Source organism: Patagioenas fasciata, chromosome 9 (assembly GCF_037038585.1).
Source record: "Patagioenas fasciata isolate bPatFas1 chromosome 9, bPatFas1.hap1, whole genome shotgun sequence".
In the NCBI taxonomy this organism is placed as follows: Eukaryota; Metazoa; Chordata; class Aves; order Columbiformes; family Columbidae; genus Patagioenas; species Patagioenas fasciata.
Genome location: NC_092528.1, coordinates 23,644,238 through 23,785,100, shown reverse-complemented (window position 1 = coordinate 23,785,100; position 140,863 = coordinate 23,644,238). Strand labels below are relative to the sequence as shown.

Here is a 140,863-nt window from a genome sequence, read left to right as displayed (position 1 = left end):
GGAGGTGGAAAAACATTACTGTGTATACTCAAAAAAAAAAAAAAAAAGGAAAGAAAAGAAAAGAAAGAGAGAAAGAGCAAGTGAGCACATTTTTGAATAGGCCAGGTCTAGTTCTTGGCAGGATGACTCAGGCTTAGCTGGCAGACTATGGGAATAGGAGTGTGAGAAAGTCAGTCAAGCGGAGGGAAGGAAAAAAAAAAGGGGGGGAAAAAAAAGATAGTTTCAAGTCCCCAGGCAAAATACTTTATTTTTTCAAACTAACCCCACAACTGTCCAAACCAGCTGGCGGTGGCAGCAGCCCGGCGGGGCCACGGCCGAGCGACCGCCACCTCCCTCCGGTTCCACACCCGCCCCCGGCACCACCGGATCTGCGGTCGCACCGTCACCGCAGCGCCGGGCGGCCTCACCCACACCGCCCCCGCAGCCGTGCCCCGGCCGCCGCGCTCCGCCGAGGCTGCCCGGCCCCGGGGACACGGGGTGGGCAGGGGCCGCCGCCGGGGGAGCGGGGCCGCCCCGCACACGGGCGCTGGGCTCCGGCCACCACAGCTGGGCCCAGGCCGCCGCGGCCCCCCACAGCGCAGCCCGCCCCGGGGCCGGCAGCCGGCAGCCCCCGCGGGGAGCGGGCCGGGTCCCGCCTGCCACGGGCGCCAATTAACCCGGTAATTAGCGCGGCGCTCCCCGAGGGCCCCCCCACCCAGGTCCTCCCCGCCCCCGCCGCGGGCGGCGCCCAAGGGGTTAACCGCGACCGCCCGCCCGCCCGCCCCGCGCCATTGGCCGGCGGCCGCCGCGCGGCGCCCAGCCAATGGGCGGGCGCCGTCCACGAGCGGGGCCGCGTGCGGGCGGCGCCCATTGGCTGGGCGCGAGTGTGGGAACGGCGGCGGGGGACGTTTCACACGAGCCGCGCGCGTGCGGCGCGCGCTATAAGTAGGGGCGGCCAAGGGCGCGCGGCACCCGCGCCCTGCCGGCCCCGCCGCCGCCGCGCGCCGCCCGCCCCGCCGCCCCCGGGCCCCCCCGCCCGCCGCTGCCCCGGCGCCTCCTCCGCGGCGGCGGGCGCTGCCGGCGCGGGCGCAGGATGCCGGCCGACCTGATGGAGAAGAGCAGCGCCTCGCCGGTGGCCGCCACCCCCGCCAGCGTCAACGCGACACCCGACAAGCCCAAGACGGCGGCGGAGCACCGGAAGGTAAGGGCGGCCGGGACGGGTGGCGCCGGGACGGGCAGTGCGGTGCGGAGCAGCGCCGGGCGCTGACCGCCGCCTCTCTTACAGTCCTCCAAGCCGATCATGGAAAAGCGGCGGCGGGCGCGCATCAACGAGAGCCTGGGGCAGCTGAAGACGCTCATACTGGACGCGCTGAAGAAGGATGTAAGCGGGGGGGAGCGGGGCGGGGGACGCGGGGTGCCGGTGCCGCCGGCCGGGTCTGAGCCCCGCTTGTGCCCGCAGAGCTCGCGGCACTCCAAGCTGGAGAAGGCCGACATCCTGGAGATGACCGTCAAGCACCTGCGGAGCCTCCAGCGTGCCCAGATGACCGGTGAGTCCCGGAGAGAACCGGCGCGGAGGAGGGGTGGCAGCCGGGGCATTGTGCTCCCTGCCTGCATCCTCGGTAGCGAGAGCAACCGGGGCACCCGGCTCCAAACCTGCATCTCCGGTACTGAGGGTGATAAGGGTACCGTGTTCTGTACCCAGGTACAGTGGACCAGTGGGCTCCCCATCTGTATCCTGGGTACTGGGGGGCTGTGGAGGGCACAGCACTCCCTGCCTGCATCCCAGATACTGGAGGGGGGGCAGGTGAGGGGTACCTTGCTCTGTGCCTGTATCCGCAGTACAGGGGGTCTCTGGGGGGCACTCTGCTCTCCATCTGCATCCCCAGTACTGGAGGACACTGGGAGGGCTACAGTCCTGGCTTGGGTCACCTCACCAGCGGAGCTGTGCTCCCCACCTGGATCTGTTTGGGAGAGGTGGGAGGCACAGGAGCCACTGGGGGGACTGTGCTCCTTACCTGGGTCCACATTACTTAGGGGCAAAGGAGGACACTTGGGGGTTGTATGTACCCCACCTTGGTCCCTGATGCTGGGGGACTTGGTAGCAGAGGGGCCATGCTCTCCATCGGGATCCTCGGCAGCCGGGAGCACAAGATGTGCTGCCAGGGGGCTGCAGGATGCAGTGCTGGTGGGCTGCACACCCCTGTTCCCTGTGGAGCCTGCTGACCACTGTGTGCCTCTCTCCCTCTCTCCTCCCACAGCTGCACTGAGCACAGACCCCACGGTGCTGGGCAAGTACCGCGCCGGCTTCAGCGAGTGCATGAACGAGGTGACGCGGTTCCTCTCCACCTGTGAGGGTGTCAACACTGAGGTGCGCACCCGGCTCCTGGGCCACCTGGCCAGCTGCATGACCCAGATCAACGCCATGAACTACCCTGCGCCTCCTCCGCCGCCCCCGCTGCCACCAGCTGCAGCCTTTGGGCCACCCCTGGTGCCTCCAGGCAGTGGTGCGGGGCCGCTCCCGGGTATGCCATGCAAACCAGGCGCTGACACAGCCAAGGTGTACGGTGGCTTCCAGCTGCTGCCAGCCTCCGATGGGCAATTTGCCTTCCTCATCCCCAGCACAGCCTTTGCTCCTGGCGGTGCTGTGCTGCCCCTGTACGGTGGCCCACCCACGGCTGCCACCGCTGCCTCGCCGCCTGGCCCACCACCTGGCACAGCTGACTCCGTCTGGAGACCCTGGTGAGGGTGACAAGCACCGGACTGGACTGAGCACCACACCCCGTGCTGCTGGCACGGCTGTACATAGGTTATATGTTCATATTGGATTGTGCCTTTGTACCATAGCACTCCCTTGACAGTGTTTCGTGTTTTACACGAGATCTTTTTTCTCCCTCCCTTCCCCTTCCCTAAGTGACACCAAAGATTGTTGGGTTTTTTTTTTTTTGAATGCTCTTAAAATAAAAGTGTCTCTTCCATTTTGGAAGGCCTTTGGAGATAGGTTGGAGTGCTGGCTTGTGTGCATAGGAGGGAGCCGAGCTCCTGGCTGCACAGGGATCATACTGCTCCAGGGCTGCCTTGTCCTGCTCTCCAGGCTGGAGCTGTCACTCACACCCTCTGTCCCCTCTCCCTGCCCTGGGGCAGATGCTTCCTTGGGAGCAGCTCAACTGATCAGACTCGTTAAAATGAGCTTATGGTTGCAGAGCTGGTGAATGTGCTGAGGGAGGCACCTCTGCCCTGTTCCTGGCTGCTCGGGCTGGTGGAGTGCAGTAGCCCAGGTAAAGTGAGATGGATTTGGTGTGGAGCCTGACAGCCTGGCTCCCCATCTAGGCTGCCCGGCTGAGCCTCCTGCCCTGGACTTGGAGGGTCCCGCTCCCGGGCTGTGGTGTAAATCGCGAATTACTTTGGTCAGTTGATTTAGAGAGTGGTGCCTGCCAGCTTCTCGTGTTACAAAAACAGCGACTCTTCGCAGGACAACCCTGACACGAGTGCTCCTGTCTGCTGGCTGACAGGCTGCAGCAGGCGCTGGGCACCACCTCCACCTGGACTTAAAAGCACAGAGCTGTTCCTGGCCCTGAGCACCAGCCAGGCTCTGCTTCATGATTAATGTTCTGCATGTGTTTTTGATAGAGTTGGGCATTTCCTCTGCTGTTAGATGGAAAACGTGTCTGGGGGAGTGATGTGGGGCTGTGCGGGCTATCTCTATACCAGTGAGTGGCAACTGACCCGTTTGACTTAGTCATGCCCCATTTCCAGGCAAGATGCAAGCCCCAGATAGAGGTGAGCGGCAGTCTCGGGTTACAGCTTGCATTGCCCTTCTTAACAAGTCCTAACTCAGAGCGGACAGCTTTAAACCATGCCAGGATCTGCTGGGGATTCCTTCCAAATCTTGCTGCAAAAGCTTGTTGGATTTTGTCTGGATCAGCCAGGTGTTTGTATCCAGGTGCTGGGGAAATGAAAGCTGGGGAGACTGTGAGACCAGACAGATTAGACCTGCTGGGGTTTTAATTCCTCCAGCTTTTCCTCCTGCTTCTCCCTGTATACAAACACAGCCTTCTGATCTAAAAATAGTTCTTGGGATGGATTTTGGAGAGAGAGAAAGAGAGAGGAGGGGATTTGTCCAGGATATCTCTCTACAGGGCATCCTGATGATGGGGCCAGGGGCAGCTCCTTAAAAGGGACTACAGGGGATGATCACCCTGGGTGATGCAGTGTCTCCCAGTGCCTTGCTGGCCTATCTGCCTTGCCACCCTCAAGGTGGCATCTTGCAGCCAGTTTTTTTTTGTGCCAGGCTAAGGAATATTGGATTTGCTGTCCCTAGGCAGGTGTGAAGCTATATGGGCTGAGCCTGCCTTTCCTTCCACTGGCTGCAGTGTCACTTTTCTGTGCTGAAGGTACCGAGGGCAGGACTGAGCCCCCCTTGTGTTCAGAGAAGCATTTGCAGGACCTGTGTGGGAATGGCATCTGACCAGCTCCTGCTGCTGGATGACCTGCCTGGAGCTGATGCAGACCAGTCATGTGTCACCTGTAAGGGCTGAAGCTGTTCCAGCTTGGCAGAGCACTCCTATTCTCTTGAAACAGTTGGTTTGGAAGATGCATTAGAAAAAGACATCGCTGTAGGCTAACGAAGAACATAGAGAAGAATCAGGAGTGAAAGACAAGATTAACCTATTTGCTAATGGAGTTTAAATAGTCTCATATAAAGGAAATATGCCATGCTTGGACTGGTTTCTCCAAAGCTTTCTGTGTTTACTCTGTCCCACAGCCTGCTAACATGAGAGATCTGCTTGAGTTTGTGAGCTTTGAAGGGATCAGAGCAATTCCCAGGAGCTGTCCTCTTGATGCCAATTCACTGAGCCCGTGACAAATGCAGGCTGGGGATCCGCAGACCAATATGTGCAGAGATTTCCCTTCACATGCAGCAAGTGCCTTCAGACTGGTGCTGTGGGATGAGTGGGTAAGGGAGGGAGGGACAGGGCTGAGCTGCTGGCCTCTTGTTTGGCTGTCAGCTTGTGTGGGGCTGTGCAGGACAGGTAGGAAAAGGGACTGGACTCAGTGCTGCTGGACAGGATGCAGCTCCTGTCACCTTCCCTGGAGACCTTGGTGAGCCCTACCTGCCCTGGGGAGGGCTGGAGCCAGGTCTGTCCCTCTCATATTGTTGTTCTTGGGCTTGTAAATGGTTTTGCTGAGCTGGAAGCAGTGCTCCAGCCCTGCCTGCGGTGCACCTGCACGGGGCTCTGCAGGCAGGGAGCTTTGCCTGGCTCTGACAGCACCGTGCCGTGCCCCTACCCACCGCGGGGCTCACCTCGCCGGCTGCCCCTCTCATCCCTGCAGCTCCCTTCCATCGGCCGCTGCTGCCGTCCCGGGAAACCTGTCATTAAAGTCAATTAACTTTTCCCACACTCCTCGTGAGCGGCGCAGAAACCCCTCCTCGCTTCCTCCTTGGCTCTTAAGTGCTACCATATGGCACGGGCTACCCGCCCCCCCCCCGCGCCCGCCCTGCCTTTGATTCCAGCCAGACAGCCGGAGCTTTATGATTTAAGCCGGGAGAGCCCTCGTACCAAGCCCTGGGCCGCTCTGCGGCTAAGGTGGTTTTTTTAGCAGGCAAGGCTGTTTTCTGGCAGGAAATGAATAGCTCCCAGATGAGCTCAGGAACCTGAGAGGTCGTGAGAAAGGAGCGAACCCCCGGCGCGGTGGCGGGCTGCCAGGCGGCGCGGGGAGCGCGGGAGGGAGCGCGCCGCCGGCACACGAGCCCGCCCCGGCCCCCGCTGGCAGGCGGCGGGGCCGAACGCCGGCAGCCCGCGGCCGAACGCCGCCCGCACGCCTCGGCCGAGCCCCGGCGGCGCGGCTCCCATGCCGGCTGTCTCGAACCGCCGGCCTCGCCCGTGCCAAGGGCTTGCGGCCGCCCTTGGGCTGGGATCCAGCCTGCGGCCCCCGGGGATGGTGGGAGAGCAGCCTGGCAGGCGGGCTGGGATTTGGGGGGAGTGAGGCAGGCGGTTGGGGGTGCCAGGGCAAAAGCCCCGCCCGGGAGCGCTCTGCAAACCTCTTTGCGTGTCGCGGGTGTGTGAGCAGGATGGGGACCGGGATGCTGCAGCCCCACGGCTCCAGCCCGGCGCAGCCACACAGTGGGGACGGATCCCGCCCAGAGCCAGGGAGCCCGTGACTCGGGTTTGTGCCAACGCCTCAAGGCCAGCACCCGCCTTTGCTCTGCCGCTGCCCCCGGGGCAGGGTGGGGAAGGGGACCTGTGATTTACAGGGGTGACATGTGTTTTACTTAAAACAAGTCAAACAAAAGCCCAGTTTGTTTTGTGGAGCGCAGACTTCCTGGGGGGGTCAGCCCAGACAAACGACTCTGCTCCCATTCATTAAACATTCGCGGCCACACCATCAGCTGGCGCTGGGGACAAGCTTCTCCCCAACCTCTGCAGCGGGAGCGATTTCTGGTGTCCGCTGCCCCAGCAGAGCTGTTCCCTCGGCACAGCCACACAAGAGCTGTGCCGCAGGGGTACCAGCTCCACCTTACGGTGCCTTGCAAATGTCTGAGGACGGTGATTTGACCCACGCACGCTCTGGTTTGCTCTTTTCATGCACAGCCGTGGCTCAGCCCCGGGGCTGGCACAGGCAGTGAGCACCAGCACTTGTCCTCGGTGCCAGCACTGCTGGGAGGGCGGCATGGGGGCTGTGTGGTACCAAAGGGGTGCAGGGCTGAAGTGGGGGCTGCCCCAGGGTGTTTGCCAGGGGGGCATGGGGGCAGCAGCACAGGGCAGAGGTGCTGTTGCTGAAGAACAGCCACTGAGCTAGGGCTACTTGCAATCTGTTTCCAGCCAGAGGTTTTTGCCAACACAGCCAGCTCAGCACAACTGCTGGGGCATTAACTCCTATCTGCCTGGCATGGTAAGAGCCCTGGGCTTTGTCTTTGGGCCTGAGGAACACAAACACATGCAGCAGGGCATGTCACAGCTCGGACCATGCCCTCCCACGCTGGGGACACAGATGGTGCCCAGCATGGGTGGGATGCAACGTCCCATCATGTGCTCCCAAAGCCCCTGGCCCTGGCTCCCTTCACCTGCCACCCTCTGCACGGGGGGAAGAGCGGGGGCCTGGCCGCAGGGGTGAAGGCTTCGACCTGAACTCCTGAGGGGTTCAGCTTTACAAAAGCAATGTCCCGCTTAATTAAAAGCAGACCTGCTATAACAAGCTTACCAGCACACCAGCATGGCTCAGGCAGCTCTGCTAGAGTAGAGGCTGGGACTAAGCCTCACCATGGGACTGGGACACATTATAGCTCCCTGCAGAGCCACGTCTCCCTTCATGTTCTCCCAGATCCCTGGGGAAACAGCCTGTCTCTGATCCAGCCTGCTGCTGTTTAGCCCCTCACCAAAAGTCATCCCTAAAATCACTTCTGGAGAGGGGCCTCTGCTGGGTCCTGCACTCCAAGCAGGATCGTACTCCATCCCCAGGCTGTCAGCTCCCATCACACCCCCAGCTGTGACAGCACCGGGACCACCAGTGAATGTGCCTACCCTGCAAGGAGCGGTCTACTGAGGGGCCCTGGCAGCACCGGGAGGAGGTTGCTCTCTCTTCAGGTCCTTGGGTACCAGGACAGCACACATCACTCTGGATGTGGGCACATCAGGGTGCCTCACAAGAGCCTTTCCAAGGGTGCCATGCATTTGTCAGCTTTTTTGGCTGCTGAGGAGGTCAGAGGGCTGTCAGTAACCACTGGAAGCTGCCGCGGCTCTCCCCGCTGCAGAAGATGGGCTGCAGCTCAGTTCTCTGGAAAACATTATGAGTTCCTGAAGCCGTAAAATAATCTGGCTGGTGTCCCTCCCTCTGACGCTGGAAATCTGGACAGTGTTTGTACCAAGAGAGGGAGCAGGATGTAGAGACACATGCGAACCTCACAGTTACGTATCTTGCCTGGCTCTCGCTCCCACAGCCCTGCTGCAGCCCAGGCACAGATAAAGCTCCATCTCTTTTGGCAGCGCTGACACACATAGGGTGTCTGCCAAACCGGGAGAGGGTTCTGGGCCTCAGCCCACCGCAGCCCAGCAGCATCCTCACTGAGGCTAACAACCAGTATAAAGCAGGACCAAACAGGCTGATCCTGCTGGGCTTGGGGAACATTTGGCTTTGTTTGCAACTCCAGCATCAGGCTGAGCCCCATCCCCACCTTCACCAGCAACAGGCTCAGCTCTGGACCTGGAAGACAGGTCCTTTGCCTTTGTCTCAGCAGTGAAATGAATCCGGTTTATGGTGAGGGAGAGCAAATGGCCCATTGCACTCAAGGGTCTGACTGCAACATGTAAATGCAGAGCAACACTGGAGCCCTTCCTGGCTACAGAGGAGACACCAAGAACATCTTTCAGGGCTACATCTCTTTGGGTGCTGGAGGAGACAATGAGCCTGGAAGGGAATGGGGGAGCTTTGGGATTATGATGATGCATTGGGATCAACCCTTTCACAAGGCAACATTCCCAACTGAACCAGCCCCACATAAAGTGAATGGACAGGTAAACTGCATCCCTCATCCCCATCCCTGCATCTGGGAGGGTTCCGGCTGGTCAGCAGCCACATGAGGGTCTCATGGCTAGGACCCCAGTGGGCCTGACAGATGCTTCCTTTCTCGCTGCAGCCAAGCTTCACTCCTGGCCGTGGGGCTGGCACTGGCTCATGCCGCAACACAGAGCTCCGCGCTTCCCTTCCCACCGGGCAGCTGGCTTTCAGCCATCCTTCGGCTTTCATTGTGCTCTGAAGCAGGGGCTGGCAGCTGGACAGCCCAGGCTGGTGTTTCTGAGCAGGCTCCAAGCAGCTGCTTGTGCTCACAGACAGCGCTGGCGCTCGCTGCCTTCCCCGCTGGGCTCAGCTGCTTGCGGGCAGCCCTGGGCCTGTGGCACTGCCTCTTAGGTCAGATCTCTGTGAGGGTTTGTGAGTGGGTCTGGCACTGCCGAGTTGGGCTCTGGGTGAGTGGGGGTCACATGTCCCCAACGGGACAAGGAGCTGGACCAACACAGCCACCCACTGCTGGACAAACAGATGAGGGCAGCAGGATGGGAGCAGGCAAACAGGCAAAGGGGAGAGGGGCATGACTGTGAGCTGCTTTGTGCTTGCTCAGCCAGCATCAAAGCATGCACAGGGGTCACAAGGTGCCTCTTGAGGAGCTCCCCCCATGCTGGGTCAGCCCCCAGCACAGCCACTGCTCCCCATGCCCGCCCTCTCCCCACGGCAGACCTTGCACGGGGTGAGGGCTCCCTTATCACCTGGTGTTTGCTCGTCTGGAGGAGCACGCTGCAGACAGGGCTGGTTAACCATCACCCATGGGAAACAGGGCAGGAAAAGTTCTGACAGGATGGGCTGTCTATGGCCCCTCATCCTTCATGGGGGAGGTTCAGACCCCAGCTGGCTCCATGCAGTCACTGGTGGCTGCAAGCTGCTCCAGCGACAGCTCTGGTGTCAGCCACATTTCACAGCTCAGAGTTGTCCCTCCTGTGTTAAAGCCTGCTGAGACCCCCCCCTCCCAAAGTAAACAGGAGCCAGTTTATTGCTCACTGAAGTCGTTTCCCAGGGAGGTCAGGAGGGTTTTCCTTGGGGCTTGTGACAACCTGCTAAGCTCTGCTGAGCCAAGGTGTTATGAGAGCACCATGTGCCAGGAAGAACAGCCTTTAGCCCTGGGGATGCCTGCAGCTTGCTGTAAACCTTGGGACAAAGTCCTGTTTGCCTTCCCTTGCTCTTCAGTGTGCTGTGCTCTGGGCTCCCCTGCCCGCTTGTTTATGGCACTGACGCAGAAAATTGCAATGGCTGTAATTGCCAGTGGTTTGCTGATTGTGTGCCCGCTCGGTTTGCTGGGCCAGAGACAAAAGCCCTAAATCCCCTTCTAAGGTTTGAAACCATGTCATCCTGACAGGCAAGAAGGGGAAGGGATTTACTTATGCATTTGCTTAAAGAGTGCCTGGATGTAAAATGAGAGCAGCGCACCTCAGGGCAGGAGCAACACCAGCATTCCTGGGACTGCCCTGTAAGGCCAGCTCGCTGCCCCCATGTACCTCTCTGCACCAGGGGGAAGCTGGGCACCCCACATCCCTTCTGGGCTCCATGTGCGGGTGGCCGACCCCCACGCAGGCTGCCAGCTCTTCTTCTGGCTCTGATCCCTCTGTAGTTTGGGCAAATTGACAGAAAGCTCTCCCTGGGGCCCAAGTCACCATGGACCTGGGCTATGTGTGCCTGAGCCAGCCCAGCATCCCCGGGGAAACTCTCCTGGCAGGGTCCCTGCCTCCAGCCGGATGCTGCCAGGAGCGTCTGCAGGCTTTGGAGAGCGGGGGAACCTCACCCTGCCTGCAAAACCCCAGCAGGAGCTCAGCAGCAGCTGCGGCGGGGCTGAGCAGAACGATGCAAGATGTCTGGAGATGGCCAACTACCGGCGGGAGCACGTGGGAGGGGAGCTGCCCTCCACGGGGCTCTGCCTGTGCGTGGGACAGACCACACAGACACTTCACTGTCCGGCCCTTTGCAGCCTTGGAGTGCCTGGAAAGAGCAGCACAGATTTTTCCATCCACCCGCCACTGGGATGGGTCCCTCCTCCAGGGCTGCTCAATCACCCCAAAAGACTTGTGTGGGGAGTGGTTCAGCCCCTGTCGGGGGGCTGGGCAGTTGTGCTTGGGCTTCTGGGTGCTGGGAGGGGTCAGGCATTGGTCTGGGGCCTGAGGGGGGTCACTGTGGCTGTGGGAGCTTTGCACAGGACCCTGGGCGGAAAGGAATAAGGATTTGGCCAGCAGAGCCCCTGAGGGCAGCCCGGGGAGAAGGGCAGCAGAGCACAACCTGGTGTCAGCACAGCACAGAGTGACAGGCACAGAGACACCCCAACACGTTGTGCAGCTGCAGCCTTGCACTGTGCAAGCTAGGGAGCTCCAGTGGCTTGGCTACAGCCCTGCCAAGCGCACAGGGAAGGACCCTGTGCACAGCCACATCAGAGCACATGCGTGCAGAAAGGGTAAAACTTCAGGTGCCGGGTGTTGTTTCAACCCCGGAGGCTCCTCAATAGTGAGCTGCCCTCCGGAGACCTCCCCTCCAGCCGCAGAATGGAAGTAGCAGCCTCAGCACTTTGGCAGGAGCAGTGAGCTTTCTGCCTCCCAGCCCCACTGAATAGCAGCAGAATTCATTATAGCCCCATTTCACTTCTCCCTCCAATTATCCCTCTGGACAATGGACTGGGGCTGCGGCGGAAGGTCCCTTTCAGGAGGTGCCGGTGGGAGGACATGCTGCTTGGGCTAAGCCGAGAGCTCCTTTGCTGGAGGGCAGTGACCTGAGTTCAGCAAATGCCACTTCTGGGCCTGGGCAGTGACTGAGCACAGGGTGGCAGGGCCAGCGGCATGTCACCAGGGATGCTCCCTGCAGGGCGGGAACCACTTGTTAACAAGGGCAAGCACTCATCTGTGAACCACCTGTAATATGAGGGCTTTTGGTCAGAAGTTAGACATCAGTGATTACTTTAAGTACTGAAGTGTCATTTTATCCCTACAAACATGGTGGTGGTTTGACCCATCTGGCACTTCTCTCTGCAGAGCAACTTTGGAACCAGCAAAGACCACAAGCACTACTCGCATGGTGGCTCTGACCCAAGGGACTGAGCTTCTGCAGGTGCATCTGAGGACCCAGATGTCTTCCTTGCTGCACTGTGGCCACCCAGATCAGCACTCTCCAGCCAGCCACCTGTAGGCCATCAGCTGCTAAGGTGGAGAAGCCAGCAGCAGTCAGTGCCAGAACCCAGTGGGGCTCTCTGTGAGCTGGGCTTGGGTGTTGGAAGATGGACTTTACACCCAGGTAAGGGCTGTGCTTCACCTGTGCCTCCCTGGCTGCTTGGAGAGTCCCCTCTCTTCCAGAGATGTTCTTCTCTGACCACATGTATCTCTGCACAGCTCCACAAATCCTTGCTCCAGCCCAAAGGAGCAGAGCTTGCTGGAGGCAGACTTGAGGGTGGCTGATGCTTGGAGCAAATTTGGCATGGGGAAGAGAAGAATGGGCAGGTCCCCAAAGCTCACAGGCTTTCCAGCCTGTGCAGGCAGAGAGAGCCTGGGGGTTTGTGCAGCCACCTCAGCAGCGAGACAGGTACTGACACTGTTTGACAGTCACCATTAGCTCTCCAGCTTCCACCACTGGCTTTGCAAGACATCAGGGCTGCTCTGGAGGAGCCTGCACAGGGGAGTGACTTTGCACCAGCAGGTCTGATCCTGGCACACTCGAGGCAGTTGTGATGTGCAGGTTGCCAAAGCAAGTTGTGCTCTGGGCTGGAGAACCTGCAGAGAAACCCCGGGAGCTGACAAGGGCTGAGGACCTTTCTGATGGAGGCAGACAGGACACTCAGCCTACTTAGTTTATCAGGAAGAAGATCAAGAGGCGGCTTGATTACAGTCACAAGGACCTTGGTGGATAAGTACCTCGGCAGAAATAACAAGCCAGGTACTTAAGAGCTCTTTAATCTAGCAGGGAAAAGCAAAACAAGGACCAATTGCTCCACATTGCTAGCAGTCCGGGTGATTAACTCCTTAGGAGAGACAGGAACCCAGGCTCCCTTCCCTGGGGCTGCTGCAGGGCTGGCTGGGGGCTCCGACCCCAGCATCACCTGGAGCAGTGTATTTTACCTTAACATAAGGGACAAGAAACTTTTAGACAGAGCAGAGGGGCGGGCGACCCGTTAAATGCTTCGGTTGCAGAGGGCACTGCTTTACTCCTCAGCAGGCCAGGCGGCCACCACGGGTGCTTGGGACAAGGCAGGGTACAGTTGGCATTGTCCAGGAGCAGGGGGTAGCGTGGCACAGGGCAGGTGGCTCTGGGCAGGGAATCTGCAAATTGTCATTTTTGTTGAGATTGCAGCCAAAAGCTCTTTGTGCCAGAGGGATCCCCAGCTGCTGAGGTTCAAGCTCCTGAGCAGAGGGACAATCCATCCCCTCTCTGTGAGCTCTCCAACACGACCATAAGCTCCTGGGGCAATAGGGGAGCTGGATCACCCAGCAGCCAGCAGAACCCAGGGATGATCCCAGTAATGTGCCCCTGGGGTCTGCTATTGGACATAGCTAACAGGTACCAAAGCAAAGATGCCAAAGCATGGTGAAGCAGAAGGAGGAACAGAGCTCATATCTCACAGAACCATTCATGTTTCTATTTAAATCCCTCATTTTTACAGTTTCCTGGTTAAAAATCAACAGCCTGACCAGGTCCCTATTGCAAAACATTGGAAAAGCCCTGGCCCAGGGCGGGGGGTGACGCAGGGCCCCCCATGCAGCCCTGATGCCCGGCATGCCGCCAGCAGGACTAACAAAAGGCCAGCAGCAGGGCCAGCCCGTGCTGGGAGCGCCGCGGTGCCGCAGCTGAATAGCTCTTCCCGCACAGAGGAAGGCATGAAGAGGCGTAATCAAATAAGGGTATCAGCATGGTGCTCCTTGAACGGCGCTCGCAGCGTGAGCCGGCGGCGGGGCCGTGTGGAGGTGACAGGTATCTTTATCCCACCACCCAGGAGAGCTCCAACGTCCCGCTGGCAGGAATTTGTCTGCAAATTTCCCCCCATTGAAAGGAGTGAGGGGGATGGCGAGGCGCGGGCTGAGATGATCGCTTGATTAAGGCTGGGGCAGGCGAGGTGGAGAGATGGGGCAGCTCCCGGGGAGCCGTGCTCCCAGCCCTTAACCTCTCCTCGGGAGACTGCAAATTATATCTGTTAATGTATCAGCCCCCTGGTATCCGACAAATAAGTCGTCTGGCTAAGTGCGTGTCAGACGTCGGCAAGAGGAGTTGTTACCTTTTCATCACTTAATCATTTTCATTATCATCATTTAATTTATCTCGCAACAAACTTTAACCCAGTGAGTCCTGAGGAAAGCAAGTAAAGAGACTTTACCAGCCCAGCTGGACTGTGAACATAAGTAGGAGGCACCAGCTGCAAAAGGGGTTTGAAGAGCAGAGGGAAAGAGTTTTCCCTGTCACCCAGTGGAAAAGGGAAACCCTCTGACACGGGGACAGGAGTGTCCCCAGCCCGCTATCCATCCCACTCCCCTGACTCCCTGCGACGAGGGGGTGTGCAGAATCGGGGTCCCCCTCCTCCGGGGACTGGGAGCGGCCGGAGGGAGGATGTTCCCCAAGGTACTGGGGCCAGCGGGGGGGGAATGTCACTCACTCCCCCCTGGGTGCCAGAAGTGATTTACACAGTGCACCCAAGAGCAGAGTCAATTAAGGTCACATTTCTGTGTTGCTAAACAACAGGCGGCTCTGGGTTCAGGCCTGCTGAAAAGAAAACAAAAGCCACCCCTTGAAACGGGGGCTTTGAGAGGGTTCAAAGGAGCACGGAACAAAAGATGTGCTTTGTGGCTGCCCTCGCCCGCGCCTTCCCTGGGCCCTTCCACCACCAGAGACACCGTTAATGTGGCAAGGGGGAGTTTTTAATTGTCCGGCACAAACAATGCTGGCATATTTAGGCCGGCCTCATTACAGAGCCATCCGAAATGCTTGAGAAGCATTCCCACCGCTTAGCATAAATAGCAGAAACGCTCTTTCACGAGCAGAGCAGGTCCCATCTGCTCCCAGGCCGTCCTCACCTTGACTTGCAATGGTGAGCCTGTGGGGTCAGCCCCTCCACCCCACTGCTCCCAAATTCCCCGACGCGGGAACCTGCGTCCCTGCCCCCAGCACTCCCTGCTGTGGGGTGCTCCCTGCACCCCATAGGACTGGAGGGCAGAAGCCAGGGGGATTTGCAGCAAGAGATGCTCGACTGAATTGGCCGGTGTGGCAGCTCTGGCTGGGGTTGGCTCTGCCTGCCTGGCCTCGACAGCTCGGCCATGGGTGCTGGGGGTCTGGAAGGATGTCATCCACAGCTCCCAGTCGAAGCAGTTTGCACTGGGCCCCACTGAGTGCTGGCTGATGTCTCCCGTGGGGAATGAGACACAGGAGGTCTCAGGGAACTCGCCCAGCTGGGCTGCATTTGAACAGCGAATAACACTGACGTTTCCTAGAGAAACCCAGACCCAACTGAGGACCAGGGTCTGGACTCTTCATGGCTGTGGCTGTTTCAGGTTTACACCCCATTGCACTTACTGAAACTCCCTACTAGCTTCCCAGCTGGTGCATAGGTGCCCTTGACCCAGCAGAGTGTCCCAGCAGCCGCTGGCAGGGAGCCACGCTGCAGGCCGTCCCCAGGCTGGGCAGAGGGGCTGCCCTGGTAGGGACACAGCCGCACAGGGCTGGGGGATACCATGGCCACCAACACCTCTGTGTTGGCTGCTGCTGCCAAGCCCAGCTGTGCGCCTGGCATTTCCCTGGTGAGCAGAGCTGACAGGCTGCAGTGTGGCAGCCAAGGCGAGGGCAGAGCTGTGCCGAGCAGGGTGGCGAGGCTGATGGCACAATGGGGCTGGAGAGCTGGTGCCGTGGCACTGAGACCAGCCAACCCCAACTGCTGGGGCAAGGGGTTCCCTGCACCAGGATGGACACCCACCCTGCATGTCACACACAGCCAGGGAGTGCAGGGACCCCTCTGCAGCCCAAGCAGCCTCTGTGCCCCGCACCCTGCTGGGTCCTCCACTTTCCCCCGGGATTTGCAGCTCACATCCCCGAAACGAGCCACCCCAGCAGCCACGGGCAGCCCAGCACAGGGCAGCCAGGGCGCTGAGCCTGTTTTCACCGCGTGGGTCCTGGCAAAGAGCCTCGTCAGCCCACAGGGATCAAAGCGAGCAACATTTCCCGACCGACACCTGATCCCGGGGCTGGAAGGGAGCCGGCAGGCTGCCGAGCGCCTCCTGCACCGCTCCCACCGCCACGCAGTGCCGAGGGCCCCGTGCTGCCGGGCTGCGTTTTATGGCACCGTGGTTTCTGCCAGCTCCATCTTCCCTCCCTGTGCCTCCCCTTTCTTGGAGCTCCCCACACCCCACAGTTTATTAAAAATCCTGGGTACCTTGGAAGAGACAACACAATAGTGTACTTGTTACAGCTGCCTCGTATTAATGGGCTGCCCCTTTTGATATTAGAGTGGAACTTTTGGCAGAAAACCAGCATCCAAAAGGGAAAATGGCTGTAAAACTCAGCAAAAGTGTGGGGGAGAAATAAAAAGGCGCCCAAGCTTTGATCAGAAAGGCTTGAAGATATATCAGGTGGTGCCTGGGCAGCTTGGCTAGAGGTGAAGTTCGGTTGCAATGAGGGGAGCCAGGGCGGGTGTGGAGGTGCTGGCCAGGGCAGCGATGGGGCTGGGGTGGGAGGGAACCATGGCAGCCAGAGGTTCAAAGGCCTCTGCAGCGAAGAGCAGAATTGGAGGATTATTCACTTTCTATATTTTCACTCCTGCAGCACACATGGGAATCTAATTGGCCAGGATGAGAAATACAGTCAGACAGCTTACAAGTGGGCTCGAGAAGACAGAAAAATATTTGCAGCTGCAAGCCATTAAAGGCAAACCCAGCCTCACTCTTACACTTTAATTACCCTGCTGTACGCTCTCCTCTGCGTACCAGAGCTCACGTCAGTTCAAAAATCTTTCTGATCTTAAAAGGCCAAGCGCGATGCCTGGGTGCACCGCGGCAGCAGCGCTCCGGCACAGCGAGGGCTGCACACCATGCAGGGTGTCCAGGCACCAGTTCTCCCTGGCACAGACCCCAGTGCTGCTCCCGCAAGGCTTACAGCAGCCCTGAGCCACCCTGAAGGGGTTAGCTTTGCTTTTTATGGAGGGAGGGAGCCCAGTCTTGCAAGGTCAGGACTTCCCATGCAGCCTGTGCTCTGCCGGGTCCCACCAAGCTCATCCCGGCATCTCCCTGCCGTGGTGATGCATAGAAAAGTCCTTTGTGGGGTGATACTTGTGGGTGCTTCTTCCCACAGCCTCCCCAGCTGCCATTGATGCTTCTGCATTTCAGTCGAGCCACTTATTCCCCAGGATCCAGAAGCACTTGCCAGGCAGATTTCTTCCTTCTTGGCACCTGGACCCACCTCAACAGCTGGAGGCAAAGGGCACTGGAGGCAGCCCCATCTCCACCATGGCAGCCACGCGTCCAGGTCGTTTTCCCGGTGTCAGGGACACCGCAAGCTGCCCAGGAGACCACATCACCCATGGCCACAGCACAGCCACGCCGGGGTGCCAGCAGCACAGCACTGCCCATGTTGGGGCTCTGCATTTGACAGGAGGTGGCAGGGCAGCAATCACAGCCACCACTGTGCTGTTCCCAGCATCTTGACTGCTCATTTCCTTTTCCACTCCCGCAGTGACACCGAAGATGTTATTGCAGGTGCCGGCCCCTGCCCTACTCGCTCCCCCGCATGGTTCACCCCACTTCTGAAACCTGAGGATAAATGAACTCATTTTATGCCATTTTATTTCAATTCTCGGAGAGTTAACTTTGTGCCAGGCATTTTTAATCCAGCTATAAACACGGGAGAGGAGAGGGGCTGCCGCTTTGCTTAATGGGTCAATTTTTTATTGATTATTTTGAAGCTTTGATGCAATCCCCTTCCAAATGCATGGGCTGGGGGGGCAAGAGGCTGTTTGAATCTAGACTCATTTTAAATTGAGCTTGAAGTTGCTTGACGGCACCAAGGGCACATTGCAGGACATAGGCAAGGACTCTAAAAGATGCAGGAAGACCCTCTGGTGAAAGTTGGGAAATAAATACACGGTGTTTGCACTAGCTCAAGATACCAAACCCAGGCACGTACATGGGACAAGGGGAAGTGCTGGGACTGTGCACCAGGGTGTAGGTAGAGACCTCTCTGGTTCTGAGTCCCACAGTGCTGGTGCTGGGGAGCTGAGAGGGCTGCCCTGCTTCTGGGGGAGATGCTTCAAGTCCAGCAAGGAAATGCAGGGACAGGTGGGCTCAGGAGCCCAGCGCTGCCTGGGGACATCTCCACTGGAGCCAGACTGTGAAGGAGTGAGCCGGTGTCACCAACAGTGCCAGAAGATGATGGGCACAGCACGGCAGAGCCTCACAGGCAGGACAGCGCTGGGGCAGCGATGCAGTGGACCCGTCCTTTCCTTCTCCTGCCCCAAACCCTGCCAACCAGGCAGGGGCCAGCAGGGAGGGCAGAGAAAGTACCGTGTCAGGGGAGCCCACCTGTGCCTGAGGGTGAGGAGGAGGCAGCCACAGCCCCAGCCGACAGCTGGGGAGGGCAAGCGAAGGCTAAATTAGGATGCTGGCTGCTACTGGCTGCCAGCCCAGTGCTGCCCCGCAAATCACCCAGCAGCAGATGAAAATCAAACCCCGATGGGAAGATGATGCCCGGTGCCGGGCTAAGTGCCAAAGGAGTGATGTTAGCCTCTCCACGGGCATGGGCCAGAGAGGACTTTTCCGGGCATCGTGTCCCCAGCAGGAATTTGCCATGAGCCAGTCTCACCCCTCTTGGGGTGCCTCCCAGGAGAGGACTGGCTGAGGGACACTTCTCTGGGTCAGGGAGCTGGGCGGCTGCCGTGTGCCTGGGCCAGTGTCGGGGCTGCTCCCAGCCCCTGCCGAGCCCCAGGGGAGAGCACGGGGGGGAGCAGAGGCTCCAGATTGGAACCACATGGAAGCACATTTGCAATGAATTAGGCCGGGAGCCAGCCGCTCTTGCTTGGCTGGGTGTGCAGCCAATCTTTGGGGATTGTCAGCTCCTCCCAGGTTTCCACAGCGGATGTTCCCCGGCCAGAGCGCAGCTGGGCTCTGCGCAAATCCGCGGCCAAGGCAGCCCAGAAGGAGGTGAGCACACGTGTCGGCAGGGACCCGCGCCCACACACACAGCCCTGCCGGGTCGAGCAGGCCCCTGTGCACTCCCCTTCTCAGCCAGGGATGCTTTTGGGGTGTAACAATGCCCCAGTGCAGCGGAGAAGAGGAGGTGTGCATGAGAGGGGTTCTTCAGATGCTTCCCAGCCTGGCAGACCTGGGGCGAGGAGGCAGCTGCAGTGGGTATCATGTCTCCCTTCCTGCCCCAGCTCACCAACTCCTTGAGCTACACCCAAAATTCAGCAGCTGGAGGCCCCCAGCTCAGGCACTGCTGTGAAATCACATCTTGGGGGTATCTATCTGAGAAAAGTGCTGACCTGAGACACAGGGAAGAAAAGCTCCACCTGGCAGCCCTCACAGGGGGTGAGAGGGTTAAATCAGTGGTACAGAACGGCTTCGGGTGTGCATGTCAAAGAATGACACTAACAACTCATGTGACAACCTGCCAGGAAAACTTTTCAGATCATAATTCGCATAGCGTTTGTATCATGTTCCCTTCCTGTTTAAAAAGGCAATATGGAAACCGTGCAAGGGGTTATTCGCTGGTCAGGCCAGTTTGCTGGTTGTACTCCCTGTCACGCGCGTCCCTTTAGGAAGTGTTGCCACCGCAACAGACGTATTTTCTAAAAATAACACCAGCCCATGCATTAGTCTCCAGTGCTGTTTGTACTAATAATTCATTCCCAATTAAAGAATAATGGCTAATGATTAGCATTGGGTGCAGAGCAAGCCCCTGGCAGAGCAAGAAGTGGGGTTGCCTCCCCACAAACCACCCAAGCATCTTCCTCAGAGCCACAGCGTGGGTGCTCAGCTGGATGCGTGGGGGCCCCAGCAGCACTGGGGCTCTCCGATAAGGCCATGTCTGCTGTAAAACGGCCTCTTGTTTCGCCAGTAAGGATATTTATGAAATTACAGGCTGTCGTGTTAATCTCGGGCTGGCAAGCAAGCACGCCAGCAGCGTGGCGGCTGGGCACAGCCTGCGAAGCCTTTTGCCGCGGTCCAAGCGGGGAAGTCCCGGAGATCAGCCCGTCCGTCGGTGGGTTTCACCTCCAGCACTTTGCATGGCCCCTGCTCCCTGCGCCCAGCTCCCAGCATGGAGCATCCCCAGCTGGGGATGTGACCTGCAAGCCCCCCCGCAGGCTCCCGTTAACGGCCATGCAGCAACAGTGGCCCAAACACGACTCCCCCTTGGATTTTTATCACCCGCATAGTGCTGGCAAAGGAAGGGAGGCCACCGCCGGGGAACATCTGGGCTCCATTGCTCATTGTCTGGCAATTAATGTCAGTGCTGAAGACCGAAGGGACGTCAGATATTAAATAAACACAACCGCACTCTGCAGACCGAAACAGCCCCCCTGGGGAAAGGCTCACATGCCCCCGTGCCCCCCCAGCACGGCCCCAGCCAGGGTGCAGGACGCGGCGGCTGCTGCACACACGTGTGAGCACAGCCACACGCGCTCACAGGCTCCCACACGGCTTGGGTTTCACGTCAGCTAAGGCAGGGGAAAAAAACTGAGCTCCTTTTCTGTTTTCCAGCGGGCAGATTACAGCTGCAAGTGCAGAAACTGCCAAAAACTCTACCATGTGAAACAGGGTGATGCAGGGAAGGTGGCTAGAGCCCCCCGAGGTCTGGGCTGGTCGATACTCCCACAGCCAAGGCTGCTGCTTGGGGTCTCACCCTGGCTGGAATTGTGCCTCCAGCAACCATCAGCAATGCACAGGTCCCCTTGGATGCACACACTTCATATGAGGCCGTGTGGGCTGTGCCCTGCCTTTACACAAGGGTCTGCCCTATGGGTTTCTGTGACTCCTGCCAGCCAAACAGCGGGGACCGACAGTCCCAGCCTCCCCTCCGCCAGGCTGGTTAAAGGCTGTATTTTGCACTCTGGACGCAGCAGATGCCAAAAACCTTTTCTCCTGCCCTTGCTCAGAGGCAGAGCGAGCGTGAGTGCAGCTGGACCCCAGAGAGCAGCGAGGCTGCCGGGCCATGGCGTGCTGGCAGACACGCGCCTCGGCGCTGCTCCTACGGGCTGCCAGCCCCAGGCTGAGCAAGCTGCTGCATTATTTAGTGCAGAGGCCAGGTCAGCTATTCCCTGCAGGCTGCCTCGTGCTGGGCAGAGGATGCGCAGCTTGGCCACTGGCCCAGCCCCAGCTCGCAGGGCATGCAGGGTTTGTGCAGGAGCCAGCGTGGAGCTGGTTTGCTGGAAGGCTGCTGGCCAGGTCACTGGAGCACAGCAGGGCTCAGCAAAACCCCTGGGTTTGGGCTGCGGCACTCGGCTGGGCTCAGCTTCATGGATGCTGCTCTGATGTGTGTGTTAGAGCCACACGACAGCACCAGGGCATGGCAGGGACCAGTACTTGCCGTGCAGGTGTGCGGGATGCTGCTGACCTCTCACTGCTGCTGCGTTGCTGGAGCAAAGTTTCCTGCATCCCAGCATCTTCTGTCAAACAGGAAGAGGCGTTTCAGCAAGGCACACTCGGCCTGCACACGTGCAGAGGAAAAGCCAAACACATCGGGCTAGTAGGTGCCCAGGCTCAGCCTGGGTGGTCTCCCATCCCTTCTGGCCTTAAACTCATGGGTCCTGTAAAGGGCAGCGAGGAAAGGTTCAGGCAGTGAAACATGTCCAGTTCGCACAGGAGAGGAGCACTGCACCAGCCAAGGGCTGCGCATGGGGGTTTCTGCTCCTGTGTGCAGCAGGGGCTCATTAGCTCAGGGCTGGCTGTGCCTACTTTATTCTCTGGAAGCTTTTGTTCCCTTACAGAAATGTAGTCTATCTCTCTCTCACCCTTAGCCCCTTTTAATATTAAGGTCAATAGGTTGGCGATTAAGCAGGAAAAGGGCATGAAGAATCAACCAAATTAAATCTTGTGTGCAAACAGGTGGGTGTGAAATTTCAATCAATGGCTGGTGTTAGCAGGGACTCCTGGGGATCCCGATTTCCCAGGGGAAGGCTGGGCAGCCACAAGGGGATTTGGGTACAAAAACTCCAGACATGGGAGAATAGAAAAAAGTCTTCTCAAAAACCAATATTGACAAGGTCCCTGTGTTTGCACCCCAGCTTTCCCTGGCAGCACAAAGGGAGATGATTATCCCGGGTCCGGTGGGGAGGGGATGACGGGAGCTCAAAGGTGAGCGGGGCCCCCCCTGGTTCCCCCCGACCCCAGCCCCTCCACTTAATCCTCCTCTTGCCTGAGCTTTGAAGTCGCCAGAGGTCGAATATGGGATGTAAATCACGTTAGCCGCAGTGTGTGATCACAACGCCGCTGCGAGACAATGCCGCGCTTCCCCCGGCACCCGGGCATCCCGCCGAGCCTCAGCCAGCACCGACCTATAAACAGCCCTGAACTGTGGCCAAAAGTGGGGACCTAGGGTAGGGTGTGCAGGGGGCACCCACTGCAGGCAAGAGAGAGCCTTGTGTTCTGCCGTGGAGCCGGGAGCTGCAGTGGGCACCGGTGCCCAGCGGCCACAGGGTTGTTGATGGCAGGAGCCTCGGCTCTGGGATTAATTAGCACAGGCTGCAGCCGCAGAGCGATGTAAAACACGAGCCGTTTGCTGGGGCGTTGGTTACCGGGGCTGTCCTGCAGCGTTGCACATCTTGTAAGCATTAGCATCACGTAAGAGGAGCCTGCACAGAAGGACGTGGGGTTTATTGGGTTGTAAACTGCGTTGTTCCTGTTACAGTAATGATGCTGCTGGTGAGGAAATGTGCTTTTCGCACACAAGGCCCGGGAACCAGGTGTGCCGGGAGGAGCCAGAGCAGGATTTGGAGGCTCTGCTGTCACTACGGGGAGAGAGAAACAAAGCAGGCATGCGAAAAAGCAGGAGGAGGTACCAGGGAAATGCTACCACTACCCCCAGGGCTGCAGTGCCTTTCAGCCTTCTGCATTTATCTACCCCAGCCCTGGCTCACCGGTGCTCAGCCCCCTGCTCCCTGGCACGGGGTTGCACCCCTGCCTGCTGCCTGGGAAGTCCAGACCCAGGATACAAGGGGAAACAGCAAGCATCTGCCGGCTCCTCGGCTCTGTTTTGATGCTCTTTGCTCTGCCTCGCTCCAGCACTTGTGCTGCCTCCCACAGCAGCTGGGCAGATGTGGCACACGGGGTTTGCTGTCCGGAACAGAACAAGGGCCCTGCTGTCTGAGCAAGCAGCACCGAGAGCTTCCCTGCCCCATGGAAATGTCTCCCGTGTTTAATTTTCTCTTAGCCAAAGAAGCAGCCTCCAAAAAAAAAAGTGACGGCAGACCCAAATAATTAACCCTCTTCTTTTCTTCTCACTACCAAAAATGCACTGGTCTCTGCAGGCAGCAAGTTGGCTGTTTTAAGACTTCTTTTCACCATTTCACACCCAAAACGTGACCAGTTATCCAGGACCAGCACCAGAGCTTATCAGCCATCAGCGTCTGGCTGCACAGATCTGGATGAACTGTGTCACAGGCATGTCCCCACCAGCCTGCCTCCAAATGCCCCTGTTTTTTCCCCAGAGCTGCCACCTGCCTTGGTGGCCCCTGCAGACCTTCCCAAGCAGCTGCCCAGTGTGAAACACAGGACCTGTCAACCTCCCTGCCTGGTGATGAGTGATGGAGAGGGCCTGTGAGATGCTGAGGATCTGAACCACATGGCATCGACACAGCCGCACGTCCTCGTTAGCAGGAGCCAGGCGGGGGTACCAGCCCAGCTCACCCCGCTGGGCTCCCCTCACCCCTCTGCGGCTGGAGGGGCTGCTCCAGGACCCTGGCAGTCAGAAAACATCTGCTTTCAAAGCTGTTTGTCTTTCTTCCTAATTGGGACAGCAGATGATTAAAAAAAAAAAAAAAAAGAGTTGTTATTGTGGAAAATATCTGCTCTCCACAGAAAATGCCTTGTGTTAACTGTACACATTGTGGGCCATACCAGAAAACATCAGATGTGCTTCCAAAACTGCCAGGACATTTCTTTTCCTATTAGGGTGGAAATTCTTTTTAGGGAACAAGTTTTACCTAGTTTGCACTGACATTTGGCGCAGCAGAACAAGCAGCCTTGTCCTCACGCCACCCCTCCGTCTACGGGAGGTGGCATTGTAGGGGCACCCTGGCATGACCAAGCACCCAAACCTACACCACAAACCCTGGCTTCAACCCAAGCCTTGGCCCAAGTCCTATGGGCCACCAAGCACCAACTGCCAGCATCATCCCGGGCTGGCCCAAGCGGGGAATCACAGCTTCTTGGACAGGATGGCATCTGACAAACACAGGTTAAAATACATCATTTTAATCTATCAACAGCTCCCCTGTGTCCCGCGAGAGCCCTGTTCTGTCCCACTGTGTGAGCCACCCAACGCTTTGGCATTGTTGTTTGTCCCAGGTCAGAAGGAAGGTCTGAAATTTGCTGTAGAATAGCAATGTGTGGACTATTAGATCTGGGAAAGTCACCTGATTTTATCACCATATCTTTGCCCGTGTTGCTGGTGTTTCACAACGTGAAGTACCAACAGCGCCCAAGACAAACACCTAATACATTTAACATTAGCCAATATGGCTATAGAGCACTGTCATGGAGGCACCCTGAGGCTAGTTTAGGGGACAACAGGGTCCGAAACAACTTTTATTAAACCGGTGAGAAACAGGGTTTTAGCACTCCAAAAGTGACTTAAATACGGGTTCAGATATCAGTTGAGGAAAATTATTAAGGGGCAGCAACTAATACAACAGGTGGTCCACAGTGTGCACGCACATGGCTTCACCAAAACAATGCCAGAACCATCTCTGAGTCCGGGAGGAGTACACACTTGCCTGAACACGGTGCGGGATTATTCTTAAAGAGATACACGTACTCGTAGTGAGTACGGAAAGTTAGTACACTCACGATTCTGCGAGGATAAGTTTATAATACACTCGCAATCCTGCGAGGGTTAATTTACTTACACGTGCAAATGTGCATGGAATATTACACGTGCTTATGTGGAAGCACGGGAGGAAAATACACTCGCGATTGTGTGAGGAAATAATTTATACACGTGCTCGTATTGAGCACGGAAAGTACGCGTGCAAATGTGCACGGAAAGTTATGCGTGCTTGTATTAAGCACGGAAAGTACACATGCAAATGTGCATGGAAAGATACACGTGCTTACGTGGAAGCATGGGAGAAAAATACACCCGCGATTATGTGAAGATTAATTTTACACGTGCTCACATTGAGCACAGAAAGTTACACGTCTATATGTGCATGGAAAGTATAAATATACTCGCAATCCTGCGAGAAGTTTTACTCAAACCCGTGGTGGCAAGGCAAGCGGAGTCTCCATCCCGGGGAGCATCTTGCTCGTGCTCCGAGAGACCCGCGGCAATGGGCGGAGTCTCTACGAGAGTCCCGTTTTATATATTGACTGATCAGACCTGACTGTAGGCATTCCAGAAGCTTCTCTGCACCCCCACCCTGGCTGTGGGGTGCCCCTGAAGCCTCCAAACATCCCCCACATGGCCGCAGGTGCCCAGCGGCTCCCTGGCGCCTCGGCACTCCCTTCTCCTAACGGCCCTGGCCAGGATGCTCTGGGGCCAAACTGAAGAAGCTGTTGGCCTCAAACAGCAGAGAGAGAGGGAGATGTGCCTGCTCCTTCCATACTGAAGGAAAGAGAGGGGTTTGCATCCTGCCACAAGCACCAACACTAGTTGAAAGTTTAGAAAGCTAAGTCAAAATCAAACACCATTATTCAGTTTAGCATTTTGCACTGTTATTCTAAAGAAATTTAAAAATCCAAAACAAAACAACCCACTGCAAAATTTCACTTATGTCTTTAAATTTGTCTGAGGTTAGCACAGATGTTCGGATGGTGATCACAACAACTCTATCCATCAGTTTTCCCGCTGTGTCCATAGCACAAGGTAGGAAGAACCAGGGGTGGCTGTTACGGTCCCTCCATAACAGCTCTGGCTGGGTCTGAGTCCAACAGCCTGGGATGTAAACTCTGCCCAGCTCACGAGGACCTGCATCCTTTCCAGCTGGGGACTATTCCTAACACTGTCCCCCTCAGCAAAGCCTCTGGGGGCAGCAAATTGCCTGTGCCTTCCCACCTGAAACACACCTTGTTTACTAAGCACCCTTCATCAAGTGTTTCTGGGTTCAAAACCTATAAATCCCAGGGGCTCGTTGGGCAAGGGCCGGTTTGTCCAGCAATGAGCCCAGTGACGATGCTGCAGTGCTGGGCTTAATTTCTTTCTTTTTTTGCTCAAGCAGTCTTCTGCTGTGCCTCAAGCCCGCACCAGAGATGAAGATCAAAATAAAGGACTTTTGTCTTTTTATTAAGCATTTTAGCGAACGTGACTATTACATTCATATTATATTTCCCTGTTTTGTACAAGCACGTTTAAGTCAGCACTAAGAGGATTACGTTTATGGCACACCAATCTCTGCTCAAATGGGCTGACTAAAGAAACCCTTGTTAAACAGTATTTCCTCTAATGCCTGTTGCTTTTCTTCCTTGCTCAGACATCCATCCAGGCTCCCTAAATCCACCCTCCTCATAAGCTTTCAGATCAAGACTCTTCCCCCTTCACCCCCCTCCATACCCTTTAATACAGCTGAAGATGAACATTAGCGTTTGGTTCAACTGCACTGGAAAGGGAAAGGGCAGATTCATCAAAATCTTTATACCTCCATAGAAAAATGTAGCCTTTTGCCTTTCCTCGAGTGAATGCCTTTTCTAGAGGGTATTCATTAGGAGTTGGGTCTGTTTTTGCAGACAGCTCCACAGATGTTGACGTTTTTTCTCTTCGCTGAGTTAAGACGCCTTCTATAGGCTTTCAGTCTTCATTTGTTACTTCTTTATTATCCAAGAGGGGTTTTTCTTTCTTTTTTTTTTTCTTTTTTTCCTTTTTTTTTTTCCTCTTTCTTCCCAAGGGTTGACTCGATTCTCTGAAGAGAGCAGTGGTAGTCACAGGCTCATTATTATCTCGGACCCTTTTTCATCGCCCCGGCAGGCCGGCCAGGGCCGCGGGGCCATTGTGGCGGAGCAGCAGGTAGCTGTGGCACGGCGGGGTCAGCGCCCCGGCCGGCACGGAGCCTTTGTGCGCCCGCCTGGTGCTGCCGGCTCCGCTCGTCCGGTGGTGGGAAAGGGCAGGAGCACGCCGCCGCTCCATACCTGGGCTTTTGTCTCCAGCCTCTGCCGAGAGCTTATGGAAATAATTAGTTGGGAAGCAATTGCCAGAGCTGGGTGGGGAAGGAGAATGAAGGGGTGGAGGTGTGCCGGCAGGGATGCGGGTGGTGCCGGAGCTGCCTGATCCATCACACACGCTGTGTCTTGGCCAGAGCTCTGCGTGCTGCCAGCGTCCACCCTCAGCAAGCTGCTCGGGAAGCCACGGGTTTGCTGTGGTCCACAAGGCTCAATATCGTTGCTTTATACATCAAGTTAGCCAGTTTCACACAGTGAACTTTGCAAAAAGAGCAATTTGACTCAATGTGGAGGCTTAAAGCATGATGTAGGGCAGCACCCCTCACTGATGTCCCCATCTCTGAGACCAAACATACCATCCTTCATCCAGGACCCATCACCCTTGCCTGCAGACGTACATCAGCTAAATACTCCACCCCTGTGTCAGCAGGTGTCCAAATACCTCTACCCCAGCTCACAAAGAAAATTTACTGTGTATTGAAAGATTTTTCCCAAAAAGAGATTGCTGGGACAGACACAGGGACTGGCAAAGGCATCATAATTCAAGCGGTGCCTCAGGACGTGTCATAACTCAAACCAGAGGTAAGGGCTCCATCCAGCCTATTCGCAGCTGGGCTCATTGTGTCCCCAAACCACTGCAGACCACATCTTGAGGACAAGGAAAGCCCTCCCACTCCTCCTGGAGCACTCCCGGCCCATTCCCACCCTGCGGGGAGTCACCAGACCCGCAGCCAGCACCGTGCTCCCCAGCTGTGCTCATAGCGTGAGCCGGCGGCGAGGCCGTGCAGAACTGACAGGTATCTTCATCCCACCACCCAGGAGAGCTTCAATGTCCCACTCCAAATTTTCCCCTGAAAGAAATGAGTGGGCTGAAATGATAATTTGATTATGGCCGGGGTGGATGAGGTGAAGAGACGGGGCAGCTCCCGGGGAGCCGTGCTCCCAGCCTTCCCAGCCAGATGATTTAATACCTTAGCAGGGCATGATGGCTCCAGCCATGGGACAGCGGGTGGGCATTAAGGGTGACATGATCCCAATTAGTGCTTGTCATCTAAATAACACCATCTGTGGCTGGGTAGGGAGGTGCTCGGTCAGCAAGGCACAGCACCCTCCTGCCTGCACAGCCCCACAGGGCTGAGCTGGAGGGGAGCAGCTCCCCGCTGCCAGCTGCAACCCCATATCCCAGCCTGCGTCCAGGTAGGAATATTGATGGGGACACCAAAACTCATCACATTCAGCCCCCACCAGTACACTAAAAGCTCCTGCCATTTTCCCTTTTTATCACAGCTTTAGCAGGAGAGCTCCCATCAGCTTTACACATCATCCTTTGGGAAATAGCACCGATAGATGTGTGAGATCAGGAAGATGGATTTTCTTTCCACCACTTACGCTGGAGAAGCCTTCCACTGCTAAAGGCAAGAGGAGAACAAGCCAGCTCTTTCAGCCTGCCAGTGATCCACCCAGAGGGTCACACTCGATGTCCAAACCATGCTGGTATCTGGGGCAGTGCCTGTCCCCAGCGGGCACAGCAGGATCTGACCCAGAAGAGCACCGACTCAGCAGCACTTTCCTTGGGGCTGGACTCCCCGTGTCCCCCTATGCAGGGATTGGTCCCCTCCCAGTGCAGCATTTCACCCCAGCAACCTCCCAGCAGAACCATGAGCTTTTCTATTAGAGCAGAGCAATGGCACCTCTGGCTGCCCCTGTCCTTTCTCACTCTGGTGAGTTGGGTCGGCCGTTTTTCCCCTGAGCAAGCAGCACACGGTGATGCTGATGGCTGGCGCTCACCCACCCACCAGCACCAGGGATGTGCGGGAGCCCCGGGCACAGGAGCCACAGCAGCCTTCACATAAACATTGCGAGCACTGATGTTTATAACCCAGAAAATCTGGGCTCTGCAGGGCTCTCTCTGGCGGGGCAGGAGGCGTGCCGCCCTGCCCAGAGCCACTTTTATGCCATTGTGCCTTTTCAGCATTGCATTAAGGCAGCCAAAGAAGGGGGTTTTTTAATGGTTCCAGACGAACAATGGGGGAACATTCGGCCCAACTTCATTACAGAATCATCTGAAACGCTTGAGGAACGTTTCCCACTAATTATCATAAATAGCCGAAAAAAATCTTTCCCTCCCAGAGCAGGTTCCAGCTGCCCCTCTGTGTTTTCTCACCTCTACTTCCAATAGCCTGACCTTGCCACCGCACAAAGGGGAGACCCCATCTCCGTTCCCCCAGCACTGCAGGGCTCTAAAGAAATACAAACAGGCAGCAGATTAACAGCACTTGTTTGCACCTTAAACAAACAGGCGGCTTCCGCCTGGCCGAGCTCTCCCGTTGCCCAAAGGAGGATGCACCAGCTGGTTTTCCGTGCTTTTGCTCTCGTGACTTGCCCAAATCCTGGATAAAAGTATGGGCAGCACAAGGTGTGAAATGGGTGGGCAGAGGATTGTAACCCTGGGTTTGCCAGTCCTGCACCCGCTTGTGTCCCGTCCCCCATGGCTGGGTGTCCTCTTGTTGCCCTGGGGAAGGTCAGGCCCCTGCCCAGGCAGGACGTGGCCACAGCCCTTTGGCAGGAGGGTTGGGAGATGCCAAGGCCAAAGTAGGTGAATGGATGTCCCAGTTCAGCTCCTGCACTGTAGGTCTCATAGAGATTCTCGGCAAGGCACAGCCTGACGCGGCTGGCTGGGTGCCATGAGTGGGTGTGCGGAGGGATACTGGGGGTAAAGGATGAGGAAGGAGAGACAGACTGTCAAGAAGACACACAAAGGAGTGGTGCTGGGATTTAAAACCATCACGAGTGGTTTTTGGAGCAGAGTAGCAACACCAAGCTGTGACTACCAGGCCATGGTCACCTCTGCTGAGTGCAATAGAGAGATGGGTGCCTGACAGCAAGCTGCTGGGGGAGGGGAGCCTGGAAGATGCACAGGAGAGGGACACGTGCCTGCCTGCCTGTTCCTGGGGCCGATCGCAGCTGCCTCTGCCAGGGACCTGCCCCAGATCAGGTTCTCACCCTGCTAGTCCCATGTCACCCATCCCACCTCTTCAGGTGGCACTGCCAGCACCTTCCTGCTCCTATGGGACCTGGCACCCAACCAGCCCCTTCTTGCCCTGCCTGCAGCATGCCAAGCAGCCAGCCCCCAGCCCCACACCACGCCGGGGCAGGCAGTCACCAGAGGCATGGGGGCTCAAACCACAGCAGCAGCTGGTGAAACGCCAGCCCCAGCACAGCCACAGCACAGGTTTGGGGCCAGCACGCAAGGCGGCACCGGGGAGGAAGCCATGGCTGTGTGGCTTTGGGCTGGGGTAAGTTCCCAGCAGTGAGCCAGCAGCAGAACTTGCCCACCAGAAGTTTGCTCCCCGCCTGGGTTATTGTGCAAATCCCCCATGCAGGTGTTCGTTCCTCCCCTTCCCACCAGCCACAAGAAAGGGCTGTTGCTCACGAGCCTCCTTCCTGCCCGTGGGGCACCCCCAGGGTGAGAAGGGGACCAGAGGCAGGTGGCAGAGATGGGCCAGCACACCCGCAGCATGGGGGGCTCCCAGCAGGGCTGATGGGCAGAGGGGTCACGGGTCAGCACTGCAGCATGAGTGAAGGGCCTGTGGGAACCACATCTTGTCTGCAAAGGGCAGGAAGAGCCAGCAGGGGCTGTGGGACCCCTGGGCCACACTGGAGACCCCCTAGTCCTGGCACTGCTTGAGGACATGCACAGTATCCCATCTCCTTCTAACTGGTTGTCCTGAGGTTAACTACAAGCACCTCAGGCAGCCATGGCACCTGGGAATTTTACAGTCACAAGCAGCCTGGAGATGTCACACAGGGATGCTCACCTGTTTTTTTCCAATGCAAAGAACCAGGGGCATCCCATGCAAAGAGCAGAGAGCAGCGGGAGAGCAAAGGAAGGTGTTGCCTTATTTGGCGCATGGGTAATCCTGGGCACTCCTCACTGCAGGGTGCAGATGCTAAAATCTTACCTGAGTTCAGAGAAACCAGAGAAATTCATGGATTAAAAAATCATGAAGCGTTACTCAGTGCGATGGCTGTTCTGCTAAGGGATGCTGGGGCTGCTGGTAGCAAAATGGAGAGGGTGTGTGGGGCTGTGCGCTCCCTGGGCACCTACCCCAGCCATGTACCTCCCTGCTGGGAGGATGGCCTCTCCTCAGCATCGCCGCAAGGCACAGCTCCGAAGCAGCAAACCTGGACACCAGTCTTCCCGGTGCAGATCCCCCATGCCCTGCCCCATCCCCGCGTGCTCTCCGGCTGCTCTTTCTCAGCGATCAGAAAACCCAACCACGCTCCCCTGCAGCCGCAGCACCGCCAGGCCACCCTGCATCTCACCCTCCACCCAGCCCTTTCCCTGCTGGGGGACACCAGAGCAAGCAGGGGCAACTGGAAATGGCCAATTCCACGCAGCCCAGCCAGAGCCCTCCAGGGATCAGCCCCACAGCGATGGAGGGAGCTCAGTCCTGCCTGAGAGTCAGTTGCACCAGCCTGGCCCCGGGAACATGGGCGGCTGTATTTTCATTGCAAATTAGAAATCAATCATAGCAGGAAATTCCCATGCTGAGAACACCCTGGCTATTACTATTTTACAGCACTCTGAGGTGTTCTGGGCACTGAGAAAGACATGGCCCTTTTGGGGTATTATGGGGCAAATTAGTTTTAAAGGCGGCTATAGGAATGTTGGCCATTTGGTTTCCGGAGCTGAACGGGTGCAGGTGGAGGCTGCAGGGCTTTGTGCTGCTTTCGGGTACAGCACCGCTCTGCAAAGAGGGAATCAGCACACTCCGGAGTGAACACCTCTAGCCTGACCCCAGCTTTATTAATAACAAGTAATTAATATGAAAGCGGACGTGCCTTGTGTCTCCGAAGGCCTTTTAAAATGTGATTATGTTGTGCTAATCTCACCCTGAAGTACTCCCCTGTTTAGTCTGCGCTGGCCCATTAAATACCTGAAAAGCCAGCGGAGACCCCCCCCTTGCCACCCCCGGGAAGTGCTCAGGCTCTATTCCTCAGCAGCCAGGCCCCGCTTTCAAACCCTCTAAATCAAGTATTACGTTGAGCCCATCTGGACTGCCAGGAAAAACACTCCCTCCCCTCATCTGCGTCTCATTACCCACCATGCCAGCCCCAGCCCCGGAGCCGCTCGCTCCATCCTGCCCAGATGTGCTGCCCTGCACTCACCTCCTCTATTTCACAGCCGTCAGCTTCAAGGAGCAGCCGAAGGGCCTGTAACACTGCACAGGCTCTTAGCAAAGACATATATCCAGGTCCCAAATGCAGAGCTGCAGGCACATACCCTAATGCAAAGCCCCTTTCCCCCTCCCTTGGTCTTGCACTAGGCACGGGAGCTGGGGCGCTCAGGGCTCCCCAACCAGGAGGTTTGTGAGCTGCTTCCCTGTGGCTCTTTGCCCAGCACATGTCCAGACTATTGATTTGCAGGGGTTCCTCCACGCCGAGATCTCCCAAATCCAGGCAGCCCTTATGCCCCAAACCCAGGGAAGGGCACCCAAAGGCAGGGCAGGATGGAGTAGGCACTGGCAGCAAAGGTGAGGAGTTGAGGACAGCCACCTGCCACCCTGTAGTAACTGAGGTGATTAAATGTGGCAGCAGCTTGCCTGCCACAGTGGAAAGTCGACACTGAGCCTAGAACAAAATTAAATACCCAGAGACCCAAACCAAGGAACAACCCCTGTGTTCGGTGTTCCAAAAATCTCCTGGGCTAGAGCTTTCCAGTGAAACTTTCCGCACTTCCTGTGATGGCAGAAAACCTGCAAAAACAGCCACTTTTGTTTAACTTTGGGACTCTCTGGCCCTGGCAGCAGCCCAGGACTGCAGAGGTGAAGGCACACATTGACCCTTCAGCTGCAAAGAGAGTTATTACCCCTTTCCTCCTGAGCTTCCAAAGAGCCGGAGCCCAGCCTGAAGCCAGGGTTCAGCATCAGGTGAAGTTATGGTATGAGTGGCCATCCATGCTCAGACATCACTATTGTGGAGAGGCCATGGCAGGCAGCATCGTGAGGAGGTTTTGGGGACATGAGATTTAAGAGAGGGAAGGAAAGCATGTCTATTGTCTCCCTGTCCCACTGCCAGCAGAGTGTGTAGCCCTGGCACTGACTGGGGACCCCAACATTCCAGCAAATAACAGGACATCATGACGAGAGAAGCCCTGGGATAAAAATACTCCTCTCACCAGCCCTTCAGTGCACGGCAGAGATGCAGAGGAGGCTTTAATATCAGTGAGGAGGAAAGGGAGAAGGAGAGGTGAAGAGGTCAGAGTATTGTGATGGACACACAGACACTGACACATCCTGTCTCACGATTCAGGGAAGAAGCCGGGGCGTGGGGCAGGATGCCTTGGGATGTCCTTCCCAAAGACTGCTTGCACCTGCAGGTACCTGTCCGGGGTGGGGAGAAGATGCAGGCAGGAGCCCCGACCAGACCCTGCAAGCAGGGAATGCGGGCCATGCCCGAGGTCCACCGATGTCCCCAGCTGGCTAGGTGCAACGCCTCCAGGGCTACTGGTCGCCCTCTCTGTTCCCGGTGGCCCCGGGCAGGCGGTGGCAGCCACTGCCTGTGTCGAGATGCCATCTAGTGTCGCTTGGCAGAAGCGCCCGTCAGACAGTGACATGGTGCATAGGCTCCCTAAGCTCACGATTTCTCCAGGGGCCAGCTGGGAGGCACCCCAAAACAGCCTGGGTGCTGGGACACCCACCCTGGGGGACAGTCTGTACCCCATGACATACGCACCCCGTGGCCGGCACGGCTCCAGAGCCCAGAGGAGGATGATGGGCATTGCCTGGTGGTGCAGGGGCAGCAAAGTTCAAAGCAGTGCCTGGGCTTGTTGGAGGGGCCCCGGGGCAGCCAGGGCTTGGAGGCTCAGCAGCCTCACCGGTGGCACGGGGTGGGCCGGGCGGCGGGTGGCCTGGTGAAGGAGAAGGGTGAGCAGCCCCCACAGCAGCGTGCAGCCCACCTGCAGCACCAGCGCGGCCAGGCTCAGCGCCATGGGGACCCGGCAGTGCTGCGGGCTGAGCTGCAGCGCGAAGCCCCAGGTGTGATGGCCAAGGGGTGGGGAGACCGGCCAGGGGCTCATATGGTCTGGTGTCGGGGGTACAGGGGTTGTCGGGAGCAGGATGGTGCCTGCAGGGGTGAGAATGTGTTGGGGGGCAGTGGGAGCGGGCTGGGTGCCAACTGTGGACAAGCCCCATGTAGTGGCATGGTCCCACTCCCCACCTGGTGCAGGAGCATGGTGGGATGGCGAGTGTGAGGCCAGTGGGACCATGCCTGGTGCAGCAGCCCTGTAGGGTGGCCAGAGTGCCATGGGGTTGCCTGAGACAAGGGAGATGCTGGGTGTCCCCTGTGGGACAGCATCTGGCCTCTCCATGGGCACCAGAAGAGCAGGAGATACTTGTCTTGTGGCTGCCAGCGTGCTGGTTGGCACCAGAGTAGTGGCAGAAGCTAGACTTGACAGTGCAGGCTCTGGGCTGGTGGCCTCAGGAGGCTGTACACTTATCATGACTGGAGCTGCACATGGGCTGGAGGCCTCCCGTGGCACAGTGGGTGATGGTGTGGTGATGGAGGCCTTTGGCAGCAGAGGTGGTGATGGTGTGATGATGGAGGACTCAGGCAGCACAGTTGGTGATGGTGTGGTGATGGAGGCCTTTGGCAGCAGAGGTGATGATGGAGTGGTGATGGAGGACTCAGGTAGGACGGTTGGTGATGGGGTGTTGATGGAGGCCTTTGGCAGCACAGATGATGATGGTGTGGTGACAGAGGTATTGGGCAGCACAGCTGACGATGGGGTGATGATGGAGGCTTCAGGCAGCAAAATTCGTGATGGGGTGGTGATGGAGAACTTATGCAGCACAGTGCTAATGGAGGTCTTGCGCAGAACAGTTGGTGATATGTTGGCGATGAAGGTCTCAGGCAGTATGGTTGACGATGGTGTGTTGATGGAAGCCTTGGGCAGCACAGTTGATGATGGTGTGGGGATGGAAGTCTGGGGCAGCACAGCTGGTGATGGGATGGCGATGAAGGCCTTTGATGGCATGGTTGGTGATGGAGCAGTGACAAAGGCCTCCATTGGCACAGCTGGCAGCGTGGCAAAGGTAGCCACAGGTGACAGCATGGTTGGCAGTGCTGTGATAGGAAAGGCTGCCAATGACAGCATGGTCGGTGCTGCAGTGGGCAAGGCTCCAGGTGGCAGCAAGGCTGACACCTCGTGTGATGATGTGGAGGTGAATGGCAGAGATGGGGTAAAAGAAGAAAGAGGAAGAGTAGTCGGGCAAATTAAGTGGTCGTCCCTCAGCAATATCACTGCTTGTCCTGCCAGCTGGGGTGGACTCTTGCATGACACTTGGGTGGACAATTTAACTTTTTCACTGTTGCCCAGAATCCAGCTGTGCAGGTAGCAGAGGTTGCAGTCACATCTCCACGGGTTCCCACTCAGATACACTGAGCTGAGTTTCTTCAGGGGGTCCAGGAGCCCTTGGGGGACACGCTCCAGCTGGTTCTTCCGAAGGCTGAGGGTTTTCAGATTTGGGAGAGAAGCAAAGACCTCATCATCCAGAGCAGACAGCTGATTCGTGTCTAGCTGGAGGACAGAGAGCTTGCTGAGCCCAGTGAAGGCTCCTCTTGGCAGGGCTGCTAGCTGGTTGTGGGACAAGATGAGTTTGCCAAGGGATGTGAGGTTGACAAAGATGCCATCTGGAAGAGTGGCCAAACTGTTCCTGCTCAGGTCCAGCTCTCGCAGGTGTGGCATGGCATCAAAAAGGCAGCACGGGAGCTCTGTAATGTGGTTTGAATCCAGAGTCAGCAGTTTCAACTTGTTTAAACCAAAAAAAACCTGGAGCGGGAGAGTCCCAATGAGGTTGTTGTCCAAGAGGAGCTTCTCCAGGTGAGGCAGGCTCCTCAGAAGCATGGGTGGCAGTGCCCTGAGCCTGTTCCTCTGGAGGCTGAGCTCCAGCAGTCCTGACTGACCATCTAGCAGTGTCACTGGGAGGTCCTGCAGCTCATTCTCATACAGACGGAGGACTTGCAGATGGGGTAGTTTGCTGAAGGCATCCCCGGGAAGAGCCGTGATCCTGTTTCTAGAAAGGTCCAAAAATGTTAGATTGACGAGAGAATCAAAAACACCTTCTGGAAGAGAAGGAATTGCATTGATGTGCAGAGAGAGCTCTCCCAAATTCTCCAGCCCATCAAACAGGCCTTTGGGGATGTGTCTGAGGTGGCTGTCTCTCAGCTCCAGCCTCTGCAAGCTTGGGAGGTTTTGGAAAGTGCCCACAGCTAGTTCTTCTAATGAGGCACCAGAGATCTCCAAGTCCCTCAGCTTCTCCAAATTATCAAAGGCTCCAGGTTCAACTGTCTTGATCTTGTTGCCAATAAACAAAATCTTGACCAGGTTGGGCATGTACCTGAAGGCACCTTTCCTTACAGCAGTGATACTGGTTTGTACAAAGATCATCTCAGAAATGAAGGGCTTTGCAATCTTTGGGATCTCTTTGATGTCATTTTTTGTTCCTCTGTAGACTTCCTGGTGGTCTTTGGGCATTTCATATAGATCTTCACCCAGGCATTTATGGGGATGGAAGGAGAGGAAGAAAAGGAAAAGGAAATGTTGGTACATTGTCCTAAAAAAAAAAAAAGTTTCAAAAATCAGTTATGAAGAACAAAAAAATCTCTGTCCACAGCTCAGGAACTGTGGTACCACACTTCGTTTAGCTCTCAGGACTCTTCTATTCACATGTCATAATTCATTTTATGAGATAGAGAGAGACAGTACAAGCCGACATACTCTGCATTTACAAGAGTTCACTGCCATTGGTATCAAGGGATGGAGAGGAAGGGAGAGTGAGTCAGCTCATGGCTTAGCACTGGGAGATGCTCCAGGATGAGCAAGGGCTGGACGGTTTGTTCTCTGGCCCCGCTTCTCCCATGTTTGGGCTGCAGGTTTGGCATCTGACTGGGTGAAGAAGGCAAAGTGCTGCTGCCCATTAGCACTGCCCCAGTGGGTCCAGTTCCTCAGCAGAACAACAGCCCATTTATGTAACAACAGAAGCAAACAGCTCTGTGCTTGCTAATGACAGCTCAGCAAGGGTCCCAGGAGCCAGCCAAGACCAGATGACCTTGCTTATTCAGAATGTCCACGTTGTGCTGCATGGACTTGCTATTTCCTTGGTGTTTCTCTCAGTTCAAGAGGGTTATTTAGAACATGGCTTCTAAGCATCTCCTCTTTGGGATTCTTGCTGATTTTGGCCTTAGTTATGCAGCTTTGTCAGACAGAAATGGTTGACCCTGAGCAGCAGCCAAGCTTTAGGGTGAGGCTCATTAACAGACTATGAGATGCCAACAGATTAAGTGTTTAATAGGTAATGTTTAGAGCTGTGACCTGCACTTAGGAGGTGAAGTCACTGACACACACCCACCAGCAGCCACATAAAGCCCACCACTTCCATGAGTCATTCAGAAACACCCAGCTAACACATTAGCTGGTGTTTAACGGCTGTGAGCACCATAACAGGACAGTGGTTTCCAGCTTGTGATTCACAGCCCTGGGTGGGAGCAGGGGAAAGGGCTGTGGGTTGCTTTTTGGGTGTTCATCAAAGCTGACCATGCAAAAAACTTAGCTGGGAGGGTAAATTTGCTATGGAAAGTTATTTTCTTAAAATGTTCAGAGGTCAGCAAATGCAGGAGGCTGAAAGCCACTGGTTTTGAAGAGAAACCGGTGGGAGGTGAGGTATGTGGCAGCTGCCCCACAGAGATCTCCAGGACAGAAGTCGCTGCTGGTCCCTGCCCATCCCCTCCCCAGGGACAGCTGGGTGCAGGAGCTGGGCTGTGGGTGTAAAAGCACCCATTTCACTTCACCTGCAGGTGCAATACAAAGGGTTAAATGGACAGGTGAAAGCAGCTGGGTTGAGTGCATGGGGATGAAAATAAACAGTTCCAAACTGCAAAGCTCTTTTAAAACCCTGCTTCAGTCCATCTTACTGCCGTGAACCTCAGCATGGTCCCCTGCTCGTTCCACACCCAGGAATGCAGGGACACAGAGGGACAGCCCCAGCTCAGGCTGCTGCAGTCTCTCGTGCCCCTTGTTGCAAGGAAGCCATCAACAACCCCCACAGCTGCCCCTCCCGACTCATTTCAAAGAGCATAAAAAAAGCATTTTGCATCACTCACGTGGCCAAGCACTTGTGAACGAGTCCAGCTGCCAGAGCAAGCCACGCTGCACAGGGAGCGAGGCCACCAGACTGGAGTCCCATCACCTGGCCAGCTCTTTATCCATGGCCCATGCGCAGGGCCTGGTTACGCATGCTGTTGGGGCACAGGTCTGCACAGGGAGATAAGGGACAGCTGGGGATCGGGCAGCGGAGCTGTGTCCCCAGCATGGGAGACTGTCGCAGAAACCCCTCGGAAGGACACAGGCACGTACTCCCCAGGCGTTATCTGCTGTCACCACTTGACTACTCGCATCCAGGGAAACCTGAAGATCTCCAGGCCAGTCTGTTCTGTATCTGATGGTCTCTGCAGTCCCGTATCTCCACCAGCGTGACCCACCAACTTCACACGCACCACACCCACCAACACAACAGAAAGGTTTTCCTATTTTAAGTTTTTCCTGTTAAAAATATCCAGCTGTTTCCTTCCTCAGGAATTGGCTCATGTCACTAAAGGTGCTGCTCTGAAGCTGTTTGTTTAATAACAGTGGTGTCTGTGGTTGGACAGATAGGCTGTGGGCTCGGTGTGTAGCCCCACACCTCATCGGCCACAGGGCTGGGGCTGAAAGTCGCGCTCCCCTCCAGCCTAATACAAGCCAAAGACACTCGCATGGTGACACCCAGGGCATCTGCCCAGTGTGGGGCATCTTTTGGGAAGAAACACTGGTACAAAGACTTAAAATGACCAGACATCCACTGCTTCCCACCAAATAATTGCCCTAGTTGCATTTCAGCATTTCTTCTTCAGTTTTCACCTGCTCTTACTATGGTTCAGCTTGTGCTCCTGGGCTTTCCTGGTAAAATGAGAAACAATCCAAACTATCGCACCTTTTCCAACAGCATTACCCCTTTCCAGCCGCTGCCCTGTGTGCATCCCCACTCGGTACCAGGCCAACTGGAGGCAGAGCAGGGCTGTACGAGGGGACAGGGCTTGCAGCAGCAGTGACACCAGCCTCCCTGGGCCACGGACAACACACACCCCGTGGTGTGGCAGCCGTGCCAGGGCTGGGGAGCTACTGCCGAGCTTGGAGGTGGCCGCATCAGCATCCTCTGCACCATGGACACAGCTGGGTGGCGGTCTCTGGTGAGGGACAGGTGGCCGCGGGGGTGACACAACACGAAGCGAATACAACACAATGCCATGTCCTTTATCATTTCTGTTTGACCAGACAGTGGCAGCTGTCAGATGAGAATTGATGTATTTGTAAGTTCAGTCCTTGGACAAATATTTAGTGATAAACCGTATGCAAATGTGATCTTTGTCATTATGTTAGGAAACCGCTTTGTGAAGATCAACGATTTCTGTGTCACAATCTGCATGACAACAGAGTTTGGGTTTGTTTCCTTCAGCCTCTCAGAGCTGCTCAGGTGACCACTGCGCCTCCCTCCTCCTGCAGCTCCGAGCAGGAGAGTTTCCCGTTTCTCCAGCTGTTCCTGGGGCGGGATCCCGCCCGTGCTCGGGAACCCGCAGTGCCCGGGGACCCCCGGCCCGGCTCCCGTCACTCCGGTCACAGGGACCGGCCACAGCCGCGGGGCACGCTGGGACATGGCCCCACCCCGCTCTGCGGGCCCCGGCGGCCGATTGGTGGTGCGAGCAGCACGTGCCTGTCTGCCGCCATCTCATTGGCCAGCGACCCAGTCCGTTTCCTGAAGGGGCGGGGAGAGCGTGGTCACGTTACCGGGGCAACGGCCGCGCCGGGCATGGCGGCGGGGCGGGACCCAGGGTGAGGGGGCGGACGGGGCCGGGAAGGAGAGGGTGTGGGGGCACGTCTGTGGAGTGGCTGGTTGGAGCACGAAGGGTGTCAGGGTGGGTGGAGTGTGCGCGGAGGGTACCTGGTTGGAGGTGGGTGTGAGGAAAGGGTGGCGGTGGCGGGGCCTGTGTGGCGGGGAAGGGCCTCCGTGCGCTGCCGGGGGTCGGTGTCTCTGAGCCCCTTGCTCTCTCCCAGCAGAGCCGGGAACCTCCAGGGCGGCCCCAGGTGCTGCCAGCAGCCGGCGATGCCGTGGGTCAGGCTGCTCCGCGGGCAGAGGGAGGAGCTTTTGTGCTCCCGGATCGATCTCCCGGTTCGATCTCCCGGTTGCTGGTGCCTCAGCTGCAGCTCCCGAGTGACGCTCCCGCTGTTCCGCTGGTGCGCGGACAGAGTCGTGGAAAAGGCCGGTGCAGCTGCCTCGGGTTGTGCTGAAAATGCTGGGAGAGAAAAAGCCCGTAATGGTGAAAAGAGACCTGTACACAGACCCCACGTTTCCAGCCAGCGACTCCTCTCTGTTCTTTGACTATTGCACCCCACTTGCCCAGTTCAGAGGCCAGATATCTTGGCTGAGACCGAAGGTGAGTTTTAAGGTATGAAAGACTGTGCTTTTGGCAGAACGGGACTTTAAGGTGGTAAATGGCAGTTAGCACCGGAGGGCTGCTTCTGAGTGGTTTTGTTGTTTAGAAACACAGAAGTGATAAAATCAATGTATGTTGGTGTTAACAGTATCCGTGTTATAGTTTTGAAGTAGGTTTGATTTAAATCCCGATGTAGAACTTTTGAATTTCATGGCACTAGTTGAAATTCAGATATTTTGTTATAAATACTTTTCATTATGCAAATAATGATGTTTTTCTGCCCCGCATCTGGGGCTGGCTGCAGAGCAGTGGTAGAGCTGTAGGTTTTCAGACAGAATTGGCAAACAAATGACTTGACCGAACCCTGTGTGCAACTTTCTGCTTTTGTACCTTACACCTTGATTATTACTGAGGGCTGATCAATTAGTTTCCATCTCTTGCAGTGTTTATAGGTGAGAGAGGAATCATTTTAAAACTGACTTTTAGATCTGTTTAAATGTTCAGGACCTCTTTGAAATCACCTCTTTTGCTACCAAGTAATTGATTTTTATTTGCCCTAGAAAAGGTTTTTCTCCTGTGCTAATTTGGAGGTTTTTGTAACTCGGGATGTGCAGTGCCATGTGAGTGGCATCAGTTCTGTTGGTCACAGCTGATCGTGTGTCTGGCAAGGAGCTGGTGAATTATTATTTTTTCACTTATTGGTGCTTCTGCTAAGGTGACGTCTGGTGGTGACATTTATGTACTAAAATCCACGTGGGAACTGAGTATTCCTCAAATAAAGTACCTGCAAAAATAGCCATAAGGCAGTAATTAGTTACTGCTTGCTTAGGCTGGGTCTGAAATGTCCAGGAGGTAAAAATTCCCTGATTTTGGGAGAGGTGTCTGGAGCTCTCCCATTCCCTGACACACAGACCTTCAACGATCGTGCAGGATTTGGCTTTAGTTCTCCTTGGAGTTGGTTGTGGTTGCCAGCAGAGGGCAGAAAGAGACTTCAAGTGTGAAGAGATTTATTCAGCCATAGATCTGTGGAGCCGAAACAGTGAAGCAGCAATGGCACGCTAAAGCTTCTCTGTAGGTTTGAAAGGTGCTTTTCTTGTTTGTTTCTGTAGAATCTTATTGTTCTGTCTTGTCTGATCATTCTAGTATAGTCTTGATTTCTTCTGCTCTACTGCTTCAGGTAGGGAAGTCTCCTGATTTGCTGAAGTTGTTGAAGGACGTGCAGCTCTGTTTGTGCAGAGTGGACTGATGACACAACAAGAGAAAACACTGAGTAATAAATCTGTACTGTGCCTGCTAAAGGCACAAACAAATGTTGGCATCTTCATTTATTTTCTACTTTTCTTGAAAGGCTGTTCCTTTCCCTTCAAATAGGAAATTATTTGATTATTGTGATGATGCTTCTAAACAGAAGAAGGAAAGGTTCGTGAAAACACCTGGATCCAAGAGTTGTGATAAAACAGGAAACAGATAGGGACGGAGTAAAGAAAAAAGGTGTCAGGATTTCTAAATGGACTATAGGAGGCCTCATTATGTAATAATTAATGCATATATGAGGTTTGTACTGCAATATATAATTCTTCAAGGGACTGTGAAAGGAATAGGAGTTAAAACTGCATATACCTTGGTACCTTCTGCAAAAGGATGTAAGAAAAGACCTTCTGTAAACACAGAGGAGTAACTGCACACTGAAGGAATTTTTTTTAATTTCGACTTTCTGTGTTGGAACAGTTGTGCCATTTAAAGGGTATGATACCTGACTGAGTGAATATGCAGGAAACTTTTGCTTGATACAGATAACTTCTCTAAAATCCTAAATCCTCTGAGTGTGAAAATACGAAACATTATTATGTATGTGCCTAAGATGTGATGATATGAGCTTTTGCAAGTACACCTATTTTAATTTTAAAAAGCTCAACTGTATGAGGTCAGACCTCCTAAATAAAAGCACACTACATTAATTTGCTACAGTGAGCTACCTATATTTGAATGCAATTGAGACAGTGATACGTGTTTTTAAAATATCTGCGATTATTGACTGGTCAAAGCCCCTCTGCACTGCAGTGGGTTGCAGACTGGCGTGGCACAGCACAGAGTTGATATGGATGTGGCTGCAGTATTGCACCCAAAACGTAATCCAGACCGATTTCCTTTGCTCCTTCGGGGAGCTGGAATGTGAACGCCCGAAGCAGGTTGGTAAAGAAGATGAACAGTTCGACCCGCGCCATCTGCTCCCCCAGACACACGCGGTGGCCTGCAGAAGAAAGGGGAAAAGTTGTATAAAGCCAACTTCTGAAAAATAACTTCAAACAAAATTCTACTGAGTTCCATCAATTCTGTTACTGTAAGGTAATTATTTCTCATTTCCTCCTGCAAGGACAGAAGATGCCTTTGGAGGTAGGGGAAGCATTTATTTAACTGAGAGTCCGTATACCTCTAATTATGTCAGCTGTTGGGGTTGGTTGTTTGTGGGGTTTTTTCCCCTACTTTCCCTGGAGCGCATATGAGATGCTTCCTTTTCATTTTTGTTCTTGTTCTGTGTGTCAGGTTCTGGAGATGTAAATGCTCAGATCGTATAAACGGAAAACAACCAGAGCAAATTAAAAAATGTTCAATGCCTGGGTTGAAACAGTAGCCTAAATTAGTTGTCGATTCATGTAAACTAGTGGACATTTGGTGACGAAAGAAGACGCTAAGTACCTGTTTTGCAAATATGATTTGGGAATTTCCAGGCAATTTGGGCAAATGGTTTTAAAATCTGCATTTACTGGTTTTGATCTGACTGCTTTGTATGTTACTTAGTATACTATTTTCTTTTTATCTACAACAAACGTATACTATCTGTCATAAAAAAAAAAAACCACACTCATCTGTTTTCCAGTGTTTTTATTAATTAACTTTACGTTTTAATTCTCAGTAAATAGTGCCAGCTTCCTGTTTTGTGCTGCTTTCCTTCATAATCTGATCAGTGGCAAAACTGGTAGCCTAGAGAATCTCTGAGTTACGTCTTCTACTGCTTTTCACTTGTTTTTTTTCCTCCTGTGTCTTTGTATCACTACATTTTGCATTGTAAATCAGGTAAGTTGTACAGTGTACTATGCTTTCAAAAAGTTATAATAATATATATTAATAATATATATAAAACCAAAATTCTATAATTTTATAATATATACTATTGTGTATTGTTCTATATTATATATATAGAATATATATTTAATATATCTGATAATATTCTGCTTAAAAAACTGGAGTTTGCTTAGTTTTCTGGAGATACATGAGAACCTGTTGCTGGACTATTACTATAGGATTTGGGAGACTGAGGTTTGTTTTCCTGCTTTTATAACAGATTTTCTTTGTGTGTTTTGACAAAACTTTTGTCTCCGGATTCCCCATTTGTAAGGTGAGAATAAACAGATTTTCTGATTTGAGTGTGTTATCAGGATTTAATACATTAGGGACTAATGAGCTCAGATGCCTTTATAGCAGGAACTGTGCATGTACCAAGGAGACAGCAACATCTCTTAGCCATACTCATGCTCTGTTTGCATGTCTAAAATATATAAAATGCAAGACAATATTTGTGGCTCTTAGAGTAGAACACCTAACTTTAAATCTTTGCGACAAATACATTTTTATAAAAACACGTTTTTAAAAACTTTAGAATTTAGAAAAGGTGTGTCTAGTCTTGCCACCAGACACAGTGAACAGGAATATTCAAACATCGCGGCATCACCTGCAGAGAAAGGTAAGAACGCCTCTCTGTTCACAAAGTTGCCATCCAGATCCAGGAAATGATTCGGGTTGAACTTCCCGGGGGTGGCCCAGTGCTCAGAGTCACACACCACAGAGTGCAGGTTGGGCAGAACAAGTGTGCCCTGCAAGAAACAGAGATTATATTTTCCGTGCATGATTGATTCCTTTTTTTTTTTGGACATTCCTCCTCCATACTAGATAATATACCATCCTATGCCTGTGTTTGGATTCAACTCCATCTTCCCCTGTGCACACCCAGGTGTGACAAACCCTTGTATCTTCTCTTTGTCACAGCACATTGCATGTTTGCCTTTGGCTTCGTTCTCTTCTGTCAGGACTACCCAAGGGTCTTCATCTCTAAGCTGGAGTGGAGTTTGGATTGTTTCACATACTTGCCAGGCTAATCGTAACACATTCCTTCTTGTTACTTTTGGTTGTTGGGGTTTTGGGGGGGTGTTTTGTGTGTGTGGTTTTTTGGGGTTTTTTTGGTACTCTTCACTGAATCTTTTCTTCCATCAAATCGATTTTATGCTTAGTATATTCAGCGTATTTCTACCCTGTTTTCCTGAAAATAAGACCTACCCTAAAAATAACCCCTGGCATGATTTTTCAGGATTTCTGAGGATGCTCAGAATATAAGCCCTACTCCAAAAATAAGCCCAAGTTACACTTCATTTAAAAAGTCAATTTAAATAGTGTCCAGGCAGCTGTACATGTAAAAAAGTAATAAGTTTTGGAGCAAAACTCAATATAAGACCCTGTCTTATTTTTTGGGGAACAGGGTCAATGTGGCTGTCAGATCTGTCACTGTACTGAGCTGCCATGACCTTAAGCCTGTGGGGTTTGTGTGTTTTTGTCAGGGATGACCAGAGGTTGCTCCAGGCTGCTCCGCTGTGTGTGCAAGTTTGCTGGCTTGACAACCCTTAAACTTCATTTCTTCTTCACTCCTCTGAACACATGTTCTGCTTTGATTCCCAGACTTGAGCTGTGTTTGGCTCGTGGGAAGAAAGACTTTGGTTTTCCCTATGTGTTTTTTTGCTATTTGTGCTGTTTGTGTTCTCCCAAACTTCCTTTTGCACCTGCTAATGCTCAGTGCTTTGCTTCATGTCTGTGACAGGCTACCACAAGATCTCTGTGCAAAGTCATGAACTCTAGATGCTAATGCCCTAGAAATACTAAATATTAATAACTCGGAGCTTAAAGAATCATGGAGGTATTCTCTGTACCTTTTTAATGTGAAAACCCAGCAAAGTTGCATTCCTCACGCATTGTCGAGGGACCCCAACAGAAGTGACGTTGCTGTAGCGCAAAGCCTCATGAATCACAGCATTTGTATACGGCAGCTTTTTGCGGTCTGCGTAGCTGATGGGATGGGAGGGTTCCAGAACAGCCTCTATCTCTCTGTGGACCTTTTCTGCAGAGAAATGAAAATGTTCTAACGTTTTTACTCGCCCCCCCTTTTTTTTTCCCCAACAAATTTCTGTATGAGTATGGTCCAAGACTGGGCAAAAAAAAACTTACATTGCTATGAAATGCATTGGCATGTGATGTGACTGCTGTGTTGGTTTCAGTTCATCAAAAAAGCACATATCCCCAAAGTCTCTCACTTCAGACACATCCCACTCAGTGATGGGGATAGTGCAGTTCTATGTTTCAAAAAAAGGATTAAAATTTGAAATTACAGGTGTAATTTCTGTTACGTTTATGAGTACACCTCAGACCAGGTATATTTTTAAAGCTTTTGCACTTTGAAGGTTGAGAAGAGACTAGGTTGCATATGGAATGTCTTTAGCTTGTTAATCTGTCTTTGCCATCCCCTTCTAGTGAGAGAAACCAGTGCCTACTACTAATTTCTGCTAGTGCTGCTTCTTGGTGAACTGGTCGGGAAAGCACGTTCGTTTTATCAATTAGACTTTCATTTTCTAGATCTGAGTTGTTGATGTACCACCATTCATATTTACCGTTAAGGGTTATTTTGATGTATTGCAAGTGATTGAGCTAATCCTTACACTTTAATGATGTTCATTGTGCTGTGATGTTGAACGCAGTTCTCTCTGATAATGGTTTTGCTCACCTTGTATTTCTGGGTATTGTACCATATAGAGCAGTGCCCAGAGGAGCGTGGTGCTTGTTGTTTCTGTCCCTCCCAGCAAAAGATCAACCACAGTCTGGACCATATTGTCTTTATTAAATGTAGAAGTAGGGTCATCTTTGGTCTGTAGGGTATATTCACAAGAAGACTATGAAGTGGATAATGCCAGACATTTAATGAGTCATGTAGAAATTGTCATTATTTGGTGAGCTGCTCACCAAAACAGAAATCTTTGGCACTAAACAAATACAGGATGCATCTAAAAAGTCCATGGTGGTTACTTTAACAGCAAGTATTTGTAGTAGGCATTGAGGCCAGGGAAGGGATAATGTGACAAACAGATACTTACTTCTGTTATTTGAGCTAGGTAGAAGTCAATGAGATCCTGTGGATCATCTGCCTTCCGTCTCTCATGAGTCTGGACCTCCTTCCTAACTAAACTGTGCATGAAGTCGTTGTGTGCGAACACCTTCTGATGAGGTCCTGGGAGCCGGCGCATGAGCCGCGGAAAAGCATCGTACATCTGTGATTTTAAACAAAAGAGTAGAAACATGAGCTCCTTTAAATCAAGAACCCAGTTCTGATTTCCTACTAAGTCTGTGAAGTCACTGCAGTTATGGGCTTCTGATTGGAATGAGAGGCAATAGGCACAAGTCAGAGAGAGATTAAATACTGGGAACAGGTTTCCCAGGGGGTCTGCATGAAACCTCCATCCTCGGAGCTTCAAGACTTGACCAGTCAAGTCCCTAAACAACCTGATCTAATTAGGCCTGCTTTGAGCACGGAGCTGGATTAGCCGACATGCAGAGATCCCTTCCAGTGTAAATTGTTCTACATTTCTAAGAGGGATTATGAAACCTTTACGTTGCCCTCTAAGTGAACTGGCATTGAGGAAAACTTGTTTGCTGTTTCTTCATGAGCTCTTAGGAACATGCAGCAGTCTAAACTGGTCCGATCAAATTGTCAGTGTTCAGTAACCACAGTTTCTCTCCTCAATGGACAGGCTGAAGACTGACCAGGTGTAGAAGCTGATTTGGCCTCTGAAGGCTTTCCTCTGTGTGTATTTGTTGAGGGGAAAAAGAATTATTTTCATTTCTTTGTGTTGAGTATGCTTTGTGGATGGACTTCAGTCTCTAGATCTGCTGGCAGAACCCTTGTTTTATTTATGGCTTGCGATTAAGAATCTGTGGGCCAGTGCAGACTTCTCCATCCCCATCAGCTGCCCAAAGTGTCAACATTGTCTCATAGTGGTTATCAGGTCACAGGAGAGCGATTGTACTTTACTTTTTGGATGCCTACCTAATAATGCAACAGGGGCTTCCGAAAATGGGTGAATTGGAGGAATTGAGGGCTGAATCTGGCTCACAAGCACATTTTCTCAGCCTTGATTTTTACTCTGATGTGGGGGTTTTTTAAGGCATCTCTGTATGCAAGTGTTGGAGAACCTGATGGTGTTACAGAATACCAGTGTGCCAGAATCTGCACGCCATAAGCAACAGCTAGGTTTTCAAGAACGTAAAAATATCTTTCTTGACATGGTCACCTGTATCTTATGGGAAGTTTAGAATAACTCAGATCTTGGTGGTAATATGAGTTACATGAGAAGCAAAATATCTTCTCAAAAGAGTAGGACTTTGAAGGTTTTGTTCTTATTAACTACTCTTCTGCATTCTCAAGACTAAATGAAACATTTTAAAAGTTGATTTCATTTTAAGATTTAAGAATCTTACATACACGTTACTCTGCAAATGCTTGCTCATTTGAAATACTTTATGTATTTTGGAAATCTGAAAAACTGTTATAATCTAGAATTTAAATTTTAGGACACACAACTTACTGACATAAGTAAGGAATATAAGGCAGTAGTAACATATACAAGGTATGTATTAACTTATTACTGCCCAGTGGCTCACAGATAATGGTGTGGCAATGTCTGGGAATAATTGTCATTGACTTTTAATTTGTTTGTTTTGACTTGTCAAGTGCAAATGCGTTTTAAGGAATAAGAACAAGAAAATTAGATTCTTACCCTGCCCCAGATAGTTGCTTGAAAATAGATCACAACATGAACAGCCTTGATTAGCCTGACGAAAGATTCATCCTCGCTGGAGAAGCGATGACCAAAAACAACAGCACAAATTATATTTGCGATAGCGTGGACAATGCAAGTGTGGGGGTCAAAAGGTTTACCTGTGGGTACAGGAGGTGCTGTGAGTGTTTCTGCATAGGCTGCAGTGAGAAAAATGGGGAAAAGGAAGACTTCTTTTATTTGTTTTTTAATGGTAAAAATAATAGAAGACCAGACTACTTCTGGATACATTTCACACAAGTAAACTGTAGTATAATATGTATTAACTATGGATTTTAAGTGCAGGGTATCTTTATTTTCCATCTGCTTTTTACTCTTGTAAAATACAATGATTATCAGTTGTGAGAAGATAAACATTAGGCCTCTTTTCTGTCTTTGATGTGTGGTTTGGATTGCATGAACACACAAGCAATTAATTAGAACATACGCCTTCAAATCCTAAGGCAGATATTGCAGTTTGGCAATTAAAAAAAGCCCAAACAATCCTTAAAAAAAAAAGTCATTTCAACATGATTAAGAAATTACAGCTTTTAAATGTTTATCTCCTTTTTGTTTTCAAGTACAATTCAAATATGTATATATATATATATATGCATGTGTGTATATACATATGCGCGCGTGTGTGTATGCGCGCGTGTGTGTATGCGCGCGTGTGTGTGTGTGTGTATATATGTGTGTGTGTGTGTGTGTATATATATATTTCCCCCATAGGCTGAAAAGGCAAAATTCATATAATGGAATGGAAAGCAGCTGCCATTAAAAAGGGTTCCATCCAGAAAAAATTAAGTAGACATTTCCATGGCAGTGGCAACCTTTGAATTACACTGCTATGGAAAAGGGTGGATTGCGCATCTCTGACCTCAGTCCAATGTTTGCAGTCATTCTTGGAAAGAGTAAAGACCGTAATTGAGTTAAAAGTTGAGGCAGGATTGCAGGGAAGGTGGGGATTTGGGCTGCACAGGGACCTGGGGTCGGTAGTTTGTTCATCTCTCAGAGTTTAAAGATCCGAATGGGCTGCTCTCAGAAGAGGGACGGGCGCCTTTGCTGTGTCTGGTGCAAGGAGAACCAGATGGAGACCTTGGGCAACTCCTCCGTGTTCTCACATCAGTACGGAACGCCATGCTGGTGAGCGATTTGGCTGTTCGGAATATCTATATTTAATTGCTTTATTTTGGCGTCTTGCTAAAATTCTGTTGGTCTCTGTTTCATCCAAAATGTAAGAAGTTCTGTTGGATAATGGAATGATGCATTCCTTGTGCTGGGGCTCTTCCTCTGCCAAATCCTAAAGACCTGCTGTCCTAGAACGACTCGCAGCAGGTCACAAATTGTGTATTTTATGGAGAACAACATAGGGTTTTTCTATACTCCTTGAATATCATAATTACTACCAGCTGTCCCTAAGACTGTGTTGATAATAAAAACAATTTTTACAGTCCTTATTAAAAAAAAAAAAAAACAGTTTTATATTGCCAGCTGTGCAGACAAAACATCTTTTGTGAAGAATGCAATTAAGAAGCCAGTAGAAGTCCCACTAATATGGAAAATATCTATATTACTTGTAAAAATGGATTGTGAAACTTTGACTCCCATAATCTACTCCATTTCAGGAGAAGCTCTAGGTGTTATTCTTGCAGTGAATTTACCTTTAGTGTTGGCAAAGGCATCCACAAGGTGACCGGCCTCTGTTTGAATTCGATGCTCCAAATTGTTCTGACCCAGCGCCAGGCTTCTTAAAACCCTCATAGCAAAGCGTCTCTGCTGCCTCCAGGTGTGCCCGCTTGTCAGAAAAATACCTGCAGGACACAGAAACATTCATTTCCTTGTGGGAAAGGAAATCCTTGCCCTGCAGGATGCAAAATTCGATTTACATTGGGTTACATTGCGCTAACAAAGAAGATCCCATGATTTCAGATACTGACTTCTGGTCCCTGCCGGAGGTTTTTATGACTGCAGCTCTGTCGCTGTTTGTAAATGTGACCCTGGAAACTGGTGGGTTTGGTAAGGACAGAGCAGCTTTAGATCTCTTTGGATCTCTTCTACACAAGCAGTCATCAGGTTTAGTGATAGAACTGAAGGGCAGCTCTTCTAGGCAAATATTCCTTTGAATCTACTGGGAAGAAGAAAAGTCAGTAGTATGCTTTATAAGAACCTAATTTCTTATTTTTTTGTCTGAATATGGAACCTTTTTGCAATGTAAAGCCCAGTGGTGCACTTGTATACCAGTAATTCATGTGTGTATATATAGGAAAGTGTATTTCTTCTTTACATCTTGGTAATATTTCAGTATTATGTAAAATCCTGTACCTTTCTCGCCCATCATATCCCTGTAGAACGGGGTAAGGGGTCTTCCAGAAATTTCCTCCGCGTGGGTGATGATGCCATCTCTTACTGCCCGGTATCCATTCAGTACAACCAGGGGCGTCTGTCCCATCCACAACGTGTAGATGTTTCCGTAGATGTTGGTTAACTGAAGAGTTAATAACAGCAAGTAAGAAATGTAAACCAGGGAATGCATACACTTAAGTACTAATTGTAAGGGTTTTCTGTACGTGTAACTAAACTCGTTTGCTGATAGCCAGTTGAATTTCAGAAAACTGTAGCCTTCTGCTGTAACGTGCTTTGGGGACAGAGGGTAACTGTACTGTATGGAACAGACACTGAGGACACGTCTCAGAAAACCACCTCTGAAAATGTCACAGAAACTGAGGCCTTCTCTATCAGCTCAGAATCAAAGAGCGAATGAACACAGGCAGAATTCCTGAGCTTTTCTGTTTGTTTTATTAATGAACCAAAGTTGTTGTATTTTCTTGCCTCTGAGTTCTGAAGAAGGCAAATAAATGGTTTTGCATTCTTTCCTATAGCTTCCATGTGATTTTTCTTATTTTTCTCTATTGCCCTTCAACAGATCGTGCTTGTATTTTTCCTTAAAATAGCTTGAAAAAAGCTCCTTTTTTAATTAGTTTTTATAGGTTTATGAAGGCATCATGCTGTCAGAATAACAGCAGCCAGATTCCCCTGCTTTGTTTTAGTAATAATCTGTTTACTGCAGATGAGAAATCTTTTTGCTGTACAAAGAGGAGACAGTTTAGAGCAGATGTTTGGTCTTCTAATGGAGATCAGACCACTGGTGCCCTGGAGATGTTCCAGTGACCCTGGTGTCAGGTAAAGAAACTTCTCCTGGGGTGGTTCACAGGGCTGGACATCAGCACAGAAATAGAGAATGAAAGCTGAGTGGAGTATCACGCTATGGACAGTATTTGTGGTAATGTTATGCACCGTGTTAGTTGTATCCAAAAGAGAAAGAAAACAGCAAGGAGTAAAACGCTTATGGTGTTTATGAAAAGTATTGCAGAGTAATAATGCAGAGTCCCTGGATTCTTTGAAATTGGCTGATAATCAAGCTTGAGGTTTCAAAAGAAAATTAAAAAATTCCAGATTTAGACTGTTCCTGTGCAATGTACAATTTAAGTTAAACTAGATTCAGAGCGATTTTCAACTACAGAGATAAAGAAATACCTTAGTGAGAGTTTCTCGACGAAGTTTGAAGCGCAGCAGCCACAGATTCCCGATGACGGGGAGAGGAGCTGGTCCGGGGGGCAGCCGGCAGCGCAGCCACTGGAGCCTGAGGAGCTGCCAGACCAGCAGACCCAGCAGACCCACCACCAGGGCCAGGAGACACCCAGCAGTCCCCATCATCTCACCCAAACTGCAGCTGCTCAGCGTTGGTTTGGAGTTGTGCAGGTGAGTTTGCTTCCACAGCAGTCAAACTCTTCCTGAAGAATGTACGTCTGCTTCAGCCATCTCTCTGTGACCATCTCCAGTTTCCCAAGCTGGAGTCCTCAGAAAACTGAAATATGTGATCGGGGGGGTTGGCCAAGCCACACCTCCTCTCTTTTCTGATCTCTAATTGTGATCTGTCTCTTTGTCCACTTAGAATTTTGTTTCCTTCTTAGTATCAATACTGAGTCTAAATGCCAATTATTGAACAGTTATCTAAGGATATCAAGTGTCTCACATAATGGTGACACCTCATACAGTTTCCTGTGGTTAAATGTGAAAATACTGAGGGTGCGTCACTTCTTACCTTTCTGAAATACTAAATTATTGTGTTGTTTCTTTTTATAGAAAAAGAAACATCCTGTGTGTTGGATATGGTCTTGGAGATGAAAAATAATTGAATTATTGAAGTATAAAGCTAAATTAATGTCTTTAAAGGTGTAATTTAAGTGTTAAAATATAACTTTAAAAAAAAATTTATTAAATCCTTTTTAAAAATTTGAGTGGTCAGGCTTGGTGAGTGGGCTATTGATTATTAATTTGTGCTCTGTAACCCTGTTGTTTTCTAGCTTAGTGTTTTAAGGAACCCATAGGTTGCTGTGCCCAGGAGCAATCAGAAAACGAAAGCATTATTATAGAAGAAAACTAGATCCATGAAGATATTTCCCTGTGGCAGTTGCTTGGTGTCCCCTGTCCCCAGTAAGCAGCAGTTTGCTCTGAGGTCCCCAAGTGGGTTTGCCAAGACTCGGTGTTGCAGTGTCTGCCCAGCTGCGTGGGGCTGTGCCAAGATCTCCATCTTCTGTGTGTTTTTCGGCCCAGGGTTGTACCGAGTGCGGCTGTCTTGCTTCAGCCACAGGGGAGCCTGGTGGTGGATCTAATCCTACATCTTCCGTGGATGGCTCTGGCTTTGTAATCTGCTTGGGTTAAATTATTCAAGCTTAGATGTGTGTTCTTGTAACCACGATGAGTTAATTTGACATAAAGCCTTCTCAAAGATGTGGGGCTACTCCATCACCAGCAAGGTCCTTTCTCTATGGTCTTGCTGCTTTTGCAGTGACCAATTGTCTGCTCTCCCAAACCTTTCTGCAGGGTCAATCTGGGTCCTGTCAAGTAAGGCTGAGTCCAAGAAGAGGCTCAGTCTGAGCCTGGCCTTGTGGACACTGTGAGCAGTGTGTTTTCCTACTGCTAGGTGAGAGCTGTGAAGTTCAGTGAGGTGAAAGTATTTCAGAAAAACTTAGGCTGAAGTGTACAGGGAAGCTGCTTTAGAGGAATTCAATACTCCTTATGTGGCTGTTTTCAGTATATGTGAGCAGTGGCTCTTTCACATACCTCTTGCTCTCTCTTTGCTAAAGTACTATTGCAAGAGCTCACCAGTGCAGGTAACAGAGCGTAAGTTTGGATGTCTGAAAGCTGCTTCTGGGCTGAAGGTTTCAGGCCACAGGAGTGGGAAGCAAGCACAGCAGCTGCAGAGGACAGGGAAAGAACAGCATCTTCAGAAAGCTCTAAGACACCATCAGCTTTGTTACTGCAGAACAAATGCAGATTTGACATCATTGACAGTTTTCACCTTTTTAATAGAAGACATTTTGAAACTTTTAACATTACTCCATTTTTATTGAGGAAAATATAACATCTAAAAAACCCTCCTTGAATAAGAAATACTTTTGAACAGAAATTAAGAAAAAGCTCTTAAACTTCGTCTTTTTTACACTGAGGACAGATCTTCCATAAAACACGTTCTTGCAGATTTACAAAAGCAGTTTCACCTGATAGTTCATAAACAAAAGTTTTCAAGTCACATTATTTTTTCCTTTCTTCTCAACCCACCATTTGCATGGTTCAGCAAAGGGCCCATGGTAAAGTGCTCAGCAGCATGACTGGCAGTGTAGGACACAAGCGTCAACTTTCTCTATTCCAGTGTATTTGGATGGTTCTTGAACCATCCTGAAAAACAAATACTCCAGTTTCTTTCTTTCCTCTAGGGTTACTCCTTTGGTCTCCTGAAGTTATTCTGTAAGATTGATATTTTTTAAAACTCTTTTTCCAAAAATGTTTCATATTTCATAATGCACATTTCTGGTTTTCTTCCCAAACCGTAGCTTGGGTTAACACATGCATGTGTTCTTCACCTTCACTTCTGAAGAACTGAGGTACATTATGAAGATTTGCTGTACAATGCCAGTTCTAAAATACACAGGAAGAACAAAAATTCGGAGTATAGGTGATTAAGGAGGTATTTTTACAAAAAAGTCATCGTAGACCTGACAGCTGGTACCAGTGAAGAACAGCCAGGCTAACAGTGTCTTTGTGCTGTTCCATTTAAAACTGACAACAGCAATCCAATGGCTCTTGAAATGACAGTGTGAGAATTCCAGGTCACCTTTTCATGACTGTTGTAAATGACATCTACAAGAAAATAAAAAATGCAGAAAAAAAGGCTATTTCATGAGTTAACTTTTTTGTTGAGAAAGTAAAGATATCTGTAAGGAACTAAGAGTAATACGGATCAAAGAAAGATTTAAAAACTAAGGCCAAAATAAAAGCTTTTCCTGTGAAACATCTTAAAAAGCTAAAATTCACAAATCCCATCACTTCAGTGATCAGAAATCACATAGACAAACCTTTGGAAAAAAACACTGACATCCCACTCTGCTGTGATGCACCCCTTAGAAATCAAGTCTTCACAATATTGTAATATCATTAGAATTTCTAAATAGCAATACGTAGGATCCCAAATTACTATCAAGGCCAATCAGATGGACGAAGGCTACAATATAAAATTAAAGCTAGCAGATCTATGGTGACACCTAGAGTGAAAACATCAAAGTATATCCAGATATGTAAAGAGTGTTTAAACTCTTGAAAGCAAATGTAGAAGTACAATCACCTACTCATCACCAATAGTGCAGTTTCTCACAGACATTACAGCAGAGGTGGGTACTGGGGAATGACCTGAGGGGGTAAATAGTCATACAAAAGCTTCTGTGTATCCGAGTGGTGTTAAAAAACAAATTTTGTTAGCTAAGAAATGCTATTTTTCTGGCTGAGAAACAAAAACCAAAGACTGTGAGTTTGCAGCAAGTAAATGAGACCATTTCAAGTCCAGTCCGGTGGTACGTGACTCTCAATAGTAATTAATACATAAGCCTTCTGCAACACTTTGGAAACAAATTAAAAATGTATCACTTACTTCTTGCAATACTTGTCCAAGTGTCTCCTGGCTGTGAATGTGCTTCCTGTTGAAAAGCCAAACCACACTTATTTCTGCACAAATCACTGGGTGGTTTTGTAAACATCAATCACTTTTCCCACCTCAAAAAGAGACAACTGTTACACTAGGCTTTGTTCCTTTCCCTTATGGAATTTGACGCAATTTTACATAATCTTACCACAATCTTATGGAATCCACAAACCTTGATTCAGACCTGTTGTTATTCAGGTCAGGAGCAATTACCTGGAATAAGGTCTGCTATTCATTGCATTCCTGTCAAAAACAACCCTGTTTATTAACAAGCTTAGCAGAATTCCAGCATAAATCCTAATATTCAGACATAGCTCAGAATTAATTGCTTCAGTGCCATCTTCTGTAGCACTAAATAGCTGCTATTCGGCAATTGATACAAGATGATTAACAAATGCTTCTTTTTTTAGCCATTTTTCCAACATATTCAAAGTGGTAAGCACTGCTTGCAAACACAACAGCAACACAATGACTCAAACCCAATGTTTTCTATGAGAAGTGAGAACACGTTACGACAGTTATTGTTTCCAAACATCCTGTAATACACGCACTAGAAATACTAGAAATGCAAACAGAAGGCGGCATATTTGTACCTGTCTATTTTGGTTGCTATGACCACTGTAAAACTGCCTTCCGTGTTGGGCAGGTACGTAGAAGGCACGATGACGTAGCTGCCCGCGGGGAGCTGGCACAGCCGGGTCACCTCCTGCGCGTGGCAGTGAGGGACACAGCTCACCAGCGGCTCCAGCTGCAGACAAGAAGTATGAGGCTTCCAGCTGCTGTCCGGCACCTGCAAAACGCAATGAAGCCATGCCCATCTTCTCTGACATTTCAGACTTCGCAGCGTTAAATTCCTGGTATACCAGAGTGTGGTATGTTCCATATCTATTCCCTTCCAAATACCTACTCTTCTATACAGAGCTATAGAAGAGAGAGATGGGAAGGCGTCCAAGAAAAACCCAGATGGCAGTATTAAGTACAGATAAATACTTCCTAGCATGTTTGTAGACAATTTATACAACCCACCACCCACATAGCTCAAAAGCTTTTTCTATTTTCTAACCTCACTCTTCCTTGCTGCAGCCTAATGCACTTGTTTTTCACCACAGACTGGGTCCTTCCTCTGTCTGGTGGTCTTTCCTGCAGTAAAAATTTGCATTAGGCTTCTCCTCAGTCTTCTATAGGCACGGAAAATGCCAATCTTTCTTCACATATTGCATCTTTGAAGCTACGTGATCACTCCTGATGCTCAACTCCAGACTTTCCACTTAAACAACACCCTTTTTGAAGCACGTTTTTCAAAAATAAAGCCAGCTTTCCCTGCAAAACAGTCACCTAATCAGAGGCTTCCCATCCTACATTTATGCAGCTGATCACTGGCACATACATGTAGAATGTGTATTTGTCCACACCAAACCATATCTCGTCTTGTTTCAGATCATCTGTTCAACATATCACGGCTTTCTGAATTCTAATCTTGTCTGCAGATCAAACATCACTTGCCAATGGACAAATAAATAATTATTAAAGATGAAGAAAATAGGTTTTCATTATGAATTACCAAAAAGGTCTGGTCCTCAGTCACCAAGACACTGAGAATTCTTTGCAAGTCCATCATTTCTAAAACTGATCTAGAACATCAGAAGGATTCAGTGGAACCAATGATCTGATTACTCTGCTGTGTAAGTCTGTAGTTACCCCGTATCTTCTGCAGGCGTTACATCACAGGATCAGCCTTTCTCCCAGAAGCAGCAAGTCCTTGGTCAGGTGGAAGAAGCACTGAACTGCCTGGCTGACCTTCCCCCTTGGCACATGAGCAACTGAACCGAGCAGGTGTCTTACCTGGAAAATATGGAAACCTATAGGACGGCACTTGCTATCCTGGCAGTGCTGACGCAGGGTGACTTTCACACTGCTTTTTCCTGGTCCTGCAGGAATGGAGAGGGGAAAGCTGGGATTGATGTGGAAGGAGGGGAAGTTCCTGCTGCCTCCAGCACTTTGCCCCTTTTTCCAGCATCCGTGCAGCTGCACCGTCTCCCATTCACCTGCTGGGAGCTCTTCACAGAGGGCAGCATCTCTGGGCGGTGGCTTTAGCTCGCTGTCAAACATAAGAGAGAAAAGAAACTAACATGTATGACACCTGTATGATTTCACAAAATCTAACCAACCACCTCACAAAAATGAACTACTAGCATTACATAAACTTACATGAATACAATTCCTCCAAACTTTCAGCGCAAAGAGAACTGTACAGCTCTAAGTTCCTTAATAATTCACAGAACTCCACAAGAACAACACAGCATATAAAAAGCACATACTAAAACCTTATCTGTTTATTGTACATTCCAGAAGTAATGCAGCTCACATACTTTTTCCTCAATATCCCTTGCGCTATTTGTCCTATTTGCAAGCAATACAGCTGACAGTGTCTTTGGAGTACACATGAGCATCTCAGTAAGTCCAAAGCATACACTGCATTCTGTTGTATATCTACTATGTCTTTAATCAGAAGAAACCATCATTTTACCTGCTGACTTGATCACTGTAATGTTGATCCTGTTTTGATCCTGGCCCAGCACTGCTTCTCACAGCCACATGTACAACTTGGTATAGGTTGTGCGACATTTGAAACCCTATTTCAGCACAACTTGAAACATTATCATCTATTGTAATTTCCAGTTTTCTAGTTGAGAATACACAACAGCTGTTGTGACGTTCTGCCATTGTCCATTCGTGACACACATCCAGGCTGGCCCCTCTGTTTCAGCTTGAGGAAGCGTTATATTTAAAAGCAATATTAGAAATTTTATCCTGTCACTGAAAGTGCAACATGTTCTACAGATGAAATATGTCCAGAAACCAAATATATTGCTGGTAAGAACAAAACTTTCACCCATACAGCAAAATTAGCCTCATGGTTTTGCAGACCTTTATTCAGTCTAAGACTTGATGCCACCTTGCTTCCAAATTCCGCAGAGTAAATGATTAATCGAGTATTCTGGCTTTGTAGCGTGATTTGCCAGCTTCTCTCCAAGGAGATACAAGTTGACAGTCTACTAACAGAATACAAAAAAGGATTCGAACAGCTTTTAAACATGTTGCCAACAGTATGTTTTGCCCCTGCATGGAGCTTACCTGGCACAAGCTCTTAGACAGCCTCAGATTTTTTCAGGTTTATTGGAAGAAGGTATAACTTTGCTGACTCCACACAACTACTCATAACCGTGCCTTCTGAAGCATTTACTTCAAGGCTATGGTCACCAACACAGAATTGTTCATAAATAATTGACTTTAAAGTGTTGAGGTACCTATGTAGTCTGCTACGGTTAAAAAAATTAAAAGTTATCAGAAGCTACTGGACGGACATTGCTGATATTTTCTGTTGGATAAGCGAGCTTTTTAAAACAGAAAGAAAATATTGTTTTAACTCTGTTACAAAAGTCTATTTTGTGTCACAAGTTATGAGGAAAGGTCAGCTAGAACACAATATGCAGTGATCCTTCCAAGAATTCTGTCATAATGCTGGTGAACTTCTTGAGGCCTCCACAGTTAAGAAGTTCAGCTGTATTGTCAGTGTTGAATGTTTTAAGTCAAAAACCAATTCTTCATTCAGCTAAAGAGGACAGAATAAATGCCAGTGCGATTTTCTGTACCTGCCCTGAAAAGATGAGCTGTGGGCCTTATGTCACCTGAGCCCACTGCTGTCACTCCATTTGCATTCAAATCTGTATTGCTCACCAATCACAATGTTTTATGTCACGAAATCTGTTAGTATGTTTTCCAGCATACATAATACACAGCTCTCCTTTTCTCTTGCTGATTACAGTAACAGCTGCTTTTAACTTCTGTGGTACATCTTCATTTTTTCCATATATTAAGAAAGAACTTCCACGTGTTGAGAAACATACTATGCAGAAACCTATTCAGTTCTTTTACAAAATACACACATTCTCAAAACGCTAAGCTGCAGTTTAGAGTCAAGATGCTCCTTGTGTGACTACTTCTGGCTGATATTTTAACAAAAGGTAGTAGCAGCTTAATGAAAAACAGAAACAAACACCAAACACAGAGGTAGAATGCTACTTACCTGAATTCAAAGACAAACCAATGCTGTTACTTGGTACTCTGCACAACCCTTCAAAACATTTTGAACATTTATACTTAGCGCTATACTTCGTATATGTTTATGTCAATGACAGAAATTTTGTTTTAAACCTACCTGAGAGATATCCTTCCCGTTGAAAACACACGAAGCAAGAAATTCCCCACTGCATCTTTCAGAAAAGTGCTGGGAACAACAAGATAAAAGCCAGGCGACAGGTCAGAGCACACATGCACTTCCCTGTCATAGGAATGGCAGACGGTACCTACAACCGGAGGAGCAGAGAGGGTCTTGGGAAGGTTAAATCGTTTCTTCTCCACCTAGAATAGATGCATAATGATGTGTGGTGTTTTAGGAAACATGGAGTTTTTAATAAAACTAAAAAAATAATAAAATATTGTTTAAAACATTTCTAAACGTGTACATTTACAAAAGGAAAGAAGTAAGGAGAGCATCAGCAGAAAAACTGAACATCAAAAAGGAATACAAAGAGTTAATATTCAGGGGCAGTAAATTTAGAAATAGTCATCAAATAATCAGCCTGGAAAGTCACACACTAGTTTGGAACAGTCCCAACAGTTCCACTACTTGGCACTCTATGATAAGAAGAAAGTACAAGTTGACTAACAGCTTGTGCAGACAGTAACCACACCGTGAGATAAACAGCATCATTCCGATGTAAATCAGATACATAAAGTATGTGAACAGTTGAATCACATCACTGCCGTAGGGAATGAATGATTTTACCCAGATGTTTCAGTAATGCTTTAAAACTTCTATTTGCAAAAAGAGAAATGTAATTCCCCTATTACCTTCCAGACATGCAATCCCACAGCCTGGTAATTCTTCCCCTGGATGCCTTCAGTCAAACACAGCTTTTCCTCTGCTAAATGAGCCAGATTTCTCCTTCTTCCAGCCCAGTCAGCTCTGTATTCCCGGTGTTTCTGCAGCAGAGCAATGCACACCTCGCTCTTTTCACAGACTCTCAGCCAGAACTTTGGGTTGGTGGGGAAGCTGCTGTTGTTACGGCAGCCACCTGCGGACTGGCCTCTCACCCAGGATCCAAAGAGATTCTGCGAGTGATACAGCACTTTCTCTAATAAAATAAGAAAAACATGGTGCAGATTTCAGACACCAGCAGCTACTTTATTTTATACAACAGACATATGGCAGAGATTCCCCAGCCCAAGAAAACATGCTGTCATAGCCCTGACACTTTCTCCAAGCAGATAGTCATGACCAAGGTTTTGAGAGGTATGAGAATTAATGTCACGATGGGTAATGGCAGATTGATGACATGATTTTTACAACAATAAACTGTTTCTAGAAATGTGAAGTTTATCTCCCATTGAAAAAAAAACCAACCACAAAACACCACAAGGCTGTCCAGAACAACAGTTTTCTAGACAGAAACCACTAATCTCTCAAGTAACTAATCTCTCTAGCAAGTAACTAGATTTCATAGAAATATCAGACTCCTCTCTAGAGATGTTCAGTTTCCTCTCGTCCCTCTGTTCTTCCCAGTAGAAACAGAAAAGGCCTGTGGCTCTAAAGGAGAGGGAAAGACTAAGAAAAACTATGGTCTAGTTGCAGCCATTTGCAATTCAAACCAGTCTTGCCCATTTGACATAACATTATTTGCACAAGCAAGATGTTTTCTCATAGCACACCTGTATAGAGGCTCTGCAGTTGTCCTTCCTCATTGACTGGAAAGCCCATGGTGACCTCATCAAATTCCCTGAAAAACTCCTCTTCATCAACCCAGAATTCCCCTTCTTGGATCTGGGAGAGCAGTTCCGAGGCAACTGCTGGATCCAGCCGGCTCCAGCCTTTACCGCTGCACATAAGACAAAGGTTAACATGTAGTTCTTGGCCCAATCAAGTTCCATAACAATGTTCTACCAAATATCCTATGGAGCAGGACAATAAGAAGAAGGGGTTTCTTTCATTTTATTGTCAAATACTTGCATTGAATATTTCCTGTATCCACATTGCTAGTCAATGAGAGAGATAAAGTATGAATTGTGACATATCAAAGAAAACTTAGAACCAGCCCAACACCCGACAGGACACAGCAGCACCTTTAGGTGAAATCGCTACTTTGCTTACAGTACGGTCAGTACGGTCCAAAGTGTGATGGCAGAATAAAGATTTTAACAGCTGTTAAAAATACTGACAAAAAAGTAAAACAAGCTGCACAGTGACTGTTCTGAAAGAATCTTAATGCTCTGTAGTGAACATCAAACCCCACCGTTTGTATGAAGCAGCCAGTTACTCCCATGAGTCTGCCAGCAAAGTCATGATCAACCAAGAAGTTAAACACCTCATTATTTAGGGCCCATTAAAAGCTGGTACTTTCACCATTTTCAATTGTTTTACTAACAGCAAAGAACAGTTCTGCACTTGAATAAAGCTGGGCTCTAAGGTCACTCAGTGGAATGTCATCCTCGTGCAACCACATGGCAACTTAGTGTTTGGCAAAGAAACTACAAGAGACCAACTGTATAACCAATTCTACCAAAAGCAAAAACTACCAACCCATCTTTTTAACTCAGAGAAAAAAAACCCATTTCTCTAAAATGTTTATTAACATGATCATATTGTTACCATATTTCAATGCTGAAAGCTTGCTCCTTGGGTCAAGAATGGTGTGTTCTTTCGTCTAGTCTAAATATGGCAACACTTGACAAAAGTAGTGTCTAGTAGTGTCTGAGAAGCATCTGCCCTTTCGTTCTTGTTACTTTGCTATATGAACTGCTCAACGTATTTCTGCAATTCCTTTAAAATAGGTTTCTTTATATCTAAATTAATATCTACTCTTCTTCATATCTAATTTAATATCTACTCTTCTTCATATCTACTTGATTCCAGCTTCTTCTACTCATATTAATCTCCACAAACTATAGCACACAAGCAAAAAACATAGGACTCCTTCCTTCTGCTATATTTTGTTTTATACATACTCCTTTGCTTGTGTTCTGCAACTGAGACAAGATCTAATAAAAAGTTGAATGAAGCCAAGTGACTACTTACAAGTCACAAACATCTTATGAACAAAGATACTTAGATCAACTGCAGAACAAAACAAAACAAAGCATACTGCAAAAATCAGACACAAAGTAAACCAACATCTTATGTTTATTTCTACAAGAAGATAACTGGAGGCTCTCTCCTCCGCTACAGACTATTAGCAGCATTCACCTTTGCATTAACAGTGTTTGCTTCGTGCTTCAGAACTTGCACAATTGATTTTCCAATGAAAATAAACCTGCTCACCCCTCACACCAGGGACCGCTCCAGCACCGCCTCCCCCAAGGGTTTCGGATTCGTAGTAGGAAGATTTCCCTGCCTGACGCTTCAGAAAGATTCAACACGTCTATCACAATAAAGGCATGAAATTCTCCTCGTTCACTTGCACCTGAATAGACAGAAAAGTATTTGAAAGAGAACAAAAGAACCTGTCCCATGTCTTACACAGAATGACACTGAGCTATACTATGAAAGAAGATGACTTTGAGCTAAGAGGAAAAGCTTTTAAAATCAGTGTTACAAACAGCATTAACAAACCCAGTTAATTTTAGTTGTGACTATATAAAAATAAAATAAATGACAATCTTAAAACATATTAACTGACTACTTGATCTCAAACATCTATAAATTCTCAGTGCCAGAATTCATTGGGGTTTTCAAGGGTTTTTTTCAGGTGTTTTATCAAGAGGTTTGGGGTTATGTTTCTTTTAGAGAACTGACCAAATTGGTATTAATATAAAACACACTTCTCAAAAGTATCCTCCATCCTGAACTCAACAACATCCTTAAATCTTTATTTATCCAAGGTTATATAAAATTGCACCATGACACTGGTGTGGTACTAGAATCAGCACTATGCATTGCCAGCTGACTTGTGCTCTGAACCCTGTTAAATCCAGACAATTACTTTCAAAATGTCTAGAACTTTGCTATCACCTTGTCTGGAATCGAGGACTGAGCAGCTTATTACACATTGTTCCTTCAGATTCATTAACCTCCTAAATACGGCTTTCTCCAAAACCGTGCCAGTCTTCTCTTTCTCCATGTTTCTTCCAGGGCCTTTCAGGGTCCATCTTTCAGCAATTCCTCCAGTCAGATCAACCAGAGCATCTGCCACCTGTCCTGCCCACAGCTGTTCGTAGGACCCATGCACTCTGTTATAAAGACAAAAAAAAGTATCTGTAAACAGCAGAACTAAAGAAACCCCACCCTACCCCATATCCCCAAGTAGGCAAAAGAAAGCACATACTGTTTTATTTACAGAATACAATAGCTAAAGAACGTCATTCCCATTCCATTGTTTGATGGGAAGTTGGTCACACTTCACGTCATCCTCTATAGAAACCACTCTAGTCTAGTACCAGTCGTTTGTACCTTAGTATTTGTGCACTACATCGTCTTTCATGATATACTAACTTCATTCTGTATGAATAAATAACATTGTTTCCTCTCCATCGATTATTCTTCGTTCACTCTGCACAAAAAGAGCAGGATGTCCTTCAACAACTTCAGCAAATCAAGAGACTGCCCTACCCGATGCAGTAAAGCAGAAGAAATCAAGACTATACTAGAATGATTGGACAAGATAAAACAATAAGACTCTACAGAAACAAACAAGAAAAGCACCTTCCAAACCTACAGAGAAGCTTTAATGTGCCACTGCTGCTTCACTATTTCTGCTCCACAGATCTACAGCTGAATAAATCTCTTCATATTTAAAGTCTCTTTCTGCCCTCTGCTGGCAACCACAACCTGTGGTCAGTTCTTTTGGACCATTGATGTCCATCTTACACTTGGTCTCTGGATTGCTTTGTCTATATGGGCAGCATTTGGAAGGATGTGGCATAAAACATAAAGTAGCTGCATTTTCAAATGCATGAACAATACGGTTGTTTCACCTCAAAATATGAACTATCCAATTAAGCAAAAACAGCAGCGGAACTCATACAACCAGAGCCTCAACTAGCAGAAACTTTATGTCCTTGCTTTCCATGAAAATGTTCACATGCTTTCTACTTTTATTTGTGCCCTCTGCCTCCCTAAAATGCTGCATTAGTAAAATATTTCCCTTTAATATAGTAGATGACCAACAGATAGTGACTTAATGAACATCATTTAAATCCAGACAATTCACTTCAGCTCTTAGTTTTCATCCTTGTTCTCTCCCTAATATTATCTTACCTCACACACAACTAGAAACACACCTTTTGGATCTACAGTTTAAAAAGCAACGACCAGTAAGGGAAAGCTTGCAGGGATTGTACTTTGTACTGAATAATACACAGATCTATGCCCAAAAGAGTCACATGTGAGAAGTCAGCAGAAGGTAGACAAGTACAGTACCTCCCTTTACTGCCCCTCAGTAACAGTGTTCACATACTTTGCATAAGCTTTTTCCAACAGTGGAAGCCAAAACAAATCCTCCGTCTGACATTGGGAAAAGCAGAGTTTCCCACCGAGGCAAGGCAAGCGATCGTCGATGGTCACGTCCACCCAGCGCCCAAACTGCCAAACCCGACAAGTGAAACAGCCTTGGTACGAATCATCTGCCCAGCTGGGCTGACCTGGGGGGATCACCTAGACAGCAAAAGCAAATGTCAAGACAAATAACGATTAAAAAAAGAAACACAACACAAAACACACACACACACAAAAAAACACAAGAAAAGAAACACCACAGTGAAAGAAGAGCTGAATATTAACCCTAATAGCCACAGAAAAAAAATCACAATAAAAACTGGAGGAAAACTAAGCAAAACAAAACTGATGTTCAGTTTTGAGGCCTGGGATTCAAGAGCAATACACAAACGTAAAGCAGGTGAACAAAACATCTGCAAGAGGAAGCAAGAAACTGCTCTGTACCTTATTCAGTAGGTATTTGCTCTTCTGCAAAGCTACACAGGCACACAGGAACCAGCAATCTCCCAAAATTCCTTGTTTCACTTGCACATCCTGCAGATTGTTGGGAAACAACCGAGGAGTAGAACAAATGTCCTAAAATTAAAAGAAAGGGAGTTAAAGCCAAATCCTGCATGATCGTTGAAGGTCTGTATGTCAGGGAATGGGAGAGCTCCAGACACCTCTCCCAAAATCAGGGAATTTTTACCTCCTGAACATTTCCTTTTCAGACCCAGCCTAAGCAAGCAGTAACCAATTACTGCCTTATGGCTATTTTTGCAGGTACTTTATGTGAGGTAAATCCAGTTCCCACGTGGATTTTACTACATAAATGTTATCACCAGATGCAATTTTAGCAGAGGCATTAATAAGTGAAAGAAACATAATTCACCAGCTCCTTGCCAGACACACGATCAGCTGTGACAGACAGATCTGATGCCACTCACATGGCACTGCACATCCCGAGTTACAAAAAACCTCCAAAATTAGCACAGGAGAAAAACCTTTTATAGGGCAAGTAAAAATAAATCACTTGGTAGCAAAAGAGGTGATTTCAAATGCAAGGTTCTAAACATTTAAACAGATCTGAAAGTCAGTTTTAAAATGATTCCTCTCTCACCTATAAACACTGCAAGAGATGGAAACTAATTGATCAGCCCTCAGTAATAATCAAGGTGTAAGGTACAAAAGCAGAAAGCTGCACACAGGGTTCGGTCAAGTCATTTGTTTGCCAATTCTGTCTGATAACCAATAACTCTCTCCCTGCTCTGCAGCCAGCCCCAGATGTGAGGCAGAAAAACATCATTATTTGCATAATGAAAAATATTTATAACAAAATATCTGAATTTCAACTAGTGTCATGAAATTCAAAAGTTCTATATCGGGATTTAAATGAAACCTACTTAAAAACTATAACACAGATACTGTTAACACCAACATACATTGATTTTATCACTTCTGCGTTTCTAAACGACAAAACCACTCAGAAGCAGCCCTCCAGTGCTAACTGCCATTTACCACCTTAAAGTCCCGTTCTGCCAAAATCACAGTCTTTCATACCTTAAAACTCACCTTCGGTCTCAGCCAAGATATCTGGCCTCTGAACTGGGCAAGTGGGGTGCAATGGTCAAAGAACAGAGAGGAGTCGCTGGCTGGAAACGTGGGGTCTGTGTACAGGTCTCTTTTCACCATAACGGGCTTTTTCTCTCCCAGCATTTTCAGCACAACCCGAGGCAGCTGCACCGGCCTTTTCCACGACTCTGTCCGCGCACCAGCGGAACAGCGGGAGCGTCACTCGGGAGCTGCAGCTGAGGCACCAGCAGCCGGGAGATCGATCCGGGAGCACAAAAGCTCCTCCCTCTGCCCGCGGAGCAGCCTGACCCACGGCATCGCCGGCTGCTGGCAGCACCTGGGGCCGCCCTGGAGGTTCCCGGCTCTGCTGGGAGAGAGCAAGGGGCTCAGAGACACCGACCCCCGGCAGCGCACGGAGCCCCTTCCCCGCCACACAGGCCCCGCCACCGCCACCCTTCCCTCACACCCACCTCCGACCAGGCACCCCCCGCGCACACCCCACCCACCCTGACACCCTTCGTGCCCCAACCAGCCACCCCACAGACGTGCCCCACAGACGTGCCCCACACCCTCTCCTTCCCGGCCCCGTCCACCCCCTCACCCCGGGTCCCGCCCCGCCGCCATGCCCGGCGCGGCCGTTCCCGCGGCAACGCCGCCACGCTCTCCCCGCCCCTTCAGGAAACAGACTGGGCCGGCTACCAATGAGATAGCGGCAGACAGACACGTGCTGCTCGCACCACCAATCGGCCGCTGGGGCCCGCAGAGCGGGGCGGGGCCATGTCCCAACGTGCCCCGCGGCTGTGGCCGCTCCCTGTGACCGGAGTGGCGGGAGCCGGGCCGGGGGTCTCCGGGCACTGCGGGTTCCCGAGCACGGGCGGGATCCCGCCCCAGGAACAGCTGGAGAAACGGGAAACTCTCCTGCTCGGAGCTGCAGGAGGAGGGAGGCGCAATGGTCACCTGAGCAGCTCTGAGAGGCTGAGGGAAACAAACCCAAACTCTATTGTCATGCAGATTGTGACACAGAAATCGTTGATCTTCACAAAGCGGTTTCCTGACATAATGGCAAAGGTCACATTTGCATACGGCTTATCACTAAATATTTGTCCAAGAGCTGAACTGACAAACACGTCAGTTCTCATCCTTTGACAGCTGCCACTGACTGGTGACATAGAATAGAAAAACGACATTAAAAAAATACTGTTTTGCTATAAAAAAAGAACAATGACAGATGGAGGCCCAGGCCCCCGGCAGCCTCCCCTCACTAAACCACTGTCATTCCCAGCTCTTTGGGCTGGCCAAGGCCGCTTTCCTGTTTGCATTTTGGCCTTTTCCATTAGCGTTTCTGGAGAAGTGCCAGTGGGGTCAGGCGAGCGGGCTGCAGAGCCAGTGTGGAGGACGTGATGTTCACCAAAAAAGCCGTTTTCACACTCACCTGTAACGGTGGGTTTGAGTCTAATGGCTGCACGACCTGGCCCTTGGGTGGAGAGGTTGTCTGAGCAAGAGAGATCCACAGAAAACACTGATCCGTTTATATCAGAAATAAACGCAGAAATCCTCCTCTCAAAGCTCCACCTTAGCAGAATGGAAATATTCGCGGTAACTGCCGAACCCGTCTGAGCACCGACTGATCAGAAAAACCTCCTCTGTCCCGGCTTATCCCCATTGTACAGGCAGGAGGCTTCTCCATGGCGTACAGCAAATGTAATCAACAAACAAGACTTTTCGCATTTTGAGCCTCCCAGGAGCAAAGGAAACGTTGCCATCGAATAAGGACCTCTCTTGTCTACGGCTCATGCAAGAGCTGCAGCTGCAGGGGCTGCAAGTGGGCGAACACAGGACGGGGTTGTTGGGGAGGGAAAGGGAAGAAAAGAGCTCTGTCCCAGAACAGTGAGGCTCTCATCCCTGTGATTTCACCCTTGCTGCTTTCTTTAGGAAACAGCCATCACAGATCACAGCTGCATAAATTCCACTAAAGAACAGATTACAGAAAGGAGTATGAATGTTGAGCTCTAAGAGTGTAAATGTAGGAGATCCAATTTGGAACACTGAGCTACTTAAACATGTAGCAGTATTTATTTATGGTGCCATTAGAAGAAAGAGAAGGATGGACATTATCTGGGTCTCCAAGACATCGGACATGCTTCCCTTGCCCCCACTGCAAAGTCGGCAACAGGCAAACTCATCTGTTATGCAGCTGGCAATGTTTTTTTCTATTAACTTCAAACTCTGGAACAAAAGCAACAGAGAATTCTCTCCATTGCCTCTTGGAAATCCTGCTGGATCAAACTATTCCTAAAGACAGAACCACAGGTCTATTTATACAGCAAGTCTTGAAGAGGATATTCTAAGACAAAATGGCACTTGCCTTTTAGTCAATCTCAGTGCACTTCACAGAGGTGCTTCATATTTCGTTCAAAAAGAGGAAAGCAGACACCAAGGTGCTGGGGCTGGTTGCTGTAGAAATTTAAACAGTTAAAAATATTTTTGCATCCAGTTAAACAGCCAGCTCATTTCCATGTGAATGAAGACTATCTTTTGACAGAGTAGTATTTGATAATTTCATTATCCTTTTCCAGTTTTGGCGTCTCATCAGCCTCATGTTTGCTTTTGTCTCCAGCTCCAGATGGCTCAAGGATAGGGAGATGGGTAAAAGCGATCCAAGTAATAGTGGTTGGGTGTAACATGTGTGTTTGTTTCTGCAAACTCTGACACACAGAAGCTGTGCAAGTTGCACAGGGAAGTTCTTGCAATTCATTGGATCCTGATCCCAGGTTTAGGAAGGCACAGGCTTAGTCCCTGCAACTCCACTAGGCTGACAGTGGTCAGAGCTGCATCAGAGGAACAGCACAGAACATCATTTTGCTGAAGGGAAATTTTGGAGGGAATACCTGGGGTTTATGCTCAGAAAAGCATGGTATGAAAGAAGTCTCTGACGGTTTTCATCAGCCAGCCGGAAGCAGCCTGGTATCACAGTGCTCTCTTCAGCTACTGGGAAGACAGAGTCAATCTTCTTCCAGAAAAAGAGTGGCTCAGCCTGAGGAAGACTCCTGCTGCTGCATAAAGATCTCCCTGCCCTCCTTACCTGAGGCACAGCTCCCAACCTCCATGCTGGCTACCACAGCACAAAAGGTGGTACAAGATGCCAAGATTAAAACTGTGCACAAAGATTATGCTTCCCTAACTCATACACAAAATGTCAACCAGTTATGATTACTTGGCTTAATCCCAGTGACACTTTCCACCAAATCACGGGAGCATGAAGATCAACCCATGTCCTCCCCTTTCCCATCACCTCCCACCCTTCCTCAAAACCCTGCATCTCCATAACTTCCTTTTGGAAAAGGATCAAAGGCTGTGAAATACCCATTAATGCCATTTCTTATCTCTCTTCCTTGTGAGGCACAGAGTGCGCTATGGTCAACATAATCCTAATTCTCTTGACAAGAAATCAGAGGTGTAAGACTTGAGTTGTCCAGTGCAGAAGGTGCACACACATAGATGAGGGGAGGTGTTCACAGAGGCTCAATCATTTAATGCAACCAGCCAGTGCAGAATGAAAAGAAAGTCACCTCCAGAGTATGAAAAACTATTCTCTACACCCCTTTATCTGGAAAAGAAAGGGCTGCCATGTCCATGGAAGGCATGATCTAACTGGTGCCCAAATTACTACAGTAATTAGTGAAAAAAACAAGATAAATCCACAATATTAATTTAAAAAGTCTTTTTAAGTTGGTGCAGAATACACAGCAGCATTTGAGGTACTTTTTGAGAAATAATGTGCAGTTCTGGCAATCTCCACTTTAAAAGGATGCTGAAACATCATGCTCCACCGTGAACAAAAGCAACACATGAACTGTGGAAAACATACCTTGCAAGGACCAAACAACTCAAGCTGTTTTTTCCAAGAATCAAGGGGTACTTACATGGTATGGAGGTTAATCACAGTAAGCAGTTTATGTTTCACAAACCAACCAGAAGCTTCCAGAGCTGGAAGCTGAAATTAGACAAATCCAAACTAGAAATTAGGTATGCAGTTTTAGAAGTGTATCTACTCAAAAGCTACAACAAATTACCTGGGGCTTCAACAAAGTTAGTGTCATTTAAACTGAGTCCTCACAAAAGAAAAGTAGTTCTGTGTCTTAGAGGATAGTGGCTTAATAAATCTCACACTGTGATTTCTACCGTGATTTAGTTTATAAACAAAGTCTGATGTTGTGGTCATAATGACTTTAAGCTTCTATCAATATATAGTAAAAAGCGTGAAAACAAGTGTTCTAAGTGTTGACTGTACTGCGTTGTTTTATCTTTGCACAAACACAAACAGGGAGAACAGACTGAAGAGGTGCACTTGACCTAAGTGAATTGTGCTATCAGTACAGATGTACAGAAGGTCCTGAATTATCCAAAAAGGCAACGGCCAAGGTCACTGCAGTGAGAGAACACGAGAAAATCTTGGTTAAATGAGAATGTTTGGGGTGTTTGCTAGAATTGTTCTCGGTTGATGGAGTGCGTGGTTACAATGATGCAATGTAAATTACTGATACAAGTTTAACAGAGAAATATGTGTAGCAAAAAGATATATATATACTGAATGTACTAACCAATTTTTTAGCATTTCATAGCCACATTAAGTCAGTAATATTCTATTTTATTAAAGGATTTGGCTCTTCAGAACTTTTCCACAAATTATATTCCTGGATCCCATGTCACCCTGCTCACGGCTGCGATGAAATAATGCAATAACTTTCATTTGCAAAATAACGAAGACAACCCTGTCTCTTGGTATCTGCTTAAATAAAACTGATTTGGTACTAATCTTACTTTAACACATCAGAAATGAATGTACCAAAGATAAGGCAAATAGGTAGTTTCTATTTAATCTCAGTCTAATTTTCCTGTCAATGTGAAGTCTACTACAAATCAAGGCAGAAAGTAGCCTGCAGCATTCATTTCATTTGCATCAACAAGAGGAAGGTTTATCTCCACAAACTTGCTGCCAGTTTTTTGCCTCTTCTGCACTTGTTGCTCACAGGAGGAGCAAAAGTACCTGAAGAAGGATGCTTGGAATGCTCTCAGTAAATCTTGCTTTGTTTCTGTGTTTCAGAGAACAAGTCTTACGAAAATAGTCATCTATGGGATCTCACAGGCATGAGAGGAGAAATGCGTACTTAAATCTTGTGTTCTTTAATCAGAATAAGTCTGTTAGGTTCAGCCAGCATTTCCCTGCTCTGATGCATGGATATGCAAACACACAGCTGATCCGATATATTTCAGTCGGTTGTAGTAGCAACAGATATTTACTTTCGATTATTTGCTTTTGCCGCTTCTCCAACTTCTCACTGTGCAGCTTTTAAATCACTTCCTAACTCCCTCTATGCTGTGCTCCAGAAAAGGACAAAAAGACAACGTACCAAGTTAGCTCCTCCACACATCTATAACAGCAAGGACACCGATAAACAGCCCAAAAGGCTAAACTTGTCACAAAGCTTAGTTTAATTTGACAGTCATCAATAAGGCATCCATGTAAATTAGAAATTCCCACCAGGGTCACATACATTCTCCTACAAAATAAAACGTGTTAAAACAGAGGCCTGTGATTCCAGAAGATGCTCGTGGCTCCCGGTTGTGGCCAGGCTGCCGCTGGCAGCGGGTCCAGGGGACACAGCGCCAACAGCGGCAACGCGGGAAGCGGAAAGTCAGCTCGCACAAACCTCCTTCAGTAGAACAACCGATAAAAAGGAAAGAGATTTGTGCAGAAAACATCATTCTCCATCTTTCCTGGGAAAACAAAACAGAACGAAAAAAGTAACACCATTCAAAGAGCAAAGAGCAGAGCCTGGAGTTCTGAAGGCCAACAATGCTGATGGCCCGTTTCAAAAACTAATGATGCACTACGGAGGCCTGAGATTATTATTGCTTTATCCCAGTTCAGCCCAGGCTAAGGCGATGGTGACGTCCAAATGAATTTAAAGCCAGAAAACGCAGATCCAGTAACAGCACCTAAGTCCCCATCCACACATGGGTGTAAACAGATTCTTTTGGTGAAAAAATATTCTTCCAAATTCCCCCTTTTCCTGTTCTACATAGATCCCCATGGCAGGGCTAAAATCTGCCCCAAATTATGCAATAGGTTCTCTCTCACAATTCCTTTAGCTGAGCCTCTTCCAAATGTTCCACCTTTTATTCAAACTAGTCCTGTATCCTGGCGATAAATCAGCTCCGAGACGCTTCCTGGGACAGAGTCTGTGAACCGTCCATCGCCCGTGCCCTGCGACACCCAGCGAGGCTTCACCCTCGGGTTCCTGAGCCCGACCGGCGCAGACAGAAGAGGGCATGTCCCCATCCTGTGTGCCCGGCCAGTGACCAAGAGAGACAGCATGCTGTGTGAATTAAATGGCATCTTACCACCACCACCACCAGTCAAAAAACAGACGTGGGTAAAGCGGGGCTTAAAATCTTCACAGCAAGAAAGAGGGCGATTCCCTCAGACTATCATATGATAGGGCAACTGTTATTCAGGCAGATGTTATTCAAGGCAGCAAAATTTTAGCATGGATATCTCTGTGATTGACTTACAGGCCCACTATTTGCCCGGGATCTTTTAAAAAAAATTAAATTAAAGGTCCTGTTAATTCTTCCAAAAGGACAGAAGACACATGGTGCATCTGACAAACACACGTGCTACACATCCTAACACACTAGCAAAGGCTGCAGCTAGACTTGTCAAAACAGTTAAAAAGATTTAGGCATCCAGCTAGTACCAGAATTGATGGCATTTAGGCACCTAAATTTAAGTTTTTTGAAAATTCAAGCCCACACGTTTTTTATTGCTTGTCCCATTGAGTGCAAAGGGAAAACTGAGGGTAGGGTTAACTATAGGATTTCAAATCCATCATAAGGTTTCCCTGCTCATTTATATATATATATAAAAAGCATAATTATTATTTAGCCACCTGAGGGCAGAGGGGAATAGGAGCTATTTAAAATTAGTTTCTTAATTATTTAAGCATTAGTCCCCTTCCTCCCGAATCACAATACCTCTGTGACAGTAAGGAGCATAACATGAAAACATGTTTGCTGCCACTGACAATTCCTGAGTCTCTCCTTCAAAGAACTTCAGCCCAAATATCAGGTTAATGGCAGCTTGACACATAGATGCTCCCCAGCAACATACACAGCAAGTAGGACATGCCTCTGTGGCCTCAGACAAAGAAAAGAAAACAAGCCACCAACCAACAAACCTGGAGAAACCATCCAGAAGAGCCTCAGGAAAGGGAACTATCCGCTTTCCATGGAGAAGCAACTGCCCAGGCATCCCTGTCCAACATAAACTAAATCAAAATATCCATCCCACAGCTGAAGGAGATCTCTGAAACCTGGCAGTGTCACACGCTGGATACTTGAAGGCACATTTGCTTTGTGTTTTGGGGGAGAAATCCAGTTACAACAGCACACCGCAGCTGCAGGGCTGAGGGGAGGAGGTGATGCTCGGTATCTTCCCTCTGCTCCTGTCCCCATTTTCAAGCTTCACGGCTGGCATGAGCTGGTGATCTAGGCAGACACATTAACATCCCTGAGTGAAATGGCACCGTTTGTGGCCTCTGAGACTTTGTCCTCAAGCAGCATTGCCGGTGTGTCTGTAGCGACTGCTGTAGTGTCTATGGCAGGAAGGGGGGTCAAGCCCTGGGATAAGATCTGTTGGATGGTTTTCCGCAAATTGGGGTGCAGCTGGTTTTGGGTCTGGTAAAAAATTTCTAAGGCAAAAGACCTGAGGGTGCCAGTGCAAAGGTCCTCATAAAGTGGAATTGTGTACATCCGAGACATCTGCAAAGAAAGGAAAACTGGATAATATCACTCCAATGAAAGTCAAGAGGTTCAGCTCTCCTGCAGCTACAATCCAACAGCCCTGAATGACTTCAGACTGGAGACAGGCAACACATTTCTTCAAAAGTCTGGAGAGTCTATTCTAAAACAGTTTAATGCAAAGATTTTTATGAATGATAATTAAAAAGCATTTGCTCTCTAAGACTGAGCTATTTCCACAAATAACAGAACTCTTTAAAAGGCCAAGGAGAAGAGGCCACAGTGAACACATGAATTAACCTTTTGCTCCTGCACAATGAAAGCTACTGAAAGGAATTCGGTGAGCCCTAGCCTTGCTTGGAGTGTAAATATTCAAGGAACCACAGGATTTAGTAGTGTGAAGGTTTCTGGTCCAGAAAAGCCAGGGCTGCTACAAAGCAACACAAAAAGTGCATCGGGCAGAGCTGGGACAAGGGTATCGAGTTTGACTAGGAAAGCAGAGATGATCTGTAGGCATTTCAAATGACATCTGCCCATTCCTCCCCACCCGCTAGCAGGTGAGCCATGCTCGGCCCCTTCGCAACACACCTGGTCTACACTTGGCCAGGAAGCAGAAGTTCCAAGGTCTTTCACGTCGCATGTCTCATGCACATGTCTCATGCACTGAGAGGTGCAGTGATTTTAATCCAGCAGTTAGTACCTGGTTTTCCAAGAAGCGACGGACTTTGTAAAGGTCTGGATAATAGTCATTTCGGACTACAATCTGCAACCAGCGGATACGGATTTCTGCATTCATGGAGTCCAGCTGAGAGGAGTAACATTCCGAAAGCTTTTTTATCACCTCTGAAGAGAGCACATACACGAGAAAGAACTATGACCTGCTTTGTCAAGTTTGAGGGTCATCAGAGAATAACAAATCCTGAAATCCCAGAATCCTAGAATGGTTTGGGTTGGAAAGGGCTTTTGAAGATCATCTAATTCAACCCACCTGTCACGGGCAGGGGCATCTTTCCCTAGGTCAGGTTGCTCAGAGCCCCATCCAACCTGACTTTATGTGAACGATACAGTCAATGAGGGTTGGGCTCTTTAGAATTCAGTTAATGATTCCAGCGCTACTTTTCTACTGTCCCGATAGAGTACTCACCATGTGGCAGCGGTGACCCATCAAGCAATCTGTCCAAGAAAAGCACGGTTTGGAACGTTCTCCATTTAGTGAGGTCAGCACTGCTGGCAGCAGCAGCAGAGTCCAGAGGCTCTGTGGTCCAGAGTTTGAAGAGCGTCTCCACTGGTTTGGTCAGACTGGATCCCTGAGATAAGTCTGGCTCAGCTAGCGGAGGTCCCGTAGCATTGAGCCAACGTTCAAACTCCAGTCCTGGAATGAGGAGCACCAAAAGTGTCGAGATGGAGTCTCTGAGGTGGCTTGGCTGGCTCCAGGTTCAGGACTGCTTCTAGCACAGTTAAGAGAGGTTCTAACCATAGCAAATCAGACCGACCTATAGTTACAGCAACTTAACAGTCTCAGCAGTCACATCGGGCCAGCCTGCATCTGGAAGAGTGCCAGCAACACCTCTGCCAAATTTAACCACGCATTTTCTAGAGCTCAGCATTATAGTAAGTACAAGAAACACACACGCTCGTAAGACAGCCAGGCTAACAAGTATCTGTGATCGAACTGTGTTCTAATATAAAGAACTTTTTTCGTGCATGTATTTCCTTTTTCTCAGAATTTTGAGGAAGACTGAACAATATGGGGAAAATCTGCTTTGTAAAGCAAAAAAAAAATAAAGCCATCTGAGAGGGCTGACTAAACTCCTCCTGCCCACAATCAAAACCAAGAAATTTTACCTTTTTTATTTTATATACATATATATACATATATATATATATATATATATACAAACTATAACAAAAGTTTCTCCACAAGTGCCAGAGCAAACAGAGCCTGGTTTCCAACATAGGCCCCTTGACCCTTTATCACCCCAGCACTTTCCCAACCCTTGGCAACACCTCCTATTCTACACCATTTACCCTAAAGCTCCTCTCTCTTGCATCCCTTGAACTGCAGCCAGGCACAGGTTCCCCCGTGCTGTGGTTGCCTCATAAGCCAACCAGCGGGCCAAATAAAACACACAACTGCAGCTTTTCCCACAGTAGGACCACTTGTCCACATCTCTCCACAGGCAGGTTCCACAGAGCCTGTGGGGAGCTGCTGTCCCACAAGCTGCACTCCACTACCAATCTGCTTCAAACTGACCGAGGGCTTCACCAATTATTTGTAAGGATGGACACGTGGCAGAATAACATTAGTCTAACTTCTTTAAGCAAGTCAGCTAATAAGCACCCAGTAAATTACAGACCTTTCATAAATCCACCAAAAGCTATCAATAGGGGACATAAGGGAGGGTGAAACATTATGGAAGAGATTTTATATGCATGGATAGGATCTTGGGAAAAGTTAACAGTTCTCAGAGCATGTTTCCTGTAACTAAAATACAAGAAATTTCAAAGTATGTTCACCTTTTCCTTGCATTTCAGCACACGTAAATCTCTCATGCACTGATCATTCTGTCTGCAGTGTGAAATACGAGCTAACGAGAAAGTTAACCGACAGCCACTCAGCTGATTGATGCCAACATTGTCAGCAATTTAATATATTCTCATTCCCTCACATGGAGGCTGTAACAATAAATCACCACAACCATTTCTTCTGTTGCCGAAGGGGTTTGTTTGCCTTAGCATGTTCTTATGCGTCCTCCAAGCCAAGCACAAAATTTATCATGCAGATTTTCTACAGTGTCTATTTACAGTTAATCAAGTAAACTTCCTACCTGCTTTGTTCTCAACACATTGCTCTTTCAGCTCTGGAAAAAAATTCAGGAAGGAATCCAGAAGATCTTGAGCCACGACACTGGTAAATTTGTACTTCTCAATGTAGGCCTGAAACAGTAAAAAGGATAAACTATATTTAAGAGAAAGACAGCTTCCTTTTGATGAACACCTACTGCATGCAATATAGAAATGGAAGAGCAAGAACAAGTGTTTGGAAGGTTTTTTAAAAACAAACAAAAAAAAAATCAAGAAAAATATTGTCCCTCCTCCCGCAGATGAGGAACGCACCATAACAATAAAAAGGAATGGGTAGCTGCAAGCACATTGACAGCTGGGTAGTTTCTTTTCAGGTACAGATCACGGATAGGTTAACACAGCAAGGGCAGGAAGGTTTCCTAATACTTGACACTGGTGAAAAGTCAGAACACAGCTGTTCCTGACAGATCCACTGACAGATGACCAGCTAAAGTCACACTTACATAACTATAGGTAAGGGAAAGCTGGAATGGAGGATGGATGGGAAGAGGAGATGAAAACAACATGCATGCAGCAAAAAGAAAGAGCAATGAGCTGTGTCACGTTTCAAAACAAGTCAAGAGATGACGATTTTCTATAAGTTTTGCAAATATGCTTCAAGACACCAAACCTCCCACAACGCAGGAAGCCACACTTTGTCACCCTGGCTAAAAAAACCACAAGCTGTTACTGTTTAGTAGTGAAGGAGGTCACATTATTCCAGTCATATATAACCTATGCTGGAACAGCTTTCCAATTATTTGAAGCACAGAGAGGTAACAAAAAACACTACTACTCTGTATTTGGCACATCATAAGCTCAGAATCTGAGGTGAAAGAAGAGCACGAGCACATTTACTTCAGAAAAATCTCAAGAAAAACCTGTCACACATAGAAAGCATCATACAGATGGGCTCACACCGTTCTTTCAGCTCAGACACTTTATTCAGCTTTAGCCCTATCAATTAGGCACAGTGGAAAAAAAAGCAACTCTAAATCGGAAGAAAAATGCGTGTTTATTCACACTCACTCTTAGGAAGGAGTCAAAGTGTCTCGGGTCACCGCAGAGCTGAGACAGGTAGTAAACAAAGCAGTAGCCTTTCTCATAGGTGAAGAGGTTCATTAAATTACTAGGGTTTACACCTGAAAGGAGAAGACAACAGCGTTACAAGACACACTATTGAGAGGATTCGTTTCCAACCCTTCCAAGTATACAAACCCCTTAGAGATCACTGACTCGAGATGTAGTGACTTAAAACAAAAACAAACCCCAAGCCTGTTGTAAGTACGTTTTATTTACTACAGTAAATTAAATGGAAGCTGTCCAAACATACAGGCGGAAAAGAAAATCATTGTAAGCTAAGTATTAATTCCCAATTGAACAATCCACTTCAAATTAGAAGTCACTGAAAACACACCTGAATTTCCAGACAAATCCTTTTTTTTCTTTGTAATGCCAAACTTGAGGAATCACCATACCACAGTTTTTTAAAGATATCGAGATAAGGTAATAATCAAATCATAGAATAGTTTGAGGTGGAAGGGACCTTTAAAAGACAGTCCTTATTCCTCTTCCGAGACTTCCAACACATGCTTTTCCATTCCATTTGGTTCCAATATCATAATCTAGGTTGTTTTAAATATCATTGAGGTTGAAGACTGCTTCACAGCTCCAATGGCAACGACAGAACTTGAGAACTCAATGAAGATACACAGTGCTGAATGCAGATGTGCACCTGGCTCAGGGGACACCCAAACTGCCTCCGCGCAGCTCACTCAGCAGGAGGGCAGGTACCTACATTTATCTGCACGTTTATCTGCACACTTATGCACACATAGTTCTTACATCAACACATAAAAGAGGAACATTTAACAGCACGGGATTTTATTTGATGTTTCCAAATATTTTAATTACAAACTACTTTATTTTACATATGCAGAAGCTCAAAACCACACAGCTTGCAAGACAGTTTTTTACACTCTGTTTCTGCCCAGTAAGTCTGTTCTGTTCTTAAACAGAACAATATTTATAAAGATGAATTAGCCAACTTTGAAGAAAACTTCAAGGCAAGTTTCCTTTTTTACTTTCAGACTTATTTACAAGCCAGTATTTATTTTTTCTTTCTTTTATAAAGGTTATGTAAAAAACAGCCTTTTTTGGCCTATATTCCAGCATCGATATAAAGAAATTCTATGTACAGCAGCTTCAGCCAAAAGCAATACCTGGCTCCAGTTTAACCTGAAGCTTGCTGACTGGGTTATCTTCTCCAAGGAGCTTCATCTGTCTGTGGAGAGCATCAAGGCGAAATGCAGTCTCCAAACACGTGAAGGCAGCTCCTACCCCAGAAAAAGGTATATTAGTTGTGGGAAAATGACTTGCAAAACCTGAGCTGTGCAGAACTGGCACAGGTACTAAATAAAAGCTACTGCAGGTGTAAAAGACACAACAATAGCAAGAGACAATCACAGTGATGTAACGGCGGAGAAACTCAAGTGCAAACACCTTTGCGATTTGTAATGAAAGTCAGAACCTAAACCACTGCATTCACTCATTCTGATCACGCGGCACGCTGATCTGAAAAACAAAGTAGCATGAAAACTATGCTAAAGTTTACAGCCCTGACATCATCTGATCAGTTCTTGCAAGATAAGCAGAGCAGCACTGGAATATGTACTGTACAAGTAACTTACAAGGAGCAGTCAAGTGCTACAATAAAGTAATGCCACTGGCAGAAAGAACAGACACACGATTCCACACTCACTGCCAAGGATATTATTAAGTGAATGTCACCTCTTGGGTGAAAACAGAAAAGTATTAGATTTAGTTGATGTAATACAGATCCTGTGGATCTTTTTGAAGCTTTATCTAGCTCCCTACCCACATTGTATCATCAAGTTTCCACCTTCCACTCATTAGGACTTTTTACAGCTGGAACTGAGTAGGCTACTCTTTCTCTTCTAAGTGCAATGTAGAGGGTTCTGTGGTCTCAAGCCAAACTACCTGTATTACACTGGCAAGTCAAGAGGTCTTTCCTACACCTTGCAGAGGTACAAAGCTGCGGAAAATGGATTTTCAGATTCAGAAGACAGTTAACATCCAGCACTATTAACACTTCAGCTTTCTTTGCTAAGTCTTCAACGATAGGGCTTGTTACAATCTCAGAGTCTTGACGTTCATACATGAGAATGTGATATAAGCAAAATGAGAATTAAGAACCAGGATGTATTTGGAAGACAAAAGAACCTGTCCCAGCAGAGAAAGGGGCAGATGTGTTTCACAGGGAAAGCAAGAACCGAGACAGACAGTGTTAACAGCAATTACTTCAAGCTACAGGGAGAAGGATTAAGCAAGATCCAAGAGGTGTGGTAGCCAGTGGACTCCAATTTCTGTAAACAATGTCATTACGAAGACGCCTTTTTATTAATAGCAGAAAATACTTCAGAAATTACATCAGAAATGGCAAGTTTTAGATCAGAATTTTGTCCTAGAAACAAAACAGAATGCAAAAAGAGCTTACTAAAGAACGGTCCAGGGAAAGGCATTTATTAGTTTCCTAAACAATTGATTTTTGAAACAACCAGTTCTAAATTTCAAGAGAATAGACCAAAATCAGCAAAGATCTTGTCCTGTCTCAGAGGGACAGACCTGGATGTGGTAGAGAACAGGTCAATATCTTCAGACCTATTCATATCATTGCCAAGTAGAACGTAACTCTTAAGAACAGTTCTAACCACTAAGAATTGCTCAACATAAAAGAGCTTTCAAAGATCTATAGATTGTAACATCTCCATATATGTTCAGAGAGCTTCTTCCCTTAAACTTCATTATCATCAGCTCATCTCCAAAACCAATATACATGAATAAAACCAAAGGCATCCTCCTAAACAGTCTTGCTGCCAAGATCTCCAGGAATTTTTCCAAGACTGTTTACAGCAGACGTGTGAGAATACACATGGTACAGGCTCTTAAGAGGACAAACTAGAGAAGTGTATGTTCCCATTGTTCACTTCAATAAAAACCCAATTAAACTGAAAAGTGATAAAAATTATTTACTACTTACATATTCTAAAGATAGTACTATACAACTGACCTGTGGATTCACTGATACAAGCAAAGGAAGGGCTGTACAATTCTGTACAATTCTACAGGAAACCTCAAGCAAATAGAGAAGCTACGCAATGCGCACGTTTTGTTTCCTAAGTGCTATTGCCATCACCCTGTCCAACAGTAGGTAGCTACTAAGTGATGAGGATTAGAAAGACACTTTTTCAGAGGATAGTTATTTCACAATTTAATCACGGTAAGATTCCTTACACCTTTCTCTGAATCATTCTCTGCTCACCTTGCTTTGACAGATGAATTGGGAGCCAAGAGCAGCTCCAAAGTTCCTACAAACACCCTTACGAGGCTGTGCTAACACACCTTGTTCAACGCCGCATCAGGAATTGATTCCACCCAAAGCCAACACCAGACTCTAAGCACCCAAGATGTTCACTGCACAGCGTGGGGCCGTGCGTATTCCACAAATAGAAAAAGAAAGCCTGCTCCCCACAGACTTTTGAGCTTGCGAGGCAAATACTCTATGCGGCCAACTCTCAACTGTTGGTTTGACATATGAAGAAAAACATTTCCACGGCTGTACCGTAGGTCTCGGTGGTGATCCGGCGCTGGGCGTACGTGGCCAGCCCCTCGCTCAGCCACATCTCCTCCCAGGTAGCGTTGGTGACGGCGTTTCCAAACCAGCTGTGGGCGACCTCGTGAATGACATCGATGATCAAAAACTCATCGCTCTCCAGAATGGAAGAGATGATGAAGGTCAGGCACGGGTTTTCCATGGCAACAATAGGGAAGGATGGAGGAAGAAAAACAATGTCATATCTAAAATTAGGGAGAAGAAAGAAGAGAGAGAAGATATGTAAATTACAGCTATTTCAAAAGACATACACAGAAACTTGTTTTTTTTTTCTTTAGGGAAGAGTCTTATGAGAGTTTTTTCTGAGTTCAAAAATGCACTTTCTAGACCAGGGGTGCCCAAATCTTCTGATCAGGGGATCGCAGAGTTTATTTTGTTGGCCACGGACCTGCTCACGTTTGGACATAAGACTAGACAGTCTTTTCATCTGCAGCAGATCCAGTGCTTCCCAGAAGCATCTGAGAGACAGAACCACTAAGCTCACTCCACATACACTACCACATATACGGTGTCGAAATCCCAGAGGCTCCCAGGAAAGAGGGAGGCTGGGAAGCTACTGAGTGAATTAATTGATCCGGGGTACCTGCAGTGTCAGCAAAATTACTCTAATCTGTCTGCTTCAGAACTTAACTTTCTAAATTTCTCCACCAATGATCAACACTGGCACACCAGGCCATGTTCTCAGGTTATTTCAAGCAACATTTTGTAGGTTAACAACACCACCACATTCTTCCTGGTTACCTCTAGCAAAGAAATATAGGAAGCCTTTGTAAACATTTTCTCCTATCCAAAGAATGAAAGCATTCTCTCAAAAACGTCTTTTAATACATAATCAAGCTTAACTTCCAAAACTATTAATGTTGGGTTTAGGGATTAGGACTCTCAAAGAGTCTGTACTGAGTTAGGTTTTCAGCATCCTCAGGATACCACAATAAATGCATCACATGTCAAGTACCATATGTGAAAATGAATAAGACAATAGAACTGCCATATATTTTAAATGGTGTGCAGCCCAATGTTGGACTTGCCTCACAAAACACTCCAGTATGAAAAACCTTCACTCCTCAGGGAAGACCCACTGTTTAGAAACCCCCAGTCCTGCCCACCACACCAGCAAACCACCACCGTGCCCCCATGGTTCTCTCTGACGCTTGCAGAGACAAAACTCCAGAGTTTGTTTCCAACCACTACGGTGCTGCCAACTGAGAGGTTCATTTGTCCTGCTACTGCTAGTGCAGGGAGAAACCATCATAATCTCTCAATATGCTTTTATTTTGTTCCCATTCCTTAGAGACTTATTAAACTCACCTTCCCCATATATATGGGCCATACAGGCTCTCGGCAGCAGTCAGCCAGCGCTCAACCACGCCAGAAAGCTTGCTGATGGCTGTTGGCAGCAGGCAAGGCTCTGCCCACACTCTGCTCCTGTCAGAAAACATCAGGTGATGCTTCAGCAAACTGAATTATCTCTTCGAAAAAATAGCCTGACTTCTCACCACACTTCCATGTATGGTAATAGTGCTAAGAGGTCTCACACCAGACTCAGGCCTTCCTTAAGCTACTACTCAATGGATACATGAGAAGAGAGAATCAAAGATGTCTTAAACCACCCTAAGGCAATGAGGCAAGCAGCTGTAATGAGTGCAGGAGACAAGAAAGCAACATTTATGAAAGAGGAAGACATCTCTGCCAGTGCAGCACCATGCAGCTCTTTACACCCCACTGAACTGCAAACTCTGAACACTCACAGCTCATGGTCCCAACTGCTCCTTTATCCACAACTCAAAGTATTTACCACTTGTAAACCTGAAGCACTGCAGAGACACAAAAAGCAGATCAACTCACTGCAAATCTTACCTGGGACCTATGTCTGCATGGATAAGGTCTCCTGCCACCAGGGCCACTAGGTAGGCAGGAACGGGATATTCCATGTAAAACTGATATACACCTTCCTCTTCCAAGTAGGTACTTTGGGTGGCACTCATCAACACCTGTATGCCTGCTGGGGCCTGGAAAACCAACATCACGCACCAACTCCTGAGATGATCACAGATAAATGGCAACACCACAGATCTCTCTGGTTTTTTTTTTATCTCTGCCTAAGAGGATGTACATTAAAAGTAATTATTTAGATCACATAAAATGTAAGATTTCTGTGAGGCTTTTAGACCACAATCCACCCAGCCCATGAAAATATGCCAACAAAAAACGTTACTCCTCCTATATCGCATGGGTTCTTACACCAGCTCCCCCAAAAATGCCCACATATCAAATTATTTCATCTACACAATATGCAACATCATTTGATGCTGCTTTCATAAAACTTTGGGGTTTTCTTCCTATAAAGAACTGATAAAATACAGTTGAGTATTATCACCAATAACCGCTACTAGAAGTGACCAGCCAAATTCTCTCTTTCATATTACTCATTTCATGGTTACTCTTCCAGTGTTGAGTACAGGGAAGGCAAGACCCCAGCATGACAAGCGACAGAGTGGCCTTTGTGGCAGTACCCTGATTCTGGCCCAAACACCAGAATGGGATCTAAAAAACTTCCGTATTTTTTTATCATACTAAATGTCACAATTAATATTTTATATCATCCATACATACACAATGTAACTATGCTTCCACAAGTTAACAGCAGCCAAAGTGCTCCACAAACCATTTATATCGCTTACCTTGACAGTAGCTGAATAAGTGCATTTCACCGCTGGCGTGTCAAAGCAGGGGAAGAAAGACCGGTTACACACCGAGTGGCCCTGCGTGAAGACAAACGGCTTGGCATTGCCATACGTCAGCTCTGGATCCAGCCACCAGATCTGTCGAAACACGATGCGAAGAAGAGGTGAGCGAAAGGGATAAAAATCACAAGGGTGAACTGCCAAAAAACAAAAGCCGAAACCAAGAGGATTGCGAAGGAGGGGCTGCTTGGCTCCGCAGATGAACACCTGCCACAGGGCATCTTTCCATTTCTAACAACACATCTTTCTACTCCTGTTTATTTGCCATGACTGCTCAGAGTAATTTCTCACTGTCTGAACAGCGAGTGGTGCCACACGACACAGCGCCTCCCAGCCACTCGCTATTTCTGTTGTGTCGGTTTGCTCGTTAATAGCAAGCCCCTACAAAACATCCACAGAACCACCTTCTCAGAGGGAGTACTCTGAATATCTTCATGGTTTTAATTGAACATCAACAGGAGTAGTAGGGGGCAGGTAGCACAGGCTGGAAAACAAAATAAAAGCATAACAACCCTGAGGTTGAACAGTGTACACAACATTATCTGTGACCCTGACATTGCCCTGCTGGCTGGAGCATCAAACACTTCGACACCAGGCAAAAAAGCCAGTGTATGTAAGAAACATCTGGTCAATAACACCGAAGGTCACTTCTACAAAATGCATAAGGAAATCCTGGGTGGTCACCAAAAAAATAGAGCCCACAATGAAAACCACTGCTGAACATGTCAGTATTCAGTATCAAACAGCAAATAAATCATGTGTCAGACCCCCAGCAAATAACTAGAACAGATTAAGAGTAATTCAAAAAAGCGTGGTTATTTGTCTCTCGGTTTTTCTGCTTCAAATGTAAAGTTTATACTTTCCCATGCTCTCCGCCTCCAACTTTTAAGTGTAGGAACAATTTTAAATAAGGATTTTCTTGTAATCCTAGAACTCTGGAGCTGAACTTTTATGGAAAACATAAAATATTGTGAAACTTGCAATAAAGTTGGAACCACTGAAGTCTTGGCAACAGTCAAGTAGAAGGAATAAAACTTCTGAGTCTGCTGAATTCTTAGATCAAAGCAACCAATAAATCTGAATTCAGGGAACAGCAGTTAGTGCAGATACCAGTTCTGCTCCTCAGGCAATGAAACACTTACAGAAGAGAAGCCTGGGCACTATGTCTGCTTTTGTTTTAACAACATATTACAATCCTGTCTCCTAGTTAACCTCTCTGTGTTCTGCAAGTCAAAGTTTTCTCTCTGTCCGTCTGTCCTATAAGGTTATTCTTCATTATCTTCCTCCCTCGCCTTTAGACCAGGGCTGTCAAACTCCTTTTCACCAGGGGCCACATCAGCCTGGTGTTTGCATTCAAAGGGACGAATGTAATTCTAGGACTGTATGAACGTAACTACTCCTACATTTACGCTTTAGACCATTCTCCTCAGACACCAGTGCACTCCTCTCCCAAACCATCCCCTTCAGCAGCCCCTGGGGATCAGTGAAAGGCAAGGAAAGGAAACAGACTGTCAGCAGCTTCATACAGACGTTCACACTTCCACTGGAAAATGTTTGGGGGTGTGTTGTTGTTGTTTCGGTTTTGTTGTTGTTGGGTTCTTTGGTTGGGGGTTTTTTGTTTGTTTTGGTTGGTTGGTTTGTGGTTTTTTTTAGGTGGGAAACATTACAATATTAAAAATCTTTATCTAAAAGTGAAGTTAATCTCCGAGCAGCATTCTTATATTGGCATTTGTTTTAAGATGACCCTGTTGGGCCAGAAACATATTTACAGCGTGACTTGTCCCTCCCTCACACCATGAGGGGTAAGGCTGTGTAAGTGTTCAAATCCACGTGCTGCATTTCAGCAAATCACTGCCAAATCCCCGGGTCACTGCTGAGGTGCACTTCATAGCTACAGATTTCCACTCCACGCACACCTGCATTTCATGGCAATGAAAATCATCTCCGCAATACGACATTGTGGAAACGGAGACAGCTACTCCAGAAGACATCTGGGGACCCAGGTCTCATTAAAACCCACAGTTTGAAACTAAAAGCTTCACATTAGAACACATGTTCACCAAAAAAAAAGTAAGTTCTGCATTTTAATCCAGGGTAGTAATTTTCTAATGATCCAGGAAGGCCACTCAGAAATTAAGTTTTTAAAGATCTGCCCCAATACCAGCTTTTAAAAACGCTCCTCTGATGGGTGGCTTTGAGCTTGTATCATAAAAAGTCAGACTCACAACCTGCATTGTTGTCCGTGCTGCAGAGACTCACCTTCAAAACATTATGTTTCCTGTGCCTTTGAGAGACAAAAGGCTAATGAAGAAAATGGAGAGAAAAGACACCACCAGACCTAAGTTGCAACACCAGAGTAGGAAGGAAAAACGCTTGACAGACAATGTCTTCAGAGCAGAGATAAAGGGAAGCTCTCCCTGACCAGCGCAGGAAGAAAACATAACCAGGAAGCAAAAGGAAACTGAGAAGTTGATTCTTGTTTACAAGAAACTCCATAAATTAAGGATCGTTTATTTTCAACCACTCCCCCTTTATCTGGCATTTGGTTGAAGTTAAACGAAGCACCAGCCCCACAGGCCAAGAGGGAAAAAACATTTGCAGAGAATGAAGTATTTTTTTCCCCTGTCTCCTAACGTCTGCAGCTACATGGCAAGCTGGTCTATCTTTCCAGATGCACTTGGAACAATGATGAAAGTTATTCTGAAACAATATAAATAGATCTGTAATATGAATAGACCAGGCTGTGCTGCTGGGCAGAGCGGGGAAAATGAGTATAAGCAGAAAGGGGCGCGAGCACAGGGAACTGCTGGGGCAGGGGCTGGAGCAGCACCCACAGACAGAGCAGGTTTGGGGACATATCATCTGCTCTGCATCCAAACCCCTTCTGAGCTCCCCTCCAGAAACATCATCATAATGCTCAGCATTTTTATCTAATTTATCATGCATACAGGAGAGCTGCTTCACACATTAAAGCTGTTCTGTGATGCATTTTAAGTAACAACTGCTGCTTAGTTCGGGCAGCCCAGGTCTCTCGCTGCCCACACGCTGCAAAGCAGTTCACAATTTATAAGACACCTGCCAATAATATAATTTTTTATCTATTTAGATCATAATATTTTGTCCAAATCCAGCAAATGACAAAGGCAATTAGGTAAGCCTCTTTCAATTTTAAATCTCTCCGTGTTTCTACCTGCATCATTGATGGAGCTCCCAAGAAGAGCTGCAAGGCCACAGCTTCTGCTCTAGACAAACAACAGGCTGCTCCATCTGAGCACAAAGCAAACCGCACACCTGAGAGGCGGAGGATGTGACAGGAGCAAAGGACTGAGGAACCAGGACAAACCTAACAGAACGACGGGGAAATTTCCAGCACTGCAACAAGGGGCTGTTCTTTTTGCTGAATCACGAAGATGAGGAAACGCTATTGTTTTTTTATGCCAGAACACAGAGCAGGGTTTGCATTTAAGGTTGACATGGAAAGAAAACAGCACTGGTGTTAACACGTGTGCTGCCAAATCAGAGCTGTGACGCAGCGGGTAAGAGACAGATGCAGATTTTTCTCCCTGGGGAAGTCTTATGAAAGAGCATTTGCAGGACCAAGAAGGGCGGGCTGAGCAAAGAAAGGGGAGGAAGAGCAGGACTCCTCTCACTGCCACACCTGATCAGCATGTGCCTTCAGCCCACACCATGAGACACACAACATTTATGACAGCCTTGCTTCTGAAGTGAACTGATGTACCGAGCATATGGCTTCCTAACAGCACAGGGAGCTGGAATGCTCTGTGAAAGGCAGATTTAATCTCTCAGCTGTCTCTCAGTGTCCATCAAACAACGAAAGATCTTGGCTCCTTCCTCCACATGAGAAATAATGGGACAGTCAAATAACACACCCAGATGGCTCAAACCAAGTATATCGAGGCAACAGGTTTCCAATTTTAAATAGACTACCGTCTCCACTGCTGATTTTACTGCCAACGCATTCATGCTGCACTGCAACACGAAGTTACTGTTTCATAGGTCCCACAAGTATGGTAAAGGTCCCATAGATAAATAAATAAACCCTGACCTAAAAAGATTATATTCAGAGAAAGGCCAAAAAAAAATATAGAACTTTTCCAAAAGAGGAGTCTAACGCTCTAAAGTTGCTTCACTTGTGCAGAGAAAAGGAACTGTGAGGAAATGTACCAGACATGAGCATAAACCATTTCACACTTACACACACATGGGTTACTCAGCCCTATTAAAAAGCAATACCAGGCTGAAAAACAGCAATGCCAGATAGCACTACAATAGCATGAAATGACTCCAGATCCAAAAAAAATAGTTCAGCATGCTGAACCGTGAAGGGCTAGAACAGGTGCTACTTGAGGACAAATATTTTGCCAGCCAAAATCTACAATAGTGAGAAAGGAAACGTGGTACAATTTATGTCGGTGAGCACGCCTGCTTCTGCTTTCCAGTATCGCTTGAAAAGGGCAGCGCATGCCCCTGACACCGCAGCCATCAATCACCTCTGACACCAGTCCTTGTAGCTTCATTTCAGCTGAAGCAGTACAGGTCATTAAGGGTGCAATAAAGACTTCAAAACACAGGATGAAGAACACCAAGTTCACATGTGATCCAGGGGAAGCGCGAACAACAGAGGGAACGCAAAAAATGTCCCACTCACAGCATCCTCAAACATGTAACGTTCACACTGGATTGTGTGCAGGGCCAAGTAGGCAACTTGTTAATGCAAGGTGAGAATAAATGAACATTGCATCAATCAGTGCACCTTCCTGCACCTTCCAGTGGGTTTCAGGTAATTTCTAAAGCCGAGTCTCAGATCGCTACCACATTCCATCTGAGGTCACTCCTCCATAGACACGGCAGCACAGTCCGCCCCTTTGGCAACAGGGCAGGCAAAACCCAGGAGAAAGCACAGACCAGCCCAAAATAAAACAACTTGTTCAAGAGGAGGAAAGGACGCTATCCTGTACTTTGGAAGGTACAGCTCAGCCAGGCAGAGAATGGTTATAGGGAATGCAGCAACATTAAATGAGCTTTAAAGCTTTCCCACCACAAACAAGGTACAGTGTGGACAAAAGAAACAGGTTTCTTCATAAAATCTGGAAAAAAAAAAAATTCTGAGAGCACCACTGGCCCTGAAAGACATCTCCCATGTACCTCTTCAGTGCAGGAAAGCTACAGCAGGGTATTGTACAAGGAAATATTAAAAGCAGGAGCTCCAGAGGTGAAAATGAACAATAGCCTCACAAGTGGATCTGAATTTTGAAAGTACCAGAATTCCAACTCATTTTTGCACTTTTAGGGAAGGACCAGTATGCTAAAAGAAAACTTCTGACAATAAAAATCTTAATGTGGAACTCACTATTCTGAGTGAGCCAATGCATTAAGTCCAGCCAGATCATTCTGAGGATGAAGTTACTTTTGTGAGCTTCAATTGTAGTATTCCACTGAGACAGAAAAAAGGTGCAACAAACTCATTCTATTCAGCAACATTTTCTCCCACAAGGAAAGGCCTAGCATATACTTGCTATTGGGTTATTTGGCAGGAAACCGATAGGTTCAATTCCTGTTCTTGTGAAATACATCGTAGCAGTCAAAAAGATCCACACATTCACCGGTTTTGACCAACGCAACCTGCAGGCTGAGAATCAATTCCATTAGGCAGGACAGAGACATCAAAGTTGCAAATAGATTTATGAACCACACAATGAAAACCATGTTAGTTTAACCCCTAGGCTGAGCAGACTATACAGTAACAGAAACCCCTGCTGTTCCAGTGATAACTTTCCATTTTCACTATCATAACTTCTTGAAAACAGAAGATCTGCCAGACAGCACCTAAAAGGCCAGGAACAAAGTGCTTTTAAATAACAGGGATTTAAAAGAAGTGACAGAATTTACAAAGCACATCACTACTGAAGAAGGCAAACCCGTGCAGACAGGGAAGCACCTCCCATGGCCACAGCGAAATGGGTGTTTGGGGCCATTTCTCATCCTTTTTCTTTCCAGCAGCTAACTTGTAGGAATACTGCTCTTCTCAAAGCTCCTGACCTCGGCTCGTTGGAACACCAGCCTAGGTGTGCAAGGCCTGATTTTGTAAACACTGGGCAAAACCCACAGGGAACCCCAGGATTCGCAGATTACGTAACTTGTCCTGAGTAATTCAGCCAAAACAAAGAGTTTTTGAATGTTCACGCTCCTCGACAGCAACTGCAGCACCCTTGAAGGGCAAAAGCCTTCGACGTTCCTATCGTGATCGGGGCTGGGCGGCCTTGGGGCTGCGGTAATGGGGTGAGAATGGAGGGCGGCCGGGTCGGTACCAGCGTCACAGGGGACCGCGGGCAGGGACCGGCACCGGCACCGCCGAGCGCTCCCGCGGGCAGCGGACAGATGCTGCAGACGGGCGGGCAGGCAGCTGTCAGGCGAGGATGGACAAGACGGGAACATAACAGGAGGGGCTGACAGGGAAATACCTCCCGTTGCCTTCACCGCGGGGCCTGGGCGCCTCCCCGACGGCCAGGAACGCCAAGCAGAATGATGTGCGAAAGGAACCGCCAAGTTTCTTGTTTTAACCCCCCCACCTCCCGGGTCCCCCGATACTCACGGCGGGGCCGTCGGCCGTGGTGTAGCGGACGATGATCTGGAAGGGCTGGTGCGGCTGGAGGGCGGCGGGCAGGGACACGGTGAGGGACGAGCCGTAGTCGGTGAAGGGGTCCACCCTGAAGCCGAGCGGGCAGGCGGCGCAGGGCGGCTGGGCGAAGAGGGGCAGCGGCGGCGGCGGCTCGGCGGCGGGCGGGGGGCTGGCGGGCGGCTCCCCCGGGGGCGCGGCGGCGGAGGGCAGCGGTCCGGCGGCGATGCAGGGCGCCGAGAGGAAGGTGGCGGTGCAGGGCGGGCTGGCGGCGCAGGGAGGCGCGCAGGGCGGCGGCGGCGACGGCAGCGGCGGGCAGGGCGGCGGGGGCAGCGGGGCCGGGGCGGCGGCCTCGGCGGGCGAGAAGGCGAAGGAGCAGGGCGCTTCCCCCGCCGCGGCACGGCGGTAGGAGGCCGAGAGGACGTGCAGGGCCGGGTGCACGTCCAGCACCAGGGCGCGGGGCTGCGGCCGCAAGGCGCAGAGCTCCAGCACCAGGCAGCCCGCCAGCGCCCGCGCCTCGGGCCGCAGCTCCAGCCCCAGGTGCAGGTGGCGGAGGCTGAAGAGCTGCGAGCTGGAGGCGGACGCCACGTCCGGCGGCGGCTCGGGAGGCGGCGGCGGGGCCGGCGACGCCTCCGGCCCGGCCGCGGAGCCCTTGCGGCAGCAGCACAGGCCGGGCGGCCGCGGAGCCGGAGCCGCCATGGAGCGGCGGAGGAGGAGGCGGCGGAGGCGGCGGCTGCTATGTGAAATCCATGGGCGGGCGGAGAGGAGGGGAGGCCGCGGTGGCCGGAGCGGCCGGGGCGGGGAGGGGGAGCGAGGGCCGCGCAGGCCCCGCGCGGCACCGGCCGAGGGAGCACGGGGCGCGAGCCCGGAACGGCCAGCAACAGGCACGGCCGCCAGGGGGCGCCGCGCGGAGCGGCCGGGGGGGGGAGCGCGAGGGCAGCCCCGCCCCGGCCGCTGCGCGCGCACCGGGAGGCGCCCGCCGCTGCCATCTGCGGGGCGCGCGGGGCAGGTGAGGTCCTTGCGCGCGCCCGCGCGTGCCGACACGCACCCCGCGCGAGCCCCACCGCGCTCGGCGCGCACCGAACGGCAGCCCGGCCGTGCCCCTGCGGACCCCGCACCGCGGACACGGGCAGCGCATCCCCGCACGCCAGCGGCTGCGCCCGCCCGCGCCCCTCTTGGAGCCCCGTTTACAAGGCAGGCTGAAGCGGGCACCCTCCTCCTACACCGCCTGGTCCGCGCTGCCCCTGCCCTTGGGCACAGCTACAGTGCCCCACGGGGTTCCTTCCCGCCCCCCGCGCCAGCTCTGCCTCCTCCGCACAGCCTGAACGCTTCGCTGTCACCCTCCCCTCCCAGCTCCAAGACAAACCGCAGCTCCCAGCAGGGCTGACGCATGCAGCCCTTATCCCACCCGTACCTATTTTAGCTTCTTCCATCCTGCTCCCGGTCACACTCCTCTCATCCAGCCCACAGTCCAACCCGAAGTAACCTCCCTCTACCAGCACCCCATAGACCCACTTTCTTTAATCTCTTCCACCCTCCCTGCCTGCCTCCCTCCAAACTGCCCCCAGCTCTGAAATAACATGCTTTTACTCTTCTCCAGCCCCCCTTCTTGAGGCAATCAATCACACGCCACCCACTGCCACCTTCCTGAATCAGAAAGGACAGAAACCACAGAATTATCATCTTTATCCAATCGCTCGTTGCTGTGCAGCAGTGGTAGGAGACAATAATCTGGGAGGAAGTGTGCTGGAAGCTACTGTGATTTGAAGAGCAGCACACAGGAACTCCCTCTGCCCCATATAGTGACACTTTTGTAAGTTACTTTCACTGTTAGACTTTGCCTCAGCCACCTGATGAGTCTCCAGGGCATGACTTCTGGATGACACGGGAGCATATACTACACGGTTGTGGGTTTAAGGAACCCGCAGTGGTACAGCAGCCACCTGCACCATTTCCCAGTTGAGTTTCCATTGTATCATCATACTGGAGGCAGAAACTGTGGCCCCAGCTCAACGTGGCTGCTGCCTCATCTGCACCAAAGGTAAAACAAATCACAGTATTACCCTAGACGAACCTGAGGCTGGGACTATAAAGAAAACCTTTGTGCGATTGCTGATATATAGTAAAACACAGGCTGCCATTGCAGTAAAAAATAACAAGGCAGCATTCAGAAAAGGTCTTTGGTTGCTGAGGGCATTACAGCCACCCTGTATCTTCTCAGTGTGTTCTTTTGAACCACCTTCAAGAAAAAGTTTTGCCTCTGCCCAATCCCCTTCTAGCTAAGAGAAACTTTCTGTCCTACCACCTTTTCTCTCCACATCCTCCTCTTATAAACCAAATTTTCTGCATTTACCCTTTCCTTCCAATACCTTCTCTCACTTCCACCATTTGCCTTTTGAAATAATTGTGCTTTCTCAGACTCTGTTCCCAGTGATGTACTAAGACTGCTTCCTCTCCCTCCAGCTTTCACCCAGGGATAACCCACAGACCACAGCCCCAGCCACTCCAGATCTGACCCTGGATGATCTTCACCACAGGTAATAGCAAAGTCTCCTCAGGTGTCCAAGCCTGCACAGCTTCAGGGCCTGGCTTTGGACTTACACCTTTTTAATTGCAAGTAACCCCTTTGGGCCATTTTAGAAGAATCCTGTGTTTTGATTGAAGTCCCAAGCCAGTGCAACGTTTCCACTCATCAGCTAGACGAGTTGAGCAGAAACACATTCTAAGAGTCTCTAAGCTTATGATAATGAATCGGGATCAGCCGCACTCACTGTATTTGGACAGCACGTGCAAAACTGATGCGACTGAAATTCCCAGGGGTAATACAGCAAATCAGTTACCTCAGGCCAATCTCTGGTTGCACACCTGTTGGTCTTGGGCCACAGCCTTTGCTATATACTAAGAAGAATGTGTTACGTCCATGCTACTTTGGGTAAGATCTCTTTAAGGAAAGCCTCTGTCCCAATCCCAGTCTTATTCTACTCCTCACAGGATGAAGTCTTCTCTGGGATATCACACACTAAATTCAAAACAGGACCCAGTTCCTGAAAACCTCTTGCAGAATGCTTCAAAGATAAAGATATTTCAGTCTTATTTGCAATTACTGATGTTTTTTTCCTTCCACTTGAGTGACGGGGCCCTGGGCCAGGCTTCAGCTTGCTCCTGTGGTTCAGGACAAAAGCCAATAAAAAAACCAATTACTGTTGCTCATGTGAGAAGCAACACTTCTGTACTGTCAGAGACACAAGTGCTAAATGAAGCAGATAAGTAACTACAGAAGAAATAACACTTCCCTGTGATAGTCTGTCTCCTTAATTCCAAAGTAACAATGCTGGAGCTAAAGTTTAACAAAACAGTTGAGCTAATCCCTGCTGTCCACAGGTGACTGTTCACCTGCTCCATTGCAGGCCCCTGTTTGACACCTTGTTGGGCTATTCCAGCTTGCTGAAGCAGCAGAAAAGTATTCGCCTTTTTAGGAGAGTAACTGGGAAGCAGCAGTTTGGTGCAACGAATCCTGGGTGCAGTTTCCTCTCACACCTATGCTAGTGTTACAGTTGGCGCCCACTGAAAAGAGCAGCCTCACTTCACCTCCCTTCCAGCTGTGCTTTCCTGTCTCCTTCTTTGTACAGCATTCCTGCTTTTGAAGGGTGAACTTTCTGCAAGTTATCTTTCTGAACTGGGTCACTGCTGGACCAGGCAAGAGCCACTGCTGGCATCAGGAAAGTGGAAGCAACTCCCAGCCTGGAAGAAGAAGGAGGACAAGGTCAGGATGGCTCCCCTTTTGCCCAGGCTGCCATTACCTTAGCCTTAGCTGCAAAATGAAGCCAGGCTCTGGCCCCAGTGACATTTGAGAAATAGGTACATTAGTCCTTTTTCTCCAAGGGAAATACTGAAGTTTGTGGGGTAAACTCAGTTCTGCAGGGCCCATGACAATCGTGTCTTTGACAGAGTAGCACATGAGAACTGACTGACCTCTTTTAACCACAGTTTTAGGCAGATGCATTTCACATTCTATCCCTCTCCCCTTAATATATTCAGCCTTCATCTTCACATTCTACCCAGCTCTACTTTTAGGGAAGAAGCAGGGCATTAACCTCTTTGGCCTATCACCCTGCTTTCTCATGCCTCTCCACAGTTCCTTTTTGTCCTCAAGTTTCTGATCATAAAAGAACGCCCCATCTAGCTGGGTGTTTTTTGGAGAGAGGCCTTTACCTCTCCCTTTTGTAACCACAATGTACAGTCACACTCTGTTCCTTGAATCAAGTAACACTGAGTAAAATGGTGGCCAGGCCCTGACATAGAGTAACCTTGGGTCCAGGGCTATGAGCAGGGTAAGATCTGTGTTAGTTAATTCTTGCTTGGGATAAGCCTCACTAAAGAACAACTGTAACAAATGATGCTTTTTGTGCTAAAGTCAAGCTACAGTCTAAGCTCTGTTAATGCCATCATTTGCCTGAGGCATTGGTAGCTAGAAATGCCTGTTGGTGTGACTTCACAGTCATGTCAAATTATAAACAGTAACACCTGCAGGTATAGCCAGTGGAAAATATCTGAGCCTAAGAAGGATCTTCTGTATTCTGTCTGACCCCCCCTTGCTACTTCGCTTCAATACTTGCACTCTAAATTGCTACTTAACACAAACATACATATATTGCAAGCTGCCCCCATGCTGAAGGGCACAAAAAATTATCCACTATCCTTTTAAAGAAACACTTTCACTCAAAGAAGAAAGATCAGGCCATGGTGCTTAGACAAGGAAAAATAATAGCAGCCTGCAACAACTGTCCCCAGGGCTCAAAAAGGTGAGAAGTAATTTATGTGCCCAAAACAAACCACTTAAGCCAATAAAATTTACAAAACCCAAAATAGTTTTATTTACTTTTCAGATTTCTGCCTCAATGAGACATTTTGCAAACATGCTAAGGCTACAAAATGTCCAAGTTGACAAAGACATGCAACGCTGACCATTCAGTAAGTCACAGCTATTATAGGAGCGACCGTGCCCACCCGGGCCACAGGTCCTGTAACATAGGGATGGTTGGTGTACAGTGATCATGGCAACGTACTACGCAGGACCTAGTAACCTGAGGTAGGTTTCTTTACAGTAAGAAAACTATGTCCTACACCAGTGTTACGTCCTGATCAACAGGAACCTGTTTAAAGTTCCAGAAGACGCGGTGTGGGGGACTGTTCCCTTAACAAATGTGCAATAAAGAAACACAAAATATAAATGTTGTTTAACCTTAGTATAAGTGAGCAGAATAAAATTAGTGTTCCCCATGCCAGTGAAAGCCAACCTAAACCTCTGAGGAGTGTTAGCAGCTTCAAGATAAAGGAGTCAGTCAGCTGATGCAGCTCTGAAAGGCTTTCCTGCTAGCATACAGGCTGTGATTTGAACCCTATGATTAATTTGTTACAGATCATTTCACGAACAGTTAGATTTTGGTTGTGTTAGATCAGCGAAGCAGGAAGAGCTTGGGCGTGCTTGCATTAAAACAAACCCTGCTGACACAGTAAGAAATACCGTATCAGGACACTGAGAAAATACGAGGCCTTAATGTGACCCAGAAGTGGTTCTCCGCTTGAGGAGATAACTAAAAATCTTGCTTTGGGAAAGCATCATAGGAAGCAGCAGTCGCTGCTGTGGTGAACATTAGCGATGCTCCAAATAGCTTTGATAAATTACAATGCAATAGAGTTACACCACAGAGCTCTTCACCCCTGCGCTAGACAACAAAGATGTGACAATAAAGGACACTATTGCAAAGCTTCACTTCCACTCAGACACGCAGAAAATCCAGCACTAGGAAAAGACCAACTGTAAAAGACAAAACTGTGTCCAATACAGTTCGATAACAAAGCCAGATCTCTGGTACTGTAAACTGTACAAAAATGATAGAAAAGAATATGCACTGTTATTAATACAGTGCTTATTTTAATATAAAATAAACAGCTTACATTTCCACTGTAAATATAGGCTATATACAGAATTATGTATAGATATAGCTACATGTATAAAGCTTCATTATAGGCCTCTGATACATTTATAACTATGGCTCCCTGAGCCATTTGTAGAGTGCATTTAATAACAAAAAATTAGTAATATGATTATGGAATAAATACAATAATAAAACCGAATAATTTTTCTGACACAGTTTTAAAAACTCTGACTGGACACGTTGTGCTAAAAATTAAAAGATGAAAAGGCAATAATCTGCTTTAAGGAGGAGGAGGAAGAGCTGGCCTGCCACAGGCAGGGGGTGCAGCTCTCTAAAGTAAAAGTGACTTTGCCCTGAATTTTAGCCCTTGACAGCAACCTTGTTCTCCGCAGCAGCAAACATAGCATAGAAGCGCGAGTTCTCGTTGGCCAGAAGGGCAGACGGCGTGTCGAATTCCACTACCTAAAAGCAAACAAGGCAGGTAAAATATGTCAGTAAAATCCGGCAGAAAATGGATTCCCACCCCTTGGACTTGTGACACAGCAGTAAAGAAGCCAGAACATGGCAGCGATCTTTAGATGAGACAACAGGTGGTGAAAGTATGTGCATTTATACATAAATACTGTAATGTGGGATGCTTCAAAGTAGCTCAGACAAACACCCATCAGGAAGCAACCTCTGGTGGCTCTGGTAAACAAAGGCAGATGTTATGGGGGTTTACCTTCTCTACATTTAAGAGCCTTGCCAGATGTTCTCAGATTTACTGTTTATGGCTCCCATACGGAAGCCTGAAAAGTGGTTCAAGTACCTCCCAGATGCCTGTTTGACAACACAGGGCTTCATGAAAGTAATGGGAAACTGCCACTGAGCCCCAGCAGAGACACTTCCCTTATTGCCCATCTCAGAATTAACCTACAAAGGGAGTTTTTAAAACACTATCAAAAGAGAGACTGTAACTCTCTGGTACTTTCTTGGAGTGTAAAGGGAATTTTGCTCTCTTTGAGCCTGTTTCAGTCAAGCAATAACTAATTCTATTGGAGCATTATTATCAAGGATGTGAATGATTACAGAGGGTTCTCCACCCTGCAATCCTAGCTGTTCCTTCAGTTCAGTCTGCACACATGGCACCACCAGACTGCAACAGGAACTGCAGCCACAAAAGTCTTTCTGCTCACCTGTCCTTGTGTCAGCACCATGATCCGATCAGAGCCTAGAACCGTATGCAGGCGATGAGCAATTGTTAACATAGTGCAGTCTGCAAACGCCTCTCTGATAGTCTCCTGAATCAGTAAGTCTGTCTCTGTGTCCATAGCAGCTGTTGCTTCATCCAGTATCAAAATCTGAAAACAGCACATAATCCTGGCTGTCACCCATAGTAACACTTTCCCTCCCTGGACATAAAAAATATGTAGAGTGGGCAGAATTACCATGACCAAGAGTTGTCACAACTGGCAATCATTATGGAGCTGCGGTCACAAATGTGGTTTGTTACAAGCAGCCTTTCAGTTTTCCTTATGTAATGCCTTCAACAAAGTTACCTTATGGATCACACCTGCATTTCATGGTCACAGAGCCACAGGCTGACTGGGTTCTGACCGGGGCCTCATGTTTCCACTACTTTGTAAGTTTTACATTCAGCAGCTGAGCGTCAAATACAAATTCTACTGGTAAACTAATCTGACACATCCTTGGTTGTGACAGTTCTTTCTGGAATGAGTCAATACTGACTAGGCTTATTAAGCTTTCTTACGCTGGAAAGAATTACCCTTCCTTTCAGACTCAGATGTAAACCGATCTGGAGTGGTGTCTTGGCAACACTAAACTAGACTTGGTTTGTGCAGGTACAGCAGTAACTTCTGCTGAGTAGTCTTGGCTTTAAAACAGACACAGGGAGAACTTTCAAATATGGTGTACAATGTTTAAGAAAAAAGAATTTTAAAATCAGAATCCTGGTCAATCTCAATCCAAATGTCCTTTCTCACTGTAATTATTATTCATCTTCCACTCCTGCAAAACCCTTAACTTCACTGGCACAGCATGGTCCTAAATTCCATTTGGAAACTACATTTTAGTGGAACACCATGTAGAACAAAAGTACTTGGCTGACATTTACAAAAAGGTGGAAGAAGGAAAGAATCTGATGTCACCAGTAACAGGACACTCTGAATAAAAGATTAAACCAGTCTGACACACTATTATTAACACTAACATGCAATACCTTTCTGCAGCTGGTTACAGATGCCTTTCTATTGCCCTAACCCTACACCATCTGTGGGTTTCAATAACTGTTGGTGTGATTCCTCTGATAGAATGAATCTGGCACAAAACCAGCTTGGTCAATGCTATCAGTTTACCATCTCCAGCTATTTCTCTCATCACTATGCTCACCTTGCAACGACGCAGCAGAGCTCTAGCTATGCACAGTAACTGTCTCTCTCCAACTGAGAAGTTTTCCCCATTTTCCATCACTTCTGAGTCAAGTTTCATAGGCAGCTGGGCAACCTGTGTAGGAAAGGAGAGGCAAAAATCTTAGAGCATTGCAGACTTTTTGTATCTTCAGGGCACAAGACAGTTGCTCCTCCTGCAAATCTCATTTTGCCCGTGTTCCAAAACATCCATCACACTTTGCTGACCATCTCTCCATTAGGGTAATTAGTAACAAGCAACTAATGCTAAACCAACAATATGACATCAGATCTGCTCAGTCCAGTTGAAGTGCCTGTGACTCAGTGACAGCTACTGAGAACATTACTAGTTGCTAAGCTAGAACAGCTATATCCTCTCAGTAGACAACTTTAGAATGACTTAAATACAAAATATAAGATCTCTAGAAAAAAGTGTGCCACATACAAAATCATATCACCATGAATACAGATCTCCTGACAGCCTTTCTCCCCAAGACTTCCACCAAGAGCGAATCTAGTCCCTGCAGGAACTACTTCAACTACTACTACATGCAGCCCCAGGCCATCTGACTGACAAGAAAAGAACTGGAAACATCATGGCAGTAAGACTTGCTGCAGAAGGCCTCACAAACAGCAGATTTTAAGTGCAGTATAAATGTTCATGTATGACATTCACACTCACAAATGTAAATGTAGAATGCACACCTAAGGCACATATAGAAAAACATCACATGGAATATTGTAAAGCCCTAGGAGTCCCTGTGATAAAGTGACACTCTGCTATGCTATATAGTAAAAAAAGTAAACATCCAAAGTATGGCATGTTCTACAAAAATTCAGTCTCGTTAGTAGAAATCAAGCATAGCCAATAAGAGAAAAAACTTGCAAAGGAAAAGCTTCATTTAAACGTTTCTGAAGCAGCTACTAACAGAACATGTAGGTTTGAAGGCAGAAGCACAAACATATCTCATAGGGCACATAATACTTACACACTCCTTCATGTGAGTCCTTTCCAAAGCATCCCAGATTTGTTCTTCACTGTACTGATTGAAAGGATCCAGGTTTGATCTGGAGGGGGAAGCAGAAAACACAACTGGCATTTTTATTCAGCAATGAGCAGCAAAGCAGCAGTGTGCTAATTCATCCATATGGATGATTCCCATCTAGCCTTGCACTGACAGAATTTCCTTGCCAAGGAAATCAGATACTCCCAGCACACTGGGGTTAGAGTAGCCAAAGAACAAAAGAGTAGAGATGAAAGACAAAGATACAAAAACTTCAAGGAAATATAAACAGAAAGCAAGACTTTCATAGAGGATGATCGCATCCAGTTATGCATCAGGCCAGGTAAAATAATTCAGTTGTGCTTTTTTTTTGTTTCAAAACCAGAGAACATAAGCTAGGATGCCTGAGAACTAACATCTCACCAGGCACCTATTTGACTTCAAGTATTAAGCTGGTAGCCCTCTTTTTCCTTTTTGCCTTCATATGGTCTCACTAACCTCACAGTGCCACTGAACAGCACAGGTTCCTGAGGAATTATTGAGAGTTTGCTGCGAAGATCTGCCAGACCAATGTCATTTATTTTCAAGCCATCGATTTTAATGCAGCCTCCAGACAGTTCAACCAGACGAAAGAGTGCCATTCCAAGAGAAGACTTCCCTAAAAATGAGAAAGGAAAAACAATACTAGTGTTTCTACAGTCACAGCAGCTTTGAAATGAGAAAGCATTTTAAAAGCTGCCCATGTGTAAGAAAAGCGTTTTAAAATACCATAAAGTCCTGGCAAACAATGCTGGGGTTCAGCATTTAAGCTTCTAAGCAATTATAGAGGCAGGTACTAAAATTTTCTTAAAGATGCCACCCCTACAGTGGCATCCCACCCCTGCTACCAAAACCTTGCCACATAAATCAAATAAACCAAATAAAACATTATTAATTGCTTACTTAGAAACTACATTTTGGGAGTTGGTTTAATTCACCTCACAAACAGGGGTTTTGATTCTTCAAATTACAGACTTCTGAGATAGCTCAGAGCCAAATGCAGCTGCAGCATCGGCACAAAAAACTTTCCAGAGAGTCAAATTAGGTGCCATGAGCATGTTGTAGGTGCAATTCTGTGCTGGTAACTGGCTTGGGCTGTTAAACTTTGAGTGTACTGGCTCAGGCATAGTAGAATATCCCTCTACTTTATATGAAAAGTTGTTTTCATTATTGTTTACAGGGATCCTTACTTATGTATGCATGTAAATAGAATCCACCACTGACAGATTGCTGGACCACTCCTGTGCGATTAACAATTTTTTCAAGCAGAAGAGAGGGAGAACCAATATGACCACCCCACTCTATTCCATTCCCATTCTGTAAAAGTAGTAATTTAACTCTGCTTAGTGATTTTCCTTACCTGAGCCTGTCCTTCCCACAATGCCAATCTTTTCCTTCGGTTTGATAGTAAAGGACACTTTTTTAAGTACTAGAGGGAGGTTCTCTCGGTACCGCATCTCTGCATTTTCAAAAACAACTTCACCTTCCTGTGGCCAGTCCAGAGGAGGAGCTTTATTCTTAATTCGAGCAGGAGCTTCCAAGGAAAGTGTCTTTGAAACAAAACCAGAAGTTCAGTATTCAGTAAATAAAACACCAGAAGGAAATCATCACTTGCAGCTTTCAGCAGGAGTTCTTCCCTGTGTACTCAGACCATATCAATTTATGGCAGTTTTATGAACTGTGTAGCTGGACGCGGGCCCAGTGGTTCAGAAGTTTGCTATGTTACACTGACCACACTGCTATTCGCCTCCTGTTGCCTCAGTAATGACATCAGTCTTCTACACAAAGTTTCTCATCAACAGAAATCAAAATATACACAATAATATTGAGTTTTGTGGCACTCCAAAGACTTCATGCTTCTGGATGCAAAATCTGCTGTATTTCTAAGTTTCCTTGGTTATGCCACAGCAAGGTCGCTTCTGCTGATTCTGACACAGAAGGGAATGCCCACATGACACACTGTACACATGCTGCCCCCTCCTATTCTTCCTCATTCTCCCCTGCTCTATTAAATCACAGAGTCACTCAGGCCCCTTCCAGCTTGCTCACTTTTGCTATTTCACTCTGCCCCTCAATAGGTCCCTCATTAAGCAGTTCACAGATTTAACAAAAGAGCAGAACCTCTGAAAACCAAATATGCGCCTTTATGGCATGTTTAGAATGAAGCCAAGATCACTGTCCTGTATTCGGCACAAGCAGCCTCAGAGAACAGCAGAAATCCTGTCACGGGATACATCTCATGTAACTTTAAACACATACAAAGTAAGAACCTCCAACTGAAATAGGCCACATCAACTCCTTTATAGTCACTACAAAGAAGCCAGCATTTCTGGAGTGTGATTGATCTCATTCCAATATAAACACTTTGAATGGGTAATAAATTGCCCTCTGGAGATTGCCATTTCCTGCACTGACTATAGAGCGATCCCACAGGGATTATGGCAGTCCTGGATATCTGCAATATCTAGTTAGAGGCAAATGAATTGTGTCCCAAGGGTTTGAGAAAAACAGCAATTTCCTACAGTGCTCCAGCTCTTTGAGCTTAGTGCTGGTAACAGTGACCTTGGAGCCTGCACTAAAGGAAGCCAAGCCTGGTACTTGGTAATTCAAGAACCTGTATGGTCTTTCGATGCTCACCCACCCCTTTGCATTGGATTCAAACTAGTTTTACAGTTTCTTAATAAAATGGCTGTCTAGAGATCCAAATTAAAAAAAAAAAAAAAATCACAGAAAGTGTTGCTTAATAATGATATAAAAGGATAGGCAGTAACTACAAAAAAAACCACAAAACACACACACAGAGAACAGCCTACAAGTTTTGCCACTTGAAGGCCTGACAGTGATAGAGCCACATCAGCACAGTGAGAGATGCCAGGCAGTTTTTGTCACACAGTTCTCAGCTTGTGTGGTCACCAAGTCTTACATAAACAGAAATTTTCTAATTAGATGCCACAAGGATTAGGGGAGTGGGTAGTTTTGTTTTGTTTTCCTTTTCAGTATTAAATCCACAGGCTAAAAAAAGTTCTACAAATATCAACTACTACATAGTCCAGGTTTACCAAATAGATACACATCTCCCACCGAAGTTCAGAGGGAATGTGTATTAAGTAAAAAAGCCTTCCATCTCAAAGACCAGAGCCAGTAGAAGGCTTTCAGCTGGCTACGCTTTTCCCATTGACCTACACCCAGTTCTGCATACACAGATCCTCATTGTGAAGAAAGGGTTACAAATAATCAGAGCAGCTTGCTAAAATGTAGCCTGGCACATTTCACATGTTTCCATAAGAGCAATCCCTTGACTTTTAAAGCATATTTCTATGTTATAGAAGATAGCTGTGGAGAAAGAAGTAGACTTAAGATTAAGCAGAATTACATGTCGATAAAGTAACAAAGAGTTATCTGTGTTAAAATAAAGGAGTTCCATTAGGTTTGGAATGAAGGGTGCCAGAACACCGTCCTTTTACTGTAAAATATTCTGTTGAATTCCCAGTTGCCCCTTTCACACTCTACACTCTTTACTGAGAATGTCACTAAACTTTCAATACCGTTAGGTAACTTCAGTGATGTCTGTAAGCTGAGTTACTTCCCAGCTCTTGTGCCATTCATTCTGCCAGTGCTTATATACACACTTATAAAACAAATCCACTCTTCTGTATCACAGTACATGCATTAATGTGTTCACAAGATGAGAAATATACATTCTGTACTAAGGCAGACCTCATATGCCAGCAACATTACAAGCAACAAGAAATGTTACACCAGGCAGCTGAATGTATTATTGTCCTACCTTGATATAGTGATCGATCCTCTCCACTGAGGTGAAGCGAGCTTCTGTCTCTGAAGCAAGCCTGACTGTAAACTGGAACAACCCTGTTAACTGGAGTGATGGGAGAAAACACAGACACATTTAGAGAGCTACAATTTATTATTGAATTAAGAGATGAACCCAATGGATAGTGCAGCCAGCAGGACCAGGGCAGCGATTGTCGCACTGTACTCAGCACTGGTGAGGCTGCACCCTGAATCCTGGGTTCAGTTTTGGGCCCCTCGCTACAAGAAGGACACTGAGGTACTGGAGAGAGTTCAGAGGGGGCAACAAGGCTGGTGAAGGGTCTGGAGCACAAGTCTGATGGGGAGCAGCTGAGGAAGCTGGGGCTGTTCAGTCTGGAGAAAAGGAGGATGAGGGGAGACCTTATCGCTGTCTGCAACTGCCTGAAAGGAGGTTGGTCTCTTCTCCAAAGTAACAAGTGACAGGACAAGAGGAAATGGCCTCAAGTTGTGCACCAGGGGAGGTTTAGATCTGATATTAGGAAAAAATTCTCCCCAGAAAGGGTTGTGAAGAAGCATTGGAACAGGCTGCCCAGGGAAGCGGTGGAGTAACCATCCCTGGAGATGTTTAAAAGATGTGTAGATGTGGCACTTAGTGACATGGTTTAGTGGTCAACCTCGCAGCGTTAGGTTAACTGTTGGACTCAATGATTGGAAAGGTCTTTTCCAGCCTAAATAATTCTATGATATTTGATACAAGTACTCCTGCCATTGGGCACCACACAGCTAAGGTGCCCAAGGCAAGCTACTTTTAGATAATGAATAAATTATGGTTATCTTAAAATTACTTCGAAAGCCAGCAGTTTAGAAAGGTTTCCCACAAGCAACAGCTTTAAATATTAACCAAGTTTTGTAACTTCACCTTAGTACCACCAGGGGGCAGAAAAGGCCAAACGACAGCTCTAATAACAAGTATTCCAAGCCCTCATGTCCATCTAACCCCACATAGCTGCTCGCTGTGAATACATCCTGCAGGCAACACATTTAAACGTCAGTTTGGCAGATGTCTGATGTACCATCAATCAAATTTCTGGAAATATTCAGGAAAATTGGAATATGCAGCATATGAAGAGCCTCAAACCAATTCTTCTTTACCATTTAAAAAGCAGCAGCTGCCCAAAACACTAGCCTTAAGCACCTAGCTCCTCATAATTTGTAATTTGCCTGCTCACACAAGGTCCTGACTCTGAATTGCTTTCCCCTCCATTACCAAAAGGGGTAACAGCATTTTATTCTATTCTGCTGTATGGAGGAAAGTTTTTGATGGTGTGTTACTTTTACTTACTGGCAATAACCACATTAAATAAGAAGTATTACAGTATGTGGACATACTCACCTGCACAGCATATGAGATAGCCAGTCCAGCATAGGCAGGAGGAATCTGGCCATGCATTAAGACAATCATAAGGCCAGTGGTCGTGATAAGAGCAATGCTGATGATGTCCAGCCGCACAGCTAGCCAGCGCATTGCACAACTGAACAGGTAAAATGGTGCCTGATTGTCATCTAGGAGCTCTTGATACCTGAAACAAATACAAGAAAGGTTAGTAGACCTCCACGGGCCTGATGTTCTACAAATAGCAGAGCTACTTAAAACCTTGTTCCAGTATCAGAACTCAGGGTCATAAACCTCGTATGTCACTAACAAAGCTTCAAACTAGGCCATGAAACCAGGGTTTGCAAATGTTCTTGATTAATATCAGATATCTACTTAGCTTGAACTCTCACAAGTTAAATTGCCATGTTTCTGTGTACCACAATGAATTATACTGGGGGCGAATTATAATTCAGGGACGCTACATAAACTTTCACCACAACCTCACCTATGAAGATCTTCCAGAGGATGCTCAATGTCTACAAATTTCTCCATGGGTAACAGCAGCAACATTTCAGAATACAGACAAAATAGGCAACATTTTATACACAAGTGTAAAAGTAAAATTAGACTGAGTTTTGACAGGACTGGTGACACTAATTTAAACACATCAATAACCATTTAGTTTACAATCCTGACACTGTGGAGCTGAGAAAATATATTCAAGGCGAAAAACTGGAGAGATTCACAAAGCCAGTAACCAGATTTTCCAATTGTGCAACTCAGTTTTACGCCAATCACTGTCACACTGTGCAGTGCCTTAGTGCTCTAGCAGCAGCAACGCTAAGGGACTGCGACTTGCACCTCCACAACCTTTCATCTAAGCTGATGTAGCCGTGTCTTTCCAGAGCTTCTGTGGTGGTTTTCCCTGTGCTCCCAGCACTGTTGGTCTCACGACCTTGCACCTGCAAAACCCTGATATTGTTATGGCAGGTTCTCATGGGAAGTAACTACCTCCCACATGAGAAGTGTTTCACTTTCCCTCACTAACATTCGTTTTGCAGATTTTAGTTTATACTACAGAAAACCAAGCATAGTGCCCAAGGAGGCTAACAATCACTTAAATACTTGATAAATGCTACCCAATTACACACATGCATATAGACTAGCAGCTCATCAATATGCACACTGAGGTTTCATTAGCATGTTCTAACCAATGCTAATGTCATCACAAAGAAAAACAACCAACAAAGTATGAGCAGCACCTGATGAAAAAGCATGTACTACTAGGGAAAAAATAGAGCCAAAATGTTGCCTTCACCATTATCATTGCCCCTGCTGCACTGCAGAGAACTCCAGAGAGCATTCACCTGGGAACCCATCGCTGTTCTTCCACTGGCTACTGGGGACTTTTCCCTTCCCCTTCTCCTTGTTCTCCTCCTTTTTTTCCCCAAAAAACCAACATTAACTCTTAAAGCCAATGTATGCCATGAGCTATAGACCCCATTAATAAATCTTCTTGATTGTAAACCTTTTGCACCCTGCTTTGTGCTCCAGCACTCCCTGACAGATATCTAGACTGACCTGTGCAGAAATTCCTGTCCTTTGTTGTAGGCATGGATTGTGGAGAGACCCTGTATGCTGGATGTAATATGAGACAGGAATGGAGACTGTGTGATGTTGTCCAGACGCTTGAGCTCTCGAATAAAGACTCTGGAAGGAAAGAAGCACTTTTAAGTGACATGTACAAACACTATATACCAACCACTACACTGATGCATATATACCTGAAAAACTGTATGTCCTTGATAACAGGTCAAAGTATCTCTCCTTTTATGAAAGCAGCTGATGCACTTACCGAGACACAACATGTAGAACTGTGAACAGGACAATGAGGGGCCCCACTGCCACCAGGAACCAGGGGAAAACCCCAGAAATCACTCCCACACAGAAGAACACAAGGATGACATTCTGGATGAACATTTCTGCTTGAAATGGCAAACGAACATCAACTGGAAAAAATGGAGGGGAAAAGAAGAAGATCTTGAGTACAGAAAGCTACAACCACCTATATAAAACAATTCAGTCCAGCTATACATTATCATTGACAAGGACAGTGATTTCTCATAGTTTATTCAAATTAAAAACGCACATCAGCTTCACCCTGATGCTCAAGGTTCCCCCTGCATTAACTGCTATGAGTCCACATGCAGTCTATACATACAAAAGCAGCTGCACGTTTACTTTTTTATAAGTGAATGGACAGAAGTGAAATATCAGCTGCCTTCCAGAATCATAACCCAGGCAGATCTCAATTCCTGCTTTGTCTATTACAAGTACACATTTGGCGATGATACAGGATAGGATCACCCCAACAGCAAGAGACTGGAGAGTTCGAACTGCGAGGTCTGAATGCGGGATCTACAGTGCATGCAGTGAGAGATACCTTCATCCATGTCTTTGGAAAACCTGTTGAGAATCCGCCCAGTGGGTGTAGTGTCAAAGAACTTCATGGGGCTACGCAGAATCCGTCGGAAGAGGTCGTCATGGAGCCTTGAGGATGCTCGGAGAGTTCCCTGACAACGCAGAAAACATGGCAGCGTTATGAAAGGATGTTTGCCTTTCTGCCACTGCTCCTGCCCTGGGCACCAAAACATTCTGCTCATATTCCCCCTCCAACCATAAGTTGTTTTTTCTTGTGTTCTGCACTTCCGACCAGTGGAAGGAAGCTATTAATTTAGGAAGAAGTTTAACAGAAAGCATGATGCAGCCATGGGAAATGACTTACGGAAACCTCACAATCCACAATCTGACTTCTGCTGGTTCAAAAGTCTCTCTTGGGAGGTGACCAAAAGAACCATGGTGACAGCATGAGTATATAAGAAAAAACAGCAGCGTTGGCACATACCTTTACAAAAACAACACCACGAACAGCTTTCAGGATCAACATAACTGCCATTGACAGCGCATAGATGCCAGCATAGTAATGCATGTGAGGGTTGTCTTTCATACTGTTGCTTATGACAGTATCATTTCCCAAAGTCACAGTGGTGTTCTGCAGAAAAACCAAGGTTTCAGTAAAAAGATTAAGTATTAAGCATGTACACATTACACATGGTAGAATTTAACCATCCTCTGTCCCCTCCCACCATATTTGATATTTCTTTAAATGATCTTTGAATACTTTAGAACATTTTCCCTAGCAGATACTTGACATTCAGGTTTGTAGCCCTCAGCCTTTCCTCTACAATATCTTTGAAAATACTACCACAATACCTATTTTGATTCCTAATCTCTCATTATATGTTTATTATTTCTTTTCTTCTGAACAATGCCAGATATTGCATACCACCACTCCTATTATTCACCTTGGATAGGTTGTACATTGTCTTCTTACCAAACATGGTGGTTATTTTCTGCCCGTATGGAGTAAATTCTTTACTGTCACACTGTTGCACATTCTGTGTTTTGTTTTTTTTTTCATATTTAAGTATGTTTAAGGACCTCATTGCTTATTTTAATATAGTTGGCCATCTGCACTTCATTATTTCTTCTCTGAGGTCAGTAGTTTGCTCCCCCCACCCAAAAAATAATCTTGCAGTTATATTTGAATCTTAAATGCAACAAGACTTGCAATCAAAGCCCCTAGAGTGGTAAAAGTCCCAACTATTCCAAGTCAACAGAGTCTTCAAAACAACTCCTAAAAGTCATTTGACTTAAGTCATGTACTTTAACAAGATTATCCTGCTAGATGTAAGGTCACATTAAAAAAAAAGTACTAAAATGAGTAATTCCTCCTTCAGCTTCTTGGCCTCTTTCAGATTTTTCACTACATTTTCTTAGACTAACCAAGACAAGGAACAAGAGGGCAGTATAAAACCACATGAGCTATTATATCTTATTAGTGGAGCTCTCTTATTCCTGGGGATGTACTATCTAGTGAGATCACCTCCTGGAGAGCCTTACAACTTAAATTCGGAAGCACCATTTGGTCTCATAGGACAGCTTGGGATTAGTCCAGGAGAGCAATTCCCCTGCCTTTTAGACACAGGAGAGTAGAAAAGCTATTGATCTTACTCCACTGCCTTGCTTGATCCAGAAACTCAGCCACCAGTTGCTAAAGGCCGTACTGCCCACGTTCAGCACAAAGAGCGCCATGATGACGAGGAAGGCGAAGGGGCCTCCAGCTGCCTGAATGTAGATGCCATAAACAGACCAGGGCACAGAGCCTTTCCCTTTCTCTTCCAACGGCACCAATTGACCTGTGAAACAAAAGAACAGGAAGGAGTGAGGAAAATAAAGCTGTTCCATGAAACTTCTATAAATTGTCAATACCCACAAAACTGCAGCCATTTTCAAACTGTACAGAGTACTTTCAGAAACAGACATTACTTAACAGGTAGAACTCAATGGTTCAAACCATTTTCCAAAAAGTCACATTTCCCCTGCAGAATCATTCACATCGTGGTATGTCTGAAAAAGTGTAAGCAGCACAGATTTAAACACTAGGCTGGCATCAGCCTCACTATTGCTTTTTAAACCCTGCTGAAGTTCAAAGTTAACATCAAACAGGGAGAACCACAAAACAGAGGGAACCACAAAACAGAGGCCAGATATTTCAGTTCTTCCTATATAAATGCTATGTCCTGCCTAGGACTCTACAACTATCAAGGTATCTACATTGCCCTCTCAGCACAGGACAGAGAGGTGATGAGACATGGTTCTACAAGCTCCTTTGAGCTGATGGCATCTGAACAGCAGCAGCCTCATGGAACTTAGAGACACTGTGCAGGCACCAATATTTAATGAATTAATGGATGTCCTTTGCCTACTGCATGTGTCTTACCAACCAGTGACCAGAACTTGAAACAGCTTTTAAAACCTGAGAGGTACGTTCATAATACTCTTTGAAAGAAAATGTTCTGAGCTTATTGGTATATAAAATAATTACAGCCAGAAATATGAATAAATAGTTACCCTCTTCCTTCTTTACAACTTTCTCCTTCTTCACAGACCCTGTTTTGGTACTTTTATCCTGGGGTCTTTTCAGTGAACTGTTTGTGTTCTTCTTTATATTAATCTGCAGGAAAACAATAACACTAAACATACCATAGTAATTTGCTTTGACATTTCCATATCTGAACACAAACTTTTTATAAGTTGCCTCCTAAGGACAAAGGCTTTCAATGCTTAGCATTCACACTGAGGATATTAACTTTGTGGTTATTACAGATGACGCCAACTCTGGTGGATTAAATTCTCCTCCTTTATTAATCTGAACTGCTACCAGTGTGTACTGGTAATGTGCAAGGTTCATTTCTAGAATCAGTGACACTATGAGCATACATGGCAGAGGAATTTCACCCCTGCTACTGAGAGAAAGATTCAATCCCCCTGTCCCTTGTAAAAATAACTCTCAATTTTATTAAGAGGCTCTTTTTCCCCAAAGACCTTAGTACTTCATTCAGGAAAGCTCTGATGAAATGTATCTAAGGATGAAGTCCAGTTAACATGGTCTCCCAGAAATCAAATGTCCAAAAACTAAACTGCACACACATTTACTGTTCAAGTAACAAGTTGTGTTACTTTTGCTGTGCCTCACTCACTCTCTACGCGCAAAAGAAGTAACAAATCAGCAAGAATTTTTTCAAAAGTTGGTCCTGCGCTAATTTGGAGGTAAATTAAGAAGTGAGGTGTACAAGACACAATGAGATTCCTGGTCTGAGCATCAGAGGAGATTGCTCATTACTTTCACATTCAACTCATGAGCTTATTGGCAGAGTCCTCTCCCCTGCACATTCCCTGAATGTGAACTGTTACTGCAAATACAAAGTGTTAATGAAGCACACCCAGGAAATCTATCAGTCAGATCATCATACAAACATGTGAAGCCATTTTCCAGCCTTCCAATCACATCATTTGGTTCATCTCATCAGAAAAGTCAACACTCATAGCACCTTAAAATAAAAATCCAAGCACCTCAATATGTGGTGTCTCTCCCAGCTGTAGGTTGTTGAAAATAGTTGCATAGTCCCCATTTAAATTCATCAGTTCCTCATGACTTCCTCGCTCAGTGATGCAGCCTTCTTTCATGAAAATCACTTCATCACAGTCAACAAGATACTGGAGAAAATGGCAGTAAGAACAAGTCTCGATCATTATGTCCGATAATCACACACACTCCCACACAATCCTTTTCAGTAATTATTAGATATTTTCACAAAATACACCTCTTCTTAGATAAAAGACATCTGATTTTTAAAGGCCCTGCATTGACTAGAGCACCGTGATTACTCTTACTTTACACAAATCAAAAGTTTTTACGTTCTATCAAAGAACAATTCGTTATGGAAGACAATTCAGGATACTTAAGCACTGCAAATACTGATATACTAACTATTAATATTTCTATATACAGATGGCAAAAACAATCTCAGAATACATCCATTCTGATTTACGGACACCAAATCTAAGCATTTTCTGATGTGATGAACTAGCTTTACAGCAAGTTAGCAAAAGTGGTTTTGAACAAGATATTTATTTCTCTGGTAAATTTTCTTTAGCCAAGTGTTAACAGCCCTGATCAGACACCAAGCAGCACTGGTATCAAATAAAGAACTAGATTGTATTCAATGCACATTTGCAAACTAGTCTGTAAATGTAAACCACACATCCTATAGACAGACAGGGATGTGCTGTAACAGGTCAGGGTATAAAAATTTCCAGTATGAAGGCAACTGACTAAACAACATTTCAAGAAAGTCTAAGAAAATATGAGAGATGAAGTACCTGAAGCTGATGAGTGATGAAAAGGACAGTCTTTGACTTCAGGTGCTTCCTTATTGCGCTGTTAAAAATGTGATTTCCAACATGAGCATCTAAGGCACTAAGGGGATCATCAAGGATGTAAATGCTTCTGTCACTGTATAGGGCTCGAGCCAGGCTGATTCTCTGACGCTGTCCTCCGCTCAGGTTGGCCCCTCGTTCACCAATCTGCACAGACACACACCCATTCTTTTATTCTACAGCACCATGCAACACAGATATTCAGAGCTCAAGAGCTGACCAGAATGAAGCAGATAATAATTTACATGTATATACACACCCCATAATATTGTATATTGTTTTAATACATATATAAGTTCTATAGTGCAGGTGTCCATTTCCTTGTGACACATTTTACAAACTCAAGCTTGATATGCTTGAAATGTGGCACTACTTTTTTGCTTATTTACCTTTTTTTTGTAGTAACATAGACATGCTCTTTTCTTAGCCATTTTAAATCAAGTTCAAATAGGTTCTATTAAGGCAGGTAAATTTAAAACACAATGAAGAACCCCCAAACTGCCAACATCTGCGTGAAAACCATGGCACAGCTCTCAATAGCCCAGGGTCTGCACTGGTAAACAAGAAGGTGCATTGCACAGCCTGGCTCTCACACATATCACACTAATGTTTTCCTCACTCCAGGCTAGTCCGCCAAACCAAAGCTATACTTTTCTTCATCTACTAGTCAGTTTACTCTAAGTAAAATGTATACCTCTGTCAGGTCCCCATTTGGAAGGATGGCTAGGTCAGGCCTTAGACAGCAATCATTCAACACCGTATTGTATCTGAAGAACAATTAGATAAGCAGTAAGAACAGGTTTTTTCCCCCCCCCAACTATCTAGCTACCACAGCACGATCCCACTTTCTACATTAATAGCAGACAGACATTCCAGCAGCCTAAAACAGACGATCTGCCTTGGATTCCCAGGAGGAAATTTCTGAAGTCCCGTGAGGGTAAGGAGGCAATTTCTTTCCAGGGACACCTGGCAGAGGGAAGGGCCACAGAAGGTGCCAGTGCATTGCAAACAGCAGTTGTTGTGTTTTAAGGTGGTGGGGCCAGGACAGCAAGAGAAAATGCCCCTTGGGTGCTGCTCAAAGCAGAGCTCAGCCAGGGCTGCAGCAGGAGGAACAGCCCTCGCTGTGCACAGAGCGAGGACGGCGGCACTGACAGTGCCAGCACAGCGACCACATGCAGGCTCTTAAACGAGTCTTGAAGACAGACTCTAAAGAGATACGTAGACTTTAACTGCGGCATACTCTGCATTAAATTTTCCCGCATTTGGGCCAAGAATTGCTAAGCTTTAGTCAAAAATCGGCAAACGGTTCTGACAAACCTCTCTTCATCGTATTCCTTGCCAAAAAGAATGTTGTCCCGAAGGGTAGCATTGAGAATCCAGGCCTGCTGGGCCACATATGCAAATGTTCCACTTACTGCAATGCTACCTTCCAACAGGGTCATCTGAAATTGAAGATAAACTGTGAAATTATGCTATTCCATAGCACAGACTTTTTCTAGAGAGTACAAACAAGTGAAATAGAAGATAGGAAAGAGAAAAGCAGAAGTAGTCAAAACGGTATTTCTCACCTGTCCTAAAATTGCTGAGATAAGTGAAGTTTTTCCACTCCCCACACTGCCACAAATTCCAACAAGTTTTCCCTAAACAGAAAAAGAAATTATAGTACTCGTTTATCATAGTCTCTATCCCTTTCAGAATTGGGACTACCTTGAGTATCTCAGAGGGGACAGCTGGACATTAATGATAGCTGAAAAAAGACGTAACAGACCGAAAAAAAACAATAAAGTCAATATTGTAACTGTCAAATAATAACGAGGGAACACTATGCCACAGTGGACTAAAACTGAACCAGCTGCACAGGTGAAAAATGAACGTACTTTAAGATCAGTTGCCCTTTGATTGGGCCTTTTACACCCAGCAAAACGCACCAGGGTCTGCCTGAACAGAATCCACCAAGATGCTTTTCAGGGTGATAAGGAAATATACAAAGGAAAGAAAAATCAGAGGTTAGGATATGCGTGTCCAGTAAAACTGCTTGCCTATGAGATGTAGCTTTCTAAGGAACACGTACCAAGAAACAGCTAGAATCCAGTCACTTTGAAGCATTTCTCTACAGTGAAACAGGTAGGTTGATACCCACATTAAACAATGAATTCAAAACTACTTTTGTTCCTTTTGTAAAAAGAGCTAAAGTAGACAAAAAAGGTATAGCCACTTGTGAAACACACTGCTGTCCTTCTCTTACTTATGAACTTCTGATAGTAAATTGGCCTTTACATTTTCAAGTAACTGTGCTCCTTTTTCAAGGTTATTTCTTAAACTATATGCAACTTTTTCAAAAGATTAATGTATAGGATTTATAGTTTAAAATAGTTTAAACTACCCTTCTACTCATATGACTATAAGAGACAATTTAAGCATAAATATCTTGATAAATACATGTATCCCCATTACTACAGCATCCAAGTGCCAAACTGCAAAACTGTTGTATTTGTAGATGTCATGTATAAAGTCCAATGCTTTTTCTTTGAGATTTTACATGCTTTCACCCATCTTGGAATGAGGACTCCAACTGCTTCTAAATTCTTGAAAAATCTGTGTCCTTCTACTGCACAAAAATTGTCAGGGAAGAAAATTGCACATTCTTCAATGAAAAGCACTGTTATACTCCCTTAGAACACCTAATCACTCTAAACGTCTACCCAGAATATAGCTGAAACACAGCAAAATTATCCAACGGTTGCAGGAAAGCACCATCCACCAATACCCCACTGATATCCCTGTTGCCCTGTTGATTTTTTAAGTTCAATGAATCATATACTGTATTGAGAGCTACAAACAGCGAAGCCATCCATTAGATGTGAAAGCTCTACAACCTGCAGCTGTTTCATAGGCTGTTTGCAAGGATCTAGTTTGCTAAAATGGCACAGCTGTTTACACCAAGATCAGACACTGGATCCAGGGTACAGCAGTTGCCATGGATATTACAGGAGTGCACAAAAGCAATATTGCTCCATTTCATGCAAAAATACACAGCTCGCTTATTCCAAGGGACAGCTAAAAATGAGGTCTTTTGAAAGCTCAGATTTCCTCCTTTCTTCTCTTACCTTTTCTATCTCCAAGTCAATGTTGTAGAGAGTCCTCTGAAGCCGAAGGTTAACCAGGTGGATGATTTTGTTCTCCTCTTCAGGGCTAGGATGGTCATCACTGTCCACTAGAAGATGGCCCTTCTGCTCTGCCAGCACAGCTTGCTGTCCCTCATTCTGTAGCTTCATTTTCTCTTTCTTGCCTTTGCTGACTTTCTTGTCTTTTTTCACTTTGGGGGTCAACTTTGGTGAGCTCTGGACGCTGGCGTGGGAGAAGTCCCAAGCCAAGGTAGCATTTTTCACCTCTATCGCGGTGTGAGGATTGGCTGGTTTTTTCTTTATCATATGAACCTCTTCCATTAGAAATAAACTCTGATAGGAGTTGTGAGAGAGGTGTAAAGATGAGACACCTGATCAAGACTGGGAGACAAGCCTACGGCACACTCACGCAGCAAAACACATCAGGCTATATAGTAGGAGGAAGCTGAAGAGCAAAAGGTAGCTCATTAGTGTAAACTAACTCCAGGCCTGCTAAGTGGCCAGGGCATTCCTGGATGTGGTGGAAGCACCTCGATACACCAAGACTTTTACAGAACTGCAACACTCTGCATGCAATATGAGGCAGGCTTATTCATTTAACAGTTTGCAAATGCAGCTCTCTTTCCAGATATAGCACACAGGAGTAGAACACCTGGGCTGGAAAAGAGAGGTCACCATGAAGGAAAGTGGCCGACTTGTCCTGCACACCAGCTCATCAGGGAAGGAGATGGAGTGACTTTTAACTTCAGCCTTTACCCCTCAGCTTTTCTGTTGGGAAAAATAATCTCACACAAATTTAGCTGACCTGTCTGGGGCTGGAAGAAGGAAGCCATTAAGTCCACTGTATCATGTTTTCCACCACATCCATCAGTACTTACAAACAACAGATTAGGAAGAGATTTTTCACAGTTTAATTACAAGACAAAATGTTATCCACTTACATAGTTTATGTTTTGAACTAAGAAGCCTTATGTGATTAAAGACTTCCCAGTTCTCAGCCTTATTTACTCTTGCAATTGCTGTGCCTGAACCATACATTCGTAAGAAAGCTCACACTCCTTTACAGAGCCAAAGTCAGTTACATTTTTACTGTGCTGTTAGAGTATCCCCACCTGTGTTACACTCCCTGTGCAGGTTACACTGTTTAAAGTGGAACTGGGAGATACCACAATCTCCCTTTCTCCTCTTCCCTCCCAAAACTCCCTTCACTGCATTCGGATTTAAGAAAGCCTGACTTAGGGTGACCCAGTAGAAGAAACAAAAATGCTCAAAAGCAATGGGATCTCAAAACCTTTCTGCAGGTTCCATTCTTCCCACACCCAGGTTGTTTCATGAATGTATTACAGAGATTCTGTACATTGGTCTATGTTTGTGGAATCCTGTCTGGAAACTTCTGCAATGTGCAGTGTACTATTGTCTTCAGGAGAAGAGACAAAATAAAGGCCTGTCCTCCGAGTTCACACTAAAGCATTCACTTCACATGGACTGAAGGATGAGATAGGATTGTTTGTTATGAGGGTTTTAATTTCCTGCCATAGGCTCTGTTTCATCAGATCACAACTGTATTTTATGCATGTAGTAGAGTTTCAGCCACTTAATCTGGTCTGGAAATACAAAACCTGTTTTTCATTACTACAAATAAAACTCTACGGGTTTCTGCAAAGCTGCCTACCTAATAGATGACATTTCCAAAAAGAGTTTCAACAGCAAAACACGACATTTCATTGCAGACACGTTGTACTGTCTTTTCATGCAGGTGGTCTTTAAAAGGAGTTTAAGAATTATTACACTGTGAGCCAACCAGTCCTGTATTCTATCTCTTTCAGTGGTCAACATGAAAATCCTACAATCATTAAACAAGAATATTTTCCTTCCCACAGCGGTATTATCTTTAACTTCTACTATTCCTTCATTAGATTTGTATCTCTTTTGCAGAATTGCATGCGTAAAACTGAAAGGTCAAATGACCGCTTACCTTAAATCTGTCAACAGAAACAGATGCCTCAGATAGAGACTTCACTGAGAAAGGTGTCACTTTGAGAGCAAAAGTCATTGAATTAAAGACAGTGACCACTGTGAATGCCTAAGAATGAAACACAAAAAGGGATCACACTTGGATGCAACACACAAACAACTCCAACCTTCTAAAAGCTGAATTGTCACAGCAGCAGTTTAAAGCCATAGAAAAGGTCCACAGTCCAAGAATAACCATTTAAATATTCAACATCATCTCAAACAGCAGATCTACCCAACTCTTTCTTCAGTGCTTTGTAACAGACCAAGACAGACATCTTCAGCATCTGTAGGTCTACTGAAAGCAGCAACTAGTATATTCTGCATTAGCCTATTACTTGTGAAGACACATGTTCAAATCCTGTTTGAAGACAGATTTGTGCTGTTTGCATCCAAGCACATCGTAAACTAAAAATATCCAGTAATCCAAATTTCCTACCTGAACAGCAAACAGGAGTGCTGGTTTACATTCAGCTCAAAGCCTGTTCTGGGGAAGGTCAGGGCTGAAACAGCACTGAGAGCTTTTTATGCAAAATAAAAGAAGACAGGTGCTGCTGTCACAGCCATCAGGTGTCCTTTCTGTGAGCAGGGACACAGCCTGGCCACACAGGCACAGCCACAAAGCACAGAATATGCTGAAGAAAAACGGCTTAGCAGAAAAAAATGACTGTGGCAATATTTCAGAGAGTATTTCCAACATTGCAGTAAGTTACCTGAGCTGCTGTAAGATCATAGCCAAGGATCATATGGACAGAAAAGGTCACCACGCTGGCAATGACCACAACTATGGGAGCCACCCCCACAGTGATGCTCTGGAAGTAGCCTGCGCGCTCTAAGATTTTACGTTCTTCCTCACGAATTTCTAGAAATATAAATAGGGGCACCATGTTTGAAGTATCATTCAGTGGGTACATACACAGACACTACCATAGCACTACAAACACTGAGTAAAAAAGGACTCTTTATGCTTTAGCATTTATCCCGTTATATACCTTCTTATAAAAATTGCAGTTACTGAGGAACAAACTATTATAGTCTGTAAATCTCCACAAGAAGAGGTCTTTTTACTAAATTTAAAATGGAGCAGCCAGCACATTTAATAAATGTTAAAAAATGGAATAAAATTTTAAAAATAAAGATTAGTGCCAAGCCACAAACATCATCATGCTAGAATGTGAAATTTTAGAAGCAGGTCTGTTTGTCCAACCCATAATGCATAACGAACGGGAAGCCCAAAGGATGAAATTGTTATTACACGGCACGCACATCAACATCTATGGTACTCAGCTAGGAGGACACACCAGGGTACTAAGCAATGGGACATCTGCACAAAAGGAAACATTTACAGATTGTGTGAACTCACTTTGGACATTCTGAGAAAATGGTTTGACCCAGGCATACATTTTAATGAACTTAATGTAATTAAGAACTTCGTTCATCTTCTGCACACGCTCATCTGTTGTGGATACACATTTTCTTCTGAAATAAGCTGTGAGGCGCGATACAAACATCTGAAACAAAAGACGACACCGTGCAACATTAATGGCAAGTCAGAACAAGAACTTTCCACTCCTCACTAGCAGAGGAAGCCAATTTTGAATCTGGGAAAGGCATTCAGGGATGGGGCAAGGTGGCTGTTGTAACATAAAAGGAAAATCTGAAACACTGTTCACTTCCTCCCACCCCGTCTGCACTGAGCACTAGCTCATGATAGCAAGTTTCAACAAAAGTAAAATTTGTGAAAATAAGTTGGGGCTTCTACCAACACATTTATCTCCGTCAAATCTATCAGCTTTCCTATTTCCACTTGCTAATTTTATCATTTTAAGATTTCCGTTCCAAATTTCTGCTTCATACACTGTCTTTAGAAACACCTTTGATAACATGTAATTCCATAAATGGGCTAAACTTAGCACATTTCAGCACCTATTCAGAACTATACATATGTCTGACCTCATTTTATTAAATGAAGTCAGTCTTAACTCTTTCCAACTCACCATTGCTGGGTAGAAAAGGATGAAGACAGCAGAGCCTAAGAAGCCTGTTGGACCCAGAATAATCACATTATAAACCATTCCTAAAATGGCCACAATAGGGCCCCCAGCCAACAAACTGCCAACTGCTGCAGCTTCAAACATCCTTTGACCATCATTGGAACACACATTTATGAGCTGAAAAATACACATAACAGATTATTAGATTTAAGGGACAGCTCATTCTTGAAAGAATAGATTGCATGCCCCTTTTCACACTGTGATTTCTAAAATGATGCTGCAGCTTACCTCTCCAAGAGACTTCTCCTTGATGTTCTTCAGTTTAAGAATTTTCTTAAAGGCCATGGTCAAGATAGCTCCACGCAGTCTAACCCCCGTGCGGTAATTCAAAGCCCAGGTCAGCGCAAGGGACCAAGATCGCACTACTTCCGTCATAAAGATGCCAAAAACTAAAAACAAGCTGTACTGCAGGTTGGACTCACTCTGTTGGGTATACTCCAAAAGATGTTTCACAACGAACGCCTACAGGAAGAAATGCAAGCTCGCATGAACACCCCACCATTCCAGAAGACCACACAACAACTTTATGTTAAGTTAGAATTAAGTAGGCTACTTTGCTTTTAAAAGAGCCGTTTGAAATAGAAAGCATCTTCTTTCTAGAAGTAAAAGGTGTCAATACAAGGAGTACTGTAACACAAAGCCCTGCTGAGAGCCAAGCACTGAGTCAAATTTAGTAGGTAAAGAGAGTTTAATTTGGAGCCATATTCCTCGCAGCACGCTTCTAATCCTCCGTGTCTTCTAACTTAACATAAATCTGTCAGTTAGCTGAAAGCAATGCATTATCATATAGAAGAGTTTTAAAATATAGTCACTACTTATACATCTGCGCACATTAAGAAACATTCCTTTATGTGACATTAAGACCTTTTTTATTTTATCTTTGGTTTGCTTCAAACGTGCTTATTTGATAAAAAGGAACAGTGTACCTACAGTTGTAGAGGGGAAGAGTGAGAAGGACATTTGCAAAACATTCCTGGAAATAAACATCAGCAGTTTAATAGTAAAGAAAAAAACAAGCAGAAAGCACAAGGTACGCAATATCACAAATCATTGGGGACGAGGGAGAAAAAAAAAAAAAGACAAGAAATTAACCATTTGATCCCTCCCCATACCCTCTCCCCCCAAAAAACATCAACACTTTACCTCGGGAATCACATTTCAAACATCACCTGCAGAAATAAGACAGCCCCCAGAATCACCAGCTCCCACCTCCAGCTCTTTGTGGTCCAATGGCACAGTATAACATCATACAACTCACAATCACCAGCAATATTAAATATTACTGACTGCGAAACAACAGACTTTTATTTGAAATAAAGCGCCATCTTAAATGGTAACATATCAAAAACATCGTACAACAGGTAGATCATTGTTTAAACATACAATCTGCAAATACAGGGTAATTATAAAGTGCTAATATCGAACAGTCAGTCTTGGCCTCTAACATAAACTAGATTTGAAACTGCACACAAAATCATAAAGATACAAAAACAGAAGGGTATTTGTTCATGAAGTCCAAAAGAAGTCAAACTTGCAGGTGCCAGCAGATGAGGCTTCTGAGGCTGCACAGATTCTGAAATCTGGTTTAAAAAGCTTCCTACAGTGAGGCTGCACAGACAACAAAAGATTTCATAGCGAGCTTTTCAACAAATGATGCTTTAAGATATTGGTGCTTTCAATATGCTAGTACAGAGCAGAGAATTACCTTTGCCCACAGGAAAAAGCAACAACAAAAAAAAAATCTGAGAGCAAAGAAAATATATGAGAAGCCTTTCACATCAGTCCTTTGAAGTCCTCTTGGCCAAACCAGGTTTTGCAAATTAGAGTTCTGTATAGTTTGAAGAGAGGAAAAAACCAAAACCCCACTACTTCAGCAAAGGCATTAATAGCGATAGCACAGCACCAAATAACAGAAAAAAAATGGAGATCAAATTAATCTGTTTTGAGGAAAATAATTCTGCACATCAGAACCAAGGAAACATGCTGTAAATAATTTTGCTCTTTCTTTTTCACGGGTGCGAATTAAAGCCAGATGTCCATCAGGTTCTAGAATGGCCACTGAGAAAATTTACATACGGATCCCTGAACAAATGTGAGGAGCTCATACTCACAGACCTATTGCATTCCAACTTTCTCCTTACTTCGATTGAGTTTTACATCAACAGTTTGGACCATAACTGCACACAGTTGGTTTGCAGTTACTAAGAAGATTACTGACTTCTTTTTCCAGCATTCAATCCAACATATGCAACCGAGTCACTGAGCAACCGGGGTGAAAATCCCCCTTTTTCCTCACGAGCTGTAACTCAGCATGGTCGCAGACTGCAAGCATTTCCTCGCACACCACAGCATTGCTGAAAGTCTCCAACAGAGGATGTATAAAGATAGCAGATGTTTCCTGGGGTCTCATTCCTCCCAAAACTTTTTAGTGCAATTTTTCAGCACTATTTTATAGATTCAGCATCTCCCGTGATGAAATAGAGACCAGCTTATATAATAACCCCATTTTTTTTTCTCCAGGAGAAAGAAAAGAGGAAACAGCAGATTAAAGAATTTTTGAAAAGGGAGGGGAAAAAAAGTCACACAGAAGTAACATTTACATCTGAACACATACTATTTGAATTCGAACTAGCTTAACAAAAGGAATCCAGCATAAAGTTATTTACAAAACAAGAAAGTTACGGTGCAAAAACATAAACTCAAGCTAGTGGGGAAAAAGGAACTCCTGTGACTATTACCGTAGTAGTTGGTACTAGCTGCTTGGCTGTCTTAAGCATTCCCATGGAATAAACATTACCTTACCTTTGCTCTTGGCGTTGGCTCTGCCCAGCAGGACTGTCTCATTCTGACGCAGAAAACAGCCACATCCTGAAAATTCTAAAGAACAGCTTCTGTCACTGGTCCCACTGCAGCGCTGGCGTCCCTGCTGCAGCCAGTGTGCGACAGCACAGGACAGGCTGCAACTGGAGCCAACTGGGAAACTGGGAAACTTACCTCCAAGAGCTTACCACTCCCCCCTCCAATAACTGACCAAACTGTCAAGCTGTACTCCACTAAGATAGCAAATTTCCCCATCTCCCAAACAGGAGGAATAGCTCTGAACAGTTACAAACAGGTACATTGTTCAGACCTGGAGTTAAACTGATTGTGTTTAGTAATCAAAAACTTCTTTGTTCCTCAACCTGAACATGAAAGTTTTGGTAGCTAATCAAATGGTAGCAAATATTCACTGCTGATAAATGGTATCTCATCTATACTCGTACATTCTGATGGTTATTACAAGGCAGTCCGACACATGCAGCAGTCTCACCAGGTTACAAGTTTGGATACTGTGCCAGACACAGAATTTATCAAAGGAAGACCCTTGAAGTGTTTAACTCCATTTTTATAATTTTCACCAATACCTCAGGTCAAGTGCTTTTCCTGATATCCCTTTTCACCCTCAGGTGACTGAAAGGGAGTAACAATACAAGAAAGCACGGATACTTCTGAGGAGACAGCATATACATATCTATGGGGCATGCCAGTTTTAAAAACCGGGAGGAGGGGTGGTAGAGGTGTATTTTACGTGCCAAATGATGGAACCAAAAGGGAATCATCCCTTATTCAGAGAAATGAATAAGGTTGCCTGTAAATGTGCAAATGTCTATAGATAATTTTAAATCACCCAAATCAAGCATCAGTTGCTGTGGTAGCCCCCAGCCTCATCAAGTTGGTTTGTTTTTCTTCTTCCCCTCCCACTCACTCTCACTCAGCAGTTCAGCTGAGACCAGCTGAGGAAATTACACCACAGAAATTAGGGGCAACCTTGGTGCAAGTTCTTTGCTAAAGATAAAAGCAGATACTAAAGCCCTGTAGTGAAACAATGACAGAAGCTCTTCTTGGGGAAAGCTAGTGCTGTTAAAACCTTAGTCATTATTTATTGTTAATTACCAAAGTATGTTTGTATGTTTTACAATACAAGCTACTATAATTTCTTACCAAGAAAACAGTATCACAGAAACATTTATTGTCATTCATATTACACAAAACAAGGCAAACTTTAAACAGGCTTAAAAAGCAGAACATCGTTTTGATAACACATTTAAAAGCAGGAAAACATTTTAAAAAGACATTTCACCTAACAGTGCACCCATGTGTACTTACCCAAGAAATGAACCTTCAGCTTACCAGCACACTGAAACGTGTACTACTAGCAGTAATACTGCTCCTACTCCTCAAGGGAAATGTGTAGAGAATAAATTTAGTCAAAATTTCAACTGTAAATCTGCACAGCATGTGCAACAAACAGGTGACAAAAATGGTGTGAATGTCAAGTCCCATATGTTGTTATCTTCATTACAACCCATAGCAACAAACAGCAGCAGTTCCTAGAGCCAATAACATGCTCTAACACTTCTACATGAAACCTGTCTGACCACTCCCCGTAGGATCAGTAAAGACTATACCCACAGACTTCTTGAGACCTGATTTTATTAGTTTAATAAAATCGTTTTGTTCCACTTCTTGAAGACTGTGCTATTAATGCCAATAATCTAAGAATAGCGTTTTATCAGACTGAATTTTATTCCAAGGTAAATTTACAGAACTTCAAAACAAAAAAGAAAACCATTGTAAGACCTGCACATCAGAATGTTATGCAGAAAGACCACATAATAGTTAAGGAAGAACTTTAAACTATACTCAGAACCAGAGAGAAAAACCAAGCGTGCATTTCCTCCAAGATACCTAAACTCCCCCACCCTCCTCCAAGAACTTGGCCTTGGTATTCAGCAACTGATCCATCAGCTGTAGGAAACCTATCTTCGATTATTGTATCACTCTGGAATTTTGCCCCAAAATATCTAGCTAGTCAAAACATTTAAGTGATTCTGCAATGAAACCTTAAGATTTTTACAGTTGGCCATGAGATGGAGCCCCCTGGGGTCGTTAAAAAAAGGATGGATATTACTTACTGGTCCACTAAAACCCGCAAGCTGCGTGATCATCAGACACACTATGGAAATGATGAGCCTGGTGCGGCAGAAAATCCACACAACCCTCCGGAGAGAAGCATCATCAGGCCCAACTTCTTTCAGTTCTTCCTGCCATAGTCTCTCCAGCCTGATCAAAACAGAAGCCTCAGGTTATAAATTTTTCACCATGAGAGAACGTACCATCTCATAGGCACTTCTTTGTGAAAATCCCAAGCACTTCCTACTTTAGAGCAACAAAAATTACTAGGTATCAAGAGAAATAAATACGTGGTACATTCTGTGAGGTAAAGAGAAATATCTGCATCTTGAAATACCTATGTTGTGCTAATTCTAGAAAAGCGGGATGAAAAACATAATGCCTTTTGCTTTGTCTGCAGTCTCTTTGTCAATCTCAACCTACTGACTTGTCAGTCTTTCCTTGCTGATCTGACAGAAGAGTTGCAGAGTCAAAACCTGAGAAAAATTCTCGTTAGCCATAAAACATAAGCTTGATTTCAAGATATGACCAATATTCAAATCCCCTTGCTACTGTCAGTATTATTTTTCATTATTTTAGTGCAAAATTTTTTCAGTGGAGCCTTGAGAAATAACTTTGATTTAACACAAACAGTTTAAAGGTAAATGCATGTAAAATCAGAAAAACAATTGCAAAACACTCCTGGAGATAGAATCCCCTAAGTTCACTGAAATCGGTGAGTGTACAGAAACAGCGCAGCAGGACGAATTAGTCTATGAAGGATAAAACTAAATTCCACAATTCTGAGAAAGGCAGAAAAAAATACCAGTGCTGTTATTCTAGGGCAATACTATATAATTGCCTGTGAATTACTGTACAAAAAAAAAACCAAACAAAACACAAACAAGAAAATAATAAAGAACAAGATATCTCTACCTTCTGCAATTGACATCTGAAGACTCATGCCTTGATAAAGTCCACACATCATCCATAAACAACTCCCCTTTCTTGTATGCTCTGTGGGCCAAAGGAGTGAGCCAGGAGAAGGTCATGCAGGAGAAGAGCCCAGCATTATCAATAGGGTGCTGGTGTCTAAAAGAAAAACAAAAAAAATCACAAACAAATGAAAAAGGAAACAGAATTGTAAATCCCTGAGAAAAACAAAGCCTTCTCTCATTGAAAGTACTCAGTACCACATGACCCCTGACAGTCATACTTGCTAAACAAATTCAACTGTTCTCAGTATCAGTCAGCAGACCTACAGCTGCAGCCCTGCTGTTCTGGTTTTGGCTGTGATAGAGTTAACTTGCTTCCTGGTAGCTGGCCTAGTGTTGTGATTTGGATTTAGTATAAGAATAATGTTGATAACATAATGATGGTTTAGTTTTTGTTAAGTAGTCCAGGACTTTTCAGCTTCCCACACCACGCCAGGTGCCCAAGAAGCTGGGAGAGGCCAAAGGGACATTCCATACCACATAACATCATGCTCAGCACATCTTTTGGGGGAAGCTGGCCAGGGGAACTGCTGCTCTGGGACACACTGAGCATTGATCACTGCAACTACATTGCACATCACTCATTTTCTCTCTTCTGTTCAGCCTGGAGAAGCTGAGGGGGATCTCATCAATGTTTATAAAAATCTCAAGGGTGGGTGTCAAGAGGATGAACCAGACTTCTTCCAGTGGTGCCCAATGATAGGATGAGGGGCAACAGGCACAGACTGAAGCACAGGAGGTTCCATCTGAACATGAGGAGAAACTTCTTTCCTTTGAAGTGCCAGAGCCTGGAACAGGCTGCCCAGAGAGGTTGTGGAGTCTCCTCCTCTGGAGACATTCAAGACCCATCTGGACACATTTCTGTGCGATCTGCTCTGGGTGAACCTGCTTCAGCAGGTGGGTTGGACTAGATGATCTCCAGAGGTCCCTCCCAACCCCAACCATTCTTTCATTCTGTGATTTTACCATTATTATTATTATTACTATTGTGGTTGTTTTCTTTTCCTTCGTTGTCCTATTAAACTGCCTTTATCTCAACCCAGGAGTTTTACTCTTTTTTTCCATTCTCCCTCCCATCCCACAGGGGAGGAGGGCAGCAAGTGGCTGCATGGTACTTAGCTGCCAGCTGGGGTTAAATCACAACATTTGCTTTGCAACTGGTTTGAAAAGCAAAGAGTTCATTCCTTCTTTTATAGCCTATATACTTACTTGGAAGTAGTCCGTATGGGTTTCAGTGCATTCAGGCCATGGTGGTATTTGCCCTTGTGATGCTCCTCGTTCAGCATCCTCAGCTGGGAATGCACAGAGGTGTCCAGTGGCAGCCCCTCCGCCCGAGCAGCTGCTTCCAAGGCATCCTGGCATTCAATCTGCTTTCCCAAGAAAGACAGAGCCAGACTTCAAAACTAGGTTTAAAGTCTATGAGTCCTGACTCCAGCAACTTTGCACCTCTTTCTTTTGAAAATTATTGAGCAACAGCAACCACCATCATTTAAATGTCTTAGAGGACAGGCTTCAGCACACACCCTAGATCTGGATTAGATTGTTGCATTTGTAAAATACAAATTGATACCAATATTGTGCCTGTGCATTCAGAGAATAAACGGACAGATGGGAATAATCTTGCATCCTGCCACAGGAAATACAATAGAAGGAAATTACAAAATTAAGTACCTATGACATTAGTTCAGGAAAACAACTGGCTTACACAGTGAAATTAAGATATACATTCTTGATGAATTTATACCCTCTTACTATAATTTAGATATTCTTACACAAAAAAATTAAAATTATTTTCAGAATACTACTAAACTCTCTTCTTCATAAGTACCTTGGATTAGATCATGAACCAAATACCCATTAAGCAGAATTGTACTTTCATCATGTTTCCTGTTTTTTTTTCTTCACTAAACTAAAGGTAGCAAAGATGACAGTTTTTCTCTGTTCCCAGCCACACTCCTCAATTGCTCAACAACTTTATTACCAACCATTTAGAGGGCAAGCCTTATCTCAGGAGAGTTTTCCCACAGCCCCAGTGAAAGGCAGCCCTAAATGCTAATTAAGAGGAGAATGGAAACAGCAATGATATGGAATAGTCAAAATGATGTAGAGTTCAAAGCTTTTGACCAGAAGCTGGATGTGGCAAAGCTACCCGAGGGACAAGCCTGCCACCTATACCCACAATGGCCTCACTACTGGTTTCACTAACTTAATAGATCGTTTATTGCAGTGCCATGTTACCTTTGTTTTTTTCTAATGGAGCTACTTTGCAGAAAGAAAAAAAAATTTCAGTTCTGAGGTTAAAAAAAAAAAAAAAAATCTTCCTGGCTGTCTCAGAGATACCACATTTACCTTTATTAGCGGTCAAATATAGAAGATGTCAAAGGTAAGCAAGACAGAAGGTGTTGTAGGAAGCAAAAGGGGCATCAGGAACAAGATGCAGAAAGTCAGGCAAACTCAAATATGTGAAACAGAAGAAAAATGCTAAGCAGCCAGCATGGGCATTTATCTCTGAGGATGGGGAGCAGGTGAAGATAAAGGAGGCAGCTGTGCTGTATATGGAAGAAAGGAGGACCAAAAAACAACAAAACACCACAACACAGTGAGATCCCAGCCTTTCACAGAGGCAATCTCACACTTAACACAGGACATAGCAATTTATTTGTTTGATAACTGTAACATCAGAGGATAATAACAAAACCAGACAGGCCTGGAGGCCAAGCAAAACATTTTCCATCCCTTACTCATCTTGCAGACAAACAGTTTGATGTGTATGCAGTCAACTTACAAAGCGAACCCCACCCACCAAACAACTACTGTCTCCTCTTCCACAAGGCAGAGCATCTTCCAGGGCTCATAAAACTGCAGGAAAGAAGCTGCATCTCTTCTGGTCCTGCTGCTGCCTGACAGGAAACCTGAACAGATATATGAAGGTTTTTGTTCTTAATCCCTGGAGCTGATACAGACTGAAAAGCTATTGTGGTTGGTTTGTTATTACAGAAAGTTAAAATTGTTTTATTTAAGCAGTAAAGAACTCTGAGTCAGCAATGCTGCAGAACAGGCCCTCCCACCCTTTACACATGGAAGGCAGAGCTCAGCTGGACTCCTCACTCCTTTCAGGTTCCCAGTAAGGAGAGGCAAATGGGAAACTAAAAGCACAGTAGATCTCAGAAGCAGGGGTATATGGGGAAAAGTAGAATTACATGATCATCAGTCCTACTTAGTGCTTAAAGCATTCTCCATATTAGAACTCCAGGCTGAATAGTAGTTTGAAAATATTTGAGACTTCATTAAAGGACTGGTGTTTCAAAACAAGATTAGTTATTAGTTTGTATGGGCTGAGGAAGATAGGAACAACTATCCCAGTTAGCTTAAGGATAGCTAAACCAAAATAAAACAAGACTCTAGGAAAATATACTCTGAAGTTTTACTTACATGTTTTCTCCCCAAAATTACAGTCTCTCCAAGCATAACCCCATTTAAAAGTAGTTAAGGTTTTATACACTGCTTTTGCAGGTAGCATAAGCAACCCCTAAGACACTGTTGTCCAGACTTCTGGAAGTCACCAAACACAGGAGCATCTAAAAATGAGGTATTAGGTTTGCGGGTCCAAACATTGTCAAATCTGTCATTGCTTGGTGAAGCAGCAAGCACTCTATGAACTTTATATTCCACTAAGGAAGTCTTCCTTTTCTCCTTTCACTGGATTTGATGCAGTATACAATCTACAAAAGTATTACTAAGGGGATTTGCAGCATTTGACTCCTAGCCTACTCTGGGCAGGGTATTACAATGAATTTTAGGTACAGTTAGAACTGTCTTGGTGTGTCATCCATCCATACCAGCTGTCTCTCTGAAATAGGAGAAGCAAAGAGCAGGCACAGGGCTAGACTGCAGACAACAGGTATGAGGAAGGACACCCTGATCCTTCAAGCACCTGAATGCATTGACTGCGAAGTATTATCAGCAGAGCAGAATTCACACAGCACCAAGAGGAGACCAACAGACAGCTTTAGATACCTAGAAATTATGATTACAGTTTCCAGGATTGCTGCAATGAACCAAGTCAAGAAACTAGCGCCTCCGTTTTCTTCTGCCTCCTGATAAGTGGAATAAGTGAAAGCTCATGTCTCTGCTGCCTTCCCAAAGAACAGCTCTTTACAGCACCAGCTATATCCAAACACAGGACTAGGTGCAACTGTGCCGTATTTCCTTTAAGTGAAAAGAGAACTGCCTGTTCAGAAGTGTGCTCTGACTTCCACAAGAGTTAGAGATTCAACAGCTCGAAGTCCAATCATTCTAACACGCTGTTAATATGACTTCAGCAATTGCTCTTCCAGGCTGGGATTAGCAGAAGTCGGTAGCATTTGAGTCAGGGTTTCAAAGCCAGCATGAGTTTATGCATCCTCATATTAGGGCAGAAGTCTCCCAGTAGCGCTTGGCACAGATATCAGGGATCTGTAGCTAAACAAGGTCAGGCTATGCATGTTTGTGATGAGTCTGAATATTTTATAGTAATGTATATATAGAGAGAGCAATTTTACTTGATGCACATGGAGTCCTTGCTGAGGACAGGTATATTAGTTTCTTCAGGAACCTTGCTTAGTTGACCTTGTCCTTGAGTTCTGGCAAGCATTAGCATTGAAGTGAGATGTTCTAAACTCTTCCCTAGCAAATCCACTTATTCCTGCAATCCAAGAAATGCAGAGTTTGACATGTAGTGTTCATTTTGTAACAGTAGCTGCTTTGTATGCATCTGAATACAGCTGCGCACCTGCTTAGCCTTCTGGCATACATGAATCCACATCTTCTGTTTTGCATTAAATTTAGTATTCATGATTTTGTAATCAAAGGATACAGGATTCATTCAGAGCTGAGGCTGTACACTGATCCACAGGAGACCCCTGTGGAACTGGAAATAACGATCAGCCTTAACTTTAAATTGCCCTATAGAATTAGCACACTACATGTGTTATGATCACGAAGCTGGGAAACTAACTCCTCACTAAGCAGATCAAACTAGCACAGGCTGAGGATTCGGCTCCTGACACGCTCAGGTAGGCAGCACTATCCTGAACCACATGCCACCAGCCTGCCGTATGCTGGAGGTGTTCTTCCAGTAATATCCTTTACTCAGGCCATGCCCAAGCTATAACACAACAGAAGCTACGTAGGTCAACTTAGTACAACACCAGGAGCATCCAGGGAGTCTTTAGAAGCAAAATTCTGTGGAGGGGAACCAGCAGTGAACAACAGCAGAAACCCTGATATCACAGCATTTGCCAAGCCTAATACAACAGCCTTTTATTCAACCCCCCCCTTCTGTACCAACACATGCTTCCAAAAGCAAGGGACACCCCACTCAAGTGGAAAATGAACTAGTAAACTCAAACACCTCAGGGCTCCAAACATGTAGACTTTGAAATACTTTAACCTTAGTCCTCAAAAGGATTGAAATACAGGTTTTGTTTGTGGAACAGACCATTCACAGTTTTCAGTTCAGACCACAACTGACTGTTCCTTAGAACTAAGATATGAACATTCAAAACCAACCATCTCTGTCTCAAGGTATCAAAATTTCCTGCATGTGAGTTTTGACTCATTTCAAGTTAAGTTCTCCATTAGTTTGGATGGATCCATTAAATGATTCTGGCAATTCTTGCAACTGTACACAGAGTTTCAGAGAGTCATAGGGCAGAATGTCTCCAGCAATAATTTGGAACACTACAATGGAAGACAGACTGCAAGCTTTCCTTCACTGATGGTTCATCTGTTCCTTATACACTTTTGGTCATGAGCACGCTGATTTATAAATCTGCTTTGGACAAAGGAACATAAACCAACAGTAGCCAAAGGCAATACTGGCAAGTGGTCAGATTTGAAGTTTTATCATGTGACTAAGACTTAGACAGAGGGTTAGTGCACTAAAGATAACAGTTGACTTTAAATGGAAGCCTTGAATAGCCAGATCACCATATTCCTTTAGGGAACATCTCTGTCCAGTGAAGGATTTCGGCTTGTTCCTCCTATTACTAAGTGTAAGTCTCCTCAGATACAGTTAACTCTCCTCCAACTTTCAGGTAAACTTTTGATACATGACCATCTGATGGACACACCTTTCTCAGTTGGTAATATGTGTGTATACATATATATGGATAACAGGTAGAGATATTGCTTCTTCAAAGTGGTTAGAGAATAATCTTAAAACATTCACCAACAACCAAGTCAAGGATCTTTTATCAAGTCAGCAAGTACTTCAGTAGGAGAAGTTCAATGGTAGAACAATTTGACAGAACAAAATTATAACCAAGATAACACATTCAGGTTTTTGGGCCTATCATGGAATTAATGCATCTTCAGAAAGCAACACACCTTTGCTTCCACACAGTCTAATTGTGTATGAAGTTTCCAAAGATAAAAGAAATACTGATGAGACAGATTTAAGTTCCACTTTCATTTGGCTTGAAAAAATAGAAATAGTTGACATTTAGAGTAACATGCCTTCAGTACGTAGGCACTTCACTTGCCTAGATTTGCCTTCTTGAGCTCATTATTCACACCTATCCCAGAGTTTCAGCTCTGCTGATCACACTGAGATTCTTCAGACAAGCTTCTGAAAGAACCACCAAAACAACAGCTTGAGATTAAACTTGAGAGCATTTTACATGCTCCTGATAGAGCTGCACTGTCTACTTAACCCTTAAAATGCTTGTAGATTGCATAACAGTAAACCAAAGTAGAAATGCTAAGGAAGGCAAAAGTTTCCATCTTCCTTTCCTTCCTGTGCACTGCTTAGAAACATTGAGTATCATCAAGTTTACAACAGAAAAATTCTTTACAGCTTTTGACAAGGGTACATTGATAGATAATCTAGGTCCTGCCACAGTAATTAAGTAACTGAAAATGGGTTTGAGGGATGCTATGCTTCAGTTTCACACACTGTTCACCTTAGCCTCCTTCAGCACTGGGGCCTGTGTTCCTAAATTCTCTTATCTAAGATGTTGGTTCCAGTTACCCTCTCCTTCCTGCCATCTCCATCCTTTCAACATGACACATTATGGTGGCTGCTTTCCCCCGCCAAAGCACCCTGCAGTAGCCTCTCTTCATCTAAGGGGTCCAGCCTACAGCCACTTGTTCTAGAATAATGAACTGCAGAGGAAAACCATTGTTCTGAAACAGAAACTCCCTATCCCCATAATTTTAGAGATTTATTATCACAAGATGTTTCTATCCACCATAGACACCACACAGGTTGTATTAGAGTTGTAGACTGTCATGTTTTGTTCTTATGATGGTATACACCAGTGTTCAGTTAAAACTCCACCAATCAGGAGAATAAGGTCCTGCATAAGCATTCAGGGCACCATCTGCAGAACCGGTCCAGTCCTCAATCCACCCGAATTCCCCACTGCTGCAGCTATTCAACTACAATGTTACACTTTTAGCCAGAGCTGGTGTCAGAGATAGTGTAACAGACCTGATCCTGTTAGCAGGAATTTGTTCATTTTAGAATGTATCATCAGTGGCTTACACTGCAGCAGTTTGTTCACAGGCACAGGAAGAACACAGAGAAGCAGGATTCATAAAGGAGCATGCCTCACCTAGCACAGCCTTTTGTATAAGGCTTCCAAATATCAGCAGACAAACACTGTTTTCTTTCCTACTTTGTTTATAATGTCACTTGACTCTTCTACAACGAAGTTTAATAGCGTAAGTTTCCAATTTCATAACAGTTCTGGGAAGTACCTCCTCACAGTCAGACTGCAGAGTACACCAATGCACTACACCGCAAGAGCTGAAACTCTAATTCTAGGTTTTAATTATAATCAGATTTATTGTTATATACCCATCTGTGTCAATTTTACGTTTTATGACAGCACAACCTAAACTGAGTCATCCCTCACCTTCTATGCAGCTATAATCTGGGAAAATAAGGTCTCCAAGACTTCACTTGTATATATGCTAAGCACAGCCACAAAGAGTATGATGGCAGCAATTACAAGTTTCAGAACATGAACATATACCCAGATTTGCTCTACTCTTGCACATCTCTCCTAGCACAGTCAAACACCAACGAGATGCTCAGGTGGCAACTGAAATGAATCTAGCACTTTGGCAGTTATCTTGATGAAGTAGTCAACTGCAGTTTCACCTTATGCAGTGAGCACTGGTACCAGATCAAACTACTGCAGCTTCTCACTGTAATCTACTCCAGCCATACAGAAATACCTTTCTGGGTAGAGACTGACTCACAATACCTACAGCCCCTTAAGAGCCTACTCAGGCTGCGATTCCTTGAACTCCTGTGTTTACTTGATTATGAAAATGACATATTCTGGAAAAATGCAGAGACATTCAGCAGCTTCAGCTACAACTAAAACCCTGTAGTCAAGCTGTATAGAAGGGCTGCTCTGCACATGCAGTGCCAAGGCACTAGTACCCAGGCTACATTCACATTCTTATTTTTGAACATGTTGTTCAGCACTGCTGGTTCAGACACTTGAGATGCTCCAGAGAGGTTGACAGGCAGAGTTATCTGACTGTTGGACAGTCAGACAGTGATAAATCACTTCAAAGCTACCACTGCTTGAAGGATTTATATCAACTCCAAGTTCTGATCACATTCTCTGTCATCTTTGGCAAAAGCTGTCAGAGACACACCTGAAAAATAAGACATCAAGGTAAGGACAGAAGTATTAGTAGGGCTCCTGATAGCTAAAGTTCACAACACATTTTTCCCTGCATGTTTGAAGCAATCTCTCCAGTACCACACTGCCCCATGTCTTCAAATGCAGCAATGTGCACTTGCAGCTTGCCACAGATGGTGTAGATTCAGTCATTATGCTTCAGCAGCAAGAGCCTAATCCTGAATACTACATTCCAGCTAGAACCAAGTACAGCTTGGAGTATAAATTGTAAAGTAGTGCCCTAGCATTGTTAACTTACAGACTCAAATTTCAAGAATTGAATTCTCACAAGCTTTGTGTATCATGAGAACAAGCTGCTTTCACATCTTCTGTTGTTGCAAACATAATGGGGTAAGGGAGCAAAATGCTCACTCACCTGCTGTTCCATCAAATGAACATGAAATCTGCATTTGAAAAGAGCCTATTCCAAAAACACTTCTAGAACAAGTTATTTCTCTCCCTCATCTGTCATTTTACAGTATATTTCATGGACACAATGGGATCTGCCCTCCTCCTCAGGACACACTGCTTTCATGAGAAAAACTAAATACAATTACTTCAGATACAACTTGAAGCACACAGCCATTCCAAGAACAAAAAGTTCTGAAGGTGTAAATATAAATCAATATTTCAAAACATCACTTTATTTACTAGTAATGTAACAGCTTCTTACAGATGAAGACTACCAACTATAGTGCTAGGCAGCAAGTGCACCTACAAGTCATCTTCATTCAAAACAGCCATGACTCCCCAATCCAATTAGTATGGTATTATGCATCAGGAATAGGTAGTTAACTCCCTATTTTGTAAGCTATATTAATGTCTCCAACAAAAACTTTAAAATCAATTGTTATAAAAACACAGTGCAGAAGCTTATTCATAAATATATGCATTCACAAGTTGAACAAAAATTTTTTCTTGAATTTAAGTCCCAGAGTGCCTATTTCAGAGGTCCAAATTTCTATAGCAACATTCCCATTAAGCACCAGGAAATTCTGGATTAGACCTACTTATATTGCAGCATGATTTCAATTATGATTCCAGGAAGCCTATTTGAAAAGCTCCGGTCTTTCAAACAAGTGACCTTTCAGGCTATGACCAAACAGTGTTTAATCTTCTAAGGAAAGAATTGCAAGTTCTTTTTCATTATTGTGATGAACACCCACTACAGCATCCTTTCAGCAGGAAACCTGAATACCAGTATGGAAGTTTCAGGACAGAAAGAGCGAAGTCAAATACAACCTCTATGCAAGGCAAGGAAGAGAGACATACAAAAAGGCTCTGGGATCTTGGCTCAGTAGTAAGATCAGTCTTTTACCTGTAAAGATCTTGGTCAGGCAATCAGCTAGTCTAGTCCGCTTCAGGTTAAGAAAGATGTATAAAAATGCAGCAATACAGGCAACAGGAAAACCAATGAGTCATGTTATTGATCAGTCAAACGTACCTGTAGCCCTGCCAGAAGCAGCCACTGCCACTGGCCATTAACCAGAGGCAGCACATTCCTGTACCCTCCTCAGAGGGAACTACCCAGTTCTGCCTCACACTATGCTTTATGAGGTACCTATGCAACATATCAGCAAGAAATCTACCTCATGCAGTGTAATTCTGCCGCAAAACAGTCTCAAACCTGCATTCCACAAAGATCTGAAGTTAGTGGTAAAGTAGCAGCCTTAATCTGCTTGCAGCTTGTTACTTGCAACACAGATGATGTTTACAGCTTTGTAATTCGCTGGTCAAGCTAGTTCAAATCCTACACTAGGTCTTCTGCAAGAAATTTGAGTCCCAAAAACTATTGCTGGCACACTGGACTCTGTCCAAACGACAGAGTTCCACTACAGCTTACCTGAAGTGCCGTGGTCCTACCCTTCTTCACCACATCAGCCCTCCATTGTGTTCTGTCACCAACTGTGCCAACATTTTCTCTATATGCCAACTTGGGCATCTGACCCAGTCCCAGCTTTCATTAAGGGCAAAGTAGCAAAGGACACAGTACCTTTTCTGCCTGTGAAATACCAATTTTTTAACTGCTGAGCTACTGCTTCTACCTCTTTTGTTAGAGGCAGAGAAGAAGCGCTTGACCAAACAGTTACAGCTCAGCCTTACGAAAGAAGTCTTGGGATATCCCCGTTACCAACAGGATAAAACATCCCAACAAGTGATAAAGTCAAGAATGCTGCTGAAACCAGCGTTTGTTGCAACTAGAAAGGAAGAAAACTGGTACACAAACATGAACATGTAACTTAGATAAAGTGTTATGAATACAGCTCTTTTCACTTAACCTCAATATTTTGCAAGTAAGTAGGATTTAATCTCACCAAGATGCAGCAACAAATTCAGAGCTGTTGGTGTTTATGGATTTTATCTATCCAAGCTATAAGGCTAGCAAACAAAAAGGGTACTAGTGTTTGAGCTAGAAATAACTGAACCCTGGCATACTGAACAAGATAACTATCAAGTAAAATGGGTAACATGTCAGAACTAGCTGATTCCATTGGCAAGATAAGTTGAGTTGCTTCTTCCACTCGAAGAAACAAAAACAGATAAAGTTCTACATAAGAACTAGGGTGAGTCACTTCCTTGCATCAGTAATCACAAGTTTTACAAAATCCTTGATTTGCAATCAGTTATCTACACCTACTACCCTGTAGTCATACAGCATAGGCAAATCAAATAATAGGGGTAGAAGGGTAAGGTAGGGTGAGAAGGGTAAACAAGACTACAGCAATAGAGTTAAGCTGAAGTTGCCTCGAAGTTATAGATTTCTATGCCACGCTGTACAAAAGTGCAGGATTTAGCTTCCTTCCAGCTTTCAAAAACAACAAATATGCTGGTTTGATTTCATTCATTTAAAAGGTTTAGAAATAAGAATTTTGTCCTGAAACATTAAAAACGGACATGAACATGATTAGATGATGCAGAACAATGGGCAGAGACAACATGCTATGATTACTGCCTAACTCCACTGCCAGTGGTCAGGAAACAAAGCTGTCCACCAATGGCATCCCTGTTGTCACCACTAATGTGACAGAGCAGATTTGCTACTGGATGATGTGTAGTGGATGGCAAGAAGCTGCACTGTGACTCCAGAGAGCTCTTAGTTCTGCATCAGAGCCTGCTCTAATGCAATCAGACACTCCACCTTCCTCCAAACACCGTCAGGAACGCTCTGCTGAGTCATAGAGCCTGTAGGGACATGGAGCTGCAGGTACCAACTGCACTCAGCCTGCTGCAGAGCAGAGCACTCCTGTCTCAAGAAACAGCAATGCAGCATTGTTACCCCACATAAACACCTGGCAAAACCCTGTAAGCCCCAGTGAAACAAGGTAAGGCTTATCTGAAGTACATAGCATCCCAGTCTGTAGTATAATGCAGCAAAACTCAAGCCTTTTAGAAGTCTTCACAAGTCTTCCATACAAATTCAGTGACAACCCCCATTTCCAACCCTCTCACACCAGGTCTGTCACAGGCAATCGACATGGAACACCCAGCAAAAAGTTGCAAGACCCTTGTCATTGTAAAAAATCAGATATAAGCAGTATTAACTTTGTCTCACTTCAGAAAGTTCCACATTAGTATTTCAGGAAATGCTATGAAGACGACATGCAAGAAAATATTTCAGTACTAGCATTCAGAGCAGATATTTTAACCTTCATCAACTGGCACAGGTTATTACTTTCAGATGACACCTTTCACCAGTGTGGGTGTTTCCATTTATCTGAGCACTTTTTCCCCCCCCCCATAGCACTTGGTATATCTACCCTTTTCACTGGGAACAAGCTCTAAAAATTAGAAGCTCAGAACAACATCCAAGGTCTAAGCCAGAGATTATTTCAAGACCCAGCTCTCAAATTAAACTAGAATTAATTACAACAGAACCTCACCATGTCAAATACACAGACAACAGAAGAAACAGTATTAATACAGATTACTTCTGAGGGAAAAAGTAAAAGTCTTGCTATCAGAGCAAGCTAGACATCTGCTTTAGAAAGTTAATCCTTGATAAAGACACAGCATGATTAAGAGTGTTTTCAGTTGCCAACGCTGAACAGTTCATAATTTGTGCCAAGTTCTTCACTGTTTTTACTTTGTTATGATCCTCAAATATAAAAGCTTAAAACATTTCCTGGATTCATATCAAGGTCTGAACATTTGAAAAAAGTGCATTTTGTTCAAATGTTGCTAAAAAGGCATTTAAAAGTGAAAAAAAGTCTTAAGTGTTCGTATATGTTACTAACCTAGCTACAGTATCCCTTGGAATGACCTCTTTCACACAACAGGGAATATTCATTATTGACCTTCAATGCAGCGAATCTATATAGAGCTGGCACAGCAAGAAGGTGGCTGCTGCATGTAATTTAATAAGCATAGACTGCAAAACAAACAATGAAAAAATAAACCGACCTTATATTTAGCATGCTGAAATTTCGACCCTTCCTGCTCTTCATGCTGCACTGAGTTGGCTCTCTCCCTCACACTTCTATACCCAGGACTGGGTATAATATACTCTTTTCCTATGTCGATGTCTTTCATCTTCTGTAAACGCCAGGGTTTACACGTGTATTTTCACCTCAAATATCTGAAAAATAATTACATTCCACTTAATTATACGCAATGCCCAACACACCAGTTACATTTAGTCATCTATTTTTGGAGTTCATTTTTTTAAAAAACTTTAAAAAAATCAAAAAGCAAGCATATAAGGCGTTTATTACAAACTGTAATAACATGACTTTGGAAACACACACAAGACTAACTTCTCCTGAACTAGTTCAAACATACCCTGAGGTAACCAAATAGTACAGTGATTCTCAATGCACTAGAGTACTGTTACACTTCCTCCTTTAGAACTCCAAAATACCATTATGCAACCTCACAGATTAAAGTAATACCTACAGTACTTAGTTGAAACCTTGAGTAACTCTACTTGGAAGATCAAATCCTTTAGATGTTTTGTTAGTTGCACATACGCAATGTCTTACCAGTACAAAGTTTTGCAAAACTGATCCTTCCAGACATACCACATAATAAAATTGACTAATTGACTAATTGACTAATTCCACACCAATAAAGAAAGATATAGTCCTTCTCTATAGCCTTATTCACTTACTCCATAAGCTCGGGCTATCACTAAGTATGAACATACACAGGACAGAATCACATTTTCTGTGCTGCAGGGTTTCCCTTAACCTACAAAACTGCCCTGGAAGGTCAGAAGGAGAATCAGAGTCCCAAGGAGAAAAATCACCTCCCACTATAAGACTTTGTTTTATAACTCTGCTTCATTACATTCTGTCCATTGCCTTAAACTAGCACGACGGAAGATGCCTCATTAAGTTGCATCAGTCAGAATCTGCATCCGCGGGTTCGGCTCGGTGCACCAGGCTGCACAAACCGCTCCCTCCCCGCCCGCTGGCACCGGCCGCCTCCAACACCGCCCCCCGCCCGGCACAGCTCAGCGCTGCTCCCGCCCCGCTCGGGGCCCCGTGTCAGCTCTGGGCGATGATGCCGCAGGGCTGCGGGTCTGGGGGCTGTAGCACCCCTGACTCCGCACTCCTGCCGCCACAGGGGAGCGGGTCAGCCCCCGGCAGCTCGGGGGTGGTGTTCCCGGTTCCCTCCCCCGCCGCACCGGCGTAAACAAGAGAGGCCCTGACTGCTCAGCGACAGATCCTCCACCTGTTCCAGCAGGGGGATTGGACTAGATGATCTTTTGAGGTCCTTTCCAATCCCTGACATTCTGTGAGTCTGTGTGACAGCGATGCCCCGAGCTCCCGGTGGGAGGGGGCACAGCGCAGAGCTCTTCATTAGTGGGGTGGGAGGTGGGAACAGGGCTGCTCGACCGGCCTCCTCACAGAAAAGGGGGCGGTAAAGCCACCTCCTCAGCCGCGCGGCGGCCCCCTCACCCACGCACTGGGTGGCCTCCCGCCCCCACCTCAGCACCAGCCCCCGGTAACGGGCGGACCGCCCCGCTCACCTCCGCCCGGCGACTGCCCCCGCTGCAGCTTCCCCACTCAACGGCTGGGACGCCAAACAACATCCCTTATAGCGGTTCCGGCGTCCCCAGTGCGCCTGCGCGGAGAGGAGGGCGGGGACTGCGGTGGCCGCTCCCGCGCGGCGCCCCACGGGAAATGTAGTTCGGGCCTCAGTGCCGGCCGCACACTTTTAGCAGCTGAGAACTACGTTTCCCAAAAGGCCCCGCGCGGGGGCCACAGCCGTCTGGCCACCCCTCCCAGCCGTGCCCCGCCCGGTCTCTTCCCGCCGCTCCTGCCGCAGCGTGGGGGGTCTGGAACGTTCGCCACCGGCCGGCGCGAGCCGCAGGTTACGGCAGGAGCGCAGCGCAGTGCAATGCAGCGTCATGCAGCGCAATGCAATGCAAATGCAACGTAGTGCGGTGCGGTACCGTGCACCCCGCGCAACGAATGTGGGATGGGCCGGAGCACCCGCTCTGCTCGAGCAGCCGCACGCAGAGCCGAGGGACCTGCTGCCGAGCTGCGGGGAGGACGCGGGTGCTCTCGGTTCCCCGCCCCGTCCCGCCGCAGACACTGCCGCAGGGCGCTG

At 46.6% G+C, this 140,863-nt stretch overlaps 6 protein-coding genes and 2 long non-coding RNA genes across 14 annotated transcripts; 3 read left to right on the top strand and 5 right to left on the bottom strand.

Annotated features, from left to right (window-relative positions):
- Window positions 1–997: 997 nt before the first annotated feature.
- Window positions 998–2,976, top strand: HES1 (hes family bHLH transcription factor 1). The gene is made up of 4 exons (XM_065844619.2): window positions 998–1,180; window positions 1,265–1,360; window positions 1,439–1,526; window positions 2,238–2,976. The coding sequence occupies exons 1-4, from the start codon at window positions 1,073–1,075 to the stop codon at window positions 2,720–2,722; spliced, it is 777 nt and encodes a 258-aa protein (XP_065700691.1). The 5' UTR covers window positions 998–1,072; the 3' UTR covers window positions 2,723–2,976.
- A 29,592-nt stretch (window positions 2,977–32,568) lies between these two features.
- On the bottom strand, window positions 32,569–38,353 carry LOC136105224 (uncharacterized). Its single transcript, XM_071812642.1, has 2 exons — window positions 37,995–38,353; window positions 32,569–36,448 (listed from the first exon to the last, which is right to left on the bottom strand). Exons 1-2 carry the CDS (start codon window positions 38,075–38,077, stop codon window positions 33,643–33,645), a joined length of 2,889 nt encoding a protein of 962 aa, XP_071668743.1. The 5' UTR covers window positions 38,078–38,353; the 3' UTR covers window positions 32,569–33,642.
- Window positions 38,354–39,684: 1,331 nt separating this feature from the next.
- Window positions 39,685–41,668, top strand: LOC139828649 (uncharacterized). Its single transcript, XR_011740536.1, has 2 exons — window positions 39,685–39,756; window positions 39,982–41,668. It is a non-coding gene; the product is annotated as an uncharacterized lncRNA (long non-coding RNA).
- Window positions 41,669–42,083: 415 nt separating this feature from the next.
- LOC136104957 (cytochrome P450 2J5-like) lies at window positions 42,084–53,533 on the bottom strand. The gene is made up of 9 exons (XM_065844354.2): window positions 51,806–53,533; window positions 50,594–50,756; window positions 49,933–50,082; window positions 48,230–48,390; window positions 46,550–46,723; window positions 46,183–46,324; window positions 45,335–45,522; window positions 44,089–44,230; window positions 42,084–42,609 (listed from the first exon to the last, which is right to left on the bottom strand). The coding sequence occupies exons 1-9, from the start codon at window positions 51,983–51,985 to the stop codon at window positions 42,398–42,400; spliced, it is 1,512 nt and encodes a 503-aa protein (XP_065700426.1). The 5' UTR covers window positions 51,986–53,533; the 3' UTR covers window positions 42,084–42,397.
- A 126-nt stretch (window positions 53,534–53,659) lies between these two features.
- On the bottom strand, window positions 53,660–67,104 carry CAPN10 (calpain 10). 4 transcript variants are annotated; one of them, XM_065844351.2, is made up of 14 exons: window positions 67,010–67,104; window positions 66,409–66,772; window positions 65,302–65,433; window positions 64,820–65,016; window positions 63,376–63,593; window positions 62,686–62,827; window positions 61,080–61,246; window positions 60,222–60,505; window positions 59,527–59,729; window positions 57,353–57,405; window positions 57,150–57,235; window positions 55,901–56,097; window positions 55,257–55,302; window positions 53,660–54,472 (listed from the first exon to the last, which is right to left on the bottom strand). In XM_065844351.2, the coding sequence occupies exons 2-14, from the start codon at window positions 66,550–66,552 to the stop codon at window positions 54,443–54,445; spliced, it is 1,899 nt and encodes a 632-aa protein (XP_065700423.1). In that variant the 5' UTR covers window positions 66,553–66,772; window positions 67,010–67,104; the 3' UTR covers window positions 53,660–54,442. The 4 variants fall into 4 exon arrangements, 3 of the variants coding, with proteins under 3 accessions (XP_065700423.1, XP_065700422.1, XP_065700424.1); XM_065844350.2 differs by having other exon boundaries at window positions 57,150–57,405; XR_010651826.2 differs by lacking the exons at window positions 53,660–54,472; window positions 55,257–55,302; window positions 55,901–56,097; window positions 57,150–57,235 and adding an exon at window positions 57,835–58,360.
- Window positions 67,105–71,883: 4,779 nt separating this feature from the next.
- RNPEPL1 (arginyl aminopeptidase like 1) lies at window positions 71,884–92,017 on the bottom strand. 2 transcript variants are annotated; one of them, XM_065844713.2, is made up of 11 exons: window positions 91,106–91,995; window positions 84,430–84,570; window positions 83,606–83,757; window positions 83,057–83,173; window positions 81,698–81,933; window positions 79,278–79,391; window positions 78,085–78,197; window positions 77,040–77,148; window positions 75,356–75,583; window positions 74,912–75,054; window positions 71,884–74,232 (listed from the first exon to the last, which is right to left on the bottom strand). In XM_065844713.2, exons 1-11 carry the CDS (start codon window positions 91,826–91,828, stop codon window positions 73,960–73,962), a joined length of 2,349 nt encoding a protein of 782 aa, XP_065700785.1. In that variant the 5' UTR covers window positions 91,829–91,995; the 3' UTR covers window positions 71,884–73,959. The 2 variants fall into 2 exon arrangements, 1 of the variants encoding a protein (XP_065700785.1); XR_010651841.2 differs by having other exon boundaries at window positions 74,109–74,232; window positions 74,800–75,054; window positions 91,106–92,017.
- A 302-nt stretch (window positions 92,018–92,319) lies between these two features.
- On the top strand, window positions 92,320–96,360 carry LOC139828650 (uncharacterized). The gene is made up of 2 exons (XR_011740537.1): window positions 92,320–93,666; window positions 94,759–96,360. It is a non-coding gene; the product is annotated as an uncharacterized lncRNA (long non-coding RNA).
- On the bottom strand, window positions 94,796–140,378 carry ABCC5 (ATP binding cassette subfamily C member 5). Of its 3 annotated transcripts, XM_065844712.2 has the most exons (31): window positions 140,280–140,378; window positions 138,710–138,884; window positions 126,834–126,991; window positions 125,566–125,721; window positions 124,653–124,800; window positions 119,926–120,159; window positions 119,641–119,814; window positions 119,007–119,154; window positions 118,357–118,505; window positions 117,606–117,713; window positions 115,613–115,963; window positions 114,074–114,145; window positions 113,823–113,947; window positions 113,200–113,272; window positions 112,449–112,652; window positions 111,639–111,782; window positions 110,637–110,739; window positions 109,737–109,921; window positions 108,568–108,714; window positions 108,106–108,235; window positions 107,518–107,671; window positions 107,244–107,372; window positions 105,681–105,867; window positions 104,304–104,393; window positions 101,877–102,066; window positions 100,976–101,135; window positions 100,463–100,541; window positions 99,457–99,570; window positions 98,244–98,408; window positions 97,447–97,530; window positions 94,796–94,870 (listed from the first exon to the last, which is right to left on the bottom strand). In XM_065844712.2, the coding sequence occupies exons 2-31, from the start codon at window positions 138,836–138,838 to the stop codon at window positions 94,811–94,813; spliced, it is 4,350 nt and encodes a 1,449-aa protein (XP_065700784.1). In that variant the 5' UTR covers window positions 138,839–138,884; window positions 140,280–140,378; the 3' UTR covers window positions 94,796–94,810. The 3 variants fall into 3 exon arrangements, with proteins under 3 accessions (XP_065700784.1, XP_065700783.1, XP_071668741.1); XM_065844711.2 differs by lacking the exon at window positions 94,796–94,870 and having other exon boundaries at window positions 95,977–97,530; XM_071812640.1 differs by lacking the exons at window positions 94,796–94,870; window positions 97,447–97,530; window positions 98,244–98,408; ... (16 more) ...; window positions 114,074–114,145; window positions 115,613–115,963 and adding an exon at window positions 115,965–116,075.
- Between the last annotated feature and the right edge of the window lie 485 nt (window positions 140,379–140,863).

Bases quoted from the DNA above. Each gene is read 5' to 3' on its own strand.
- ABCC5 (XM_065844712.2), bottom strand. From the start codon at position 138,838: ATGAAAGACATCGACATAGGAAAAGAGTATATTATACCCAGTCCTGGG. The intron at 117,714-118,356 runs GTAACTTACTGC...TTTCATTCTTAG, and splicing joins ATGATCTTACAGCAGCTCAG to GCATTCACAGTGGTCACTGT. The intron at 104,394-105,680 runs GTGAGTATGTCC...CCATCACTCCAG, and splicing joins CTATCTCATATGCTGTGCAG to TTAACAGGGTTGTTCCAGTT.
- LOC136105224 (XM_071812642.1), bottom strand. From the start codon at position 38,077: ATGGGACTCCAGTCTGGTGGCCTCGCTCCCTGTGCAGCGTGGCTTGCT. The intron at 36,449-37,994 runs GTGAGTGATGCA...TTTTTTTTTTAG, and splicing joins GTTCACAAGTGCTTGGCCAC to GACAATGTACCAACATTTCC.
- HES1 (XM_065844619.2), top strand. From the start codon at position 1,073: ATGCCGGCCGACCTGATGGAGAAGAGCAGCGCCTCGCCGGTGGCCGCC. The intron at 1,181-1,264 runs GTAAGGGCGGCC...CCTCTCTTACAG, and splicing joins CGGCGGCGGAGCACCGGAAG to TCCTCCAAGCCGATCATGGA. The intron at 1,527-2,237 runs GTGAGTCCCGGA...CTCCTCCCACAG, and splicing joins CCAGCGTGCCCAGATGACCG to CTGCACTGAGCACAGACCCC.
- RNPEPL1 (XM_065844713.2), bottom strand. From the start codon at position 91,828: ATGGCGGCTCCGGCTCCGCGGCCGCCCGGCCTGTGCTGCTGCCGCAAG. The intron at 75,584-77,039 runs GTAGGAAGTTTA...TCCTCATTCCAG, and splicing joins ATGTGTTGAGAACAAAGCAG to GACTGGAGTTTGAACGTTGG. The intron at 74,233-74,911 runs GTACTAACTGCT...CTTTCTTTGCAG, and splicing joins GTCGCTTCTTGGAAAACCAG to ATGTCTCGGATGTACACAAT.
- LOC136104957 (XM_065844354.2), bottom strand. From the start codon at position 51,985: ATGATGGGGACTGCTGGGTGTCTCCTGGCCCTGGTGGTGGGTCTGCTG. The intron at 48,391-49,932 runs GTAAATTCACTG...CTGTACCCACAG, and splicing joins TGCCTTTGCCAACACTAAAG to GTAAACCTTTTGACCCCCAC. The intron at 46,325-46,549 runs GTAAGTATCTGT...TATACCCTACAG, and splicing joins ACCTAGCTCAAATAACAGAA to ACCAAAGATGACCCTACTTC.
- CAPN10 (XM_065844350.2), bottom strand. From the start codon at position 66,552: ATGCTGGGAGAGAAAAAGCCCGTTATGGTGAAAAGAGACCTGTACACA. The intron at 63,594-64,819 runs GTATGTGAACAC...TCTTTATAACAG, and splicing joins TTGGAAAAAGCTTATGCAAA to AGTGCATGGGTCCTACGAAC. The intron at 56,098-57,149 runs GTAAGACACCTG...TGCGTTTTGCAG, and splicing joins TAGGTTTCCATATTTTCCAG to GTGCCGGACAGCAGCTGGAA.